Source organism: Dreissena polymorpha, chromosome 1 (genome assembly GCF_020536995.1).
Source record: "Dreissena polymorpha isolate Duluth1 chromosome 1, UMN_Dpol_1.0, whole genome shotgun sequence".
NCBI classification, from domain to species: Eukaryota; Metazoa; Mollusca; class Bivalvia; order Myida; family Dreissenidae; genus Dreissena; species Dreissena polymorpha.
Genome location: NC_068355.1, coordinates 3,407,107 through 3,551,285, shown reverse-complemented (window position 1 = coordinate 3,551,285; position 144,179 = coordinate 3,407,107). Strand labels below are relative to the sequence as shown.

General features: G+C 36.5%; 2 protein-coding genes across 3 annotated transcripts; both read right to left on the bottom strand.

The window, feature by feature from the left end:
* Positions 1 to 48,380: 48,380 nt before the first annotated feature.
* Positions 48,381 to 66,067, bottom strand: LOC127865297 (uncharacterized). The gene is made up of 6 exons (XM_052405303.1): positions 65,905 to 66,067; positions 58,570 to 58,779; positions 58,207 to 58,271; positions 49,823 to 49,972; positions 49,318 to 49,425; positions 48,381 to 48,806 (listed from the first exon to the last, which is right to left on the bottom strand). Exons 1-6 carry the CDS (start codon positions 65,937 to 65,939, stop codon positions 48,481 to 48,483), a joined length of 894 nt encoding a protein of 297 aa, XP_052261263.1. The 5' UTR covers positions 65,940 to 66,067; the 3' UTR covers positions 48,381 to 48,480.
* A 1,945-nt stretch (positions 66,068 to 68,012) lies between these two features.
* Positions 68,013 to 142,010, bottom strand: LOC127868723 (major facilitator superfamily domain-containing protein 4A-like). 2 transcript variants are annotated; one of them, XM_052410743.1, is made up of 12 exons: positions 141,875 to 142,010; positions 98,740 to 99,364; positions 86,405 to 86,603; positions 85,500 to 85,727; positions 84,525 to 84,636; positions 83,891 to 84,012; positions 81,893 to 81,985; positions 80,759 to 80,839; positions 79,633 to 79,780; positions 79,177 to 79,247; positions 75,742 to 75,859; positions 68,013 to 70,904 (listed from the first exon to the last, which is right to left on the bottom strand). In XM_052410743.1, the coding sequence occupies exons 2-12, from the start codon at positions 99,036 to 99,038 to the stop codon at positions 70,720 to 70,722; spliced, it is 1,656 nt and encodes a 551-aa protein (XP_052266703.1). In that variant the 5' UTR covers positions 99,039 to 99,364; positions 141,875 to 142,010; the 3' UTR covers positions 68,013 to 70,719. The 2 variants fall into 2 exon arrangements, with proteins under 2 accessions (XP_052266703.1, XP_052266692.1); XM_052410732.1 differs by lacking the exon at positions 141,875 to 142,010 and adding an exon at positions 121,206 to 121,354.
* Between the last annotated feature and the right edge of the window lie 2,169 nt (positions 142,011 to 144,179).

The following is a 144,179-nucleotide window of genomic DNA, read 5'->3' as shown; positions in this document are numbered from 1 at the left end:
AATTTGAACTCGTACTCTTTAAACTAACCAATTACGAAAATGGCCGCATTTACTTTAAACACTATATATATATATATATATATATATATATATATATATATATATATATATATATATATATATATATATATATATATAATCTGACACGAGTTCTCGTTTCATACCATTTTTTACACACATTTATTTTTTACAAATTTTTATCTATGGAAGAGCGCCATGAAATGTAAGTGATTTCAGCCAAGTTAAAATTGGGTCGGTTAAAAACGAAGTTTACAAAATTCAAAATTCTATCATTTAAGTTATATTTTAAACTTAGTTTTTATAGAAACACTATATACAGCAAAAATACCAAGAAATAGACAGATTGACCGTTTACATTTTGAAATAGAAATAAAAATGCAACATGCATCATTCGTATTTTCAGCAGAAAATAACCCAATTTAGAAAACGATGTTTTAATTTGAAAAAATTGAAGGATGTGCATCAAAATTTTAACATATTTAACAATAAACATAGTTATATGCTATATTAAATCAAATTACGTTAGAAAAGAAATAAAAAACGCGTCGCAAAAAAGTATGCGATGTCGGCATGATTCGAACCTGCGCGTTAAGATCCCAAAAGTTTTCTTATCCATCGCCTTAAGCACTCGGCCACGACAATTTCACAGTGGGGAAGCTTAAATTAAATATCCATAAGTGAACAGGTAAAAAGGCTTGTCAATCTTCGAAGAAATCGCGAAATCGTAACTCTTTTTCAGATGATATTTGGATCAAAGTCAATACTTATTGTGAAAATAATGTATTCTAAAGGAATTACGTAAACATATATCAAAATTCGAACTTTGAAAAACATTGCCTCTCTCGGAAATAACCAATCATTGATGATCGTCAATGATCGTAAAATAAATCGCGGGAAATCATTTTGGGGTGCGCTACCTTAAAAAGAGAACCCGTAATTCCTTGCAGTTTTCACAGAAAGGCATTTTTCTTTGCCGGCCCCATAATTACCCAGCTGAGCACAGAGGTTGGGACCAGAGGTCCCGGAGTGATCCTGGATCGATGATTCTATCCAAGAATATTCGCATTCTATCGCTGATTCAAAGATGACAAAGCTGTCAGTCTCCGGCAGAGATATCGAAGCATTCACATGTGGTTCCACCCATACGGTTCCTGTCAGACTGACCTTATATAACCAGACTTGTCGAAACGGCCTTAAACCCAAAGCAAAAGCTTACGGGCCCATCGTTTTTCCGATTTCCGACAAATTTTAAACAAGGATTTTGTCATTTTTGACTACAGCTTAACGTTTGTGGTCGAAAATGAATAAATATGACCGCTTCGGTCGATCTTCACCGCAGCTGACAATTACGGATAATACTGACCACACCTGACCATTTCGGACAATACTAACTAACAACTGACCATTCTGGTGGAAGTCGGCCCAAATAAACCTCGTCGGTTAATCTAGATCTAACCTGAACGTTTTAATCATTTTTACTTCAACTTTTTTTTTTAACATGACTTACAAAGGTGTGCGACATTTATCGTTAATGTTGCGACATATATCAGCAGTTGAAATTTTTGCGACATTTATCGTTAAAGTTGCGACGTATATTATCAGTAGGGTTTGCGACATTTATCGTTCCTTGCGCATTTAATCGTCAACATTGCGACAAATCTCGTAGCCTGCGACATATAACGGCGATGCGACATATAACGGCGATGCGACATTTAACGGCGCTAAAAACTCTTTTAGCAACAATTTTGAGCATTACGTAGAAAGCTTAAATTTAACAGGGATAATTTTACAGCGCACGATCGACGAAGGTTGAATTCTCAACTTCTCGTGTAATTTATATTTAAAATAGGAATAAGCAGTATTCGCAAGCGATGAAAATGAAGAAGAGCACAATAAAACAGATAAAGGCAGTTATTATACTAGCAATGTTTAGCTAAGAGCTAGGAATTTTTAATTACTAATAAGGTTTATCAGGATTCTCATATATTTTTATAAAACAAACTGACAAAACTGAGTCAAGAGGTATTTGTCTTTTCATCAAAGTGTAGCATTTAAAACCTTAAATTTAACCTTACATTTGAATATAGATTATGTTTACACACCATAATGTTATTGATAATTTCCATGTTAAAAATACAGGAACAGATTGTTTTGACAGAACAGAACAGAATAGAATGTTTTTGACTAAGCATATGAAGCTCATCGTCGTAATCATACTTACATTTTATTTGACAAATACTTTTAAACACTCGTCATCATTATCACCCATAATAGCATCATCCTTTCAACATCATTATCATACAACTAATAACCCAAAGACAAATAGGAGTGAGTGCTTGTATTAGACAGGACTTTCGAATAAAACAATGAGAGAATACAAATTATAAATAATATCTAAGATATAATAAATACCTAAATCTATCCACCACGTTATATACCTCTCGAACTGTCATTTAACTGAAAAGATATAATTACAAACATTTGTAAAAGCAATAAAAATATATGATCCAACCACAATCGGCACACTATGGCCTTCAACAACGGTCAAATAACCACTCAAGCAAACCGGCTAATTAACATCTGGCACACTCTAGCCTTCACAGACGGTCAAATTACCACACAAGCCAACTGGCTAATCAACATCTGGCACTATGGCCTTTACAAACGGTCAAATGACCACACAAGCAAACTGGCTTATCAACAACAGGCACACTCTGGCCTTCATAAACGGTCAACTGACCACTCGGATAATACACAAGAGAATAACACAGATATAATAAAACAATATTTAAAGGTTAATGATAATAATTAAAACAAAAATTAAAAACATCATAATCTTAATAATAATAATAACATACTACATAAACCATACCTTTATGTTCCTCAATACTTAATATACCATACGAACTGTCCAGTTACTGCACTGCAAAAAATAAACATGCAAAGATTGTTTATTCCATGCGGACATGCGTTCAAAGAAAGTGAGGTCAACTAACACAAGCCAACTTGCTAATCAACATCTGGAACACTCTAGCCTTTACAAACGGTCAAATGACCACACAAGCCAACAGCAAAAAATTATGCGCGCATGGAAAGGTGATGTCTTGTCTAGATACACATGCATACCAAATATGAAAGCAATATCTGAAGGGACACAGTAGGTATGAGACTTTTTTCGAATCGCGGTCGCAGATTTCGAAACCTGAAAGCTGACCGAAAGTTCAAGGTCAAAGTCACAGGGGTAAAAAATTGTATGCGCATTGAAAGGTCTTGTTCAGATACACATGCATTGCATACCAAATATGAAAGCAATATCTAAAGGGACACAGTAGTCACGAGCCTTTTTCGAATCGCAGTCGCAGGAAAATCTGACCCGGTCTCACCCCAACCCCCATAACTTTTGGCGCAGGGGCCAGATCGAAATTCCGAATAGTGCACCGTCGCACATATGCTCATAGCTACCATGTGTGTAGTTTCAAGGTTCTAGTGCTAATAATGTAGGAGATAATAGTGACCAGGACGGACGGACAGACGGACAGACGGCGTAGATAACCATAATATCCCGATGCTTTTCAAAAAGCGTGGGGATAAAAACATAATAATCACAATCTCAACTGACCACTAAGATAATAAAATAGAATAAAATATAAATAATAAAACAATATTTTTAAAATAATGATAATTATTTAAACAAAAAAAAAACAACAAAAACATCATAATCATAATCCTGGTAATAATAATAATAACATACTGCATAAACCATACATTTATGTTCCTCAATACTTAATATACTATTCGAAATGTCCAGTTACTGCACTGCAAACAATAAACTTGCAAAGATTGGTAATTCTATGTTACTTTTGTTCTAAGAGAGTTCGGTAAACTGACAACACAAGCCAACTGGCTTTCACACATCAGAAAGACTGGCTTTAAAAAAAACGGTCAACTGACCAAACAAGCCAGCTGGCTTTCCAAATCAGGCCCATTCACCTTAAACAAATTGGTCCAATGACCACAAGAAACATACACAAATACCAAATACAAGTTACTAATGTTCTCACAATCAATTCGTATTTTCTGCTCTTAAAGTTAAAACTACCGACTTGACATTTGTTTTTATGTTCAATCCACCAAAACAGACATACTTTAAGTTACTAATTGAAACCTGGCTCAAATTTCCATGGAAATAGCATGAGCTCAATGGATATAATAGAACACTTTATTAATGTTGATCAACTAATCTGAAAATAACAAAATCCTTAATACACTCAAATACACTCTATAGGTACTCGGTCGGCTGGAAACCTCGTCAAATTATTGAATTTTAACCTATCAAACCAATCTCAAAGAAAACCTGTATTGATGCAAAGTTTAATTTCTGTTACTCTATAAAAAGAATACCTTAACCTTCGGAGAATAATCCCTGTTGCTGAACCGTAACTTGTTTTTGTTCAAATAAACTCAAAAACGAGAAACGCGTTCATGTTTTGTGCTAAACCATAACCGTACTCTCTCTCTTCTAAATACTATGTATAGACCAACACTATTCCGTATTTCTCAAACCTATAATAATTTCATTCGATCAAAGTACGTAAATGTAGTATTATCTATTCACAAAATACTGTAAAATACTCATCCTCATCATCAATAACAATAGCATCATCATCATCATTAATAACATCATCATTAATAAAATTATCATTAATAATCTTGACAAGTAATTTTCTAATACATTATTACAAAAAAAACAACAACAAATCATTCCTTTCGAGCTGCCCACTTACTTTAATGTTACACTATTCATTATTTATCCTTCGAACTGTCCAGCTACTGAAAAAATAAACTTTGCAAACATTTGTAAATGCAATTTCAACATGTGTTTTGAGAAATTTCCGTGAACTGACACGCAAGCAAACTGTCTTATACGCATCTGAAAAAATCTTCCTTCAACAAAATGTCAGCTAATAACACGAGCAAACCGGTTAATTCACATAAGCCAATCTGGTCTTTAATAGCATACAGTTAATGATCTCCAATATATTGAATACCCTTCGAACAGTACATTCTTAAAAAATATAATAGACACAAAAATGTAAATGTAAACGTGCGTTTTAACAAGTTTGGTTAAAGAACTACACGCGCAAACTGGGTTAATCTACATCTGGTCAACTGGCTTTCACGAAACGATAAGCAAATTACACATGTTAACTTGCATTAAAAAACGGCCAAATACCAAAAAAGCAAAATGATTTTACACATCAATATAAAGAAGTGAAACTCCAGCTGCTGGAGCAGTATTGAATTTTCATTAAAAACAATTAGTTGGTCCTTTATTTAAGGCAAGTGACCGATTGCCCAAACAGTACAAAACAGCACAATACAGCACAATACAAACCAACATAAACACAAAATATGAATAAAGCTGGGGTCACCGCCTTGGAACGGTCAATGCAAAGCATTGGGGGTTTAAACCTGGTTATAGAGCGCTCAACCTCACACTTGGCCCAGCAATATTCATAATACATTTAAGTGTAAATAAAATTTAACGTCATAGCATTGTAACTCAAATTAAACAATAATAAAAGGGAATTAAAACGCATTCAATTTAATTACTATTTAATTACTCAATTGCATTGAAGATACAAGAGTAACAGAATTACAACTTTTTGACGAACGATCAAATAAAACTATTAACAATTGTCAACTACATTCCTTCTTTATAGAAAAGATTTGAGAATGTAGAATCAAAGAGTTAATATCTCAGATAATCATCGCGCAAATACAGGAAGAAGCAGCAATAATGGGTGTAAAAATTCCATATTACATAGCTTGGTTGTTTATGTGACTGCTAAACAAATTAAAAATAATTAAATCAAACAAGAAACGCCTATCAGAGAGAAAATATAAATAAAATGGAACATTATAAACCCAATGACCTATGCATGTAGATTACAACTGGGAAAGTCGGTCGTATGACGTCACAAAAATCCATAATGACATAATGACGTGAACAAATTCCAAGGGCAGTACTAAATAAAAATATTAATGGGGCTGTGCTACTTATAAAACAAGTTTACGTGATTTAATATTAAGAAGCAAATGAATACAAATGGTAATACCATTAAAGCGACATTATTGGAATCAAACAGTATATAGGTGTTTTGACAACTGAAGACAGAAATGATTTGATGTACGATTTGAGTCCAAATGTAGTTTACATGCAGATTTGTTCATACGACACAATGACACAATTTTATTCAACAGTGAAAAATGCCTATAATGTAGTATTCATGCAGATTTGTTCATACGACACAATGACAAAATTTTATTCAACAGTGAAAAATGCCTATAATATCACTAATGATTCCAAATTTTAAGGGAAGAAAGATATAGTGGATCGAAAACCATCAAACACGTGTTTTTAAGTACATAAGCATCGTATCCTTTTGATAAAAACAAGTTAATTAAATTGAAAAGTTTAATATGAACATTTGGTTTAACATATTTTAATTTGCGGACACGCTTCAAAACATCTCCATAAAATGATGGATGGGAGATTCCATTATTTAAATGCCATTTTAAAGAAACATTATATTTTGAAATTAAATCACCATACTTAGAGTAAAATCTAGCAAATTTATTTCTTAGGTTATGATACAAAAAGCCTTGTTTTAGCAATTTTTTAGTTAATATTAGATTACGATCATTAAAATCTTTAATACACGAACATGCTCTAGCATAACGTACCAACTGCGAAATGTAAATACCATAGGAAGGTCCTTTAGGGATGTTGCCATCTAGAAACGGAAAATTCACAATTTCAAAGTTAAAATCGTCCCGTTTGTCGTATAAACTAGTTTTGATCAAATTATTATTAATAGTTAAATGTAAGTCTAAATACGCAGCGTCTGTATTGGATATACACGATCTATTTAAGACTAGTTCTTTTGGGTAGATTTTGTGAATATATTGTTCAAATAATGGATTATCTAAATTAAGTATGTCATCAATGTACCTACTAGTAAGGTTAAAACAATTAATCAAATCTACTTGCTTAGTTTTAGATAATTCTAACATAAATTCGCTTTCATAACAATATAAAAAAAGGTCAGCTATAAGTGGCGCACAATTAGTACCCATAGGAACGCCAATAATTTGTTTAAATATTTTACCATTAAATTCAACAAACAAGTTATCCAAAAGAAAAGTAAGTGCTGCACAAAAGTCAAGACCAGTCCAAATGATGTAATTATCTAATATCTGATTAGTAAAAAAAGCTGTTTTAGTGTTTAAAGCTAGATACAAACATTTCTCTCTAGCAAAAGTTTTTTCAATCAAAGAAACAAGTTTGGATTTTATTAAAGCGTGAGGAAGCGTTGTATATAGTGTCGAAAAATCATAAGTACTTACCTGTGACACCTTATATTTTTTATTTTCAATTTTATCAATAACTTCTAAGGTGTTTTTTATTGACCAAAATAGGTTAATATTACTATTTTCATAAACTTTATTACAAAATTTAGCTATATGATATCTAATAGCACTCAATGCAGATGTAAGATACACTGATAATTGTTTGGTGGTACAAGACACTGAATTAGCGATAAAACGACTTTTATATGGCGTCTTATGTAATTTAGGTATCCAGTAAAGTGATGGCAATTTCTTGTCAGTAATATTGACTATTACATTTAACTTTATGCATTGCGCAATATGGTCGGTAATAATTTCATTAGGTTGCTTATTGTACTCACAATATGATGTAGTTTGTGAAAGTTCTTGTGAAATAGTTTGAACATAAAACACTCGTCATATTATGATAACATTATTAGCAGCCTTATCAGCAGGAACTAAGACGAATTTAGATTTTAAGTCTTCAAGCAATTTACAGAGATTTTGTTTATTAAATTTAGGTGAATGTGGTAGGGCCAAAGGATGTGTATCATAAAAAAATATTTTATTCATGGCCATACTAAATATTTTTGTTTTCCAATCATTGAGTGCAGTAATTTCAGCATTTTCCTTCCTGCACCATTTAGTGCAATAATCATGTAAGGATGTTACGATATTCTTAATGCAGTCATCAACATCAACAGGAATAGGCAGTCTGTACTTAGGGCCTCTGCGTAGCAAATTTCTAAGGTTTTTATTTTGAATGAAATTAAGGTCCCCAGTAATAATATGTCCAACTGGACCATATATATATTTAGAACTAGTACAGTCACATAATGTAGGACAATTTCTAATTACATTTTTATCTGTGGAAATAGAATTATAATTAAAAACGATACTTCTTACAGGTCTACTATATTTGTAGCAAATAAGTGGTGATTCAGTATTGCGGAAATAAGGGGGAATCAACCGACGTACATTTTTATCATTGAATATTTTAGGAAGGTCAATTAAATCAAGACCTTTGTTACAAAACTCAATTTTGATACGATTTCTAGTTTTGTTAAGTACATTTTCAATAAAAGGTTTAAGATAGTAGTCAGTGAAAGATTCAATAATACAAGCACATTCATATAGAGGGTCAGATTGAAGTAAAATAAGTTTACATTCCTTATCAATATGCGCCAACGAAGAAACAGAAAGAGAGCAAAGTGCACTTAGTAATTTATGTTTACCCCCATTTTGTAATACTGTGTAGCAATCATTTAAAGAAAGCAGACGTTTAAATTTACGCCTTAAGTTACCATTTTTCCTAATGCCATGTGAACGTTTATTTCTTAGACGTTTACTAAACAGAGAAAATGAATTAATCGATTTATTTTTAGAAATTGTTCCAACATTTAGAATATTATCATTTAATCCAAGTGGGTAAGCTGATTGCAAACGTTTAATCCATTCAAATTCTGACATGCACCTTGCTTTTAATTGGCACTGACTTGAAGTACTATTATTAAAAATAAGTTGCTCCACAGGTTGAATTGAAATATTTGTTACGCTATGACCTGTTTTATTAAAGTGCTGGTAAATGAAGTTATAAAATTTATTGTTATTTTTAATTTTAAAAAAATGTTCCCTAAAACGTGTTTTAAGTGATCTACCCGTCTGCCCAACGTATTGCGCACCACAACAGGGTACATTTCAAGTAATAACATAAACCACATGCATAGAATTTCATGAGACATCGGATTTAATATTAACTGAAAATTTGCGGTTATTAACCGATGAAAGAATAAAAGAGGACATATTTAAAAACTTGCAACATAAACACTTCCTGGAGTTGCACTTATTTATTGTAGGATACCGATTACACGGAGCTAAATTACGCTGCGAACTAGAACCCAGCCGCATTGTACCTCCAATGAAAGATGTTCGAAGTAAACTTAATTTGACTGTAGGTTTAGAAAAAAGTAATTGTCTATAATTTAACGGCAAATGAATACTACGTGTAATCGGAATTCTCAATGGTGAGAGAACAACTTTCGGGTTTTTTGTAATCAATCTGTCCATAGGTTATTTATTTGGCGAAACCACCAATCTTATAATCACATTAATACACATTGCCAAGTCAACATACATAAAAGAGTAAGAGGTAGCTTGTCAGATAATGGTCTGTAAAAAGTCAGTATAACCTGCAGAACTCTCAATTGATGAACATACACGTTTACTTTATAAGTACAGAGAATGTATAAAAATCTAAGTATAAGAAAGGTCTTAAACAAGGTTTCTTAAAAAATAATAAAAACACAATACCGCTACCAGCCTCTGAAGGCTGAAAATATAACAACATCGAAGATATGTACGGGGAAGCCAACATGTCACCAAACAAGAACAAAAACTATTCACGAAAACAAAATGACTTATAATGCTAATAAATCATTTTACTTTTGTTATCACTACAGTACCTAATATTTGAAAGTGCGTTTTACTATGACGAAACTTAATTTAACAAAACCGATAATTGCCTTTCATCCAACAGTCTTACTGTCACCGCTCTTTTCAAAATCCATTTATACCACAGCATATCCAAAATATGGTAATTGGCACATATGCATGCACCGTCAATGACGTCAACCTTGCAAGGAAACAAGAGCTGTCAGAGGAAAGCGCGCTCGACTATTCGAGTGCTTTACAGTATAACGTAAGCAATCATGGAGTTGGGGGGTATAATGTGGGTGTGTGATCATTTAATAGATGATCTTTCGAAAATAAGAAAACAAATTGGGGGGGGGGGGGTGGGGGTAGAGGGGGTATAATGTGGGTAGGTGATCATTTAATAGATGATCTTTGGAAAATATTATTATTATTTTTTATTTTTTTTTTGAGGGGGAGGGGGCGTGGGGGATGGTTTGGGTGGAGTGCATTGTGGTATGTCAGGTTGTTTTGTTGTGTTGTTTTGTCAAACTCTAACATAGATTAATCAATAACATGAATGTTCTAAGTATAAAAGGGGCCATACTTCTGTCAAAATGCTTGATACAGTTGTCTGCTCTTGTTTATAGGTTGGGACCATGATGGTAAACAAGTATGCAAAATATGAACTCAATATGTCAAGGGACATTGGACATATTTGGGGTAGCACGCATACTTTAACATTTGCACGCAAACGCCAACGGGAACGCCAACGCCGACGCCTGGGTGAGTAGGATAGCTCCACTATATATATTTAATATATAATAGTCGAGCTAAAAATAACATCTTAAATTATTATGAAAAATATAATAACTCGAATGTTTTAACTCTACTTAAAGATTTTTTATATTTTTTTAATTGAATGTTTTAACTCAACTTAAAGAGGTTGTATATTTTTTTTTATTGTATACAACAATAACATTTCAACAGTTTTTTTCAATATCCAGCGAAAGAGACGTAATATATGCAAAACACAAACATGTTTCGAAAAGGTTACAAGAAGAGTCATTATAGCTGTCGATTCACAATTGGAATACCTGAATAGTTGAAAGATATGTACGCATAAATGTGTATCCGCTCATTATCATACCACGTCATATATCGCACACAAAGATCTTGCTAAATTATAAGGAAATATGGTAGTTAAATGTAATTAATCGTTTGTTGAATCATACGTATGGAACTAATACAAAAACTTGTAACACATATATACCCATAAAAGGGGTATTTCTAAAAAACAACAAAAATAAAGCAAGGTGTTCGTAAAAACATGTATGAGAGTGATCTAACTCTACTACCAATACAACCTGGAGTGACACACTATGTGGCCTTACCAATTTACAAGAGCACCGCCTTGCGGATGCAGACCGCTCATCTATTTTTCTTTTTAAAGGTGTAGGGACCTATCTGAATTTCAATCATAGTAGGGAGGGGTGGAGTGGAGAGGGGTGTGGTCATTTATTACATTTTCTTCCAAAAATGCATAACAAATGATTTTTTTTATTTATTGCTTTTTTTTCGGGGGGGGGGATTCTTGGGTGGGATGGTTGGACGGTATTTAAAAAATAAAATAATAAAAATAAATATTTGTGTTTTTTAATTATGTTTGAAAAAACAAGAGATGTGTTCGTCAGAAACACAATGCCCCCTATTGCGCCGCTTTAATTATTTATTTTTTACCTTATACCTTTAAGTATGACCTTGACCTTGAATTTTTACCACTCAAAATGTGAAGCTTTATGAGAACGCCGCTTTGAAATATTTTTGTTTGACCTTTGGCCTTGAATGATGACCTTGACCTTGAACTTCCACCACTCAAAATGTGCAGCTTCATGATAACGCCGCTTTGAATTAATTATTTTACCTTTAGTTTAAACCTATTTATTTTAGCTCGATTGCATCGAAAGCCTAAGGCTTATATAAATGCTCTCGAGTCCGTTTCCTGGGCCTAGAACCAGTACTTGGTGTCTTTGGGGGAGATCTAAAGAACGCTCCCACGGTGGGGATCGAACCCGTAACCTCCCGGTCGCTAGACGGACACCATATCCATTACACCACGGCGACCTTTCTTACCTTTGACCATGAAGTATGATCTTTACCTTAAAGAATGACCTTGACCTTGAACTTCCGCCACTCAAAATGCGCAGCTTCATGAGAACGTTGCTTTGAATTTATTTCTTTTACCTTGGTGTCTTTGGGGGAGATCTAAAGAACGCTCCCACGGTGGGGATCGAACCCGTAACCTCCCGGTTGCTAGACGGACACCATATCCATTACACCACGGCGACCTTTCTTACCTTTGACCTTGAAGGATGACCTTGGCCTTGAAGGATGACCTTAACCTTGAACTTCCACCACTCAAAATGTGCAGCTTCATGAGAACACCGCTTTGGCATATTTTTACCTTTTACCTTGAAGGATGAACCTGACCTTGAAGGATGACCTTAAACTTGAACTTCTACCGCTGAAAATGTGCAGCTTCATGAGAACGCCGCTGTGAATTTTTTGATTTTTTTTCGACCTTGAAGGATGGCCTTGTCTGTCAACTTCCAACACTCAAAATGTGCAGCTTCATGATAACGCCACTTTGATTTTTTAATATACTTTTTTGACCTTTGACCATGAAGGATGACCTTGACCTTGAATTTACACCACTCAAAATGTGAAGCTTCATGATAACGCCGCTTTATATTTTTTTACCTTTGACCTTAAAGGATGACCTTGACCTTGAAGAATGAACTTGACCTTGACCTTCCACCACTCACAATGTGCAGCTTCATGAGAACGTTGCTTTGAAATTAATTTTTTTACCTTTGACCTTGAAGGATAACCTTGACCTTGAACTTCCACAACTCAAAATGTGCAGCTTCATGAGAACGCCGCTTTGAATTTTTTTTTACCTTGAAGGATGATCTTGAACGTCCACCACTTAAAATGTGCAGCTTCATGATAACGCCGCTTTGAATTATTTTTTTTACCTTTGACCTTGAAGGATGACCTTGACCTTGAAGAATGACCTTGAGCTTGAACTTCCACTAATAAAAATGTGCAGCTTCATGAGAACACCGCTTTGACATTTTTTTTTACCTTTTACCTTGAAGGATGAACTTTACCTTGAAGGATGACCTTAAACTTGAACTTCTACCACTAAAATGTGCAGCTTCATGAGAACGCCGCTGTGAATTTTTTTTATTTTTTTTCGACCTTGAAGGATGACCTATACTGTAAACTTCCACCACTCAAAATGTGCAGGTTTATGATAACGCCACTTTGATTTTTTTAATATACTTTTAGACCTTTGACCTTGAAGGTTGACCTTGACCTTGAACTAAAACCACTCAAAATGTGCAGTTTCATGATAACGCCGCTTTATATTATTTGTTTTACCTTTGACCTTGCAGGATGACCTTGACATTGAAAAATGACCTTGACATTGAACTTCAACCACTCAAAATGTGCAGCTTCATTAGAACAGTGCTTTGAATTATTATTTTTTACCTTTGACCTCGAAGGATGACCTTGTCCTTGAAGGATGACCTTGACCTTGAACTTCCTCCACTCAAAATATGCAGCTTCATAAGAACGCCGCTTTGATTTTTTTCCTTGGAGGATGACCTTGACCTTGAACATCCACCACTCAAAAACGTGCAGCTTCATGAGATACACATGCATGCCAAATATCAAGTTTCTATCTTCAATATTAAAAAAGTTATGGCCGATGTTAAAGTTTTCGGACGGACAGACGCCATATATTTTACATTTTACCTTGAAGAATGACCTTGACCTTTACCTTTCACCATTCAAAATGTTTAGCTCCATGAGATACACATGCATGCCAAATATCAAGTTGCTATCTTCAATATTGAAAAAAGTTATGTTCAAGTTTTCGGACGGACAGACAACATAAATTTGACATTTAATCTGATGGATGACCTTGACCTTGATCTTTCACCACTCAAAATGTGCAGCTCCCTGAGATACACATACGTGCCTAATATCAAGTTGCTATCTTCAAAAGTGAAAAAGTTATGGCCAATGTTTAAAAAGTGGACGATAAGCGCACCCTTTCAATATTTATATCGAATATAACGCATTTTCCTAAAATCATCCCAATGCGGGCCTCCAATTTCGTTTCTGAAGGGCTGATTTCTTTGGGATATAGCACATATATCAAAGCATGACGTATTTTAAACTATACTTATATGAAGACTCAATGGGCTCCGTAGACGGACCCTACATATCCCCTGTGTATGATACGCTTAAATGGAGTCAATTTGTTATGTTTTACTTTTTTAGTGCACGTGAACAAGTGTGGACATTAATAGGTATTAAATATGAAAATATCCACCTAAATATATAACGTGCAGTCTAATCGGGAGCGTTCTTTAGATCTCCCCCAAAGACACCAAGGTAAAAGAAATAAATTCAAAGCAACGTTCTCATGAAGCTGCGCATTTTGAGTGGCGGAAGTTCAAGGTCAAGGTCATTCTTTAAGGTCAAGATCATACTTCATGGTCAAAGGTAAGAAAGGTCGCCGTGGTGTAATGGATATGGTGTCCGTCTAGCGACCGGGAGGTTACGGGTTCGATCCCCACCGTGGGAGCGTTCTTTAGATCTCCCCCAAAGACACCAAGTACTGGTTCTAGGCCCAGGAAACGGACTCGAGAGCATTTATATAAGCCTTAGGCTTTCGATGCAATCGAGCTAAAATAAATAGGTTTAAACTAAAGGTAAAATAATTAATTCAAAGCGGCGTTATCATGAAGCTGCACATTTTGAGTGGTGGAAGTTCAAGGTCAAGGTCATCATTCAAGGCCAAAGGTCAAACAAAAATATTTCAAAGCGGCGTTCTCATAAAGCTTCACATTTTGAGTGGTAAAAATTCAAGGTCAAGGTCATACTTAAAGGTCAAAGGTAAAAAATAATTAAAGCGGCGCAATAGGGGGCATTGTGTTTCTGACGAACACATCTCTTGTTTTTTCAAACATAATTAAAAAACACAAATATTTATTTTTATTATTTTATTTTTGAAATACCGTCCAACCATCCCACCCAAGAATCCCCCCCCCCCGAAAAAAAGCAATAAATAAAAAAAAATCATTTGTTATGCATTTTTGGAAGAAAATGTAATAAATGACCACACCCCTCTCCACTCCACCCCTCCCTACTATGATTGAAATTCAGATAGGTCCCTACACCTTTAAAAAGAAAAATAGATGAGCGGTCTGCATCCGCAAGGCGGTGCTCTTGTAAATTGGTAAGGCCACATAGTGTGTCACTCCAGGTTGTATTGGTAGTAGAGTTAGATCACTCTCATACATGTTTTTACGAACACCTTGCTTTATTTTTGTTGTTTTTTAGAAATACCCCTTTTATGGGTATATATGTGTTACAAGTTTTTGTATTAGTTCCATACGTATGATTCAACAAACGATTAATTACATTTAACTACCATATTTCCTTATAATTTAGCAAGATCTTTGTGTGCGATATATGACGTGGTATGATAATGAGCGGATACACATTTATGCGTACATATTTTTCAACTATTCAGGTATTCCAATTGTGAATCAACAGCTATAATGACTCTTCTTGTAACCTTTTCGAAACATGTTTGTGTTTTGCATATATTACATCTCTTTCGCTGGATATTGAAAAAAACTGTTGAAATGTTATTGTTGTATACAAAAAAAAATATACAACCTCTTTAAGTTGAGTTAAAACATTCAATTAAAAAAATATAAAACTCTTTAAGTAGAGTTAAAACATTCGAGTTATTATATTTTTCATAATAATTTAAGACGTTATTTTTAGCTCGACTATTATATATTAAATATATATAGTGGAGCTATCCTACTCACCCCGGCGTCGGCGTTGGCGTTCCCGTTGGCGTTTGCGTGCAAATGTTAAAGTATGCGTGCTACCCCAAATATGTCCAATGTCCCTTGACATATTGCGTTCATATTTTGCATACTTGTTTACCATCATGGTCCCAACCTATAAACAAGAGCAGACAACTGTATCAAGCATTTTGACAGAAGTATGGCCCCTTTTATACTTAGAATATTCATGTTATTGATTAATCTATGTTAGAGTTTGACAAGACAACACAACAAAACAACCTGACATACCACAATGAACTCCACCCAAACCATCCCCCACGCCCCCCCCCCCCCCCTCAAAAAAAATAAAAATAAAAAAATAATAATATTTTCCAAAGATCATCTATTAAATGATCACACACCCACATTATACCCCCTCTACCCCCATCCCCCCCCCAATTTGTTTTCTTATTTTCGAAAGATCATCTATTAAATGATCACACACCCACATTATACCCCCCAACTCCATGATTGCTTACGTTATACTGTAAAGCACTCGAATAGTCGAGCGCGCTTTCCTCTGACAGCTCTTGTTTCCTTGCAAGGTTGGTTTCATTGACGGTGCATGCATATGTGCCAATAACCATATTTTGGATATGCTGTGGTATAAATGGATTTTGAAAAGAGCGTTGACAGTAAGACTGTTGGATGAAAGGCAATTATCGGTTTTGTTAAATTAAGTTTCGTCATAGTAAAACGCACTTTCAAATATTAGGTACTGTAGTGATAACAAAAGTAAAATGATTTATTAGCATTATAAGTCATTTTGTTTTCGTGAATAGTTTTTGTTCTTGTTTGGTGACATGTTGGCTTGATGTGTAAAAACATTTTGCTTTTTTGGTATTTGGCCGTTTTTTAATGCAAGTTAACATGTGTAATTTGCTTATCGTTTGGTGAAAGCCAGTTGACCAGATGTAGATTAACCCAGTTTGCGCGTGTAGTTCTTTAACCAAACTTGTTAAAACGCACGTTTACATTTACATTTTTGTGTCTATTATATTTTTTAAGAATGTACTGTTCGAAGGGTATTCAATATATTGGAGATCATTAACTGTATGCTATTAAAGACCAGATTGGCTTATGTGAATTAACCGGTTTGCTCGTGTTATTAGCTGACATTTTGTTGAAGGAAGATTTTTTCAGATGCGTATAAGACAGTTTGCTTGCGTGTCAGTTCACCGAAATGTCTCAAAACACATGTTGAAATTGCATTTACAAATGTTTGCAAAGTTTATTTTTTCAGTAGCTGGACAGTTCGAAGGATAAATAATGAATAGTGTAACATTAATGTAAGTGGGCAGCTCGAAAGGAATGATTTGTTGTTGTTTTTTTGTAATAATGTATTAGAAAATTACTTGTCAAGATTATTTATGATGATTTTATTAATGGTGATGTTATTAATGATGATGATGATGCTATTGATATTGATGATGAGGATGAGTATTTTACAGTATTTTGTGAATAGATAATACTACATTTACGTACTTTGATCGAATGAAATTATTATAGGTTTGAGAAATACGGAATAGTGTTGGTCTATACATAGTATTTAGAAGAGAGAGTACGGTTATGGTTTAGCACAAAACATGAACGCGTTTCTCGTTTTTGAGTTTATTTGAACAAAAACAAGTTACGGTTCAGCAACAGGGATTATTCTCCGAAGGTAAAGGTATTCTTTTTATAGAGTAACAGAAATTAAACTTTGCATCAATACAGGTTTTTTTTTTAGATTGGTTTGATAGGTTAAAATTCAATAATTTGACGAGGTTTCCAGCCGACCGAGTACCTATAGAGTGTATTTGAGTGTATTAAGGATTTTGTTATTTTCAGATTAGTTGATCAACATTAATAAAGTGTTCTATTATATCCATTGAGCTCATGCTATTTCCATCGAAATTTGAGCCAGGTTTCAATTAGTAACTTAAAGTATGTCTGTTTTGGTGGATTGAACATAAAAACAAATGTCAAGTCGGTAGTTTTAACTTTAAGAGCAGAAAATACGAATTGATTGTGAGAACATTAGTAACTTGTATTTGGTATTTGTGTATGTTTCTTGTGGTCATTGGACCAATTTGTTTAAGGCGAATGGGCCTGATTTGGAAAGCCAGCTGGCTTGTTTGGTCAGTTGACCGTTTTTTTAAAGCCAGTCTTTCTGATGTGTGAAAGCCAGTTGGCTTGTGTTGTCAGTTTACCGAACTCTCTTAGAACAAAAGTAACATAGAATTACCAATCTTTGCAAGTTTATTGTTTGCAGTGCAGTAACTGGACATTTCGAATAGTATATTAAGTATTGAGGAACATAAATGTATGGTTTATGCAGTATGTTATTATTATTATTACCAGGATTATGATTATGATGTTTTTGTTGTTTTTTTTGTTTAAATAATTATCATTATTTTAAAAATATTGTTTTATTATTTATATTTTATTCTATTTTATTATCTTAGTGGTCAGTTGAGATTGTGATTATTATGTTTTATCCCCACGCTTTTTGAAAAGCATCGGGATATTATGGTTATCTACGCCGTCTGTCCGTCTGTCCGTCCGTCCTGGTCACTATTATCTCCTACATTATTAGCACTAGAACCTTGAAACTACACACATGATAGCTATGAGCATATGTGCGACGGTGCACTATTCTGAATTTTGATCTGGCCCCTGCGCCAAAAGTTATGGGGGTTGGGGTGAGACCGGGTCAGATTTTCCTGCGACTGCGATTCGAAAAAGGCTCGTGACTACTGTGTCCGTTTAGATATTGCTTTCATATTTGGTATGCAATGCATGTGTATCTGAACAAGACCTTTCAATGCGCATACAATTTTTTACCCCTGTGACTCTGACCTTGAACTTTCGGTCAGCTTTCAGGTTTCGAAATCTGCGACCGCGATTCGAAAAAAGTCTCATACCTACTGTGTCCCTTCAGATATTGCTTTCATATTTGGTATGCATGTGTATCTAGACAAGACATCACCTTTCCATGCGCGCATAATTTTTTGCCCCTCTGAACTTGACCTTAGGAAAGTTTTCAGGTTTCGAAATCTGCGACCGCGATTCGAAAAAGGCTCATTACTACTCTGTCCCTTCAGATATTGCTTTCATATTTGGTATTCATGTGTATCTAGACAAGACCTTTCCATGCGCATATTTTTTTTTACTCCTGTGACCTTGACCTTGAACTTGGGCCAGTTTTCTGATTTTGAAATCTGCGACCGCGATTCGAAAAAGGCTCATAACTACTGTGTACCTTCAGATATTGCTTTCATATTTGGTATGCAGTGTATCTGGACAACACCTTTCCATGTGCATACAATTTGTTACCCCTGTGACCTTGACCTTGAACTTGGGGTCAGTTTTCAGGTTTCATAATCTGCGACCGCGATTCGAAAAAGGCTCATAACTACTGTATTCCTTCAGATATTGCTTTCATATTTGGTAGGCATGTGTATGCAGACAACACATATCCATGCGCACACAATTGTTTACCCTTATGACATTGACCTTGAACTTGTGGTCAGTTTTCAGGTTTCGAAATCTGCGACCGCGATTCGAAAAAGGCTTATATCTACTGTGTCTCTTCAGATATTGCTTTCATATTTTGGTATGCACGTATATCTGGACAACACTCTATGGGCATACATTTTTTTACCTTTGTGATCTTGACCTTGAAGTTGGGGCCAGTTTTCATGTTTTGAAATTCAGCGACCGCTATTAGAAAAAGGCTCATTACTTCTGTGTTCTTGCAGATATTGCTTTCATATTTGGTATGCATGTGTATCTGGACAAGACCTTCCTTGCGCATTACATTTTTACCACTGTGACCTTGAACTTAGGGTCGAAATATATTATGTGGTTATCTACCCAATCAGAAGAAGTGCAAGAAGTTCAAAGGACAAAGGAATTTTTCAACAATTAAGCTTGTGTATTGAACACACATATAGAGTTACACAGTAGTGGCGCAGAGATGTATTTAGTAGTCAGTTGTTTGTGTTAACTCATCTGTGAAATGGTTAAGCTCATCCATTTAATGTTTATACAAGGGATTTTAAAATATTGGCGCAAAGGGACACCTGTATATGAGAGAAGAGATAGAATGCAGTCAAGCATAAAAAGCATGAGAAACTCATGGAATAGAGCCTGAAGAATCTATAAAAGGGCTGAAACTTTCAATTTGTTCAATAACACTTTTAGACTCATTACTGAAAATCTGTCAAAATTTTCAAGTGGGAAAAATGTGAAAAACAATTTAAATCAAGATGGACTTTGAACAGGCACATCAAAGACAGATATGAAATTCAACATTTTCTTTGTTGTGTACAAGATTGCGATAGAAAATTTCTGAGACGCTACTATTTAGTCAACCATGTAACCTCAAAACATAACTTTTCCAAAACAGAAGCAAGACGATTGGCTATATGAGAGCATGTTCAGCCATCTCATAAGACATTCCAGTGAGGATGACATGTACATAATAGACGTCAGTGAAGTTGATTCAGTATTAGATTTGTTAGGAGAGCAGAATGAGGAGGAGAAATTAGGGTATAGATTTTCACTCATTTTTAGATTTGTCGCAATGTTGACGATTAAATGCGCAAGGAACGATAAATGTCGCAAACCCTACTGATAATATACTAATAATATACGTCGCAACTTTAACGATAAATGTCGCAAAAATTTCAACTGCTGATATATGTCGCAACATTAACGATAAATGTCGCACACCTTTGTAAGTCATGTTAAAATAAAAAGTTGAAGTAAAAATGATTAAAACGTTCAGGTTAGATCTAGATTAACCGACGATGTTTATTTGGGCCGACTTCCACCAGAATGGTCAGTTGTTAGTTAGTATTGTCCGAAATGGTCAGGTGTGGTCAGTATTATCCATAATTGTCAGCTGCGGTGAAGATCGACCGAAGCGGTCATATTTATTCATTTTCGACCACAAACGTTAAGCTGTAGTCAAAAATGACAAAATCCTTGTTTAAAATTTGTCGGAAATCGGAAAAACGATTGGCCCGTAAGTTTTTGCTTTGGGTTTAAGGCCGTTTCGACAAGTCTGGTTATATAAGGTCAGTCTGACAGGAACCGTATGGGTGGAACCACATGTGAATGCTTCGATATCTCTGCCGGAGACTGACAGCTTTGTCATCTTTGAATCAGCGATAGAATGCGAATATTCTTGGATAGAATCATCGATCCAGGATCACTCCGGGACCTCTGGTCCCAACCTCTGTGCTCAGCTGGGTAATTATGGGGCCGGCAAAGAAAAATGCCTTTCTGTGAAAACTGCAAGGAATTACGGGTTCTCTTTTTAAGGTAGCGCACCCCAAATGATTTCCCGCGATTTATTTTACGATCATTGACGATCATCAATGATTGGTTATTTCCGAGAGAGGCAATGTGTTTTAAAGTTCGAATTTTGATATATGTTTACGTAATTCCTTTAGAATACATTATTTTCACAATAAATATTGACTTTGATCCAAATATCATCTGAAAAAGAGTTACGATTTCGCGATTTCTTCGAAGATTGACAAGCCTTTTTACCTGTTCACTTATGGATATTTAATTTAAGCTTCCCCACTGTGAAATTGTCGTGGCCGAGTGCTTAAGGCGATGGATAAGAAAACTTTTGGGATCTTATCGCGCAGGTTCGAATCATGCCGACATCGCATACTTTTTTGCGACGCGTTTTTTATTTCTTTTCTAACGTAATTTGATTTAATATAGCATATAACTATGTTTATTGTTAAATATGTTAAAATTTTGATGCACATCCTTCAATTTTTTCAAATTAAAACATCGTTTTCTAAATTGGGTTATTTTCTGCTGAAAATACGAATGATGCATGTTGCATTTTTATTTCTATTTCAAAATGTAAACGGTCAATCTGTCTATTTCTTGGTATTTTTGCTGTATATAGTGTTTCTATAAAAACTAAGTTTAAAATATAATTTAAATGATAGCATTTTGAATTTTGTAAACTTCGTTTTTAACCGACCAAATTTTAACTTGGCTGAAATCACTTACATTTCATGGCGCTCTTCCATAGATAAAAATTTGTAAAAAATAAATGTGTGTAAAAAATGGTATGAAACGAGAACTCGTGTCAGATTATATATATATATATATAGTGTTTAAAGTAAATGCGGCCATTTTCGTAATTGGTTAGTTTAAAGAGTACGAGTTCAAATTCCAAAAGGATCGGGAATCTAATAAACGTTCACTGATAAACGGGGATGAGGTATTTTTCACTAGATTGATACTCTGCAGCGAGCCAGTGAATCGGCGACATATTATACCGCTGCCTTTATGTTAAGCATTAATTAAAGGCAACGATATTGAAAAAAATAAAAAGAACATATCATTCTCCAGTCAGTTCATTAGTATGCCAGTACAATCTCCGGCATATGCCGGTGCGTCTGCAAAATAGTAATACATGAACTAAGATAATGATACATGTACTACAGTCACAATTTTATCGTAATTTGTGTTGCTGTAATAATGTTACAGTTTTATCACATCTTACAACATTTGTCCAATCTTGATAACAGCAGTCCATTTAGCACAAGGAAATCTCAACAACTGGCTACTCGAGCCAAGAAGTATAAGAATTGATTGGGTCAATATTGACCACAACTGACAATTTCGGACAATACTGACCGCAACTGACAATTATGGAAATACTGACCACAATTGACCATTTCGGACAATACTAACTAAAAACTGACCATTTTGGTGGAAGTCGGCTTAAAAAACCTCGTCGGGTAATCAAAATCTAACCTTAAAGTTTAAGTCTTTTTACTTCAAGTTTTCGTTCTTAACATGACTTACAAAGGTGTGTGACTTTTATCGTTAATGTTGCGACATATATCGGCAGTTGAAATTTTTGCGACATTTATCGTTAAAGTTGCGACTTATATCGTCAGTAGGATTTGCGACATTTATCTTCCTAGCGACATTTATCGTCAACGTTGCGACAAATCTCGTAGCCTGCGACATATAACGGCGATGTGACATTTAACGGCGCTACAGAGTTCAACATCAACTACATTCGGAAAGGGACTCCGTCTTTGTGCACGTCAAACCAAAGTTGCTGTATTCGACCGTATTTAGCGGTCGGACGACGTTGTTGTATCCATATGCTTCTTGTTGGCAATAGAAAAAAACGCGAATGTGTCTATAGTTTTTGTATTATATACAGAGAATGAAAGGTTTTGTAATTGTGGTTGCCCAATTAATTTGTTAAAGCGGATTTTCCGAAATAGGTAAGAAAGTGATGGTCGCCAATGATGACGAAAAACAAACGGCATTTCGGAATGAGTATAGCCGACCATTGAGTATAAAGCGTTTAGCTGGGCTGAAAGTGACAAAACTTAACACTTGTTCATGGATTATACGTGATACATTTTTGGCAATTCCAAGGGAGATATGAACATGAGATGAGCCACAGTTTTTTCCAAGAAGTTAACCAAAAAATAATTTTTATGGGAACAATTTAAAATTTGATTGTTCTATCTAAAAGAATAGTAACGTTTGCGTGTTTTACACGAACCCGTTTTCGTTCTGAATGTTTTTGCCTTTTAACATTGTTCGTTATTATGATACTTGATCAATGTCGCAAGTGACGAAAGTGACTGAATTTCGATAACGCCTAATACAACGAGTTGCAAATCGTGTGTGGTTATGGTTTTCCTTATTACTTAATCTCTTTATTTCAGTTGCCCGTGTTAACTTCGAACTTTCGCTTAATTGTATTGAATACTTTAATTGATAATTTAAGTGCATCATGGAGGTCCACACATTTAATTACAAACATGATGTCCTGAGTTTTAATTATTATAAAATAACACGTTTTCCTCTCCTAACAATGTTGCATCGTTCAGTATATAAGGCCCGGTCTGGAAAAACCGGGTTGTATGTACATGCGTATATGCTTTGAAGTCCGCACTGGATATTCAGGGACGACAATTTCCGCATCGACTGGTTTTTTTTTTGTTTAGAAGAGAATTCCTTTAAACTCTACTCACATATATGAAGTCCAATTATCAATGGACGCGGCTATAACATAACTAAATGGCTTCTTTAAACAAAGATGTGCACATCTTTATACGGTGTATACATGTTCTTGAATGTATGTGCATTTTTTGTCTTTTGTATTCAATAAAAGAGGAGCCAATTATCACACACATTCCACTACTGAAAATGTTTGCGGAGTTTAATAATTTCTATATTAATATAATGTAATGAATAAACATAAAAGTCATTACATTAAATTAAAAACATTAAAATAACAAGTAGATCTATTTGTTTTAAGAGTATAGATGAATAACTGGTATTTTCACACCACTTTATGATGCACAAACCAAGCTGTTTAATGCGACAAAGATAGTTTATATCTAAAAATGTGATGTGTTCACGCAATCTTAATAAGGCTATATTTCTACGAGATTATTTTACTTATAATATCAACTAAAAATAAAATACATGTATATCTAAAACATTGTGTCGTTATTCGATCGCTAACACATAGATAAAGTTTCCATTTTATTTCTTTCCATAACTTTAAAGGGGCCTTTTCACAGATTTTGGCATTTTTTAAATTATTCATTAAATGCTTTATATTGATAAATGTAAACATTGGATCGTAAAAGCTCCAGTAAAAAATCAAGAATAAAATTAAAAAAAGGAAAAGAACATTGCCCGGAGCAGGTTTCGAACCAGTGACCCCTGGAGTCCTGCCAGAGTCCTGAAGTAATGGATAGATTGTGCATAGACGTGCATAATGTCCATAGAGACATCTATCCATGTTCCAAGTTTCATGAAAAAATATTAAGAAATTTTAAAGTTACCACAGGATCCAGAAAGAAACACCATTTTCAGCTCTATTTCTAGTCTATTTGTTGCCATAGCAACCTGAATTGTTGACGTAGGAATAAAATGAAATAACGTGCATAATGTCCATATTGCCATCTATCGATGTTGCAAGTTTCATGAAAAAATATTAAGAACTTTTAAAGTTATCACAGGATCCAAAAAAAACACCATTTTCAGCACTATTTCTAGTCTATTTGTTGCCATTGCAACCACAATTTTTGACGTAGGAACAAATGAAATGACGTGCATAATGTCCATATTGCCATCTATCCATGTTCAAAGTTTCATGAAAAAATATTAAGAACTTTTAAAGTTATCGCAGGATCCAGAAAAAACACCATTTTCAGCACTATTTCTAGTCTATTTGTTGCCATAGCAACCACAATTTTTGACGTAGGAACAAAATGAAATGACGTGCATAATGTCCACAATGCCATCTATCCATATTACAAGTTTCATAAAACAATATTTAGAACTTTTACAGTTATCGCAGGATCCAGAAAAGTGTGACGGAAGGACTGACGGACGGAGACAAAACCATAAGTCCCCTCCGCTGAAACCGGTAGGGGACTAAACTATTCTGAGAATGGTGGAATTTCTGACAATGGTGGAGCCGGTAGGGGACTATTATTGCTTGGCAATAGTCTTGTTTTTTGTTTGTTGCTAATGTTAATGCAAAACATTGACACCGCGAATCAACATACATCGGGGATAAAACTTGCGTGTTTCGTCACAGAAATAACGTCACATGAGATATGTCATAGTTTGCGTAATCAATTGAATGAATTTTAAAGTACGGAAAGCTTATTGTAAAACAAATTATTCTATGTTTTAAGACCATATTGGTCTTTTCTACTTCGAATTTTTGTTCTTATACACTTTTGGGAATATTTATTATAATATATATGTTAAAGCAATTAAACTTTGTCGTCCCGTATTTGCAAATGTAAACCGCTCAAGCGTAAAGCAAGGTTTCGCGGTCCCATTAGCCGGCTCCTCTGCCAAATACATCGCTTGATCTTAATATAGTATTTTCTCATTATTTGGTTTTAGATGGTTTCTCTTACCATTTTGTTCTTGCATTGAATGTGTTTCAAAACACAGTAACATACAAACTAGAGAAATCCGACCATCATGGATTGTCTGCACTAACGGCTTTGTTGTAACATCATCTCATAAATTATAGGCGTGTTACATGATAATCTTAATTTGCGTAGTATTCATTCAATGTTATTAAAATACAGAAATGAAGTCCGATTATGCCTATAGAAATCAAAGTGGATGTGATGCTTTTGCAAGGAGATTAATGCGGGAATAGGTACATGTTTACAACATATGGATAAACATAGTTGTACATGTATACAATGTAGGGATAATTAAAGACTGGGGAACATGCATATAGGGTATCGATATGCATAGGTTACATGTATGCAAAGTATAGATAAACATTGGGGTACATGTATACAATGTATGGATAAACAAAGTGGTACATGTTGATAAACATTAATTTTGTGTATATGTATGTTACGTAGACATAGGAAGTGTTGCACACGTAAACCACGTATTGATAACTATTGTGGTATATGTATACAACGTATGGATAACTATTGTGCTACATGTATACAACGTATGGATAACATTGGGGTATAGGTGAACAACGTATGGATAACATTGGGGTATATGTATACAACGTATGGATAACATTGGTATATATGTATACAACGTATGGATAACATTGGGGTATATGTATACAACGTATGGATAACATTGGGGTATATGTATACAACGTATGGATAAACATTGGGGTATATGTATACAACGTATGGATAACATTGGGGTATATGTATACAACGGATGGATAAACATTGTGGTATATGTATACAACGTATGGATAACATTGGGGTATATGTATACAACGTATGGATAACATTGGGACATATTTATACAACGTATGGATGGATAGATAGATAGATAGATAGATAGATAGATAGATAGATAGATAGATAGATAGATAGATAGATAGATAGATAGATAGATAGATAGATAGATAGATAGATAGATAGATAGATAGATAGATAGATAGATAGATAGATAGATAGATAGATAGATAGATAGATAGATAGATAGATAGATAGATAGATAGATAGATAGATAGATACATAGATAGATACATAGATAGATACATAGATAGATAGATAGATAGATAGATAGATAGATAGATAGATAGATAGATAGATAGATAGATAGATAGATAGATAGATAGATAGATAGATAGATAGATAGATAGATAGATAGATAGATAGATAGATAGATAGATAGATAGATAGATAGATAGATAGATAGATAGATAGATAGATAGATAGATAGATAGATAGATAGATAGATAGATAGATAGATAGATAGATAGATAGATAGATAGATTGATAGATGATTGATTGATTGATTGATTGATTGATTGATTGATTGATTGATTGATTGATTGATTGATTGATTGATTGATTGATTGATTGATTGATTGATTGATTGATTGATTGATTGATTGATTGATTGATTGATTGATTGATTGATTGATTGATTGATTGATTGATTGATTGATTGATTGATTGATTGATTGATTGATTGATTGATTGATTGATTGATTGATTGATTGATTGATAGATAGATTGATAGATAGATTGATAGATAGATTGATAGATAGATCGATAGATAGATTGATAGATAGATTGATAGATAGATTGATAGATAGATTGATAGATAGATTGATAGATAGATTGATAGATAGATAGATTGATAGATAGATAGATAGATTTATTTCGGCATAGGAAGCATACACACTCACAATATAACATAGAATAAAATAATAAACAATTATTAAAAACTATATCATGTACAATAAACTATTACATGCTCACCAAACCAAGGACGACACAAAAAAAGAACAAGCCCTTATTTCCATTGTGGACCTTATTATTGGCGGCATGACAAAAAAAGCAGACCTTAAACATATGTTGACCTTGAACATAACTATGTTCATAGTAAAATAATTATTTAATAAACTAAAAAATATGTATCACCGTTCAAAAGAGATCAAACTTATTATCACAGTAGTGCTCAGAAAATATCACAGGAGCTGGAAACTAAGATCAATTGATAATGTTATCAATTATTGCAACACATAGATATTTTGACAGTTGTAATTTGATGATATGAGGTATCATAAATTATCTAAATTAAATATATTGCTAAAATGCATGTTATGAAGTATGAACTAATAATTATTAAAAATAAAAACCTAAGCCGAAGCTAATATATGCTTATTAAAAAGTGAAAAGATACACATATATAAACATTTAAATATTATTCATTAAATGACTTTTAATGGCAACCTTAAAGCCTTCTAACCTGTTGACCTCTGTGAGTGACTCAGGTTAAGAGTTCCAGAGTTTAATGCTATTATAAGAAAAAGATTTGGAACCATGACATTTGACCTTGGGTTAACAATATCCACCCTTTTACTAAGCCTAGTGCTGTAATTATGCATAGAATCTTGGGAAACAAAGTGTTCACTCATGTAATCTGGAGAAATGCCATTTCTTATTTTGAAGACATGACATAACATTATTTGATTTACTCTCATGTGAACAGGTAACCAGTTGAGGGACTTAAAGTGAGATTGGTCAATATGAGCTCTAGAATCAAGGTCAAGAACAAGCCTAATTAACTTATTTTGACAGGTTTGTAACTTATTTCTTAAAGTCTGAGTTATACTTTTATACCCAACAGAACAAGCATAATCATAATGACACTGAATAAGTGACATTACAAGAAGTTTCTTCGTATGCAAAGTAAGGAAATCTTTCTTACGATAAAGGAATTTTAACCTAAAATTGACCTTTTCAAAAGAGACTCAGCCATTGAGCAGAAAGAAAGGTTTTGATCAAGGGTAATTCCAAGATACTTAACGGATGAGGTAGAAGCAATGGTTGTACCATTACAAGATATATCAATGCTAGATTGTGACCTAAGTTTTGCTTGGACCCAAACACAATTGACTCAGTTTTACCTAAGTGCAATGACAACTTATTGTCGATCAACCATTGGCTAACCAAGTTCATATCATATGTTATTGCCTTTTCAACATAAAGTACACTTTTACCAGAAACAAGGAATCCAGAATCATCAGCATATAATAAGAATTTATTTTTAACCACAACTGCCATGTCATTCACGTAAATTAGAAAAAGAAGGGTCTTAGGATTGAGCCTTGGGGTACACCACAGGTTACACTGGCCTTAGAAGAAAAGGTACCGGAAACATCAACAAGCTGGTTTCTATCAGACAAGTATGATTTGAACCAGTTTAAAACGCCATTACTAAGACCGGATGCTCGAAGTTTCATGAGAAGAATTGAGTGGTCGACTGTATCAAACGCCCTCTGTAAATTTAACATAACCATGCCAACAATATTACCTTTATCATTTTCATACCTGATAAAATCAGTTAGGTGAATTAAACAAGTATCAGTGGAGAAGCCACTTCTAAAACCTGACTGAAATTTATACAATAATTTATTATCTTTTAGATAAGATTCAACCCGGTCATAAACTACCTTTTCAAGGATTTTAGAAATAACATTTAAAATGGACACATGCCGGTAATTACCTACAGACAATTTGTCATCCTTTTTATAAAGTGGAACGACTCTTGCCGTCTTAAGATCATCGGGGACTTGACCTTGTATGAGGGACAAATTCATGATGTGAGTTAAAGGACTAACAATAACAGAGGACCCGTCTTTGACAAAACGCGAAGGTATGCCATCTAAGCCAGTAGCTTTCTTTGTACCAAGTGAAGTTAAATATTTAAGAACTTTACTCCCAGTTACAATGGGAAAAGAATAACTATTAGCATAAACACCCTTATTTGCATAAAAAGAATTAACAAAATTAACACCAAATGTGTGTACACTTTCAGGTAATTTTGCAACAAGTTTACATGCAATAGTTTATAGAATTCATTAAATGTTTCAGCAATAAGATTCTTTTCAAAACAAATATTATTATCAATGTTTAAACAAATATTGGAGCCAGATGTTGCTGAACCTTTCTTGGAAGGCAAACCAAGATTTTTAAGAGTTTTCCATAAGGATGATGAATCATTTTTATTTTGATCAAGTACATTGTTAAAATAATCTTTTTTAGCATTGTGAACAAGTATCTGAACTTGATTTCAAAGAGTCTTAAATATGTTATAATTATCTACACTTATATCCTTTTATAATTGTAAAAGGCATTGTCTCTTTCATTCATAGCACTGAGAATGTCTGAGTCTATCCAAGTTTCTGTTCTCTGCTTAATTCTAGTCTGTTTTACAGGAGCTATGTTGTCTATCACAGATAAAAATAGACGTTTAAAAATACACCAAGCTGCATTAACACTATCACATAACAGAACAGGAGTCCAGTCAATTGCTAAAAGACTTGCCTGAAAATCTTCTGTATTATAATTTTTTAAAGATCTTAAAGTAACGTTGTTATGAGAACTAATAGGAATTTTACTAACTTTCCTAGTACAAAATATTAAACTATAATCACTAAAGGAAGTGTGAATTACACCTGACTGAGTAATGTTGTCAATATTAGAAACCAATATCAAATCAAGTATGGTTTCGATGGTAGAACAAGCTGTAGTTGGTTCTGAAATCAGTTGTTTGTAATGAAACATATTAATAAATGATTTGAAACACTTTAAAAAAAGTATAACATTTGTTCATGGACACATCAGTGTTAAGATCATCCAGTAAAATAGATTCATGTTCTAAAAAATCATTGCATGAAGAGCACAAATATTTTAGACTGGTATAAAAGTTCTGTTGTAAAGTAGGTCTATACAAAGCACCACATAAAATAGGTTTAGATTTCGGTAATAAAATGTCAATCCATATAGCTTCAAGATCATCGCGATTCAAATCGGAACGAATATTATAGGATAATATTGGGGTATATGTATACAACGTTTGGATAAATTGGGGTATATGTATACAACGTATGTATACAACGTATGTATACAACGTATGGATAACATTAGGGTATATGATTACAACGTATGGATAAACATTAGGATATATGTATACAACGTATGGATAACATTGGGGTATATGTATACAACGTATGGATAACATTGGGGTATATGTATACAACGTATGGATAAACATTGGGGTATGTGTATACAACGTATGGATGTACATTAGGGAATATGAACACAAATAAGGGATACACACCGGGATACATATCAAACGAATATTTATTTCGTGGAGCAAAACAACCAGAGCATTAAGCAAACAATATATGTCACGGAATTACAGTAAGATATATTATACAAATGAATGTCTCATTCGGAGATTTGGATATTTCTATTTATATCTTTTTTTGATAATTATATGTTGACAACAGTTTAGTGTCTTCATCAGTATAATAATGGAAATGACTATGAACATTACATTACAATCCACATTTTGTACAAATTAGTGCACTTATTAATGTTTCAACAAGATTACCTTTCTTATTACTGTTAATTTGTATTAAAAGTCATTGTTTGTTAAGTTTATATGCGTTTCCAAGTATAGTCGTATAATATGGTGAACGCCTCAATGATCAGTCATTATACACTATATAACGACGTATGACATTTGAATGGCTGGTAAAGGAGGTTTAATTGTTGTACAAATTGTCAAGTTGTTTGTTCAAACCAATGTATCAAGTTAACCCTGTTCTCTTCAGTAATTTCTTGATGCTTTCTGAAATTTCTCATTCGTTTATTTCTTGAACACATGCGTACCTCATTTTGAAAGATTACTCGTGATCATGCTAGTCCGAGTATTGGTATACGTGTATGTATTTTCTGAAAGTATTGTATAATATCGTTTTACTACAGTATTGTATACTATTGTTATACTATCGTTATATGCTACAGGGACATAACAAATTGTAATTAAAAAATCAAAAGCATCGATTTCATGACGACTATTTTAATGGCGCATTGTGGGTTTCATTACGGTTGAATCCACTGAAATGACACTTTTATATTAACACATAGCAAAGTGTTGGCTTAAAAATCGCTTTTTTTTGGCAATACATATGAAAACCGCTATAACTTGAATGAGATATTTTAACTTAAAGATGTTCAAGTGCCAGTTTATACAGTTTCTTTTTTTAGACGGACAGAAATAAAGCATTGAAGCCCTGTTGAGAAACAAATCGTCAAAACGACATTTTCTTGTATGTTTAACAATGAACTGATAACATGATGGACTGTATACACAATCTATAATCCTAATGTAACGTAACATAAAAGTTATTTGAAAAAAGCATATAATTAATTGCAACGTTTAAACAACTCGTTTTTTTTGGACAAAAAACAACGACAATAAACTCATCTAGAACCAGCTTTAGCATGTTAATTAATATCCAGATAAATTTATTAGGGAAAGGGTTAAACTGTAAATGTCTATAAACAATTTGAATGACTTGAAACTGTTTACGAACAATACAAAAATGGATATACTGTTCAAACGTTTTAATATGTGCGTTCATTACATTCCAAAAATTATCGTTTATATAAAAACATGTAAAGAATTATTTGAAAGCACAATGTTAGTTGGTAATGGAAATAATATGTTATTTTGTTACTCCAGTTGCAATTCAATTTATAGCAAAATTATTATACACACATTATTATTGTGTGTTGATGTGTGTACCACTTTGGTTGGTTATTTTCACAAAGGCAAATACTCTTTGAAAGATAACACATTCTTAAGCTGATAGTGCCCCAACTAAGGTTTTGTCTTGCATATGCGTTAATGTCTTTGTTATTTTAAATATAAATGACACGCATATTTGAGAAATTGAACCCTAAAAATAGGGCAGAACAGAACAAATATCTTATTCACTTAAGCATATAACAGCTCATTGTGATCAATATAAAACATTCATACATGCGTGAAAAAATACATTAAATTAAGATAATAATAAATTACTCGTGAGAGTGTTGTGTGTTTATGTTAACACTGAATTGAGTATTTATACTCAACTATATATAAACAACAACAGAGAAAACAGCAAAAAACTCACATTTCATAATCAGTACATAATCCACTGAAAATAAAAAATCGGAGCAACGGATAAAACAATAACACAGTTTATTCATTTCATATCAAACAGTAAATAAATAACAATGATAAACCTTGAGTTAAACAAAAATCAAATTATTTCTTTTCTTAAAGCATGTTATACAGTTAATTGCTAAATTCCGAAGTACGGGTACCTTTATTATTACTATTTAAGAGTTTAAAAAAATTGTGCATACTTGGTCTTATTGAATAGTATTTTGATATGTATTTGGATCTTTCTTCTTAATAAAATAAACATCTAAGTAAAAAGTGATATTCGTCTTCTTAATCGTTAAGGTTACATTAAGTACAAATACTTTCATTTCTGATAATGTTATAATGTCTACCAGTTTCAATTAACAGATTATGTGACGATAGACGTTTTTTAGCAATTATGTTTCCGTGTTTTTTTATTGTCAATGATATCTAAATACACAGATCTTTCAAATACAGGTTTAAGTTCCTTATAAAATAGTAATGAAGTGGGTGAATCAACATTAACTCTCCACTCAGATACATACTGATCTCTGAGTCTAGTCTTTAACAAAGGAATACAAATTTTAATTATAACTGACTCAGGAAACAATACATCTGCAAATCCTGTTTGGTTTAAAATTTTGCGAACTTTAAAGGACCAATTAACAGTGTTATTTTGTGTTTCAATTTCTAATCTTTGCATATTAATGACCGTTGTAAGGATGCAATTTCCTTGTTTCTTTTGATGAAGTTTAAAAAAATATATTTAACAATTCGTAGGTATCTACCAATATATAAAGGAAATCGACCAAGTTCGGCATAGAGTGACATTGAATTTGTTGACAGTTTTACATTAAACAGTCTTTTACAGAACTTTCTGTGAATATGCTCAATATTAGTTGCCGCAATAAATCCCCATACTTCGCAATTATAATTAAGGATTGATAATACATATGAATCAAACAGCTTGAACATAACATTTATTTGCACTTCCATATCTTTTGTAATACAAAACAGTAAATTCATAGCCCTTGTAGATTTACCATAAAGTGTATTAGTGGCAGGTATAAATGAGCCGCCACTTAACACAACAATACCAAGGTAGTTAAAATTGCTAACTATTTCAATAACTTTTTCTTTGTAGGTCCATTTGTAGTTTTTGCTTAGCGCGCCCCCATTTCGAAAGACCTTTTTTTTTATATAACAGTTAAATTTCATTTATTGCAATATAATTCTAGATAAATTCAACGATTCATGGAGTCCTTCTTTAGTTTCTGAGAAATTGACAGCATCATCCGCAAATAGGAGACGATAAATAGACAATTGATCTAACGTTAGTCCTGCGTTTATTCCGTTTAGCAAAGGCATGAGTTTTCAGTATTCTAGAATTACAATAATTTCAACTCCTAAAAGTTTGCATTGTTTTATATGAGTCTCGTGTTTGGAACACCAGGCTTAATGCCTGTGCAGTCCGCACAGTTTAACCTGGGATGACACATTCTTCCTAGACTGGACAATCATTAAAAAAAGACTTCCTTTCAAGGAAAAAATACTACCAGCGGAAAGCGGAAACAAATCACGTATGAAACTCAGTTTCCCCAGAACTCGGCTCTTACATAACTATATGGCTGAAACGTTTGACTCAAGCTTTAAGCATGTTTATATATTGTTTACATTTTTTTTTTGGGGGGGGGCTATTGTTATTTAAACGTAAATAAAAGACTTGCAAATATTCAAACGAAAATAATCGAACAATTATATTAAATATCAAAGCTGCAGACGTGGTAGTCAACTGACCACCTTTGCTCAGCGACTGATAGCTGCGTAATTCTTGGGGTTAACACCATTTTCTTGTATAATTATGATCACCTGCTTCAGGTTATTAAAAATGAGCCATGCTCTGTGGAAATGGGATTTAATGCATAGCGTAAAGTTTCGCCCCAGATTAGCCTGTGCAATCCTCATAGGCTTATCAGGGACGAAACTTTTTGCTTTTTTTATATTTTCTGTTTAAAAAAAGTCTCTTTAAAGTAAAATTCCAGTTTGGGCGGAAAGTCTCGTCCCTTATTAGCCTGTGCGAACTGCACATGCTTATCTGGGACGACACTTTACACACATGCATTAAACCCTCTTTTCACAGAGCACGGCCCAAATTTAATATTACAATCTAATAACCTAATATTGCTGTTACGGACCCCTTTTGAGGTACAATCACGTGCTATTGTTTTCATTCTGTAACAATACTCCTTTATAGTACAAGTTGACCGGTACTTCAGTTCCGAAAGGAAACGAATTAGAAAGTGGTCAAAAAGGCAATATACACAGTATTTTAACACTTATTAAATATCAACAGTTTCCACGGGTATGATATTTTAATGTACGAATAAATTATGCAAAAGGTTTGAACTCAGAAAGCACTTATATGATCTGTGGTTTTTAATTCAGTTAAAACTCCAAATGTTCTTGTTATCAAATAGCCGCGTCTTAAGAAAATAGGTATTGTTCTATATTCGACCAACGAACCACCAGATGTGCGCATGCGCTGGCATGTCGGAAATTATGCGAGTCAAATATGGCACAAGATTTATTTTGCGCATGACGCAGGTCAAATGAGATTGTAATGCGATTCAAAACACACAAATGGTAATTTCTATTGTTTTTTTTTTGTTTGTTTTTTTTTTTACAGTTTTGGGATATCTTTTATCTCTACTTTCTTACAAAATGTTTGTTTTGATTCTCGAAAGAGAGCGGCATGCAAACTGTTGAAATCCAATCACAATGGAATTTGTGCAGTTAAGTTTTTGTTTTAACATTATATCTGTAATGTATAGGCATGTTACATGGTAATCTACATTTGCATACCAATGCATTCAATGTTATGTTAATACAGCAACATATCTGATTTTGCAAGACGTGGTAAATCAAATTGCATCTGATGCTTTTGTTGAGTGATTTATTATTGGACGTGGTACATGCAAACAACGCATGGATAAACATTGTGGTATAATTCACATGTATATTTATTTTGTTGAGCAAAACAACCAGAATTTTGGCATAAATAATTTGTCGCAAAGTAAAAATCTGTATAAGATCAGAATGGCAATCAAACTATTTATGATATGTTCGAAGACTTAACATTTTACCGGATCATAGTGTTATTATTAGTAGAAAAATTGAAAAAAGTAATTATCATCTTTACATACTTGAAACATTGACGTTGTCGATAGCAGCTGTCGCATCCAGATTCCAAATAATTAAGTTGCTGATACAATCTGTCGCATCCCCGAGACACCAAACAATGCCGTTCATGATCCCACCTGTCGCATTCCTAAGAGTGCAAACAATGACCTTGATGATAGCACCTTTGCGCATCTCTCAAAACTGCAAGCTATGACGTTTCTGATACCACCTTTCGCATCCTTAAAGACTTCAAACAATGACGTTGATGATACCACCTGTCGCATTCCCAAGACTGTAAACAATGACGTTGATAATACCACCTGTCACATCGCCAAGACTCCAAACAATGGCGTTGATGATATCACCTGTCGCATCCCTCATGAATCCAAACAATGACGTTGATGATAGAATTTGTCGCATCCCTCAAGACTCCAAACAATGACGTTGCTGATACCACTTTTTGCATCCCTCAATACTCCAAACAATGGCTTTGATGATACCACCCGTCGCATCACAAAGACTTCAAAAAATGGCGTTGATGATACCACCTATCGCATCCCTCAATACTCCAAACAATGACGTTGATGATAGCATGTGTCGCATCCCCAAGACTGCAAACAATGGCGTGATGATACCACCTGTCGCATCGCCAAGACTTCAAACAATGACGTTGATGATACCACCTGTCGCATCCCTAAGACTCCAAACAGTAACGTTGATGATACCACCTGTCGCATCCCCAAGACTCCAAACAATGATGTTGATGATACCACCCGTCGCATCCCCAAGACTCCAAATAATGGCGCTGATTATACCCCCTGTCGCATCCCTCAATACTCCAAACAATGACGTCGATGATATCATCTGTCGTATCCAGAAGACTGCAAACACTGACGTTTCTGATACCACCTTTCGCATCCCTTAAGACTGCAAACAATGACGTTGATGATACAACCTATCGCATCCCCAATACTGTAAACAATAACGTGGATGATATCATCTGTCGCATCCACAATACTGCAAACAATCACGTTTCTGATACCACTTTTCGCATCCCTAAAGACTGCAAACAATGAAGTCGATTATACCACCCGTCTCATCCCAAAGATTGCAAACAACGACGTTTCGTATACCACCTGTCGCACCCTCAAGACCGTAAACGATGACGTTAATGATACAACCTGACGCATCCCTCAAGACTCCAAACCATTACGTTTATGATACCACCTGTAGCATCCACAAGACTGTCAACAATGACGTTGATGATACCACCTGTCGCATCCCTCATGACTCCAAACAATGACGTTGTTGATACCAACTGTCGCATCCCCAAGACAGTAAACAATGATGTTGATAATAGCATCTTTCGCATCCATGAAGACTGCAAACAATGACGTTTCTGATACCACTTTTCGCATCCCTAAAGACTGCAAACAATGACGTCGATTATACCACCCTTCTCATCCCCAAGACTGCAAACAATGACGTGTCTTATACCACCTGTCGCATCCCCAAGACTGCAAACAATGACGTTTCTTATACCACCTGTCGAATCCCCAAGACTGCAAATAATGACGTTTCTTATATCACCTGTCGCATCCCAAAGACTGCAAACAATTACGTTAATGATACCACCTGACGTATCCCTCAAGACTCCAAACAATTACATTGATGATACCATCTGTAGCATCCCTAAGACTGTAAACAATGACGTTGATGATACCACCTGTCGCATCCCTCAAGACTCCAAACAATGACGTTGCTTATAGCATCTGTCGCATCCCTCAAGACTTCAAACAATAACGTCGATGATACCACCTGTCGAATCCCATCAAGACTCACAACAATGACGTTGCCGATGCCACCTGTCGCATCCATATTCTTAAACAGCATGGATGTTGATACCACCTTTCGCATCTCTGCAGAATTCACATTATGATGTTGCTGATAGCATCTTTCGCTCCAGACTCCAATAAGTATGTTGCTGATAACAAACAATAACGTTGTTGATACCATAAGTCGCATCTAGAATCCAAACAATGACGTAGCTGATACCACCTATCGCGTCCTTTAGATTTCAAACAATGACGTTGTTGATACGCTTGTTCGCATCTCTCCAGATCTCAAACAATGACGTTGTTGATACCATTTGTTGCATTTCTCCCGATTTCACACAATGTCGCAACTCATACCACCTGTCGCATGAATGACGATTCTCAACAATGACAGTTCATTTACCGCCTTTTGCATCTCAATAGACTTCAAATAATGACCTTGCTATTACCATGTGCTATCCATCCAGACTCCAAACGCAGACGTTGCGTATTCCACAAGTCGCTTTCAGACTCCAAACAATCACGTTGTTGATGCCACCTACCGCGTCGACGGGAAATTCATTTAATGTGGTCTGCTTCGATTACCACGACGCTGATCTTTTCACTATGCTAAGCAGGTCCTCACTTCGAGGACGAAAGCTTCATGAGGGGCTTCTGAGGATAGTGTATAAAAAACACATCCCGTCGATGATTTTCCATCTAAATACCCTGAAATATTAAAAGCATAAACACGATCGTGCAGAAAAAAACGCTACGTAAAACAGAGGTTTATGCAATATACCTATGAGGTGTAAATCTCAGATTAATATATTTCATTTATAGTTATGTGTACTCGAGTAAACGGCTTCAATCACGTGTTCTTATAGATTTACTTGCACAATAAAAGTTGCAGTGTTATATAAAAATGAAACACTTTTCCATCGCCTTTATACATTATATTACTAGAATAACGCGAGGTCTTTTGTTCCGCGTGCTTTTATTTACTTTTCTCGATCTCCATTGTATATGTATACTTATTTACAAAATACAATATATTCCGTTCATCACATTCAAACAATTAATTCGCTACCTGTTTGTGCGTTAAAAGTTCCATAGTAAGCAGAAAATTCCATAACCTTAATGTTTTTCTCGTGAAGATAAATTCGAAATGTTCGTGTCGCTGTATCTCTAAAATTTATGAAAATGAACATTTATAATGGACACTATATTTAAGTATTTAATGTTCTGTTGCTTTCTATCAAGAAAATGTACAAGTAATGGAACTACGAAATAACGCCCTCCGCGCAGAGATTTGACGGGAACTAGCATAGCTTGATCAAATTCATGCCTTCATAACCAACTACTTGATGATAGTCTTGCCACGTGGTACAACAATTTGACAATTGTTATGTTTACTTTTTTTAATTTAGGTAATTATTTTTATATAATGAACCTTAACTTATTCACTATTTTTAAATTGTAAAAGAAAATGATACTACTTTTTGTAATATATTACTCAAACAAAGAAAATAAAATCATACCAAATCTGGTAAGGTTGTCTTGTGATGGCAGAGATTGTGTGAGAGAAAGGAACGACAACTCTGCGTGGAGATTGACGAAATATTTTGCAAACGAGTTATGGACACAAGATCAGGGATTTATATACCATTTCTCCCGCACGAATAAGTCATAACGTAATACTTTAGAGACTTAGATGAATATTAAATGTGGTTGTAAAAGCAAGCTATGGCCGGAGATGTGTTTTGTTTTAATTCCAAGACGTTACTACGTAGAACGTTCGTGCGAAATGCATGGCCTAGCAAAATTAACAAACAAATATTGAAAAAATAAAACCTGAATAGTAGTAATATTGATATAATACGTTAAAAAAAATGTGGTTCGTTTCGTTAATTTTGCATTGAATTTACATTTATTGGCATACTTAGTAGTATATTCACTGATGTTAGCAACATCACATCGCATTGATGTTTTACACAATTAATGAATTAAACCGACGTCATTTTGGCATTTTTTAAGCCTGGTGATGTCACCAAAACGCATGTGAGTGCGCTTTTCGTGGAAAAAATAAACTCATATCATCTTCGCCTGTGGTCCCTCCAGGCGTCTCGGTTCTAGGCGAATAACTCCTGCTGCCCCAATGTTTGGTCCATCTGCTTAGCATCTGCATTTAGGTCACGGCGCAAGGGGTTTCTATGTCGTTCTCTCTTCCTTTTTCCCTTGGGGGTTCCATGTAAGATATTGCCTTGTCGTATTGGATGCAGGCTTGCAAAGGGTGTGACACATCCACCGCCAACGTCTCTGAAGGATGTCTTCTTCAACTGGCAGCTGCTTTCTCCATAATTCTTCATTGGAGATCTTGTCTGTTTAGCGGATCTTGAGGATCTTCCTCAGGTGTTGATGAAGATGTGCATTTTCTTTATGGTGGTGACAGTGGTTTCTGCTCCATAGAGTAGTAATTGCTTCACGATGGTATTGAAGAACCTAATCTTGGTGGTGATGCCAATCGCGCTATACCCCGGGATGTTCTTCAGCTGATGGAAGGCTGCTCGTGCTTTACCGATGCGGGTTCTGCCATCTGCATCCGTTCCTCCCTGGTTGTCCAGGATCCTGCAGAGATATATGAAACTGTCAACATCCTCCAGCGCCTCTACTTGGACTGTGACGGGTGTGCTGGTGGATGGGTTGGTCCTGAACACCTTGCTCTTCTCTCTGCTGATGGTGAGACCCAGTCTCCAAGTGTTTTCCGCTACCATGTTTGTCTTCTCCTACATCTGTTGGTGGGTGTGGGAGAGAAGAGTCAGATTATCGGCAAAGTCGAGGTGGTCCAACTGTTTCCAGAATGTCCACTGAAATCCATTCTGCTTCTGCCCTGTCGATGTTTTCATTACCCGGCCTTGCCTCACACCGGTTCTCACTTCAAAGGCGTCCGAGAGCTGTCTGCCATAAACGATTCTGCAGGTCATTCTTTCCTTAGATTTCCTGATGATCTTGGTGATCTTTCCTGGCACTCCGTAGTTTCTCAGAATTCTCCAGAGGGACGCCCGTTCAACCCTGGCGAATGCCTTATCATTGTTAATGCAGTTGACAAACAACGGCGAATTTCACTCCAGGGATTGTCCAAGAATGATGCATAGGGTTGCGATCTGATCCGTGCACAATCTCTCCTTTCGAAAGCCTGCTTGTTGGTCACAAAATGAGGATCTACTGCGTATTTCATTCGGTTCAGCAGGATGCGATTAAACACCTTTCATGGGATGGACAACAGCGTAATTCCTCGGTAGTTGGAGCAGGAAGTGTTTGCCTTTCTTGGGGAGCTTGATGAGGTAACCCTCCTTCCACTGTTAAAATTTCTTCTTTTTCCATAACTAGCTGAAGAGCGTGTGTAGTAGCTCCACACTGGTCTCCACGTCATTCTTACGCGCTTCTGCTGGTATGCTGTCAGGTCCTGCAGATTTGCCGTTCTTCATTTGCTTGATGGCGCTGCTGATCTCTTCCTTTGTGGGAGTGCAGCACTGAATTGTCAAATCGCTTGTAGCTGGCGGAATCACCGGTGGGTTCGCAGGAGCTGGCCTGTTGAGTAGCTCGTAGAAGTGCTCTATTAACCTCTTCTTGTGCCCTTCGTCATCTGTTATTATTCCTCCAGTTTTGTTCCTTACTGGCCTCTCTGGCTTTGCAAACTTTCCTGCTAAATTCTTGGTGATGGGGTACACATCTTAAGTTCTGATAGGTTGCCTCCTCCGCCTCTGTTGCAAGCGTCTCTCGGTAGTTCCGCTTGTCTGCTCTAATACTTCGCTTGACGCTTCTATTTGCTTCGGTGTACTCTTCTTGTGTTTTCAATTTTGCGGCTTGTGTTCTGCTGTTGTTGATACGTGCCTTTTTTCTCGTCTTTCCGCAACGTTCCGAAGCGTCTCTGCTGATATCCACTCTGTGTGGGTGTACGACGGGTAGCCTTGTACTTCTTGGCATGTTTAAAGCACTGCTTCTTTCACGTTCTGCCACTTCTGCTATTTCGTCTCTTATTCAAGCAGCTCCTCTAGGACCTGGAACTTGTTGGAGAGAGTGACGTTGAATTCTTATTGCTCCCAGGTTCTTCCAGTGTGGCAGTGATGTAACGTTGGCGTTGGCTGGGCCCTCCTGACCATGTCCAAGGAGATAATGGTCCTAAGCCACGTCTGCTCCTAGCTTGACACGTACATCCTGAACAGAGCTACGAAACTTCCTTGCGATACAAAGGCGGTTAATTTGGTTTTCCGTTGACAGTTCTGGTGAAACCAAAGTTGCCTTGTGTATCCTTCTGTGATGGAAAACACTTCCTCCGATGACTAGATTCCTTGTGGTGGCCAGGTCGGCAAAACTTTCCCCGTTGTCGTCCATCTCGCCTAACCCTTGCTTCCCCATGATCTCCCCATATCTTCGGTTGTCACTGCCGATCTTGACGTTGAAGTCACACATTAGAATGAGGATGTTCCCCTTTGATCTGTCTTGTATGATGGTTGACAGACTATTGTAAACGTTCGTCGGGGCGTAGTACTGGATTATGTCCACGTTGATGCTCTTCTTCTTTGTAAGGAAAGAGGCCATCGTGATCCGTGGTACGTGTGCCTCCCACCCGATGAACTTGGCGAAAAAAAAGGCGTAGTGTAAGTTGAACTTTATATAGACGACATTTAGACAAAAGAAATGTAGTTGACTGAGTTTTTCTGGGTTGTTTTTTTTTTAAATATTTGAGACACATAAATGCAAACTTGGGGATTTGTGTATATACTAATTAATAAAACAAATACGCTTGTTTTGAAAGACAAGACAGTGTAGTTTTCCAGTTGTGGGACGAAATATATATATACAATTATAAAATTAATGTACTAGTATTGGTCCTTTGCTTCGGTCCATATACGTTTTTTTTGGCAGCCTAGCTGGTCACTATAATGACATAGGGACCTCAGTGGGGTTTACTATTTCTTAGGTATTAAATAGTGGTATTTATAGACAAGGGCGGGCATAACATATTCTATAAACTTGGGTGGGAATGACATAATGGTATTAACTTGGACGGGCATTATATTTTGGTATAATCAAGAACCTATATGAGCTTTTGGTATCAACAAGGACGAGAATGAGCCATTGGTCACAGAAAGGGCAGGTATGATATTTTGCATCAACAAGGGCGGGCATTATCTATTAGCAACATACAACACACGTTAACACCATATTCTTAAAATCAGCCACGCTAAATTCTTCCTTACAAAAAGGCATTATCCATCACATTTTCTCTGAAGTTCAATTCCTGTTTTTCATCTGTATTTAAAGCACAAGACCACTTCTTTACTTAAGGATTTTCTGTCGAAAATGTATTTAAAATGTTCGTGTCTTTGTTTGATTTCACTTCTAAAATCTGAAGGGGGTGATTATTAATGGATAATATCCTGACACGCATAATGGTCATTTTATATTTCAGAAAAGAAAATTCCGAATGGAATCGTTCAAGATGTCTTTAACTGGACAGTTATTTGTGTTCATCGAGAAAATGCCCTCTTTACTTCAAACACGAGGTCATAAATGTGTATGCCATCTTATCCCTTGCTATGTAGAGGTTTTGCAATTGGGTTCCTAACAGAGTGCATTTTGTTCTGCGGTATTTATCAGCAACTATTAAAAATAAAGAAGTGAAACTCCAGCTAGACTGGTATATTGATAAATGTTGATATAAGTGATATTATTTACGTGCATGTTTTAAAACAAACTGTTCATGTATACTAACAAAACAAGTTAATGACTGTTGATTCAATTCGAGCTTGTTTGTTTCGAAAAAAGGAGCATAGAATGTTGGTTTGCTGCAACCAATGCTTTGAATCGACCGTTCCCAAACGGTACACATGTCTCGGGCAGACGGTTTACATTACAATTAATTTATATATTGTATTTTTGTTGATATGTAAACTTCAACAAATTATACAATGTCGTTGAATAGTCACAAGGTATAAACGATCTATTCTGTCCGGACGCGAATAAGAAACATGTGGACGTCCTTTGCGAGGTGTGTGCAATTTGTATACAAATGTGTGTCGAAAATCTGTTCATTGGAAAGTGATCAAAATCACGGACATTCGACTTCTTAATTACGACGATGTTGGAATAGTGGTGTTGTGATCACTGTGTGAATTATAAACACCCTAGACGTTAGTCTGAAATCTTAACAACCCTATAAGTATGTATTGTAACACATTCGATTCCACCATCAATTCATTGACAATATGTCTTGGGCATTGCTGCAATAACAGGATAACATCAAATAAACGCTTAATCAAATTGAACCAATTGTATTATTAAAAAATAAATACATAAAAAGCGCGTATATGTGTGAATCGAGCAGTGCATCGATCTATTGTCTATTTGAGATTGAAGCATTTTATTTTTTGTTCCAATAGTTTGTACAAACGCTTCATTATTGCATCGAACAGCAGCTGTTCTCGTGTCTGCCGTTTGAACACCAGATCTGTTTCCGCCTGGATATTAACCAACTCGGCCTCAATCTGTTTTACTTCAAGTTCCAAGTATTATTCTGCAGCGCGCATGCGCTTTGATGTCGTCATGCATCTTCTGTATACTCGCAAGAGTCTTCGTCCACATTTAAAGAATTATTAAAAAAACAATAGTGTAACATCCGTCAGAAAATGCTGTGCAGACAATCCAGACATTTTACAAGGAAACGCCTTAGTTCCCTATTCTTTATTTTACAGGACCACAAGTTATTAGTCGAGTAGTCTCTAATACATTTTACAACGTGTATCATTTCATTGAAAAATAATACATCTAAAATAACAAACATATCAGTAAGATAGCGTCTGCTTTAATTTACTTAGCTTAACACCGTCGTTAAAATTTTGCATGACGAATATATTTTAACAATAATGCTTCATTCATAGGATAAAATCCGTCTCGAATATGTGTCGTTTTTTATGAGAGCCTCCTCGATATGAAACCATTGACCCAACTGTATTAAAAAAATCAAAGTAATGAATGATACACAATTAAACAGGCTTTGTTTATTCTTTGAATATTCTACCAATGAATTAACAGACAGCTGATGGCATGATCATGTAGACATATCAGTTGAAACACCGTCGAGAAATCGGATCTCTCCTCTTGTGTTGGGCATGCATTTGTAATCTGCAGGTTTGGTTAAATATCTGTGCCCTCACAAGAAGTTCTTTATTGGCAATGCCTTATATAACATTATAGTTGATGCACACCTTGTTAGCATATTGAAAGAAACAGTGATATTTGATGTTTTAATTTCCTGCTTATATTTTGTTAAGTAAAAATGTAACGTCAAAGTATTATTTATAATAAATCAAAAATAATATGTTTTTTATTGTTTATAATAATAATAATAATAATAAAAATAATAATAATATTAATAATAATAAAAATAATAATAATAATAATAATAATAATAATAATAATAATAATAATAATAATAATAGTATTCCAAAAACGTCGAAAACAAATATAAACATTGAAAATCTCAGACAAAAGAAATGGCAAATGAAGGAAACCCACGCTAATTTCATATCAACACTAATGAGAAACACTTGTAAATAAAGAGAACTCACGGGAACGTTTTGTAACGACTTGTATTCCAAGTGGGCAACACTGATAAGGTTTTATTAAATTATACTGGTTCATCGGCCATTGGTCCCCCTTGGTTAACGGTCCTCGACCAGTAGGCCTGAATGCTTATATGACAAAACAGCTTTAGTACACGAGGAAGAAAAATGAAAAATGATGATTTTCAAGATATGACGCAAACACCGATCTCCTTGCGATTTTTCAGGATATACTTGATACGCGAAGTCTTAACTTCGACAAAGCAATATTTCATTGAATAAGCAAAGCTCTACATTTCATATCTACACTTATAAACGTCAATTCATAGTCAGCTTCACTATAATTTAACACAAAAAACGCATCAATCACGGTTTCATATAAATTCACATCCGGTGTTTGCGTCCCTAATTCATCTAGCATATAACAGTTGCACTAGACTAAAAGGTTTTCTCATGGAAATAAATTGAAAGTGTTCGTGACATTTTATGCATGCGTCTTTATTCGAATTCTTGAATGTGAAAATTGATTATGTCTTAAAGAACTGAACGGAATGTTATTTTTCAGACCACTTTCTGTTGAGAGTAAGCAAAGATAATCATTGGTAACATAGTTATGGAATCTAGAGTTCACAACTGCGATTGTCATAATATTTTCCATCATGCACAATAAGCGTTCCCGTGTTCGCATATTTGTAATGCCATTACTTCATTCATGTGTTTCGTCAAGCAACCAGTGTAATATATACACTTCATGCCGAGTCGTTGTTTTATTCGTGTCGAGTCTGACCTATGCCAACAACGTCATGGTGGTACCCGGTTATTCTCGATATGACGTTGCAACTACAAAAAAAGTCTGCAAAAGAAAAATATTGTAGTACAATATTGTTTGAGTAATAAATTTCGTTGATTTCCGGAATATTTAAAAAATATATAAAAAGACGAGAACGACTTCTCAATTTTTTAAACGATATTCACCCTTTTCTATTCAAATTAAGAACATGATATTTTAAATAACCCAAACAAAATGTGGACACTGTTGGTACAAAGAAATCTTTCGGAAGAGAAAAAGAGTATCATGTTATAATAACAAATATATAATATATAAAAGATTTTATACTATATGCCGTTTGGGTTTACACGTCTAGTAATTACAAGAGAGTCGAATAACGCATCGCGCTCAATTTAGACCGAAATGAACGCTACAGTTTCGAGCTTGTAACGTCTTTGTTTTACCGAACGAAACCTATTCTTACTAGGCCAAGATTTAACAAGAAGAAACGATTTGAGAAAATTAAGCATGAGTGTGCAAAAAAAGTGATTCTATAGTGATCACAAGATTTAACTATATAAATATAAGTAATATAGCCCCGCGTGTTGGCGCGACTGGTTTTCAACGGACCGGAACCATTTTCGACCATGGCCGAGATATCAATAATACAATTATTCCGATCAAAATTCGTGGGAATTCGGCTATACATGTTACTTTTATAGAGCTTACAAGCTTTTTTAAGTTGACAGTCACCTAATATTTAACACAAATAAAGCTTCTAAAAATAGGGAACCTATCAAAGGGAGATCACCTCCCCGTGTCTATTGCTTAACATATGTAAACAACTCGGTCAGACCATTACAGTGTTTTAAACAATATTTTGCCTATACACATTTCAAACAACATGCCGAAATAAATGAAGTATATGAAATTATATCATTAAAATCAAATTAGCATTTCGATTATGTATGTAACCTACAGCCTGTAAATGTTCTTCAGAGAATGTTGGACAAAAAAAAACAAATAAAAATATTTATTTTATGCTTTCCGGTGGTTTATAGAGAAATATCAGTGAATTAAAACTGATAATTTCACTGTTTCAAACAATGAAAATTATCAGTGAAAATTATCGATAATTTTCACTGTTTATGTTAAATGACGTCATTTTTTTGACGAAATGACGTCATGTTCCCAACGAAATTCTTTAGTTAAACTCTTTAACAATGTATATAAACTGTGAAATAAAGCATAAAATAAAAAGAAAATTTGTTGGATTCGATGGATTATCGATTTTAATTCACTCGTGATCATAGAAAATATATATTTTCACTCGTGGCTGCGCCACTCGTGAAAATATTATTTTCTATGATCACTCGTGAATTAAAATCGATAATCCACCGAATCCAACAAATATCCTCTATGTATCTATACCGGAGAAATTTACAAAAACACATTTCACATCGTATATAAGATTGCATTTTTTTCTTAACCTCGTAATTCGGTCTTTAAATAAGTTCTTGTAGATTGTCTAGTTTTCATATACATTTTATATCCTAAAAATTTAAAGATGATGTATGTTGTGTGTCTATTTAAGAAGTTAAAAAAATTATCAATTTCGCTCAATAGTTATTGAAAAACGATTCAGCACTTATGCGAAAAAAACACGTGTTGGAAGTGTTTTGCCATGTTTTACCCATTTATGCCTAGACTCTAGAAAATAAGGCATTGGCAAACAGCGTAGACCCAGATGAGACGCCGCATTATGCGGCGTCTCATCAGGATCTGCGATGTTTACTTAAAGGAATAACTGTAATAAATATTCTAAACATAAAAATTAATATACTAGACATTCCTCATTTTTGAAATAAATTGATCCAATTTAGAAAGATGGGAGAGTCCACTAGGCATAAATGGGTTAATAAAACCAACTGTAAGTGTGCAACTTTAATACAAATGTGTGTCAATATATGTTGACAAGAAAGTGATATCAATAAAATATTCACCTTCTTCTAAATTGTTAGTAAGATTGTAAACTAATGTTGAATGCGGAACAGTGATGGTGTGTGCGTTGTGTGCATCAAAGACGAACTACACGTTAGACTAGACAAAGCAACGTAAGTCAACAAGTATGAAATGGAAAATCATCACATTCCATTACGCATAAATTGACATTTTGTCAAGGGCATTACATGCTATAAAAGAATAACACGATAATTAACGTTTAATCAAATTGACCAAGTCAATGCATTTGTATTATCAATAAATAATAACGACACTGTTAGTGTAGAAAACCAAGTTTAAAAAACAATCTATGTGTGATTCGAGAAGTGCATCGCAGAATTCTCTATTTGAGTTTGAAGCAATTTCTTTTTTAGTTCAAATAGTTCATACTCCTGCTTCATTCTTGCATCAAACAGCAGTTGTTCTTGTGTCTGACGTTTGAACACCAGATCTGTTTCCGCCTGGATTTTAACCAACTCTGCCTTAATCCGTTTGACTTCAAGTTCCAAGTATTCGTCTGCAGCGCGCATGCGCTTTGATGACGTCATTCCGTTACAGTCATTGTGAGCGGTGTCCACATGCATTGAAACTTCTTGTCTAGGGTTGTCTTCTGTATACACGCTTGAGTCTTCGTCTACAGTAAAATAATTATAAAATAAGAGTGGTGTTTCTTTCGTCAAAAAATGCTGTGTTTACAATCATGACATTGTATAACGGAAACGACTTAGTTCTTAAATTTTTCTTTTACATGAACAAAAACATTAATTCGAGTAGTCTTTTATACATGATACACAATGTATAAGTCCATTGTATGGTTATGCATATAGAACATAACAAACATATCAGTAAGATATCATCTGACATCCTTACATTCGCTGCACACCGCCGTTAACTCTTTTGCATGACGAATCGTACTTCAACAATAAAGTTTCACTCCTAGGATAGTATTCGTCTCGACAATGTGTCTCTTTTAAATGAGAGCTTCTCTATATGAGAATATTGACCGAATAAATGACCAATTTCAAAAGTAATGAATAATAAACAAGTTAATAGGCTTTTTTTCATTCTTTACATATTTTACCAATAAATCAACAGGCAGCTGATAGCATGATAATGTACACATATCAGTAGACCTCCATACGTACAACTATTGTTGAAGGTCGGTGTTTCCAGAAGCGCCGTCGACACGTCGGATCTCTCCTCTTGTGTCGTCTGGACGAATGGAATCCTCAGATTTGGTTTAATATCTGTGCCTGAAAATGAAGTAAAATATTGTCCATAACTTATATAATAGTATAGTTAATGCACAGCTACAGTAATATTTGGTGTTAATCTCTTGCAAAGGTGATATTGAAGACGAATCAGAAGAATGTGACGAAAATCATAAAAACAATATGAAGATGATGCAAATCACAAGGATGCAAGTAAAGATCAAGAACTTGATGATAATGATTTTGATGATGGTTATGATGATGATGAGTAGGAGGAGGAGGAGGAGGAGGAGAATTATAATAACAATGAGGATGACGATGACGATGAGAATGATGACGATGAGGATTATAATGATTGCGGAGATAAGAAGGGTGAGAAGAAGGGTACGCAAAGTCTCCTACTAATGGATAAGGAAAACATGCTTTATTGTGCACGTACTACTATTGTCCGACATGCTGAAGCTGTCAAAAGCTGGTGAAAGTCGCGATCTTTCCCTCAAATAGTTGACAATCAGCTGCACGGATGGGGCCGTGTTTTTGCACTGGTTGTCCCCGTTCTCGTCACTATACACATCCACCTTTAACTTGGCTGAAACAGATTTTGTTGCACAATGGAAAATATTGAGAGCATATAAAAGTGTGCATGTCAACACACATAGAGTCTTGTAAGTAGTCAATGTAATTAGCATAATAGATATTGTTTATATGAACAGATTATAAGCAAAACTGCTATAGTTATGATGCTAATAGTTATTGTATTGTGCGAGTATAACTATATCTACTTGATATGTGGGGATACGCGGTACGCAATTACCTTTGATAGAATAAAAATCCCACACATTCCATGATTCAAAACAGAGCAGATACCATTTATTTAGAGAATAACAGGTTACTGCCTGATCTTTTTGTAATATATCAGGTAAGGCTTATTATAACATGACCTACGCTCCAGTGGAGTGAAATAACGTAATGCTCAATTTTGATTATGACACTGGTGTTATTACAGTTGTTATATAACTGTGAAATGACGTCATTTGTGTGACGAAATGACGTCATTATTCAAGCGAATCTCTTCTGTTAAACTCTTTTACAATGTAAATAAACGGTAAAAAGAGCATAAGATAAAAAGAAAATAAGTTGGTCGTGTTATAAATAGAATATTAGATTCGTGGTCATTTTGCATTGAATTTATTTAATTCGTCATCTAAATAAATATAAAAACTCGACAAGCCTCGTTTTTATCTTTATTTAGATGACTCGTTTAATAAATTCAATACAAAATGACCACTCGTGCAAGATCCTTTATGAATAATATAACGGCGTAACGTTTTAATACGCTTTTAAAAGAAAAATAATATAACAATTAATGAATCGAGATGTTTCCTCTTTCGATTTCACTATGAGTTTAAGTCGAGTATCAAGTAAGGTCAGACATCAATCCACCACTAAATGGTGGGCAACTAACCGAAGACAAGACTTTCGTATGAAAATATGCATAACGTCTTCCAAATGATTTAGTTGCACTGAATTGCAAACACAGTCGACTCCCAACGATTCGTTGCCAACTTGAAAGCTTAGAACCATCCGAACTTTGAGTCAAACGATTTTCTTATATAGTGTGTTAACTTACATTTGTCTGCATGCGTTAACTTACATTGTCTTCAATTTATCGTGTGGTTCAGATCGTTATTCCATTTACTTTTTAGCACCGAGTCCGTATTTTAATTCTACTCAACCATTCGCACGAAATCGAGAATTCATCTTCCGACAGGCTTTTGCGTCCGTTGCGTTATCTTGCGCTTTACGTCTTAAGCTGGTTTTAAGGCTCTTTTTGAGATCGGGCCATTGTGATGTACATGAAGATTTTCGATCAGGTTCAATGCTTCCTGGCAGAGATTTAGATTTTACTTATTTTCTGTTATAGAGGATAAAGAGGATAAAGGATATTTGTTAGATTTGGTGAATATCGATTTTAATTCACAAGTGATCATAGAAAATGATATTTTTACGAGTGAAAATATATAAAAAGTTTTATGATCACGGGTGAATTAAAATCGATATTCCACCTAATCAAACAAATGTTCTTTTTATTTTATGCTTACACATGATTATTTTTGTATTATTGTCATTTCGGACAATACTTTTCCCGGTTGGGCGCCCCCATGTATTTTAGAAGGAAGTCCTATGTTTTTATTAACATCAATGCAGAGTAGTCCCCCTTGGTAAAATTGCCTTTAAATGGGGGTCACGATGGAGAAACCAAAGATATCTTAAAGGGATCTTTTCACGCTTTGGTAAATTGACAAAATTAAAAAAACTTGTTTCAGATTCGCAAATTTTCGTTTTAGTTATGATATTTGTGAGGAAACAGTAATACTGAACATTTACCATGGTCTAATATAGCCATTATATGCATCTTTTGACGATTTTAAAACCTAAATATTATAAAGCGTTGCAACGCGAAACGATTGAATAATTTGGAGAGTTCTGTTTTTGTCGTTATATTTTGTGAAACTACGAAGATTGCTTATATAAGGTATAAATACTTCAAGTATATGTACTCGGCGGAATAGCTCAGTAGGCTAAAGCGTTTTTACTTCAGGACTCTGGCAGGACTCCAGGGGTCACTGGTTCGAAACCTGGTCCGGGCAATGTTCTTTTCCTTTTTTTAATTTTATTCTTGATTTTTTACTGGGGCTTTTACGATCCAATTTTTACATTTATCGATATAAAGCATTTAATGAATAAGTTAAAAAATGCCAAAATCTGTGAAAAGACCCCTTTAAAATAGTTCCGGTAAAACAATGAAAATTATCGATAATTTTCACTGTTATTTTTCATTGTTTGCAACAATGATAATATCAGTTTAAATTTGCTGATATTTCTCTGTAAACCAAAACATACAACAAGGGCTGTTTGTAAAACATGCATGCCCCCCTATATGGGCTATAAGTTGTAGTAGCAGCCATTGTGTGAATACGTTTTTTTGTGGTGGTGGTGGTGGTGGTGGTGGTGGTGTTGGTGGTGGTGTTGGTGGTTGTGTTGGTGGTGGTGGTGGTGGTGGTGGTGGTGGTGGTGGTGGTGGTGGTGGTGGTGGTGGTGGTGGTGGTGGTGGTGGTGGTGGTGGTGGTGGTGGTGGTGGTGGTGGTGGTTATTGATACAATGCATTACAAAAATGGTGTAGCTTACATGGTTAAATTTAAATATATTACAAGGGAGGCAAATGCTGTAACAAAAAGAACATGCATAAACGGTAGATGTTTCCCTTGTTTGAACCATGCTAAATCCTTAAAATGCCTATTTCCAGTAACTGTGACCTTCACCTGTGACCTTGACCTTTGACCTAGTGACCTCAAAATCAATAGGGGTCATCTGCGAGTCATGATCAATGTACCTATGAAGTTTCCTGATCCTAGGCTCAAGCGTTCTTGAGTTATCATCTGACAACAACCTGGTGGACGGACCGACAGACAGACCGACCGACCGACAGACCGACATGAGCAAAGCAATATACCCTCTCTTCTTCGAAGGGGGGCATAATAATGTTTTAACCATGTTCATTGTATATTAGGAGGAATTCTCTAACTCTGCAGACATTTCCTTTTTTGTCAGTTTGCCACTTTCTACTGCCATAGTGGCCTAATATTTTTCATTGTAACTGTTGACATCCTATTTTCATTTGACCCGTTCCTTCCTCTTGTTTTTTTCCGTCTGTGTTGATGGTTTAGACATCCAGCCGGATTATGTACCGACGCCTCCTCTAGATTGCTCAGAACGAAAAAGTTCAGCCGTTCTTGTCATAATAATGCTAAAAACGCATTTTTCTTTTTCATAATAAAAACGAATGTAATTTTACAGGACACTGCTACAAAAAACGCCCGACTTTATTCCAAATGACACTTATTCCAATAACGACTGAGTCGACCACATATTTAACTCAAATCAATTAATGATTGAATCGATGACAAGTTTGCACAGCGACGATTTTGAATGGAATTTCAATTAACAATAAACACATTATTAGAGAGCACTTGAGAATATTTTTTTAAACACCGATAAAAACGAGCAGCATAAACAGAAATCCCCAGCAAAAGATAATAAAATAATAAAGCAAAGAAAAGCTCTCGATTTATAAATACTTATTACAATTAAAAGCATTTGAAAATTAACAGAACTCACGCAGTTTTCGTATAAACACTTATAAGAAACATTTGAAATTTAAGAGAACTAACGGGAATGTGCAATCATTTGTTTCTAATTGGGCAACAATAAAACGTTTTTATTACATTATAGTGGTTCATCGGTTATTGGTCCCCTTGCGATAATGGTCCTCGACCAGTAGGTCTGAATGCAACTGTGATAAAACAGTTTAAGTACACGAGGAAGAAAAAAAAATGATGATTTTCAAGATATGACGCAAACGACGATCTGCTTGCGATTATTCAGGATATACTTGATACGCGAAGTCTTAACTTCGACAAAGCAATATTTCATTGAATAAGCCAAACTCTACATTTCATATCTACACTTATAAAAGTCAATTCATAGTCAGCTTCACTAATATAATTTAACACAAAAAACGCACCCATCGCAGTCTCATATAAATTCACGTCCTGTGTTTGCGTACCGTATTCCTTTAGCCCAAAAACGTCGAAGCCTAACCCAAAAACGTCGAAGCCTAAAAGGTTTTAGTTTTCGAATGAATTCAAAATGTTCGTGACGTTTTATGCATGCGTCTGAAGCCAAATGAGTGAATGTGAACATCGATTATGCTTGTTTTTGCCTTAAAGCACTGAATGGAATATTTATTTTAACGACAGAAAAATCTGAGAGTTTGTTAAGATAATCACTGGTATTGTTTGCTACTAACGGAATATAGAGTTCATATCTGTGTATGTCATTATCTTATCCACCATTCACACTTATCGCCCCGGTGTAGGCATATTGGTAATGTTATTTATTCATTAATTTTTAATCATCATGCAACGAGTGTAATATAGACACTTCAAGCCGAGCCTGACATATAACACAAAGATAGGACAGTAACCTGGTATTCTCTATATATCGTCATAACTGAAAAATATCTGTCAAAGAAAAACTTGTATTACAAACGTATTTAATAAATACATTTCGTGGATGTATTTTAACAAGAGGGCCGAGATGGCCCTAGTTCGCTCACCTGAGAGGAGTCGGTCCATTCAATCTTCACCAAATGTCAAACTTGACCTAGATATTGTCCAGACAATTCCTGGTCAAGTTTCATCATTATTGAACCAAAATCTGGCGTATGGAGTGTTTTTGTAAGATTTGACCTGGTTACCTATATTTTGAGTTGACCCCCCTTACCAAACATCAAACTTTGCTTACAGAAATAAATATTATGAACAAGATTCATAAAATCTGAAGCAAAATTGTGACCTCTTGAGTGTTTACAAGGATTTTGTATAATACAGTGCAAATTTGGACTATCTAAGGGCAATAAATATGGCATTATTTATGTGATTTTGCTCATTATCAAACATGACTGAGATCTTTCAGCAACTTTGATAAAGAATGCTTGAGAAATGTGACTGCTAGAGTGTTAACAAACCAAATGTGGATGAATGGAAGGACGGCGGACAAAGACCAATCCTAAAACCTCACCTGAGCAATCAGGTGAACTAAAAATTGTGTTTCGCCGATCTGAGCCATTTTCCAACTTGTCCGAGAAATCAATAAAACCAATGTATTGACTAGGTTTCACTATGATAAGGCAAAAAATGTGACTTCTATAGTGTTCGATCACAAGGTTTCTCTCTAGTCACAAATGGAAAATTGCCCCACCCCCTGGCGGCCATGTTTTTTACCGATCGGGACCATTTGTGAACCCATCTGAGATAAATATAAAACCATTCTTTTCACTAAGTTTCATGATGATTGGGCAAATAATGTGACTTCTAGAGTGTTCAAGCTTTTTTTACTATATAAATATTAAAAAACTGCCCCCCCCCCCGGCAGCCATGTTATTCAAATGACCGGAACCATTTTCAAACTCAACTCTTGTATCAAGAAAACAAATGTTCTGACCAAATTTCATGAAAATTGGGCCAAAAATGTGACTTCTAGAGTGTTCACATGTTTGCACTATATACATATAGAGAAAAATGCCCCGTCCACTGGCGGCCATGTTTTTCCATTGATCTGGACTATTTTCCAACTTGTCCGAGATATCAGTAAAACCAATGTTTTGACCAACTTTCATGATGATTGGGCAAAAATTGTGACTTCTAGAGTGTGTACAAGGTTTCTCTGTAGCCAAATTAGGAAAACTGCCCTGCCCACTGGCGGCCATCTTTTTCAACGGACCTAAACCACTTTTGAACTCAACCAACATATCATTTAGGCAAACATTTTGACCAAATTTCATGAAAATTGAGCCAAAAATGTGACTTCTAGAGTGTTCACATGTTTTCACTATATACATATAGAGAAAAATGTCCCGCTCACTGGCGGCCATGTTTTCTCACAGATCTGGACACTTTTCGAACTCGTCCGAGATATCAATAAAACCAATGGTTTTACCAACTTTCATAATGATTGGGCAAAAATTGTGACTCCTAGAGTGTTTACAAGGTTTCTCTATAGCCAAATAAGGAAAACTGCCCCGCCCACTGGCGGCCATGTTTTTCAACGGACCGGAACCACTTTTTTACTCAACCATCATATCATCAAGGCAAACATTTTGACATAGTTACATGAAGATTGGGCATGAAATGTGACTTCTACAGTGTTTACAAGGTTTTTCTTTTCTTTTTTTGATCTAGTGACCTAATTTTTGACCTAGCACGACCCAGTTTCGAACTCGATCGAGATATCATTGGGACAAATCTTCTGACCAAGTTTCATGAAGATTGGACAATTAATGTGGCCTCTGGAATGTTTAAGAACAAATGTGGACGGACGGACGACGGACAAAGACCGGTCACAAAAGCTCACCTGAGCAATCAGGAGAGCTAATAAAAAAAAGACAAAGATGAGAATGACAACTTGATTTAACTGAACGATGTGTACACTTAATTTCCAATTTAAGACCATGATATTTGAGCCGCGCTCTGTGAAAATGAGGTTTAATAAGTGAGCGTAAAGCGGACTGCACATGCTTATCTGGGACGACACTTTTCGCCTTAACTTGATTTTTGCTAAGAAGAGACTTTCTTGATGTGACATATCATAAAAGCGAGAAAGTGTCGTCCCTGCTTAGCATGTGTGGACAACACAGGCTTATCTGGGACGACACTTAAAGCACATGTATTAAAAGCCCTTATAACAGAGCTCGGTCGATATTTTTAATCACTAAGCGAAATTATGGACACTGTCCGACAAACAACACTTCATAACGCTAAAAGGCGAAATTGTATCTAGATACTGATAATACATTTTAGAAAGTGATTATATCATTATTTCAACGTTGTATCCTGCAGCTCAGATATTGGCAAAATGGGTAATTTGAACTGTGTAAGGAAACTTCATGATGATTTACGGATTATCATAGCTTTTTATATACTACATAACTATATAGAACTTTACCCTTTTCTGTAATCAACATATTTAGGCAACTACATCCAAGAGTGGAAATGTGGATTGCAACCCGGTTCAATTAAAAAGTATCACGCTCATTATTTGATTTCGGAAAACGTGGTTTAATGCATATCCTTAGCGTGTCGTCCCAGATAAGCCTGTGCAGTCAGTCCACACAAACCAATCCGGGATTTTCTGTATGAAGAGACTAGCTTCAAACGAAAAACAAGGGCTGTTTGTAAAACATGCATGCCCCCCATATGGGCTGTCAGTTGTAGTGGCAGCCATTGTGTGAATACGTTTCTTGTGTTATCATCCTACAACTATTTTACTGTGTCAAGTCACCGTGACCTTGACCTTTGAGCTAGTGATCTGAAAGTCAATAGGGATCATCTGCGAGTCATGATCAATGTACCTATGAAGTTTCATGATCCTAGGCGTAAGCGTTCTTGAGTTATCATCCGAAAACCATTTTTCTAAGTTGATTCACCGTGACCTTGACCTTTGACCTACTGACCTGAAAATCATTAGGGGTCATCTGCGGGTCATGATCAATGTACCTATGAAGTTTCATGATCCTAGGCATAAGCGTTCTTGAGTTATCATCCGGAGACCACTTTAATATTTCGGGTCACCGTGACCTTGACCTTTTTATCTAGAGACATGAAAATCAATAGGGGTCATCTGCGAGTCATGATCAATGTACCTATGAAGTTTCATGATCCTAGGCATAAGCGTTCTTGAGTTATCATCCGGAAACCATTTTACTATTTCGGGTCACCGTGACCTTGACCTTTGACCTAGTGACCTGAAAATCAATAGGGGTCATCTGCGAGTCATGATCAATGTACCTATAAAATTTCATGAACCTAGGCCTAAGCGTTCTTGAGTGATCATCCGGAAACCATCTGGTGGACGGACGGACATACGGACATACGAACATACGGACCGACATGAGCAAAACAATATACCCCCTCTTCTTCGAAGGGGGCATAATAAAATAACAGCTGAAAGTTTCGTCCCTGATGAACCGATGCGAACTGCACAGGCTAATCTGGGATGGCACTTTATTCCCATGCATTAAGCCCCATTTCCCAGAGCGAGGCGCATATCTTTCCAGAAGACCTGGATACATTTTACACGTTTTAGCCTTTTAACACAATCGTTGAGAAATTACAAGGGCGGTATGGCTCTAAAAATATAAACAAAGACACGAAGAAATAGTTTGTAGTGCGATAGTCAGGTGACGAAAATTAATTCCGTTACCTCGGCATTTGATGTTTTCGAAGGCCTTCTTGATTTGATCAACTGACCTTGGGACGTCTAGTTGCCTGCAAAAACGTCAGAAAGTGTATTCATACTACATGTTTCCCTACTGCAATACGTTTCAGTTAATAGTGTATCCCATTTCAAATGAATGCATAAAGTAGGTCAAATATATGTAATGTTTCGACTTTGAGTGACATTATTCATGATAAAAGTATATATTTAGTATTTTTATAATTGAATATATAATTATGCTATATCACGACTTTGAAGCACGATATATTATTGACAAGAATAAATGCGACATAACTGATTACCATGTTTTAAAATACGGAAATACCTCGATCTGTCACTGTCACTTACTGATTCAACAGCTCCTGCAGATCGGCCCACGACTTATGCCTGCTGTCCAGGTCACGTGATGCGCCGCCATTGTGTCTGCTGAAGAGATCCTCCTCGTGCTCAAGTATCGTCTGCACCAGCAGCATCTTCTCCCGCTCAGTCCAGTTGGCGCTGCGTGCCTTCCGAGGGTACAGTATGCTCACCCCTTTAGGCTTGGCCTCCATTAATCGTCTAGAGAGGAAATCAATAGAGACTCGATTTGGAAAAACGGGACTAAATGCATGCGCGTGTTTCCATATAAAGGCATATCTGTATTATATATAATATAATAATAATAATCTCTTTATTTTCCGAAGGTAACTCATTAAGACAACACATTGATACAAAGTCATGCAAACAGTTTAACAATGGCAATCTTATTTTCAATGAGGCCTTCAAAGAACTATGGTTTGTATAATGCATTTCTACATTATAATGCATGTAGACTTCTACGGACATAAAGAGTACTGTAACAGTGTAATAGAGGTGTCATAAAAAGCAAGTATATTATATGACTTCTCTTATATTATTCATTTCTCTTCCAATATTGAAATGGTCTCAAGGAACAAATATTTATTAACAGAAAGTATTTAAGAATATAAATGTAGTGTTGATTACATTTCCCATATGCACACACTCTAACGCACCCGCGCACACACACACACGCGCACACACACACCTATACACACACACATACACACACACACACACACACGTATACAATTACCATTTCTTAATTAACACGACCAATAACAATAACAAAAAGTTAACAAAAACAGCCGCGTACATTATTGTACAAAGTCAGAGATTAAAAACGTGGAATACATTATACTTGAAATAGTTTACGATTGACAGAAGTGGCTGATATACACAAATATTATAATTACAGAAAACAATATTCATTACCAGTGTTGTTCACAATAGGATATGAAATTACACAACTGTTATGAAGAATAGCCTGCACCTCCTTGCTATATAAGTAGTTTGAAAATGCATTATGTGTATTTGTTTGCAGAAATTAAATCTACAGTAATCATTACGACACTTATGGAGGAGCATTTGACTTTTGAATAAGAGGAAAACAGAAAAATGTTACTACGCGTGAGACATATTTTGCGCCTCAAAGAGGAAATATTTCTTAAGCCTATGTTTGTAGGTGGTGAGAGTGAGAGATTGGCGAATACGTACCGGTATGTGATTCCATATTTCCATACCAGAGCAACTAAACGACTTTTTTAAAAGGTTTGAGTCAGGTGTTTTATGCGTCAAATCATTGTTTGATATCGATCTTAAATTGTAATTATTGTTTTTTACCAGTTTTATCAAGTCGTCAATATATGTGGGCGTTAAATTATGAAGAGATTTGTAAATAATTATACCTGTGAAATATTTACATCTGTTTTCAAAAGAAAGCCATTGAATTTTTTGTGATAAATCATAATCATTTATATTTAAATCATTACGTAATATTACTCTTAAAAACCTTCTTTGCAGTTTTGATATTCTGTTTATGTCTCGAGTATTTGCATTTTGAAAATTTTGCAAAATAAATCATGTCTCCCATCCTTAAGTGGTGTTTTAAATTGACTTGGATAGCGCCTGCAATTGGTAATTTACAGATTGTTTTAAGTCTGCTACATTTGTGATCAAAATTAGAGACTCATCGATTTAACTTTGTTGTAAAACAACATATTGCGCTTTCAACATCAACCGTGTGTATTCTTCATGGGCCATTGACACTTTTTCAATTCGCACATTATCACCAAGAAACGAGATTGTAAAACAATACAATCCATTGTAAAAAAATACAACAACACATTATTCATTATGTAAACTTTGTGCGAAAATAACATATTGATGGTCCATTTGAAATATTATTTCAAGAAACCCTCTGTGTCGCCGAAACTGGTACCTTCATGACATTTGTGAAGTTTACGTGTTCAATATAGTACTCGAAGGTTGCTTGTTTTAAAGCATCCGACCGTATCTATTAAGGAATACTATAAACATCGTTGTTATAGAATTCATGAAAGCATACATTGTCTTACTTTACAACGCTCCAATATTTTCTATGAACACTATCGAAGCATCAAAGGGAGACAACACGATTTAAAAACTGTGTGTGTCAACTACATAAAGCTGACGTCTTTAGTTAACTGCATCATTGTCTATGAACAGATAAATAATGAAATGATGTATTTACAATATATTGGTTAACAGAAAAGAAAACAAAATCTGAATTTAAGAATATTTTTCTTCAAAGAAACAATTCAAAACGCAACTGCATATTTAAAGTTTGTTGTTACATAAAATATATTTTGTTGTATTTTTGAATAAAAATTATAAAATTATCAATTTATTTAGGAATGTGCGATTTCCGTATACCCGGTAAATGTGAAAGCTCAAAATGTCAAATGTAGAGATGGTATAAGATTGAGCCGCATTCCGGAAAAACTGGCCTTACGGCATGTGCGTTAAGCGTCGTGTTCACAGAACGATCCTTCCCGCTTGTATGGAATTGTTCGTTTACAAGAAGTCTCTTCTAAACGAAAATCACAAGTTAGGGTGAAAGTGTCGGCCTGATTAGCATGTGCAGACTGCTCATGACAATCTGGGACGCCACTTTGCGCGCATGCATTAAGCTCAGTTTTCCCAGATCTAAACTAGAGTAAGTTCACCAATAGGCCTATGTCTTCATCGTTTAGGTAGTATTTTTATTAAGTGTTTTGCAGGACGTGTTTAATGTGTTCATTGTCATAGCATAACTTTTATTGTTTAAAACATAAATATAAAATACATAACTAAATGTTATTCATTAATAAAATATAACCAACTCAAAACGTTAAACGGTCATATTCGATGAATATTAAGCAATTAAAAAACATCAAGTGACTTTAATATTTTGTAATTTACTACTATTTTCTAAAACAGTTGGGCTTGTTTTTAAATATGCACGCGTTCAAATACATATAAATAAGCGAAACAACTTATGAAGTGTTTTTCTTGAACTAAGTTTTGAAAGAACACTTAACATTAACGCAAACTTCTCACTTAATAAACCCATAACTCGTATTGCCACACTGTTGTTAAGAATGCGGTAAAGCATTTGTTGGCATACAACCATGCTTGAAATAAATAAAAGCCTCGCTCTAGCAAAACAGGGCTTAATGCATGTGCGTAAGGAGTCGTCCCATATTAGCCTGAGCAGTCCACCCAGGCATATCAGGTACGAAACTATCCGCTTGAAAGGATTTTTCTCGTTTAAAGGAAGTATCTTGTAAACAAACGTCCAATCTAGGCGGAAAGTATCATCACCGATTAGAGAGTGCGGACTTGACATGCTTATTTGGGACGACTATAACAGCGCATGCGTGAAGTCCCGTTTCCCAGAGCGATTCTCATGTGTATATTATAATCATTATTATATACCATAAGATACTTCGCTCTTACTTTGCTGCGAGTCCACTCTGCTTATATTCGGAGGTTTGTCGAGATAATATCTGTCCCTAATAATGTAACGTTGATAGATGAAACAGAAAGGATGTATCTACCTTGACCCCAATAGAGTCTACCTTGAACCTTAATGCAGTTTTAGCATTTGTTTCAGAGACAGTTATAATACCAGGCCGCTATGTACATTTTGACTAATGAATTGATCGCATAGTCTGGTTAACCCATTTATGCGAACTGGACTCTCCCATCCTTCTAAATTGGATCAATTTTTTTCCAAAATTAGGGATGTCTAGTATATTTATTTCTATATTTAGAATATTTCTTACAGAAATTCCTTTAAGCAAACAGCACAGACTCAGATGAGACGCCGCATTATGAATGGGTTAATAAGTCATATATCGTCAGTCAGTAATACCATGGTCCACATAAGTTGAATCGAGAAAATGGGTCGTATGTCACAGTGTTACGCGGCCAGTATAGCTCCTCCGTGGGAGCTACCCAATGTGCAATTGAAACATAAAATTAATTCGTAACTTTTTAGCGGACAGCAGTTCCCTTCAACAGAATACGTGATTGCACAGACTGGTCAGCAGCTACGCTGGCCGCACATGACATAATATCTATTTACGCATGGCGTGGCTCACATAATGGGCCCCACAATGTTTCCATCGCGCACTGACCACATTACATAATAACATTGTGACATTTTAGGCATAACATGTAATTATAATTTCGTCATGTGGGGAGGAGGAGGGGGGGGGTGCATAGATACTTTACAAATACCTTAAACACGTATTGTATTTTGATCACAACGCACTGTCAGTCCGTTATGCACTGATCCCGTAATGCATGCATCCCGCAGATATTTGAACGCTTTGGATTTGGATTGTTTGTTTTTATCAGAATTAACACGGGCTAATCAGGGACGACACTGTCCGCTTTTATGGATATTTCAAATGGAAGAATAATCTTTATGAAAATCAAGTCTTAGCGCAAAAAATCGTCCCTGATTAGCATGTGCGGACTGCTCAGGCTTGTCTGGAAAGACACTTAACGAACATGCATTAAGCCCCTTATCCCAGAGCGAGGCGCATGTGTATTGAACACGTATAGTCCAACTATTTACTTCAATACGTATAATTCGAAGAGCAAATTTTCGAAACAACGTTTCTCATGGTCGCAATATCATGGAATGATTCCTACATCACGTCTTTGAATGATGCCAGATTGCCAAATGTGTAGACCTCGCTTTTGGAAAAACGGGGCTTGCAGCATGTGTGGTAAGCATCGTTCCAGATTAGGCTAATAACAGACGACACTCTCCGCTTAAATGATTTTATTCGTTCAAAGGAAGCCTTTTCTTAGCCGAAATCCAGTTAAGGCGGAAAGTGTTTCCCTGAGAAGCCTGTGTGAGAAGCCTGTGTGGACTTCGCAGGCTAATCAGGGACGACACTTAACGCAAGTTTATTAAGCCCCATTTTGACATGGCGTTGTTCGAAATGGCGTTCCATTGGCACTTTGATAAATATGAAAGATTGACGTGCTTTCCTTCAAATTAGTTCATAAAAGTCGATTATTAGATAACCCTCCAGATCCATGCACTTAGGAATCAATTCCCAGAAATAAATTTACCATGCATAATTTGTATTCCACAAATACGAAAATAGTTGACGCAATAGAGCTAGTCTGTATAATTTGCTGTTTTTCCTTTATTTATAACCAGTCCAATGTTATCTTATGTTTCATAAAATATGAGTTCTTCATAAAAATAGCACACAAAGTTCATAAGGCAATATACAAGTTATGGGTATTCACCTTAAGATATTTCAGCACAAACATAAACAAATGGACCGTGCCTTGTGAAAAGGGGGTTTTATGTATGTGCGTAAAGTGTCTTTCCAGATACGCCTGAGATGTCCGCACAGGCTAATCAGGGACGACACTTTCCGTTGTTTGGTATTTTGCCTTTAAAGATAGTTTCTTCGTAGCAAAAATCTTGTTGTAGCGGAAAGTTTACGCACATGCATTAGGCCCCGTTATCCCAGAGTGAGACGCATGTGAATTGAACACATATAGTCTATTTAAATCTATACGTATAATTCGAAGAGCAAATTTTCGTTACAACGTTTCTCATGGTCGCAATATCATGGAATGATTCCTACATCACGTCTTTGATTGATGCCAAATTGCCAAATGTGTAGACCTCGCTCTTGGAAAAACGGGGCTTGCAGCATGTGTGGTAAGCATCGTTCCATATTAGGCTAATAACAGACGACACTTTCCGCTTAAATGATATTATTCGTTTAAAGGAAGCCTTTTCTTAGCCAAAATCCAGTTTAGGCGGAAAATGTTGTCCCTGAGAAGCCTGTGTGGACTTCGCAGGCTAATCTGGGACGACATTAACGCACATTTATTATGCCCCATTTTCACATGGCGTTGTTCGAAATGACGTTCAATTGGCACTTACATAAATATGAAAGAATGACGTGCTTTCCTTGAAATTAGTTGTTATCATAAAAGTCGATTATTATATAACCCTCCAGAACCATACACTTAGGAATAAATTCCCAGAAATCAATTTACCATGCATAATTTTGATTCAGCACATACGAGAATAGTTGACGCAATAGAGCTAGACTGTATCGCTTGATGTTTTTCCTTTATTTATAACCTGTCCAATTTTATCTTATGTTTCATAAAATATGAGTTGTTCATAAAAATATCACACTTAGTGCATAAGGCAATATTCAAGTTATGGGTATTCACCTAAGCAACTTTTAGCACAAACATTAGTTAATGGGCCGTGCTCTGTGAAAAGGGGATTTAATGCATTGCGTAAACTGTTGTCCCAGTTTAGCCTGTGCAGTCCGCACAGGCTAATCAGGGACGACACTTTCCGCTTAAACAAGATTTTTGCTTAGAAGAAACTATCTTTAAACGAAAAATACCAAAAAACGGAAAGTGTCGTCTCTGAATAGCCTGTGCGGACTGCACAGGCTAATCTGGGACGACACTAAACGCATATGCATTAAACCCCCTTTTCACAGAGTGCATTAGTGCACAAACAACCGTTTCAATAAGTATAGTCACATGCATGCTGTTTATGATCAAGCGAATAGCTTTTATGCGAAATCGATAAACGCAAAATCTTTACATCTATATCCCTTTAATAGAGGAATGGCACAGTATCTCTATTACTGATGAATGTTTGAACCGTCTATCTGAGGAAGCGGGGCTAAATGCATGGGGTTAAAATATCGCCCCAGATCAGCCGATGCAGCCCAAACAGGAACGACACTTCAGCTTATATGTGTTTTTTTTTTATAATGCGTGCTTTCTAAACAAAAATCTATTACAGGCGGACATTATCGACATCGATCAGCAAGTGCAGATTGCACATGCTAATCTGGGACGATACTCAACACAGAAGTATTAAGCTCGGTTTTGCTAAAACGCGTCTTAATAATGTTCCATGTACACGTTTATGCACGGCAAGCTTCGAAAGAAACACATGGTAACTTGAGGGACCACTATACAGGGGTCATAAGGAACCATTATCAGATGCTAAAACTAAAGGCATATGTTTATGCGTTCTACACAACGCCGCTTTTTATGTTTCGAAACGTAGATCACTTTTCTTTTTGTTTATTTTCTTTGAACTTAGAGTTAGACTACCAGAACATATTTTAATTCGTGAGACAATTCCGTTGTTTATCAAGAAACTTTTACGAACGGTATTATAGATCAGATATTTTCCCAATAAAACATTCGCCACAGTACTGCGCATGCATCCTTCAGAAATTCCGAGCGTTTAACTACCAATACACCCAAAGTATTTTCAACATATTTAACACATATACTTACTCTATAAAATCCAACTCAAATCTGAAACATATCATTCAATAACTTATCACAAAACTCAGACACAAGACTACCTGATGAAACTACAAATGTACAAATATTTCAGAGTGAAATTGAGGTCGCTAAAGTCTCGCAAAATGAGAGCTGTTAAGTGTAAGAGCGGGAGAATGTTCTACTTAGCGGTGTATAAAGCCGCGATCAATACTAAGTACGCACTCAAGTAAAGCACTTACGCGTCCGCTGGAGCAGAGAGGAAAACGGAGTATCGACCTACAACGTGTGCCTTCATGTAAAGCGTGCAGTGGATCTGATTAATGTTTGCATAGACTAAAACGAAATATTGTGGGGTGATGCGATGTGGTGTGAATGTATTGCGGGGAACTTAAAATGTGGGCTGCGATAGTATTCACCGAGGACTTACAAATTCATATATGACTCGTTATGGGAAAACGGGGTTTATGTCGTTTCAAATAAGCCCGTGGCCGCACAGGCTAATCAGGGAAATACTTTCCGCTATCATAGAATTGTGCGTTTACAAGAAGGCTATACTTTAAGAACATTAAATGTAGTCGAAAGGTGATGTCTCTCTCTATATTTTATATTAATATGCGTCACTGTGCTTCTTGTAGACAGTGATTGCTTTTCATAGCTCTCTCAAGAAAGTTACTGTCCTAAGGAAGGGTAGCGTGGTCAATGAAAAAGTAAAATAAATGATTCGCATTTAAATTTCCTACAGTTATAGCATTTATTTTCAGAGACTAAAATTACTCTCTGAAAAGGGTTTGGAGTAGGGGCATACATACAATAAACCATGATGTTTATTTTAATCGCATCGTCCTTAGCCCCTCTTATATAAGATAACCTAAGTTTAGTGCCAGGAAAACTCGGCTTGATTCATGTGCTTTAAGTGTCGTCAAAGATTAGCCTGTGCAGTCCGCACAGGCTAATCAACGTCAAAATTTCCCGCATACGCTGGATTTTTTAGAAGATACTTTCTTCAAACAAAAACTAAAAGTGTCGCCCCTTCAGCCAACGGGCTTCATACATGTGCGTTTTGTATCTTCCAAGTTAGCCTATGGAATTCTCGAGAATATACATGGGCCTCATTGTGTGGAAATTTGGCTTAATGCGCGTAAATTGTCGTACGAGTTTAGACTGTACAGTTTGAACAGGAGACGACACTGGATTTTCACTAAGAATATACTTCATTTAAACTAGAAATACCATTAAAAAGGAAAATGCCGTCATTGATCACACAGCACAGGCCAATCTACGCACACGAACTCTTTTCACAGAGTGAGACATAACATCTTATTAATAGAAAGTTTAGTGTTATGTTAAGTATTGCTTTCGTAATCAATGTCTTGACAATCATCAGATTGGTCATTTCGAACAGCATTTAATGCACATTAAACAACTCATATTAGGTCGAGCTAAATAGTTATAATACAGGCACTATAACACTATACGAAGTATGTCAAACATAGCACATCAAAAGTTTATTAGTTTGAAGAAATGTCATAATTGAAAATTAATATTCGCTCGATATAACCATGCAAATTATATGCAATACTAAACGCGAGAGCTGTGTTTCTTATGAAGCGTACGTAATTTACTAACATAAGCAACGCACTTAAAAATATTCAAGGGGGCGAACGCAGATGAAACATCGGAAATGTTTACCGAAAGATTCATCTCCCTTTTAAATTACTGTTTATTTTGTATTTATAAATACGTGTTCATAATGATGTCGATAATATGAGCCGCGTTCTGAGAAAACTGGGCATAATGCATGTGCGTAAAGTGTCGTCCCAGATTAGCATGTTCAGTTCGCACAGGCTAATCAGGGTCGACACTTTCCGCCTAAATTGGATTTTTACAAAGAAGAGACTTCTTTTAAACGGAAAGTGTCGTCCCTGATTAGCATGTGTGGACTGCACAGGCTCATCTGGGACGACACTTTACGCACATGCAGTATGCCCCGTTTTCTCAGAACACGACTCATATGCAGAACGATTTCAGAACGAGCAATTAATATGATAACAAATAAGAGACACTTACGCAAATTTTGTTTAAAATTTAAAATACAGAAAAAGGAGAAAGACGCAATGCCAAATATCAATATATATTTATTCCGTCAATGTCCAAAAACAATATTAAACAGGATCATATTGTGTCAACACAATAACCAAGCTTCTAAAATATAAACAAATATGATTGATAAATAACATCGATGTTTCAGCAAATAATAGAAGACATTCTCAAATTCAAATTATGGAGGACGAAAACTTAATAATTACTTAAATACGTGATAATAAAACGTGTTCTATTATATGAACAGTAAATAACATTATATAACTTTGTAATAATACTTTCTTGATTTTTAAGATCTATGTAAATTTGGTTATTCACGTTCGTTTTTTATCATAAAAAATTTTCTTTTTTAAATGATGCGAGTTCCAACAAATCAGATTGTATGAGTAAATATTTAATCACATATTGCAAAAATTTAAACATAACAAGATATGAATGTTTTGATCTGTACATACGAAAATAAACACATATGACATAAAACATATATAGCATAAGATACACCGTTACATATTGCAATACCCCGATTCAAGTGCACAACTGACTATTACTGAAATTTAATAATATAAACTATTAAAGCCATATGTAATGGCAAATAAAGCGTTGTGTTACATACATACCATGTACACCAAGAACAAAGTTACGCATCTTGCAATTTCCTAGCCCGACTAAACCTATGTGAAGTGATTAAAAAGCACACAAATCAATGCGAATACCAGACAAATATGTATCTTTATACGAAAATGACAATGCATCTAAAAATTCATAATGATATATTTTATTAAGTTTTATATCGGAAATCTGGAAAATACAACTTTATATACTGTATAATATAAATTGCCCTTAATCCTGCATACGTGATATCGGAACAGTAAAATGAGTTTCAATTCCGCCACGTGAGTGTGCGATCACAAAAGCATTAATCAAATACTTGATTGCAAAGTTATTTCAACTCCCACACATATTTTCACTCGATTATCATTCCTTTAATGATTTCCAATAATGCCATTCACAATGATGCTGTATAATAAAAAAGAAGGATACAAAATAACCAGTTGCTTGCAAAATGTGTTCATATACTCGAAAACGAATGCGACCTTGAATGATTCGTGAAAATAGTCATCCGTGTTTGCAAATTTGATGTACAATTACTTAATGTAAAGTTATAAAACGTCTTACAATAGTCGTCCGAATAGTTACGTGTATAGAAATATACAACGTCTACACTACAATGTAACCTAGGAAGTAGATTGCGTCCGCCAGATTTGTTGTTTGTTTGGAATTATACCCGTCACATTTGCATGTATGATTTATTGTGTGACCTAAATGTTTGGAATGCTAGTTGGAGTGATAATTTAAGCCAAAAGTATGCTATTTAATGAAAAGCATGCATCACGGTAAAGTCATGTTGAAAACATGATTGATGGTCAAACAAAATAAAATCGAACGCGTGATAATAATTATTTGAGACGCGTTCTGAGAAAACGGGGCTTAATGTATTTGCGTAAAGTGTCATCCTAAATTAGCCTGTGCAGTCCGCACATGCTCATCAGGGACTACACTTTCCGCTTTTATGTTTTTTTCCGTTTAAATGAAGTCTCTTCTACACGAAAATCCAGTTAAGGCGGAAAGTGTCGTCCCTGATTAGCCTTTGTGGACTGCACAGGCTAATCTGGGACGCCACTTTACGCACATGCATTAAACCCAGTTTTCTCAGAACGCGACTCATTTCATCTCTGCAAATCAGAGCACGGTGGAATGAATTAAATACAAAGTAGTTGTCGAATATGGATACCGTTTGTTAATTTGATCGGCAACAAAAACGTGAACCAATCGACAAGACTCGGGTCAACAAGGCTCGCAAACTAAACTTATTTTTAATCGACACTACCCTAGTATAATCTATATTTAAAGACGATTCTCTGTAGTTTTATATGCACTAAAAAATAAACGAATACTGTAATAATATTAGTCTGCTGTTATTTCTTCTAGTTCTAATGATGGCGTAGGAAGAATGTTGAAACGTTATTACATTTAAGAAGCGACATTTCATTCAAAAGACAGTCGGCGTTGAATATATAAGATTATTAACTTTTTAATTCACGAGGAACAAGATTGGTTAAAATTTAACAGACTGATGTTACCCTGTTATAATACAATCGGATGCATACGCTATTTACCATGGCTATTTTTATTATCTAATGCAAGATTTAAAACGACCACGTACCGTTTCTGTCTATTGTGTTTTCATTAAAAAAGAACAATAAAGCGAGCTCATCTTGAAACTTGTATTGTGATAGACTTGGGTCAATCTGATTTTACGCTGATAAATATAATGTTCAGTTTAACTACCCAAATGTATGAATAAGTCTTTGTTATACATGAATTGAGCCGCGTTCTGGGCTTAAAGCACGAGCGTTAAGTGTCGTCCCAGATAAGCTTTTGAAGTCCGCTATGCTAATCAAGGATGACACTTTTCGCCTCGACTGGACTTTGTCTTTTCTTGCTTTTGAAAAATAGAGTTTGGTGTTTTATAGTTCATACGGTAAAGTCCAACCCACAGGTCTAGGTTTATTTAAGTACAGCGACTTCTCGTTCGTGAAGTGACGCTTCTCTGACATAAAACTGTATAGAGATTGGACTAGGCCAACCGTTCGGTAATTCACGTATCCGTTCCTCAGGCATGTAACCAATAGCGCCGATCATTAGTTCTCCATTCTAATACCACTATCGCAAGGTGTCACCAAAGGCGTGCTCCTCGTTCAATGTGTCCTGGTCTATAATTTGGTCAGTGGTGACCTCACCGTTCTCCTGAGGGGCGTAATATTTCACAGAGGTGTTCTTGATTTCCATCTGCTCGCCAAGCGGCGCAGCTGACTTCCGCAGCCAGACGAAAGACGACCCTCTGTTTTCTGAAAGGATCAAAACGTTTCTATTCATAAATGAGCCGCTGTCTTCGAAGACAGGGCTTTTTGCCTGTGCGTAAAATGTGCAGACCGCAGGCTAATCTGGGACAAAACTTTCTTCCTTCATTGGTAAATTGTAAGAAGAGACATTTGTAAACGAACACGTTCATAAAGGCGGAAAGTGTCGACTATGATTATCTTGTATGGATTGCATTAATGAGCTGGGATGACACGTTACGCACATTGATGAGCTGGGATGACACGTTACGCACATTAATGAGCTGGGATGACACGTTACGCACATTTATGAGCTGGGATGACACGTTACGCACATAAATGAGCTGGGATGACACGTTACGCACATAAATGAGCTGGGATGACACGTTACGCACATTTATGAGCTGGGATGACACGTTACGCACATTAATGAGCTGGGATGACACGTTACGCACATAAATGAGCTGGGATGACACGTTACGCACATTTATGAGCTGGGATGACACGTTACGCACATTAATGAGCTGGGATGACACGTTACGCACATACATTAAGGCAAATCTTCCAAAAACGAGGTTCTAATTATTCTTTTACGCATGACACTTATTCAGAGTATTCCGCGAACAAACGATAAACGGCTTATTGTTCGAAAGAGGCAATACGTTTTACGGCTCCAAGTTAACCCATTTACGCATAGTGAACTCTCCCATCCTTCTAAATTGGACCAATTTATTTCCAAAATTAGGGATGTCTAGTATATTTATTTATATTTTTAGAATATTTCTTACAGAAATTCCTGTAAGCAAACAGCGCAGACCCTGATGAGACGCCGCATGATGCGGCGTCTCATCAGGGTCTACGCTGTTTGCTAAGGCTTTTTTCTAGACGCTATGCATAAATGGGTTAACATACGAAGGTCGCAAAGTAAGATTGTTGTACACATTGTCTGGATCTCGAACGGACTCTCTAGAACACAAAACGGGACACCTTCCACTGTTCACGCATAGTCGCCTTAAAAACTCGAACTTTTAGTTGTGTATGGTTACACGGCATTAAGAGATATTTTTCTCAAACCACAATGCGTTTCCGATATATGCTGTCGAGGTATTAAAACGTATTGGCCAAGTTTTCTTTTATAAAACCAGCTGGATATTATAAAAACCTATACTACAAGATGGTATTCTTAAATAACATTAAGATACTGCGTCAAGCACATAACACAATTAAAGAAACGCATAGTGTGGGTTCTCTATATTCTTTCAAACTGAATGTCGTATTAAATGAGACAACCAAAGGAAATCAACTAAAAGCTTTAACGCCATTACGCACATCATATTTATTAACGTTGTCTGTGTAAAACCCAAGAGAGCTAAATGCATTAGCAAATTACTTTCTTCGATCTGTAGCTAAGTTAATTTGACTTAGTTTTCAATGATGACATAAGCTCGATTCACGATAATCTTTTCTTGTCCGATTTATCATGCAACAAAGAATGGCAGATTTTCAGCTCCAACGGTTTCAATTCGAGTGGAACTTTAATTCGCTGAAACACCTTAGTTCGCATGAAGTGAATCGGCAATATTGCATTTGATGTCTTTAGCGCATTATGTTCATTGGCGCTTTTCTACGTAACTGATTAAATAATTTTAGCAATGGCCAGTAATAATATTAATTATATGAAGTGAAAACAATGAAGAAATAGTGCATCAATAAATACATGAGCCGCGTTCAGGTAATACGGGACTTAATGAATTATGTGTTAGTTGTCGTCCCATATTAAGCTCTGCAGTCCGCACACGCTAGTTAAGCACGATTCTTTCATCAATCAGCGGATTTTCCATTACAAGAAAGTTCCTTAAAACCTTTTTCGCAGAACGCGACATATATAAAATGGGGTTTACTGCATGTGCGTCGAGTGTCGTCCCAGATTAGCATGAGCAGTCCGCTAATCAGGGACGACATTTTCCGCATAAACTGGATTTTTCCTAAAATGAGATTTTCTTGAAACGTAAAATATCATACGTAAGCGGTAAGTGTCGTCCCTGATCAGCCCATGCTGACGGCACAGGATCATCTGGAACGACTCTTTACCTATATATATGCATTAAACTCCATTAATGTAGGCCTGCGCTGTTTGCATTCGTCTAAGTGAATGACGCATTTAGATTTACACTGAAACTGCAAATTCAAACCGCAAAATAAGTGCGGGAATGTTAAGTACTTGTGAGTATTTAGGGGACATCCATGTTTACTTAAACAGACAAACACACGTGAACAACTACCTAAATACTAGTTTAAACATCATCATCTCAGAATCTTATCAGACTAAACAGTAAGATTTACTCTATATTTTACTGCGTCTTCCATTCAGCTTAAGAAGGCAAATCATTTCCAGCTATTATATGCTTAGTACTTACCCACCCAGTATCTCTATACTCCGCTCTGTCCAATCCAATACTATAGAGGACGATTATTTACAGCTATTCGATGGACAATACCTTACTGTACATTGGGCTTGCTGTGTACCCGTCTTATTTCAAGAGGACAGCTATTTACGCTCGATTGGTCGTTGTCGGCTCGGGCACTACTTAAACGTACCCTAGGTACTCTTAAGTATACTCAAATGTACCACGGGAACGGAAAATATACTAACACGTACACGGTAATTTATACTGTACCCGATTTTTATTCCCGCAAAAAAAAATCCGATGTCGTCAAAAGCAGCACGAAATACGAAACACAATTCTCTTTGAAAACAAGAATATCAGTGAAACTGATGGATGCTCCCCGATGATGCGCTTTGTCAATCTATGTGTTAATAACCAACTTAATAAATCTTTTATTAGCCGCGGTGACCTTGACCTTGACCCCAGTGACCTCAGACCTCATCAAAAGGTAGAGGCCCATGCAAGGTACCTACATGCCAAATATGAAAGAGAACGGTAAAGTATTGAAGGCCCTATGAGAAACTGTAGGAAAAGCGTGACGGAAAATCTATTATAAGCCTTCGTGACCTTGAGCCCAGTGACCTCATACCCCATCAAAAAGTAGAGGTTCATGCAAGTTTTCTAGATGCCAAATATGAAAGAGATCGGTAAAGTAACAAAAGCATGAAGGAAAATCTATTATTAGCCTCGGTGACCTTGACCCCAGTGACCTCAAACCTCATCAAAAGGTAGAGGTCCATGCAAGGTACCTACATGCCAAATGTGAAAGAGATCGGTAAGGTATTGAAGATGCTATGAGAAACTGTAACAAAAGCATGACGGAAAAATCTATTATTAGCCTCGGTGACCTTGACCCCAGTGACCTCAAACCTCATCAAACGGTAGAGGTCCATGCAAGGTACCTACATGCCAAATATGAAAGAGATCGGTAAAGTATTGAAGGTGCTATGAGAAACTGTAACAAAAGTGTGACGGAAAAATCTATTATTAGCCTCGGTGACCTTGACCCCAGTGACTTCAAACCTCATCAAAAGGTAGAGATCCATGCAAGGTACCTATATGCCAAATATGAAAGAGATAGGTAAAGTATTGAATGTGGTATGAGAAACTGTTAAAAAAAAGTGACGGAAAAAATCTATTATTAGCCTCGGTGAACTTTACCTTGACCCCAGTGACCTCAAACCTCATCAAAAGGTAGAAGTCCATGCAAGGTACCTACATGCCAAATATGAAAGAGATCGGTAAAGTATTGCAGGTGGTATGGGAAACTGTAACAAAAGTGTGACGGAAAAATCTATTATTAGCTTCGGTGACCTTGACCCCAGTAACCTCAAACCTCATCAAAAGGTAGAGGTCCATGCAAGGTACCTACATGCCAAATATGAAAGAGATCGGTAAAGTATTAAAGGTGCTATGAGAAACTGTAACAAAAGTGTGACGGAAAAATCTATTATTAGCCTCGGTGACCTTGATCTTGACCCCAGTGACCTCAAACCTCATCAAAAGGTAGAGGTCCATGCAAGGTACCTACATGCCAAATTTGAAAGAGATCAGTAAAGTACTGAAGGTGCTATGAGAAACTGTAACAAAAGTGTGACGGACAAATCTATTATTAGCATCGGTGACCTTGACCTTGACCCCAGTGACCTCAAACCTTATCAAAAGGTAGAGGTCCATGCAATGTACAACCATGCCAAATATGAAAGAGATCGGTAAAGTATTGAAGGTGCTATGAGAAACTGTAACAAAAGTGTGACGGAAAAATCTATTATTAGCCTCGGTGACCTTGACCTTGACCCCAGTGACCTTAAACCTCGTCAAAAGGTAGAGACCCATGCACGGTACCTACATGCCAAATATGAAAGAGATCGGTAAGGTATTGGAGGTGCTATGAGAAACTGTAACAAAAGTGTGACGGAAAAATCTATTAGTAGCCTCGGTGACCTTGACCCCAGTGACCTCAAACCTCATCAAAAGGTAGAGGTTCATGCAAGGAACCTACATGCCAAATATGAAAGAGATCGGTAAAGTATTGAAGGTGCTATGATAAACTGTAACAAAAGTGTGACGGAAGGAAGTAAGGAAGTAAGGAAGGACATACTGGCAACTATATGCTCCCCGAAAATTTTCGGGGATCATAAAAATGTCCTCAGCATGTTTTTTTAAGTAGGAGTTTCGATGATATAGAGGCCATATTACAGAATATTGACATACATATGAACATAATAAATTTTAAAAAAAAACGACATCGAGAAGTTTTGCGTAATAATTCCCGGGTGCATTTCAGTATATTTTCCGTACCACTTAAAAATACTTAGGAGTACCCGTGGTACATTTAAGTAGTACCCGAGCCGACAATGACCAATCGAGCGCTATGTACAGCTACGAGTGATACTAACCTCTATATTTGGTTGTGTTCCGGCCTAGGCAGACGAGGATGAGGAACAGGACGACGGCGCCGAGGATGATACAGAAACAGAATGCCAGGAAGCTTACCGGACCCGCCGTCACGAATAGCTGAAAACAATGCGATAGATTCATTTAGACTGGTTAAAAGGCTCGATACTTCGAAGGCTTAAATCACGAAGGACCGATATTATGAAAGCTTGAAATTCCGAAAACCATTCACTGCCAGGTTGTCGGGATATCTGCCTTCGGAGAATGATGAATAGCAGGTGGACACATGGATGACAGTTTAGTGATATAGAGGATATTTGTTCATGTCAGTGTAAGATCGTTTGTTATTTCACGAGTGTGCAGCCACGAGTGAAAATATTATTTTTCTATAATCACGAGTAAAATAACAAATGATCTTACACTGACATGAACAAATTTTCTGTTTATTTAAAGCCCATTTTTCAAGAAAATAATTAACAGCTGTTTCCCTTTCGCTGAAAAGTTACCCTTTCTCAGAGTTTCTCCCGTGGCGTGCCACAAAACATTTCAAACACAAAATGACGTCATTAGAGTGACGAAATGACGTCATTATATCCGCGAAATTCTCCAGTTAAACTCTTTTATAAGTAAATAAACGGCGAAAAAGCATAAAATAAAAGGGAATTTATTGGATTCGGTGTAATGTCGATTTAATTCACTCGTGATCATAGAAGAAATATATATAATTATTTATAATAATCTAAAAATAGAAGGAGTTCCGAAAATGTGTTCTTTTCACCGGTGAAAATAACAATTTGTTCTTTTCATTGCTGTTATTTCACTGTAGAAATGTCATGTTCTATCATTAGTTATAAAAGAAATACTTATCTTACTGAACGTGTTTTCAAAAATAAATACGGTTTTAAATGTCACGGCTGTACAGCGATGTGTTCGGAAATGGACATGGAAAAGTATACCATAGATGAACCTTGATTATGACCAATTTAGCATATACACATGCATTTATCATACTATATAAAGAATAATAGGTTGGTGACGTAGATGGAGAATGGTTATCTGGCAAGTCGGAGGAATTTATTTTCGGCTCACCCGATAAGATCCTCCGACGAGCCAGACAACCATTCTCCAACCACGTCACCAACCTATTAATCTATATATCCTGTCACATTTACAACATTTGTTGAAATGTTTCTAAAATATCTTGTTTTCGAGTATTTTGTGCTTACATTTTTAATATGGGAAAATCCACGCGCGAACAAAAACATTGTCACGTCACGTCATGCAAAGCGCTTAGGCTAGCTTCCATCTTGTTTAACAACAAAGAAATCGAGTAAATCGTTATTAATTCAATACACAAAGACGAAATTATACTGTTAAAATAATAATGTTTAAACGCAGTACTTAACATGTATTTGTTTTGGTTTTTTTTTAAAAAAAAACGTTTTTTTTATACCTAATGATAAAATATGACATATCTGCAGTGAAATAACAGCAGTGAAAAGATCAAATTGTTATTTTGTCACCGATGAAAAACACAAATTTTCGGAACTCTTTTTTCTAGTTTTAGATTATCATAAATAATTTTACATATATTTTTTATGATCACGAGTGAATTAAAATCGACATTCCACCGAATCCAACACATTTTCTATTTATTTTATGCTTTTCACTGTTAATTTACATTATAAGTGTTTAACTAGAGAATTTCGCTGGTATAATGACGTCATTTCGCCACACTAATGACGTCATTTTGTGTTTTGAAATGTTTTGAGGCACGCCACGGGAGAAACTCCGAGAAAGCGTAACTTTTCAGCAAACGGGAAACAGCTGTTAATTATTTTCTTGAAAAAGTGGCATAAAAGAAACAGAAACTTTGTTTATGTCAGTGTAAGATTTTTGTTATTTCACTCGTGATCATAGAAAAATAATATTTTCACTCGTGGCTGCGCCACTTGTGAAAATATATTTTCTACGATCACTCGTAAAATAACAAACGATCTTACACTGACATGAACAAATATCCTTTGTATGTTTTATTTAAGAAATAATATTTTTCTATGATGGTTTGTTGTCAAATAACCCACAGTAAGGAGTATAGATTCGTAAGAATTAAATCACGATTGCGAAGCACGAGTGATTTGATAACACGCATCTATACAACTTACTGTGGGTTATTCGACAACAAACCATCATAGAAAAATATTATTTCGATTCTGATTGATTCGGTTCAAGCTTTAGGACGTTAACTATATTTTTCAATACTTCTTAGTACAAAGTTCACTATTTAGTGACGTCAATGAATTGTACAAACATATGACGTCGTTTTCATTCATAAATATTTTGCAAATGACGTCACTTTTAACAATCGTAGAAACTTAATGACGTCACGTTTATTAATGCAACTGAAAAGCTGACAAGCTATAAATGTTTTCTGAATTACGTTTCCTAACAAATAACATTCTTTGTAGGCGTGGTTATGCCACTTATCACCAAATATACAATTTGTTGTTTCATTACATTTATATACATGCTACATTTATTACATTTCTTTTAGAGCGGGTTTTAGCACGTGCATTTTACTGCAATATTTTCTTTATTTATTCGGAACTATTTTCGAAACATTAAGCTCCGCCCATAAGTTACTAAAGAAATAATCGACGGGTAACCGTTGGTTATTGCGGTAATAACCAACGGTATGGAGTTCCGATGCGTAGGAATTATCAAATTCTAGTATTTAAGTGGGTCCAGTTTAGCAAACTTCTTGTATTGAAATGGGTCCACTTTCTCAATGGTATCGTATACAAAAGGGTATGCTGGGTATTTTTATCAAAAATCTTGTATCAAAATGGGTCTACTTTATCAGAGTTCCGGTATAAAAATGGGTCACATTTCGAAAGTCTCAGCGGGACACCCCTACCCTAAAATTTGGGAAGTTATCCCCCCCCCCCCCCCCGGGGATAAACTAGAATATGCGTCCAGCGTAGCTCCAACCAAGCCTGTGTATCCGCGCTGACTGTTCAGTGGCTACCTTATACGCTATATGTTTCGCAAGGTTTCGCGGTTTCAATAGCGGACAATGAATCTACTGACAAATCTGCTCGAATGCTGGGCAGGTCTGGTGCTACACTTGCCAAGTATTGTCTAAGGCCCATTTGCTCATGACGCGACTCATGTAATGGTGGTTTGTGTGGAGTGTAATTTGCATAATCAGTGTGTTAGATGCATAATTGTACCGTTTTAAATTATCCAAGTTGTCAAAATTTCGATAACGCCTTGATTACGAACGCTTAAATTAACTGAAATCTTGAACAGACGTTTAATATACCATATACCGTTGCGAATGTGTTGTGAGTTAACGTCTCATAAACATGTATAAGAATTTGCAAGACATAAATGTTTCTCAATATATGTTATTCAGTAAAGTATTGACTACTTACATTTCCAACTATCACTGGACAAATTGTCTCTCCCAGAGCCGCAAACACCACAAGACAGGACGTTATAGCAGCTGTAAATGTAATAAACTTCGCTTTCAATATCGCAGTGACAAACACATGGACTTGACGACGAATGGGAGATGCCTAAAACAATTCGATAATATGGCGTCTTGTCGCTTAATGAAAGGCCTTTAAAGTGCAGAAACGACATTAGACATTACATTACGAGTCATCTTCTTCATCATGTTTTCAAATTAACGAAACCCACCAAAATGAAAGGAAGAATATTATTGAAACGTTAAGTAGAACGCATAAACATTGAAGTTGGTATAAAAGGAACATTAGTATGACAACTAAACTCATTAAATGGAGTACACAGTTTTATTAAAAGAATTCTTCATATATGGGTATCTAATAACCATTGTTAGAAATGTAAAACACGATTTTAAGACTCACCATTGACATTTACAAATTGTTCTGTAAGCGCCATAGCGGTCGGAGACATGCTTGACATAAAGAGTCCCAGCGCGCATGTGCCAATGTAGACTGCCGCTCTACTCGTTCTCCAAATGAGCGTAATGAGCAGTGCAACCGCACAACCAGTCTGAAAGATTTAAAGCAGAGGAAGTGCAAGTGATGTAAAATGAAAATCAAAGAAATCCAACACAGATATTTAGGGAGGAAGTTTAGACGTAACGTAAGTATTCTTTCTATTCATCCTTATGTAAACGAACGTTTTACAGCATACATATTGCGTGATACAGACTACGCTTTTGAAAAATATTGAAAGACTTTTGTTCACAGACTGGAATCCCAAGTTAGCGTATGCAGTCAGCACAGGCTAATGAGGGACAACACTTTCCGCCTGGATTTTTGTTCAGAAGAGACTTTCTTTAAAGAGATCTTTTCACGTTTTGGTAAATTGACAAAATTGAAAAAAGTTGTTTTAGCTTCGCAAATTTTCGTTTTAGTTATGATATTTGTGAGGAAACAGTAATACTGAACATTTACCATGGTCTTATATAACCATTATATGCATCTTTTGACGATTTAAAAACCTGAAAATTATAAAGCGTTGCAACGCGAAACGATTGAATAATTTGGAGAGTTCTGTTGTTGTCGTTTAATTTTGTGAAACTACAAAGATTGATTATATAAACTATAAAATACGTCGTTCATACATATTTGGCAGGATGGCCGAGCGGTCTTATTGGTTTTTACTTCAGGACTCCGGGGGTCACTGGTTCGAGCCCTGTTGGGGGCTACTTTTTTCCTTTTTTTCAATTTTATTCTTGATGTTTTACTGGAGCTTTTTAGATCCAATGTTTACATTTATGAATATAAAGCATTTAATGACAAACTTCAAAACATGCCAAAATCTGTGAAAAGGCCCCTTTAAACGAATTTTATAAAAGCAAAATGTGTCGTCCGTGATTAGCCTTTGCGGACTGCATTTGTACGACAAATCTATAACACAACATCTGAACTAGAGGCGCAATCACAATTTTAACATCGAACTAGTACGCGTGTAGTCTTACAGCCTGGTTTAAATATATGTATGTTGCTTTGAGTATGCACTTACCAGATTACAGGACAACATAAACGCCGCACAGAACCGTGTCGACGCAGCAACGGCTAATAGTCTTCCAAGAGCAAATGGACCCTGACAAAGGACACGAGACTCATTTTTGTCGATGACGAAATAAAAGTAAAGCTTCGAGGCTACATCAATACTACACATAATCATACTATAATGTTCTATGTAACGACAACGAAGCTGTATAATGTGATAATGTTCAGCATCACCATGAATTTACCCTAACTACCAACCAGAATGTAACTGTTAAGTAACGAAAGTAACGGAAGACAAGACATTAAATTTAGCCTCGCTCTGGAAAACGGGGCTTACTGAATATGCGTTACACACTGCTTGGTTTTATTGATTTCTCAAACATGTATAAAACATACTAGATATTAAAAAAAATCTCTGTTTGCATTTCATACATTTTGTATATGTCATCTTATTCTCTTTTATTGACTGCAAGACCAATTCCCAATCAAAAATAGTTTCCGAGTAATAAAGCTGTATTGAGAGCACCAAATGACTTGTGGATGTAATTACAAGTTTCCGTGCACACTTAATGATCGACAAAGCTGGCTAACATTACAAAGAGCGCTAGCTATAGACTGCGACCGATTAGAATTGAAGTAATAGCACAAGGCAACAAGTCATCAATATAGTCAGTAGCTATATATGTGTTCCAATCTGCAGAGTAATTAAACTATTGACAACAAGGAAGGTGTGAAAGTACCTAAGATTACAGTTAAAGGTCATAATTTGTTGAAAGGTCTAATACATGTAAAAGTATCTGCATAATGAGATAAATATTCTTAGGGAAGCAATCAGATGTGGCTTTACGAAATTAAACAGTTGAAAATCCATATTTAGTTTAGCGCACATTCTGGTATCAAGGTGGACGCTCTGTTACAGTTATGCATAAGTTATTGATACATGTACCTGCATATATACGTCTTTAAAATAGTTGTGTCTATGAAAGTACCCCGATTAGTCTTAAGTACGGACCATATACTAAAAAGTACCCCGGTGTATGTTCGAGTGCTTTGAGTGTATTGTCCATACCCGGGGTCCATTGCATAATACTTAAGAGTACCCGGGGTAGTTTTAAGAAGTGCCTGATTTGACAATGACACTTACCCAGAAGACGGAATTTAAGACGGCGCCTTCGCTTCGCTGTAAACCGTTGACATTCTTCTCAGCGTAGGAATAAATATAGTCAGCATAGGAGGACTGGAATGCAAGTGCGTACACATATATGATCTGGTTGACTATAAATCCCTGGATCGGAGAAAACGGAGCTAAATGAATTTGAGTAAAGTAACGTTCCAGATTAGCCCGTGTTGTCCACACAGGCTAATCAGTGACGACACTTTCCGCTTTTATGCAATTTTTCGTTTAAATGAAGTCTCTGCGCAAAAATCAAATTAAGGCGGAAATTGTCGCCCCTGATTAGCCTTAGCGGACTGCACAGTCTCATCCGGGACGACACTTTACACACATGCATTATGCCCAGTTTTCACAGAGCGCGGCTCATTTTTAAACGTACATGCATATTTAACAAGCCAATGATATCCCCGCCTAATGAAGTATGTTTATGTATGGGCGCAAATTTATTGATATACGCTTTAATCCTTAACAATGAGTGTAGGGTACCGCTAATTGTTTTAATTCATTGCAATTGTTATCATTGATATCATACACCCAGGAAGTTCCAATGTTCCGATGTTGAAATCTCGTAGCGTATCTGGAATATGTGCAGCATCGAGAGTTATACGAACAAATAAATCCTGCAAACATTGTGGCTATGAAAATAGCATTTCATGCTAAAGATAATAATTACGGATGCCATCTTTTTTCTAAAAAAATCTATTTTAAAAAGCACTGATGGAAACAACAAGAGATGTGTTCGTCAGAAACACAATGCCCCCTATTGCGCCGCTTTGAAATATTTATTTTTTTACCTTTGACATTGAAGGATGACCTTGACCTTGAACTCCACCACTCAAAATGTGCAGCTTAATGAGAACGCCGCTTTGAAATATTATTTTTTTACCTTTGACATTGAAGGATGACCTTGACCTTGAACTTCCATCACTCAGCTTCATGAGATACACATGCATGCCAAATATCAAAGTTGCTATCTTCAATATTGAAAAAGTTATGGCCAATGTTAAAGTTTTCGGACGGACAGAAGCCATATATTTGACATTTGACCTTTAAGGATGACCTTCACCTTCACCTTTTCCCACTCAAAATCTTCAGCTTCATGAGATACACATGCATGCCAAATATCAAGTTGCTATCTTCAATAGTGAAAAAGTTATGGCCAATATTAAAGTTTTTGGACGGATGGACAGACGCTATATATTATACATTTGACCTTGAAGGATGACCTTGACCTTGAACTTCCACCACTCAAAATGTGCAGCTTCATGAGATACACATGTATGCCAAATATCAAGTTTCTATCTTCAATAATGCAAAAGTTATGGCCAACGTTAAACAATTTTTTTCGGACGGACGGACGGACTGATATACACACATACACACATACTGACATACTGACTGACGGACAGTTCAACTACTATATGCAACCCTACCGGGGGCATAAAAACAAAATACTGCTGTACATATAACTATTAGCTTGGCAGTATCCAGGTCAATGACCATGCATCTTTTTCCTTGTGCAAATGTTAATATACAAATTAAATATAGATCTATTCAACTAGAACAAATCAAGGCATCTTGACACGAATCTAAAATACGCATGACAAGCATGCTGTATTGACGATTTGTGTGCGTGTATCCGAACATATTTCACATCGCTAATTATTGTGCATGAAGTAATGAATAATATGAGCCTTGTTTTGTTAAGACGGGGCTTAATGCATATTTGTAAAGTGTCGTCCCAGATAAGCCTTTCCAGTCAGATCATGCTATTAACGGACGACATTTTCCGCTATTATGGAATGTTTCGTTTAAAGGAGGTCTCTTCTTAACGAAAATCCAGTTTAAGCGGAAGTGTCGTCCCAGATTAGTCTTTGTGGTTAATCTTATCTGGAACGACACTTTACGCACATGCATTATGCCCCGTTTTCACAGAGTGAGGATCATGCCATTGATGTGGTGTAGTACCTGGACACCGTCGTAAATGAAGAGAGAAGCGGACGCGAGGGCGGTGAACAACATGACGTCCTTGGTGCCACACCTGAGAAACCGCGTGAAAGACCGAGAGCCAGAATACTCAGAGAAGCCTTCTGAAAAATGAAATAAGATTTATTAAATAAGATTGGAGATTGGAGATTTAGTTTTCCATGTGAATTCTGCCATAGCTTAAAACATCATACTCAAACTGAAATAGGTGGGTCAAAATGTATCCTTATTAGCTGGTTATAGACTTGCTTTGCGAAAAAAAGGCTTAATTTATATACGTAAAAACTCGTCCCAGATCAGCCTGTGCAGTCCATCCAGGCTCATCAGGGAAAAAGTGTCCGTCTAGGCTGGATTTCGTTAAAAATCGACTTCTTTTAAACGCAAAATTAGGTAATATCGTGGAACGATTTATAATTTAAACATTTGTACTAAGATATTTATTATAAGAGACGTTATCAATAAGACTCCCATGTTTATTTTAGCGAGTTTTAATGTAATAAAACATAAGACATGCTGTTGGAACGAATACATTTGTAATGCAAACGATACTAGCAAACTTGTATAATTGAGGTCTATGTATTATAAAAGAGATTGAGAGTTTAACTCCTAAAAGCACCTGCAGAAGTGGTTTGAATACGAGAGATGGGAGGAGTAGACGCGGGACTGTACATGACTCCCCATTTCTTTTCCAGCCACACCACCAAGTAGACGGTTACCGTTATCACCAGCTGCAAACATATGGAGACTAACACAGTTAATATCGTTAACGATATAAAAACGTGTGCACAAATTGTAAAAAAATATGAAAACGTTGCGCTTTCAGTCTAGACACAATAGTATCATAAACAGACACAACACAACTCGTATTACTATTTTTCTCAGAATTTGTTGTAATATCTCATTATTTTTATTAGAAACTGTCATTATCGAGTTTAAAGGAACATGTCATAAGTTATTAATCTGTTAAATCTTTGTTGCCTTCAAACATTACTTAATTTTCATAATGATTATCATACATGTCATCACACTTATGTAATTTGCATTTGGTTAATAAGCAATTGTAATGCTTAAAAGCTAATAAACGTTGTTGTTGTTGTTGTATTGAAATTATCTGAGTACTCTTAGTATTCATGTCTGCAGTTAATTCTGCCTCGATCTGGGAAAACTGGGCGTATTGCATGTCTGTAAAGTCCCGAGCCACATTAGACTGTGCAATCATGACAGGCTATAATTGGACGACACTTTTCGCTTAAACTGGCATTTTGTGTAGAAGAGACGTCTTGTAAACAAATAATTCCATTAAAAAGAAAGTGGTGTACCTGATTAGCCTGTTCGGATTACACAGGCTAATCTGTGACGACAGTTTACGCATATGCATATAGTCCAGTTTTCCCAGAACATGAAATGATGAATAAAATCCAGTATCAGAACCACAGGAATACACTCGGTATAAACAAATACATTATACAACAATTGCATACATGTATGCGTATCATTAAGCAATACATTATTATATTCGATAAGTTAAATCACTACAAAAGAAAATAAGTTTAATATATACAATGACGTACTTTAAACATAAGGTTCATACCTGTATACTTCCGAGAATAAAGAACGCCTCTTTCGAATGCGACAAGCGCATGGCCCTGTCCACTATCTTGGGTTGTGGTGCTATGGTTACCGTCTGGTTCTTCTGCACCTGCTCAGCCGGGGTGAGCACGTAGCCGTCAATAAAGGGGCTGCAGTCGATGTTCAGCAGGAAGGGGGAGGCAATCATGGGACTCACGAATGCGCCGAGGCCGTAGAAAAAGTGCATCGCCTGAAAACATTGACAATTTAAAAAGAGCCTTTCTTTGAGACAACCGCGCTTAAAACATGTGTGCAAAGTGTTAAGTGTTGTCCCATATTAGCCTTAGGTTTACGATTTGTTCGTAAAGTGTCGTAGTCCGCACAGGCTTATCAGGGACGGCCCTATCCGCCTTATCTGGAATTGATCTAACAAAAGACTACTTGTAAACGAAAAATACCATATAAGCGGAAAGTGTCGCCCTAGATTAATTAGCCTGTGCGGACTGCGACACTTCACGCACATGTATAAAAACCATTTCTTCTCAGAGCGAGCCTCACTTATAAACTTATTTGACAGCAAACTGATCAGTGTCCGTGCATATTGATAAAACATTCACCATACTGCAATTGAGGACATAAGAAACGGTTTTATATATCCTGTTGTCTGAACTTTGCGACGGATTATTACAGCTGCGTAGTCTAACACAAGCAAGATATCACATTTATTACATTTAACTACGTCCTTTTGCAGTATAATAGCAAACGAATGTAATTAAATAACAAATGTGCAATAAAAATGCCGCACTCAATATAAAATATTTGGCGAACCTGTAAACATACGTCTTTTTGCAGTTTAGTATCAAACGAATGTAATTTAATAACAAAGTGCAAGAGAAATGTCGCACTCAATATAAAATATTGGCGAACCTGTAAAAATGGCGTCACATTAGTTCCGAATCTGAGTATCATGCGCAGGTTGGCGACGCAGTCCACGCAGCCCATGAACCAGCCCATGACCATTAGGTTGACGAGCAGCTCGGCGAGCACGTGGCAGGCGGGGATCAGGAACATAGTGATAGGCAGGCCTGTCATGCCTATACACAACATGATGTGCGCCGGGACGAACCTGCAATCGTAACTATTATATGAGCCTGGTTCTGGTACAAATAGGCTTAATGAATCTGCAGTCCGCACAGGCCAATCAGGGACAACACTTTCCGCTTGTACTGGAGTTTCGTTTAGAATAGGCTTCCTTTAAACGAAAAATACCATATGAGCGGAAAGTGTCTTCCCTAATTAGCCTGTGCCTACTGCATAAGCTAATCTGGGACGACATTTTACGAACATTTATTAAGTCTCATTTCGGCCGGCAAAGCGAGACACGTATACATTTATATAATATATAAATGACGTATCCTCTGCTAGCAGCATCAATAATCATACCATTTCCATGTAAAATAAATAATCGGGTATAATGTCCATTAGAGCATTATTATTAATCGGCCTTTCTCGTGTTGATTAGACCTTATTTCAACAATCCTTCTCTCAATTACTGAACCAATACCATCGCTGATTTAACGTGAACCTAAAATTTCCTCATGTTTCCGGAAATAGGTTCCACTTTCAAAACATTCTGCGTAACGTTGGCTTGATTCTTACTTTGTTATTAGGTGTGTTGTCATGCAATGAGTTAATCTTTCCGTACTTGCCTTCAATAGATTCATCACTATTTAACAAACGCCGTCATTTATCATGTGACATAGACGCCAGACAATTCTAGAGCTCAAACAAGGTACATGCGGTTCAAAACTGACAATGATTTTTTCGTTTTATTCAAGTTTTTTCATCAATTAAATTAAATGTTTAAGTATTCGGCGTTTCATAACAGCAAACGAACTAAAATTGAATCGAATCATGTCCTCTGCCGAATAATGTTGAATAACTGGAATGTCCCACCGATCCATGTTCATTTACTGGTTACATACCTAAGTTTGTGACAATTTTGGTATTTGTTTACCCAAGGAAGTACTTTGTTTGTAAGTGTTATCAACTTATATTTGCAGTTGGTTTATGAAACAGATTTTCATTTATTAAACCAGTAATAATCATTTGACTTTACTGTTTTTAATCGGCACATACCAGTTTATAGTCAGTTTGATAGAAAAACGGAAATGTAACTTCATTACTTTTATATAAGAAGCAACCACTACCCTCATATTACATTGTGCATCTAAAAGTTATATCTTCGATAAACATATAAAGTGTTAATTAAGAAGTCAAAGCACAAAGATTTACAACGAATATTGAAACAGCTCGTGTGTCTAACAATACTAGCCCTCGGCACGGATATATCTACAGTCTGAACGGAAATTAACAAAGCTGGCAATGAATAAATAGGTTTGTCTGCGAAATTGATCTTAAGGCAAGCAGTGTCGTGGTATGCAAGCCGTTATGAATTGTTATTGCTTTTCTCAAGTTTAATCCGCTGATGAACTGCATATACCTATTGAATGCATTCGCCCTTATTTTGAACTTTAATTAAGTCCCTGCTGTATGAAATACTTGTATAATATAAGCCGCTTAAATGAGCGGCGGCCTGACAATACTGAGATTAATGAATGTGCAGTCCGCACAGGCTAATCTGGGACGAAACTCACCACCTAAACTGGAATTTCGGTTTGATTAGTCTGTGCGGACTGCATATGCTTATTTGGAATAAGACTCGTGTCAATAATAGGGCTGTTTAGTGTCGTGCTATATGTACGGTCTTGTATTAAAAAGGCGACTTAAATTAAAGACAGACGTGTGGTAGCAAGATTTTTTCTCTTCTTAAGATTCGGTAATATTTGGAATGTTTACCGATTTATAATTGGAAAGCACAGTGTAAATACACATCAACCGCAAAGCATTGAAATTCGATTAAAACAGCAAATAGGAGAATATGGAATCAATTCAATTTCAATTTTGATACGAAATGATTTAATAATCCCCGAGAAACTTCATTGAACATTTCTGAGAATAGGGATCTTGAGTCTTGGCATTAGTTTACAAACACGCTAAACAACCATTTACATGTACAATACTTACACATCATATAATAACTTTATCTTATAGTATTTTATATATAATTTTATTTTTGGAGCGATACATATGTGTCATTTTTGTGGGTACTGCACGTTTCTTTCAAAAGTAGGTCACACAGCCTATAAAATGTCACTGTTAATGAAATCTGACAGGCGTCCTTATTTGACAGATGATGACAAATGGAGACAAACGAGCCATGGCTTCCCGATTGTCCACGTTCCTGATGCTTGATGGAATGCTAGCCTTCCATGTCGTATAGCATTAGTTTGGGACTTAAAAAACAAGAGCTGCGTTTGTAAAACACAATGCCCCTACTGCGCTTTGAAGCCGCATAGCAGCCTTTTTAGAGCAATGTCTTAGTCCAAGGCCCATAACTTCGCCGAAAATCAATGGACCGGAACGAAACTCACACTCCATATGTTAGTCTTGTAAGCACACACGTACCAAAAATCAGCTCAATATCTGAAATCACTAGTGTGATTCGTTTCCATGCAGATAAGTAGTGTTTCATGTGATGTCATTCGTTGTCTAATAGTTATACGGACCCCATGAGGGAACGGAGGTGTTGTGAACAATCGTACGGTAAATAAATAGCCTAGAATTGCAATGTTATATTATACGCAATATATATTTAAATATCAAGAACATGTTTATCTTTGTTTAAATATCTAATACTATAAACACTATCACTATAAAGGAACAGGAAAGTCAACTTCATCATGCTTGGTCACTATTTGTGTTGTCTTAAAATGATGACTTCCGAATTACGGCCCTTTAATCATAAGAAATATGCTAAACTAACGTTGACCGCATATAATCATCATAGTCGATCAATGGCTTTTGATATTGGCCGAGATAATGGGCAAAAAAAATCCCAAAGCTTCATGATGGTCTGATTTAAGCAGTTTAAATACGAGACCCAGGAATTACTCATTTTTTTGTAATTTGAAGGTCATATTTCAACAATGCTTTCAGTGATCTGGCTGGTTAGTAAACGTTGTTGAGAACGATTGCTAACATAAATTATCATCAAGTGGTATGATGACCTATTTTTAGCTCTTTCAGTTAGTGACCATACAAAATTAATTTGGTCATTTTTTAATAACTCAAGGGCAATAATTTCAAAGAGCTTAAATCGATCTGAATGGTTATCGAACTTGGAAGAGATAGTATGCCCACAAACATGATTAACATGATTTATGATGATCCGATTTCAATTGTTTGAGTTATTGAGCAAACATCGTTCTCATGGACGCCGCTGTCCAATACCATTCGCCCGCCACAGGTGTTCTCATAACAAGCAATTTATTTGTGAACTCTCGTTAATATTAAATTCCAGGAGCATTATTATAACGTAATTTGTGATATTAAATTTTACGGAAAATTTGAAATTACATTCACAATACACAAACACACGGTATCAGATACACAATAATGATTAAAGCATTGGAACGGTTCATGTAAAGCACTGGGATTTAAACCGGTTTAAACACTAAACACTTAGTCCTTCAATTATCATTTAAAAGGATTTTTTAAAGCAACTAGAATACACAGCGTGAAACATGAACCAAACAAATTAACCAAAATAATTAATTCTTGGGTAATAGGGTAAATGCAAACATACACTGAGGGTTAAAATCTAGCCTAACATCACACGTAGCCCAGACTTAATATACAAACGTACAATTCTAAACAAAAATAAACATATCACCGATATTCAATGAACAAGAGTGCCACGTTGGGCCAAACGCGCGCATCCGAGTTCAAGGTATATTAATTGTCGCATAATTGAACAAGTGGCCTAGAATTTTACCTTACGTAACCAATATTTGAATTAAAACTAGATTTTAACAAGAGAAACGGTCTCATCAAGTTTCATTTAAGTGATATTATGGGCATTTTTCACTTTTGAATTGAGCTGAAAAGAATTAACAGGTCAAAATAATAAGTTAAAATGTGGTTACTGACCAATTATCTACAACTCATCTTGCTACCAGTTGTTTATAAAAAAATATGTATTATTTTCGATACTTTACATGACTCACCCAGTCCTCTAAACCGAAATGATCCGTAAAACAAAATTGTGTCTTTGTGTCGTATGAAAGAATCTGCATGAAACTACATTTAGACTCATATCATACATCGAATTATTTCTGTAGTCAGTTGCCAAAACGAAAGTACGGTTGATATTCAAATGGATTATTTTCTCTTTCCGGGATATTGTTTTAGTATGTTGATGCTGCATTAACAAATATAAGTGTATATGAAGTGAAAACACCAAAAATAAACAACGGTTGCGATAGAGACATATATACTGTTAGATGCCCATAATATCACTTTGAGGCTGAGATATAAATATGTCTTCCAGAGTGGTTACCATGTTTTTCTAATGTTTATCCTGGTGACCTGGTTTTTTGAAACACGTAACCCAGACTTTAATACATCTTTGATAGTGCAAAGATCATCATTCTGACCAAGTTTTGATATGATTGACTCATACGTGTTAACTCTGGAGTGGTAACAAGGATTTTTATATTTAAACAAGTGACCTTTTTTCAGCGTGTGTGATCAAGACTCTAACTCGACCTAGATATTGACAAGATAAGCCATCTGACCAAATGGTATAAACGTTGACGGGTTAGATTATACTAAACAATGTCGTGTACGCTCTATAATCATAACTGCTTTATATTTTACACCAACTATGAATAAACATACATTAATCGTATGTGCTGATTCACAACGCGCTTAATATATGTGCAACCATGTGGTTTTCAAACAAACCTTTATCTTTGGTATCATGTATAATTATACTCTATGCAATGACCAAATGTATATGGCTTTAAAATATAAGCGATATTGTCTTAGTAATATTGGGTGGAGCTTTTTGTTCTCGTGTAAATTTAACGCGATAAAAGAACAAGTTATTCTATTTAATTACCATTTAATTTCCCAATCATTAAAAAAATCGCAAAATCAGAATTATAACTGTTTGGGACACGATAAAAAGACATAAGTATACATCAAGTAAAAACCTTTTTTTCAAACAAGATTACTGAACCTAGCGTAGTGAAATACACAACCCTACAATGCCAAGCTAAAACGTGTATGTGTATGCTTTCAAAACCAATATTCAGATTTCTTATTCGTGGAAATAATGTTTTCGAGCACTAAAGCATTAAATACAACAGTAAGTCAAATTTCGAAACAGTGTCTAGTGCGAATTATCTAGGTTTAACCGCATAAGAACATGCATCTTGTGCTATTTATTTATCTATTTATTTGGTAGCAGCTGGTTTCACACGCTTTATTAAGTCGTTCATTACATAACGATGGATCCATTCATGGTTGTTTTTCAAAGATAAGTCTGTGAAAAGAAACTTTCCCGATGGTACTAGGGAGCATATCGATCCAGTGTCTCGGAATCGCTGTCACCGATTAACCTTTTTATGATACATAAGAGGAACTGTTGGGGATGATATTGGTGAGTGTATGTACGACTAGATAAAAACATGGCACGGGCTATTAGAAAGATAATAGGTCTTAAAGCAATATGCGGCAAGCGTATCTCTAGAACGGCCAGCGCAGTCTGGCCAGGAGCTAATCTATCCGCTATAAAGACCCGGAAGGTTCCGAGGTCTCAATAGCGGACTGAGAAGACACTGACCATACTGCGAGGATATGCAGGCTGGTATTAAGCTTTGCGGGCCGTATATTTCACAGGGCATAATTTTGAATGACGTGGCATATTTAATGTTTGAACGATTGAAAACGCAACTGACAAGTATGGTGTGATCAGAATGAACAAATAGCTTGAGTGGGTATTTAAATGTATGTACTAACCATGAGATCAAGCCGATAAGAAGCGAGAAGTAACCTTGACAGGCTTCAACATTTGCGTTATTCTTCTCAAATGCTTTAGTATTATTATAAGGATGTTATGAAAACATCATGTTTATCATAAACAATAATACTGTTGAGAATCTTGACCATTCTGTACTGTTTCTTGCAAAACACGATACGTCTCCAAGCAGCGCTGATGTCCCAACATTCCACTTTGTCTAAAAACTCTGCTTTTGTCATGAAAAGCCGTTTGTGGAAAAACTGAACGTTTGAAATCTTAATGTGACGATTGACCCTATAGGAAATAACGCGGGTGATACGCATAATATTATGTCTCGTAGGATAAATGAAAACGTTACAATTCGGACAAGCTGTTTATGGTCAAATTTGACCTCGAACTCTATGAGTGACATTCATATTTGAGGAAGGGAGACATTTGTAACAAGTAACATGTCGTCTAATAATGGATTGCATTTCTGCCAAGTTATTTTAAATCCATCAACGTATGGCAAACGTATGACTGAGACATTGACAATTATGTTATTTCAAAATCAAACTAGAGATGTGTTTGTCAGAAACACAATACCCCCTAATGCGCCGCTTTTAATATTTGTTTGACCTTTGACATTGAAGGATGACTTTTACCTTGACCTTTCACCACTCAAAATGTGCAGCTCCATGAGATACAAATGCATGCCAAATATCAAGTTGCTACGTTCAATATTGCAAAAGTTATGAAGAAGGTTAAAGTGTTGGTTAAAGTTTTGGGACACACACACGGACACATACAATGACAGACAGGCCAAAACAATATACCCCCGATCTTTCGATCCGGGGGCATACATATGACAAAGTCACGACTGGCACAACACACTTCCATAGAATTAAAGACGTTTAGACAGACAATAGGGCAAACGGACACTGCAACTGCTTTATGTCGCCTCCTTCGAAGGGAGCATAAATACATTGGGTATTTGTCTTCTGAGTTTTAAACGCCATCTCTGTTTGTTTGAAAAATGCATAAACAATATATTTTTCTTCATTTTACCTGCTTTAAAGTTGACAATCTAAAAGAGTACAAACGGTTTATTTTAATTGGCTAATACCGGTACGCTCTTATTCGCCTAACGTATCAGACGTTTGATATTGGCTAGTATGGATTGCGGCGTTTGAAAAGGAAGGCTAGAGGAAATCGAAAACATAATAATCAGATTTTCTATTTGATAATGATTATTGAACTTGTATGAAACTTTGATCTCATGAAGCATAAGAAATATTATTAACCCATGTGTATCGTAATATTGAAGACCTAAAGTGTGATGAAGAATTGGCAATATATACGGTATTCAGCGCAAACATAAACTAAAGCTTTGTCACAGACGTGACGAATACCCCCACATGCCGCATTGACACATAATATTTTGCATGTCGTCTTCACAAAAAACAGCGGACGCCATGCTCAATTTTTAAAACGCACTAAGTGACCCCTTGACCTAGTTTTTGACCCAGAAAGGCCCATGTTCTAACTTGGCCTTAAGATCATCTCCATAAAACTTCTGACCAAGTTTGGTGAAGATCGGATGTAAACTACTTGAATTAGAGAGCGGACACCATGCTGAATGTTAAAAAACGCACTAAGTGACCCCGTGACCTAGTTTTAGGCCCGGAATTGCCCATGTTCAAACTTGTCCTAGAGATCATTTAGATAAAACTTTTGACCAAGTTTGGTGAGGATTGGATGAAAACTACTTGAATTAGAGAGCGGACAACATGGTGAGGTTTAAAACACACTAAGTGACCCCGTGACCTAGTTTTTGACCCGGCAAGGCACATGCTCGAACCTGACCTACACATCATCTAGTTACAACTTCTGACCAAGTGTGGTGAAAATCGGATTTAAACTACTTGAAATAGAGAGCGGACACCATGCTCAATGTGTAAAACGTACTAAGTGACCCTGTGACCTAGTTTTTAATCTGGCATGGCCCATGTTCGAACTTGGCCTTCAGCTCATCTAAATATAATCTTCTGACAAAGTTTGGTGAACATCGGATGAAAACTACTTGAATAAGAGAGAGGACACCATGCTGAATGTTAAAAAACGCACTTAGTGACCCCGTGGCCAAGTTTTTGACCCGGAAAGGCCCATGTTCCAACTGGGCCTTAAGGTCATCTAGATACAACTTCTGACCAAGTTTGGTGAAGATCGTATGAAAACTACTTGAATTTGAGCGGACAACATGCTGAATGTTTAAAACACACTAAGTGACCCCGTGACCTAGCTTTTGACCCGGCAAGGCCCATGTTTAAACTTGGCCTAAACATCATGTAGATAAAACTTCTGACCAAGTTTGGTGAAGATCGGATGAAAACTACTTGAATTAGAGAGCGGACATGCTGAATGCTTAAAACGCACTAAGTGACCCCGTGACCTAGTTGTTGACCCGGCAAGGCCCATGTTCGAACTTGGCCTAGACATCATCTAGATACAACTTCTGATTAAGTTTTGTGAAGATCGGATAAAAACTACTTGAATTAGAGAGCGGACGACATGCTGAATGTTTAAAACGCACTAAGTGACCCCGTGACCTAGTTTTTTACCCGGCAAGGCCCATGTTCGAACTTGGCCTAGACATCATGTAGATACAACTTCTGACCAAGTTTGGTGAAGATCGGATGAAAACTACTTGAATTAGAGAGCGGACACTTTATACGGACCGACAGACAGAACGACCGACCGACCGACCGACCGACAAGTTCACTCCTATATAGTACCCCCCCCCTAAACTTCGTTTGTGGGGTTATAATAATCTTATACAAAGCTGAAAACTAAAAAACAGTTATAAGGTAATATATAATACACATTATAAGATGAAAGTTTGTCACTTTTTTAATTAAGTGTTGTTTTATTTAGGATTAAATGTTTCTTTTATCTTGCATGACGGCTAGTAGATTACATTCAGCAATGAATAATGTCATCTCGAATACATTTGTGATATCGATTGTTGTGCGCATTATAAAGTTATTCTCTCAGTTACAAGATTCAACATTTTAAACCATATTCGAAAAATGTTGGCCTTTTTCGATATTCTAAATACGGAGATCATTTTTATGACTAACTAACATCAGTCGTATCGTTTGTTTTATGTTGATACAATCCCAAAAAACAATTCCAATAACCAAAAATAAGCTCTAAAGATGTAAACACTTTATGTTGAAAAAACGAATGTAGTGCCGGAAAAATATCGTATGCATGTTCAGAATTCCAAACCGTTGTTGACAAGCATGTGAACAAAGACAAATAAAAATGATTTCTTTTCATCATCAGAAGAAATCCGGTCAGGAGCAACCCTGTCGGCCATAAAACCACGCACAGTTTGGTGGTCTAATCAGCGGACAGTGTTGCTCTGCGACAGTTTGGTGGTCTAATCAGCGGACAGTGTAGCTCTGCGACAGTTTGGTGGTCTAATCAGCGGACAGTGTAGCTCTGCGACAGTTTGGTGGTCTAATCAGCGGACAGTGTAGCTCTGCGACAGTTTGGTGGTCTAATCAGCGTACAGTGTAGCTCTGCGACAGTTTGGTGGTCTAATCAGCGGACAGTGTAGCTCTGCGACAGTTTGGTGGTCTAATCAGCGGACAGTGTAGCTCTGCGACAGTTTGGTGGTCTAATCAGCGTACAGTGTAGCTCTGCGACAGTTTGGTGGTCTAATCAGCGGACAGTGTAGCTCTGCGACAGTTTGGTGGTCTAATCAGCGGACAGTGTAGCTCTGCGACAGTTTGGTGGTCTAATCAGCGGACAGTGTAGCTCTGCGACAGTTTGGTGGTCTAATCAGCGGACAGTGTAGCTCTGCGACAGTTTGGTGGTCTAATCAGCGGACAGTGTAGCTCTGCGACAGTTTGGTGGTCTAATCAGCGGACAGTGTAGCTCTGCGACAGTTTGGTGGTCTAATCAGCGGACAGTGTAGCTCTGCGACAGTTTGGTGGTCTAATCAGCGTACAGTGTAGCTCTGCGACAGTTTGGTGGTCTAATCAGCGGACAGTGTAGCTCTGCGACAGTTTGGTGGTCTAATCAGCGGACAGTGTAGCTCTGCGACAGTTTGGTGGTCTAATCAGCGTACAGTGTAGCTCTGCGACAGTTTGGTGGTCTAATCAGCGTACAGTGTAGCTCTGCGACAGTTTGGTGGTCTAATCAGCGGACAGTGTAGCTCTGCGCTGGTCTGGAGCTACACTGGCTACATATGACATAAGACCCATTTTCGCACGACGCGACTCTTAGCATCGACATATTGTTAAGGCTATAACCTGTGTGCGTTCCAAAACATTAGATGAAGAACCTTCCAAGGCTGTCTCGCTGCATATGAAGTTTTTTTATAACATTATTTATAATTCTGGGAAACGTTTATACAACGACATTTAAATATGCAATAAGAAGGGACTTTTTTTAAGTTGCACATGGTTGTTACACAGACGGGAAACATTTTCGTTAAAATTAATTAAACATTGACCTAGTGACATTGTTTTATCGTATAACTGTCATCTATAGAACTCAAAAGGGATTTTTACTTTGATATTCTTAAATGTGTTAATTACTATTGTTCCATGTTCCTAAAGCGGATAGAAAACGTATTCTTCATCTTCGTTAATAGGAGCTTAGTTATGGTAAAACTGTTCTTAATGCATTTGCGTAGTGTCGTCTCAGATAAGCCAGTGCTGTAAACAAAACATCAGAAATCAAGAGATGTGCTTGTCAGAACACTATTGCGCCGCTTTAAAGCCATATGTTTGACATTTGACCTTGAAGGACGTCCTTGACTTTTCACCAATCCAAATGCAGCTCCCTGTGATACACATGCATGCCAAATATCAAGTTTCTATCTTAAATATTGCAAAAGTTATGGGCAATGTTACAGATTTCGGACGGACGGTTCAACTGCTATATGGCCACCCTACCGGGGGCATAAACATTCGTAAAAGCTGCGAATCTCTGAATTGCTTGTGTGGATTTAAGCGCATGCACTAAGCCCACTTTTTGCATAATCCGGATACTATCCTTCCAAACACATGCCTCTCTCAATGTGCTGAGCATTCAACGAGGTTGCATGTGTGTTATTCTGTCTGGGAGACAGAGTCTAGATCACAGCTTAGAAGATGTCTTTTTTTGTAATTAGTACACGCATCAGCAAAATGATGTGCTAACATATATATGTCATATTAGACTATTGAATGTTTTAAAATACAAAGCTGATCATAAGTTCGTAAATATTTAAAGATGGACAGTTAATTATCGTTATTATTGGACATGTACGTTTACACAATGTCAAACGTCTGTTTTATAATCAATAAATACGTTTCGGCCCTATCATATGTGCTTAAAATTATATTTAAAAAAATACGTCACGGGAACATGAAAACACGAAAGAACATTAATTTCATTTCGACATATTAAAGTAAACATCTACGTATGCTTGCTACAGACGTAGCAATCACACACCTTATATATTTGCCTCGATAAGATGGCTCAAAGTGTGATCTTAGCAGCTTAAGTACACTTTATTCCAAGTATGGCAAATTTTTGTTGTATAAACATTTTAACACCAATATCATAACAAAGCACATCCATAACTTTTTATAATATCAAAAATAACATAAATTGAAAACAATCATAATATGTGGAAAATTCTTACGTAATCTAATCCCGCACATTTGCGCTTAAAATGCATTCTGCATGATTAAATTTTAGGATTAAAGCACTGTTTGTAAAGATTTAAAATGAGTGCCAATATAATTGAGCCGAGTTCGGGGAGATCTGGGTTTAAGGTATCTTGATCCAAGACTCGCTTTTGCCATCTGTCAAGGCTAATCAAAGGCGACACTTTCCGCTTTTATTTACTTGTTCGTTTCAATAAGATCTTTTCTAAATGAAATACCATAGTAAGCATAAATCGTCAACCCTGATTAGCTTGAGCTTGAAAACAACCCACATACCTTTCTGTGAGATAGCCTGTTGATATGGAGCCTACCTTTCTGTGAGATATCTTGTTGATATGGAGCCTACCTTTCTGTGAGATATCCTGCTGATATGGAGCCTACCTTTCGGTGAGATATACTGCTGATATGGAACCTACCTTTCTGTGAGATATCCTGTTGATATGGAGCCTACCTTTCTGTGAGATATCCTGCTGATATGGAGCCTAATTTTCTGTGAGATATCCTGCTGATATGGAACCTACCTTTCTGTGGGATATCCTGCTGATATGGAGCCTACCTTTCTGTTAGATATCCTGCTGGTATCGAGCCTACCTTTCTGTTAGATATCCTGCTGATATCGAGCCTACCTTTCTGTGAGATATCCTGCTGATATGGAGCCTATCATCGTCATCAGAAGCTGCACAAAGAACACCCAGTTCATCTGCTTAAGGTCAGAGTTCGTTTGACACCCGAGGTCAAACAAAGTGGGTCCCAGGAAAGCCACGCCCATGCCGAAAATACCAAACACCAAGCAGTCTACCAGAACCGACATTTTATGCTTTTTAAATAATTTCCAAAATGATATCTTCTCCTCCACGGGCAATGGACTGGGATCGGATCCCAGTATGATCCCACTGGGATCATGTGGTGCGTTATCAAACTCCATGTTGGTATGTGATTTATCTCAAGTATCCACACAGAGAATCACTACCCGATCAAAGTTTAATATTTAACTTCTCGACATGATCGCCAATACAGACGACATCATCGATAGTTTTGCGCTGCATATAAATACAATCCGAGATTTGCCTATCGTTCCGAACGGAAACGTTTAAATCAATGTGCATGGCAATAAAACGGAATTAAGCTAGTTGGCTGTCAATATCTCCATCAGGATTTCTGTAATCCCCTCAGCGTGCCAGGGCTGTCTCCGGATCGGATTCTTCATAAGCCTCCCTGTGATGAGAGATACGCTTCGGAGGATTGTTCCGTCTGAAATTAAGGGAAATTGTTTTCTTGTCATGCGTCGCAATAATTGTTTCTTGTGAAAGAACGCAAGAAATGATTACTTAAGACGCAATATAGTTACGTGGTTATCGGGTGAACTAGCTTATGACGGTCAGAAATGCAATGTTTTCCTGCTGCGAATAATGTTAGCTTAAAAGCAGCACCGACAGGTATTAATTGAATACGTCTCTGTTGTAGTTATGTTCAAAATGAACACGATATAAATAAACAAGGGTTGCTCGTTATAATAAAAATAATTCTCATTTTTTCAAACAATAGTTTAAAATAAAGATTATAACGGTGATGTGTCCTTTTTCCTCGAAGGAAATAATAATAAATGTAGCAAATACAAGAAGAAAATGATATGTTAAAATATAATGTAGTTGTTTAAATAAAAACACACCCAACCCTCATCGTGCGAAAATAGGCCTTATGAAATATGCAGAAACCGAAGCTCCAGACCAGCTGGCGCATTCGCACAGTTTGGTAAGAGTTGCGCTGTTCATAATTGAGACCACATAACCTTGCGTAAATTACTGGCGGATATGGTAGCAGCGCCTGGCCAGACTGCGCGACTGTGCAATGGTAGCAGCACCTGAACAGACTGCGCGACTGAGAAATGGTAGCAGCGCCTAACCAGACTGCGGGACTGTGCAATGGTAGCAGCGCCTGACCAGACTGCACGACTGTGCAATGGTAGCAGCGCCTGACCAGTAACGCGACTGTGCAATGGTAGAAGCGGATGACCAGACTGCGCGACTGTGCAATGGTAGCAGCGGCTGACCAGACTGCGCGACTGAGGAATGGTAGCAGTGCCTGACCAGATTGAGCGACTGTGCAATGGTAGCAGCGGCTGCCCAGACTGTGCGACTGATCAATGGTAACAGCGCCTGACCAGACAGCGACTGTGCAATGGTAGCACCGCTTGACCAGACTGCGCGACTGTGCAATGGTAGCAGCGCCTGACCAGACTGAGCGACTGTGCAATGGTAGCAGTGCCTGAACAGACTGCGCGACTGTGCAATGGTAGCAGCGCCTGGCCAGACTGCACGACTGTTCAATGATAGCAGCGCCTGACCAGACTGAATGATTGTGCAATGGTTGCAGCGCCTGACCAAACTGTGCGACTGATCAATGGTATCAGCGCTTGACCAGACTGCACGACTGTGCAATGGTAGCAGCGCCTGACCAGACTGCATGACTGTGCAATGGTAGCAGCGCCTGACCAGACTGCATGACTGTGCAATGGTAGCAGCACCTGACCAGACTGCGCGACTGTGCAATGGTAACAGCGCCTGACCAGACTGCACGACTGTGCAATGGTAGCGGCGCCTGACCAGACTGCATGACTGTGCAATGGCAGCCCCGCCTGACCAGACTGCGCGACTGTGCAATGGTAGCACCGCCTGACCAGACTGCGCGACTGTGCAATGGTAGCACCGCCTGACCAGACTGCGCGACTGTGCAATGGTAGCAGCGCCTGACCAGACTGCATGACTGTGCAATGGTAGCAGCGCCTAACCAGACTGCGCGACTGTGCAATGGTAACAGCGCCTGACCAGACTGCACGACTGTGCAATGGTAGCGGCGCCTGACCAGACTGCATGACTGTGCAATGGTAGCACCGCCTGACCAGACTGCGCGACTGTGCAATGGTAGCAACGCCTGACCAGACTGCGCGACTGTGCAATGGTAGCAGCGCCTGACCAGACTACATGACTGTGCAATGGTAGCAGCGCCTGACCAGACTGCGCGACTGTGCAATGGTAACAGCGCCTGACTAGACTACACGACTGTGCAATGGTAGCGGCGCCTGACCAGACTGCATGACTGTGCAATGGTAGCAGCGCTTGACCAGACTGCGCGACTGTGCAATGGTAGCAGCGCCTGACCAGACTGCGCGACTGTGCAATGGTAGCGGTGCCTGACCAGACCTCGCGACTGTGCAATGGTAGCACCGCCTGACCAGACTGCGCGACTGTGCAATGGTAGCAGGGCCTGACCAGACTGCATGACTGTGCAATGGTAGCAGCGCCTAACCAGACTGCGCGACTGTGCAATGGTAACAGCGCCTGACCAGACTGCACGACTGTGCAATGGTAGCGGCGCCTGACCAGACTGCATGACTGTGCAATGGTAGCACCGCCTGACCAGACGGCGCGACTGTGCAATGGTAGCAACGCCTGACCAGACTGCGCGACTGTGAAATGGTAGCAGCGCCTGACCAGACTGTGCAGATGTGCAATGTTAGCAGCGCCTGACCAGACTGCGCGACTGTGCAATGGTAGCAGCGCCTGACCAGACTACATGACTGTGCAATGGTAGCAGCGCCTGACCAGACTGCGCGACTGTGCAATGGTAACAGCGCCTGACTAGACTGCACGACTGTGCAATGGTAGCGGCGCCTGACCAGACTGCATGACTGTGCAATGGTAGCAGCGCCTGACCAGACTGCGCGACTGTGCAATGTTAGCACCGCCTGACCAGACTGCGCGACTGTGCAATGGTAGCGGCGCCTGACAAGACCTCGCGACTTTGCAATGGTAGCACCGCCTGACCAGACTGCGCGACTGTGCAATGGTAGCAGCGCCTGACCAGACTGCATGACTGTGCAATGGTAGCAGCGCCTAACCAGACTGCGCGACTGTGCAATGGTAACAGCGCCTGACCAGACTGCACGACTGTGCAATGGTAGCGGCGCCTGACCAGACTGCATGACTGTGCAATCGTAGCACCGCCTGACCAGACTGCGCGACTGTGCAATGTCAGCAGCGCCTGACCAGACTGCGCGACTGTGCAATGGTAGCAGCGCCTGACCAGACTGTGCAGATGTGCAGGCTGGTCTTGAGCTCCGCTGACCACATATAGCACATGAAGCTGCTCAAATATATAATATTTTCATTGAGTCACTGAATTGCAAAATATACAGCCAGTGACAGTGTACAACAATAATCAGTTTCCCTGTCTTGTAAACGATTGATTGCATCGTTTTGGTTTACGTTGATTATTTTGTTATAAAGCATGTAAATATGAGGATTCAACACACAATGCGTGATCGTTTGATGATAGCATTTTAACTTTCTCGAACCTCGTTGCATTTGTTCGTATTTTAACCGTATGCTGTATACACACCGTTGGTAAATTTCAATACCATAACTATACTTATAATGTTTATGCATGCATTTGTACTAATTAATCTCGTCCTTTAGTATTACCAGCCATCTGACTCTTGTTAAAACCAACTACATTACCGGAAAGATAGTTTAAACAGACCTTTTCACAGATTTTGGCAGATACTGAAGTTTATTATTAATGGCTTAAGATTGAAAAATTTAAACATTGGATCTAAAAAGCTCCAGTAAAATACAAGAATACAAATAAAGAAAGACAAAAAGTAACCCTCAACGGCGCTCGAACCACTGACCCTCCTCGTAGTATCACAAAATGTAACGACAACAACAGAACTCTCCAAATTTTGAATCTTTTTTCGCTACAACGCATTATAACGTTCAGGTTTTTTAAATCGTCAAAAGATGCATATAATTAATACTTTAGAGCATGGTCAATGTTCAGTATTGCTGTTTTCTCACAAATAACATAACTACAGCGAACATTTGCGAATGTGAAACTTTTTTTTTATTTTGTGAATTTACGAAAACGTGAAAGGCCCCTTTAAAGGGCGATTTTTTTTATAGATTCCAATACAAGGTAATATATAAACGAGACAAAAAGCTCATCTTGCATTGAACTATATAAGAAAACAATGAAATTAAACAAGAGATTATAAACCGAAACGATACATCAGAAAATGATCATAAGTCTATTCAAATTGTTTTTATTATGGTGTAAAGATTGTAGCATTGAGTTTCCACTGATGTGACGGGATGTTTAATTCAAGCTAGTATATACGATTTTGTCGAATATTAATGAATTTATTTAAAATGTGTAAAAAGCGTATATATATATATATATATATATATATATATATATATATATATATATATATATATATATATATATATATATATATATATATATATATATATATATATATATATATATATATATATATATATATATATATATATATATATATAATAAAATAAAAGTTCAGAAGAACATGTGACGAAAAATGTAAAATAAGCCAGATATTTAATTCTGAAATCGAAAACGGCTGTCCAGTCAAATTCGCCAGCATGTACGATGTGAATTTAAACTTTGTTTAACGGTTCATTTTAAATTCCTGCAACGATATATATTCATACGACACACGAACACTAACTCTGGTCCTAATAAAAAGACGAATGATTCGGTAATTGTAGGAAAATATGTTCATCGTAATCGGCTCGGGGCGCTAATTTGTCTTTGCTGCATTTTATGAAATTCGTATTCAATGTATTTTTTTTTTGCCTATTTTGTGTTATTGAAACATATTTTATCAATATATTACAATTTCACACATACAAAAAATCGTATATACTCGTTATATGATTTCGTTCGATACTTTCAGTTCAAAATATTATTTTAAATATATGAACACGAATAATATGAATGAACTATTGATGCTTCAAATATCATATCGAGTGAAAAACAACAACAACACACTAAACGGACTACTTACATAGGCGCGATTCTGCATACCTCAATATCCTCAGAAATTCAAAAGTACTATACATAACACGGTATCCTCGTCATTAAAGTACGTAAACATAAAACGACAGACTTTATGTTGTTACTTTGATAGAATGCTGCAGACAGTTGAGTTTGATCCATTCATGAAGGAATGCTAAAAACACTATACTAACTAGAAACGCATGCAATAGCTGTAAAACCGATAGTAATTAACTACTTGCCCAATCGACTCACGGCGGCAGAGACTGGTGATACGAAGCATCAAAGCTTCTAGATTTGCGAATTAATACGTCCTAATAACACGATTCATGGCATTTTATTATCTCTAAAAAGGCATCCTTCCGTATGATCTTTCATTCAGATTCATAATCGCACGAGAGATAATTATTTAATGATTGAGAACTGCGATATGTACATGCATGAAGTAACATGTAAACTTGAATTATGTAATACCCATAACCCGATAAATTCGACCTAAATCTTATATAATAACAACCATTGAACAAAATACAAAATGGGCCGTGCTCTGTGAAAAGGGAGTTTAATGCATGTGCGTAAAGTGTCATCCCAGATTGGCCTGTGTATTCCCAGATTGGTCTGTGTAGGCCGCACAGTAAAGTGTCGTCCCAGATTGGTCTGTGTAGGCCGCACAGTAAAGTGTCGTCCCAGATTGGTCTTTGTAGGCCGCACAGTAAAGTGTCATCCCAGATTGGTCTGTGTAGACCGCACAGTAAAGTGTCGTCCCAGATTGGTCTTTGTAGGCCGCACAGTAAAGTGTCATCCCAGATTGGTCTTTGTAGGCCGCACAGTCAAGTGTCATCCCAGATTGGTCTTTGTAGGCCGCACAGTTAAGTGTCGTCCCTAAATTGGTCTTTGTAGACCGCACAGTAAAGTGTCATCCCAGATTGGTTTCTGTATGCCGCATAGTAAAGTGTCGTCCCAGATTGGTCTTTGTAGGCCGCACAGTAAAGTGTCGTCCCAGATTGGTCTTTGTAGGCCGCACAGTAAATTGTCATCACAGATTGGTCTTTGTAGGCCGCACAGTAAAGTGTCGTCCCAGATTGGTCTTTGTAGGCCGCACAGTAAAGTGTCATCCCAGATTGGTCTTTGTAGGCCGCACAGTAAAGTGTCGTCCCTGATTGGTCTTTGTAGGCCGCACAGTAAAGTGTCGTCCCAGATTGGTCTTTGTAGGCCGCACAGTAAAGTGTCATCCCAGATTGGTCTTTGTAGGCCCCACAGTAAACTGTCATCCCAGATTGGTCTTTGTAGGCCGCACAGTAAATTGTCGTCCCTGATTGGTCTTTGTAGGCCGCACAGTAAAGGGTCGTCCAGATTGGTCTTTGTAGGCCGCACAGTAAAGTATCGTCCCAGATTAGTCTTTGTAGGCCTCACAGTAAAGTGTCATCCCAGATTGGTCTTTGTAGGCTGCATAGTAAAGTGTCATCCCAGATTGGTCTTTGTAGGCCGCACAGTAAAGTGTCATCCCAGATTGGTCTTTGTAGGCCGCACAGTAAAGTGTCATCCCAGATTGGTCTTTGTAGGCCGGAAGGAAAGGGTCGTCCAAGATTGGTCTTTGTAAGCTGCACAGTAAAGTGTCATCCCAGATTGGTCTTTGTAGGCCGCACAGTAAAGTGTCGTCCCAGATTGTTCTTTGTAGGCCGCGCAGTAAAGTGTCATCCCAGTTTGGTCTTTGTAGGCCGCGCAGTAAAGTGTCATCCCAGTTTGGTCTTTGTAGGCCGCACAGTAAAGTGTCATCCCAGATTGGTCTTTGTAGGCCGCACAGTTAAGTGTCGACCCAGATTGGTCTTTGTAGGCCGCACAGTAAAGTGTCATCCCAGATTGGTCTTTGTAGGCCGCACAGTAAAGTGTCATCCCAGATTGGTCTTTGTAGGCCGCACAGTAAAGTGTCATCCAAGATTGGTCTTTGTAGGCCGCACAGTTAAGTGTCATCCCAGATTGGTCTTTGTAGGCCGCACAGTAAAGTGTCATCCAAGATTGGTCTTTGTAGGCCGCACATGCTAATCATGGACGACACTTTCCGCCTAAACTGGATTTTTCTAAGAAGAGACTTTCTTTAAACAGAAAATATCAAAAAAGCGGAAAGTGTCGTCCCTAATTAGCCTGTGCGGTCTGCACATGCTTATCTGTGACGACACTTAACGCACATGCATCAAACCCCCTTTTCACAGAGCACGGTTCAAATGCAGCATAATAAGTCTGTAGTAGAGCATCCTTCTGGGAAACTGGAATTAATTCTAGTTGCAATAATCCAACTTCAAGCTATTGGCCCTCCGGTTCTGAGCTGTAAGTATGTACTCATAAAAGCCCTGAGCATTCAAGTAGAACAAGGCTTTATTCGTGAGCGTAAAGTGTCGTCCCAAAATATTATGTGCACTCCTTACAGGCTAATATAAGTTGACTTGTACGCATAAATTATATGTGTCGTTTAATGTACATGTACATACATTAAGCGCAGTTTCCACGAACGAGGTTCCATTTCAAACCACAGAACAATGTAGCACATGGACATAATGACCAAAACCAATTGCTTCCAAAGCTAATTACCGTCCCATAGACTGCAAGTCTCATAGAACAGGTCCCTAGATCCATTAACGACTAGTTGTTTTTCACATTCATTTGATATGATCATAGCAAATTAGGAATGGCATTAAAGGCACCCATGTGTCCTATTTCACTTGGAAGAATATCACGTGAAACATCTGATCAGGCGGCAATTGTTGACCGTTTTATTCCTAATAAAAGACGCAAAATATGTATACAATCATTTACAGTCATTTACAGTCATGCATTATTTACGATTATCGAATACTGGCTGACACATTCACGACAAATCCCCGTCGGCACAGGCTAATCAGGGACGACACTTTCCGCTTTTTATGGAAGTTTTCGTTTAAAGGAAGTCTCTCCTTAGCATAAAGCCAGTTTAGGCGGAGAGTGTCGTCGCTGCAAACTTAACAGGCCCATAACGGATGACATGTTGCGCGCATGCGTGAAGAAACTTTTTTTCCCTGAGCGAGGCTTATTTCATATTGTATAAATTTATACCGAACATGCTTTACAGCCAAAAGTATGCTATAGTACGCATAAAAACCACTTAACAAAAGAACTATTGGCCAAAACATAGCATAGCGGTAAGAGCTTAGACTAAAAAAATTTGAGTCTCGGAATGGGAAAACTGGGCTTAATACAAAGGCGTTAAGTGGCGTCCATGATTTGCCTGAACAGTTCGCACAGGCTAATCAGGGACGACACTAACCGCTTTTATGAAATAATTCGTTTAGCGAAGGTCTCTTCATAGCAGAGACTCAGTTTTAAATAGTGTCCCTGATAATCCTTTCAAGACTACACAGTCATATCCGTTTCGACAGTTTGTGTCTTGTTCTGAGAAAATTGGGCTTAATGCATGTGCGTAAAGTGTCGTCCCATATTAACCTGTGCAGTCCGCACAGGCTAATCAGGGACGACACTTTCCGCTTTTATGGTATTTTTCGTTCAAAGGGAAAGTCGCTTCTTACCAAAAATCTTGTTTAAGCGGAAAGTGTCGTCCCTGATTAGCCTATGCGGACTGCATAGGCTAATCTGGGACGACACTTTACGCACATGCATTATGCCCAGTTTTCTCAGAACGCGACTCATTTACGTACAAGCATTCAGCCAATATTCCCAGACCGGTGCTCATTCTATCACGGTCACTTCAATGCAAGCTATTAATGACCAGCAACTGTTTGAAACCGTATGCCAAATGCTGAACAGATTCAATAAATGGACAATTCAATTTTAAATTTCGGTTTATATATTAGTTATCATGACAGGCATAATGCTACGCATGCACATTATTTCGTACGCAACTGTACATTTCATCAAACATGTGATGCAATACATAATTATCCAAGATTTACATTTGAGATACCTTTGTCAAAATATTTCCATAGCACATTTGACACTATTGACAATATAAAAGAGAATTGATTTGTTTATCTTCTAAATCGATTGATCTCTTTACAATCGAAACAAAATCGTGTTACGGATGTGCCATTGTCTAGTTGATTGCATTTCTATTCGTGAGTTGGCACTAATTAAACATCACGTGACCTCTTCACACAAACTGTCAACAGGACGGCCCCATGGGAAAACATGAACATAGCAGTAATATTGCTCAACTTTGGGAATCAATCAAGTTAGCTATTGTTGATTTATGTTAGTATTGCGAAAGTTTCAAATGTTCACCACAAAACTCATAATAAGTTCATGGTCCTTCTTAGATAACATTTTAATAAATGATTGGTCAAAATAAAAAAAATGTGTCAATACGGTACGGAGTACATATAAATCAAACGCCTATAAAAAATTATAAGATAAGACATCTTCAATGAATTTATATAATTTCTTGCTAAACCAAGAAATTGTTCGAAGTGAGTTCCTAGTTGTAGTTTATGGAGTCATGAAGCTATTTTCCATATTTACTTAATAAGAGTAAAACATGATTTAAAGGGGCCTTTTCACAGATTTTGGCATTTTTTTAACTTATTCATTAAATGCTTTATATTGATAAATGTAAACATTGGATCGTAAAAGCTCCAGTAAAAAATTAAGAAAAAATTTAAAAAAAGGAAAAGTCATTGCCCGGAGCAGGTTTCGAACCAGTGACCCCTGGAGTCCTGCCAGAGTCCTGAAGTAAAAACGCTTTAGCCTACTGAGCTATTCCGCCGAGTAAACATTTGTGACGTATTTTATACCTTATATAAGCAATCTTCGTAGTTTCACAAAATTTAACGACAAAAACAGAACTCTCCAAATTATTCAATCGTTTCGCGTTGCAACGCTTTATAATTTTTAGGTTTTAAAATCGTCAAAAAATGCATATAATGGCTATATTAGAGCATGGTTAATGTTCAGTATTACTGTTTCCTCACAAATATCATAACTAAAACGAAAACTTACGAATCTGAAACAATTTTTTTCAATTTTGTCAATTTACCAAAGCGTGAAAAGATCCCTTTAATAACATGAATATCCTAAATAAGGTCTGTGACTATTGTATAGGACAAGAATAAGGTCTGTGACTATTGTATAGGACAAGAATAAGGTCTGTGACTATTGTATAGGACAAGAATAAGGTCTGTGACTATTGTATAGGACAAGAATATCATCCGCGCTCTGAGAAGAAGGAGCTTCATGCTCGTGCGTAATTTTTCATCGAAGATCAGGTACGACAATTTGCATCCAAACTGAATTTTCGCTTATAAGAGACCTCCTTTTAAAATTACAATAAAAAGCTACGTTTCCTACCTGATTAGCCTGTGCGGACTGCACGTGCATTAACCCCAGTTTTCTCAGAGCGAGGCTCAATTATATTGCATTTACGTATTGCAGTAAGCATTATGTATCCTAAAGAATTACATATTCACAATACAAGATGCTTTTACGCGGATACCACATCATAACAAAATCTATGATGTGTGTAACAACGAAACATATGGTCGTTTATCAATAACATATGTAATACCTTAATACTATAAATCGGGTTTCGTTTTCGTATCGGACAATAGCTGTCTATGCAATAAATGAGATCTTGTGTTTCCGGTCAAAATTAATAGGGAATAAACCATATACATGTAATAGCATGGTAGTAAACATTCTAACTTAAGATGTAATTATAAGAATATTGCTCAATAATCAAATGTGCATATCGCTGTTATGTTATTTATTTCAAATAATATCCGGAGATCTCCATGCTCTGGGTAAACGGTCTTAAATGTTCTACGTAGTGTCGTTCTAAGCATTACGACCGGTTTCCCAATGTAAGTAGTGTCGTTCTTAGCATTACGACCGGTTTCCTAATGTACGTAGTGTCGTTCTAAGCATTATGACCGGTTTCCCAATGTACGTAGTGTCGTTCTAAGCATTACGACCGGTTTTCCCAATGTACGTAGTATCGTTCTAAGCATTACGACCGGTTTCCCACATAGCGCGCCTCAAATTGATGTTAGTTGGTGTAAGAATACAGTGACCATTTTCGAATTTGCACCACAAAAAACATTCATCTTAATATCCACAATACATGTGAGTTCAATGATCAGCAGACATGTTCCTATGATAGATTACGAATGCTGACCGGGTACAACAATGCAATCGTCAGTGAAATTCGAATCATCCGATTGTGTACATTGCGTCGCGCTCTGGGCAAACCGCGTTAATTGGGCCTTTTCACGTATAAAATAGTATAAAATACATCTCTCATTGTATGAGCACGGATGGCCGAGTGGTCTAAGACTTTTATTCCAGAGATCAGTGGTTCGAGCCCAGTTGAGGGTTATTTTGTTTCTTTCTTTCATTTTATTCTAGTTTTTTACTTGAGCTGTTAAGTTCCAATGTTTACTTTTATCAATATAAACCATTTAATGATAAAGTTCAATACATGCCAAAATCTGTGAAGAAGCACCTTTAAATGCATGCGCGTGTACGTAAAGTATTGGCCCATAGAAGACTGTCAGGTCGAGCAGGCTAATCAAGTACGACACTTTCCGACTTATAGGAAGTTTTCGTTGCAAGTAAGTCTTTTCTAAAATGCACATGCATTTCCGGTAATCCCGGTTTCCCTGAGACGGTTAACATTAACGTTCGTTATGTACCAACAAGATAAGTATTGATGCAAAGCATCAAAGGGCGTCGGGAATTTCAGTGTAAAAGGCACTCAATGAAGTTACGTGGAACGATTTTTTTCTACTGTAATTATTAATATATTGGCCGATTATTTTAAACAAAATAGAAAAAGATACTGGTATAACCATTATCTATAATTTCGTGTTATAACCCCCAAATAACCATTTTTTTATGATGTTGTGTTATAACCCCCAAATAACCATTATTTATGATTTTGTGTTGTAACCCCCAAATATTTCATAGTTCATTTTATTTACATTGGTTACCTTTTTATTACTGGCATCCATGTGCAGTTTTCATTAATGGAACAGAATTGTGTAGGTTTTAAAAAATCTGCTTCATCTTGTAAGCGTAATTTCATATTTTTCTCAACTTCAAGGGGAGATGATTCTGAACTTATTCTTACGTTGCTCATTCACGATAGGGAGTGAGTGCTCATTGATATGAAAACACTGTACACGTTTAAAAAAAATGAATGAAAACTGTAAATTGCATAAAGTAGCTGCATTTCACAATACTTTGTAATTCAATAAAAGATCATAATAGATTTATTGCTCCGATATTCATCATTTTCAATAGGGTTCGAGTAATACTGATATAAAAACACTAAACAAGTTTGGAAAGATTCAGACGAAAGTTGTGAAATCTTTTAAACAAGCGGAAATTGTTTATTTTGTCAAATTGAATAGAAAAAAATTCTAAACTTATTGTCGCGATGTTTCTCATTTTTAATGAGGTAAAAATGCTCATTGATATGAAGACACTGTAAGTTTGGAAAGAATCTGATGAAAAATGTTGACATAATCACCCAACCAAGCAGTTTTTCACTTTTATTTTTAAATTCAAAGAGACATAATTGTGGACTTATGGTCCGATATTGCTCATATAGAGAGTTTGGGTTGGGTCCTCATTGATAAAAAAACATGTGCATGTTTGGGAACAATCGGATGAAAATTTTGGACTTCGAACAACGATTTCAAAATTTCTCAAATTCTAAGGAAGATAACTATGGACGTAATGGTCGGATAATGCTAAAGGGCCCATACAACCTGGATAGAAATACGTGTCGCGCTTCGCGCTCTATATGTGGTTCTTAAAAAAAAACTCCGAGGAGTGCTTGACTCTAGGGAAACGGGTTGCTGGGACACAGCTCCTCCTTGATAAGCGGCTGCTTCCTTTATCGCAACTCATTGTTACAATCAATAATACATGTCGCGCTTCGCGCTCTATATGTGGTAGGAATAGTACTTAGGGCCTATGATAGACAACCATAAAAATACATGGATAATAGATGTGTTGTTTGCATTTATTTGTTAATATAAAAGCACGTGTATTTTTTATAAGATATTTAAGTGATGTAAGAAATTTTAATTAACGTTTAAAAAATGTCCAATTGTAGTAAAATGGATTTAAAAATATCTACATAAAATAAAACTTTATTATATTTATTAACCTGACTGAAAAAAATTGTCAGCCGCCGAACTGTTCCGTTCGTGTCGGAACCCGGAATTGAACCGGGGGCCTTAAGATGATTGCTGCGTAAACAACTTCAGTCTAACGCTCTCCCAACTGAGCTATTCCGGCTGAAATCATATATGTACTGCTATTTGGTGAAGTTGTGTAAAGCGATCGTTATAATATGTCTATTAATAAACTAGTACACTGCACGTTTTCGTACCACTACGCCTTCCAATAAACTTGCTTGCGCGATAGGTCGTCAAATATCGTACTACATTGATTCTCCACTAAATAAGCAAATTAGAAAAACCACAACATAAATATATTTTGATTATGTTTTGTTTTTATACAAAACCAGAAATTTTCGCGTATTTGCGCAGTCCCTGTGAGCTTTCCCCTGTGATCAGTTGTGGATCCTCTGTTAATTAAAACAATTAGCTTTGCATTATTGGCAATTAATGTTGTAATAGGCACAAATGCAGTACTTATGTACACTAATTTACACAAAAAATCACCTTTATGTAAGATATTCTTAATACACAGATATATACATTGATCCGTAAAATAACTTCTCCTCCCAAATGCGAAAAAAATGCATAACAAACTAGTCGCCGCTCTCCAGAGCAACGCCAATAAGTGATTTTTGCAACCGTCATCGAAATCAAGTTCAAATCAAACGCTTACAAATAGTGCACTAAACGTGTTGATTTCGGAACAATAATGCGCATTCTCAGTAAATTGAATTAAAACATATTGTGACACATGTCTCACAAAAGCCATGGAAATAGTATATACAGATTAGTCCATGTTGGATTACAAAAATTAAACATATATCACTGAAAATTGAAAATCATATAATTGCTCTATAAATCATTTAGTTCTTTTGTATTAAGTCTTGACAAATAAGATAAGAAGTCGTGTGGCGGATGTCGTATTGACTGGTTTATTGGATTTCTATTCGTCATTTAAATAACAGTTGAACACGTATTAAACATTACTTGAGTTGTTCTGCAAACTGTCAACAGAATCGGCCCTTGGGAAAACACAGGAACATGGAAGAAATATTATTGCTATGGCAATCGATAAAGGGAAATACGACGTTCGTAATACCATTGAATAAAAGAGTATATTTATTTTGTTCGTTACAATGAGTTTTGTGGTGAACATTAAATGCATTTATCGAAAAGAAATCGTATGTTGTCAACCAATAAATAGTTTATGGTCTGATGTACGTCTGTAGTTTATAAAACATTTGAGCCTCGCTATATGAAAACCGGCCTTAATGCATGTGCGTAAAGTATAGTACCATATTGGCCCGTGCAGTCAGTACAGGCTATCAGAGACGACACTTTCTGCTTCTCTGTCAATCTATTGACCCCCCCCCCCCCCCCCCCGGTTCTTAGCTGTACGTATCTACTCATAAAAGCCCAGAGCAAGGCTTAATTCATGTGCGTAAAGTGTCGTCCCAAAAAAGCATGTGCACTCCTTACAGTCTAATATAAGTTGAAGTTTTACGTTTAAATTGTATTTGTCGTTTAATGTACGTGTACATACATAAAGCGCAGCTTTCCACGAACGAGGTTCCATTTTAAACCACAGCACAGTGTAGCACATGGACATAATGACCAAAACCAATTGCTTCCAAAGCTAATTACCGTCCAATAGACTGCAAGTCTCATAGAACAGGTCCCTAGATCCATTAACGATCAGTTGTTTTTCACATTCATGTGATATGATCATAGCAAATTAGGAATGACATTAAAGGCACCCATGTGTCCTATTTCACTTGGAAGAATATCACGTGAAACATCTGATCAGGCGGCAATTGTTGACCGTTTTATTCCATATAATAGACGCATATAAATATCGTCATTTACAGTCATTTACAGTCATGCATTATTTACGATTAGCGAATACTGGCTGACACATACACGACAAATCCACGTCGCCACAGGCTAATCAGGGACGACACTTTCCGCTTTTTATGGAAGTTTTCGTTTAAAGGAAGTATCACCTCAGCATAAAGCCAGTTAAGGCGGAAAGTGTCGTCCCTGCAAACTTAACAGGCCCATAACGGATGACATGTTGCGCGCATGCGTCAAACAACTTTTTTTCCCTGAGCAAGGCTTATTTCATATTGTATCAATTCATACCGAACTTGCTTTACAGCCAAAAGTATGCTATAATACGCATAAAAACCACTTAACAAAAGAAATATTAGCCAAAACATAGCATAGCATAAATAATGCATCATTAAATATTTGCAAACTGAAACGTTTTGCATTAAGCTCATCAACGGTAAGAGCTTTAACTAAATAAATTTGAGTCTCGGAATGGGAAAACTGGGCTTAATACATGGGCGTTAAGTGGCGTCCATGATTTGCCTGAACAGTTCGCACAGGCTAATCAGGGACGACACTAACCGCTTTAATGAAATAATTCGTTAAGCGAAGGTCTCTTCATAGCAGAGACTCAGTATGTTAAAGCTTTTTTAGTTTTTTTTATGTTTTCCATTGAAAATTACATGCACATTATTTCGTACGCAATTGTACATTTCATCAAACATATGATGAAATACAAAATTATCCAAGATTTACCTTTCACATACCTTTGTCATAATATTTCCATTGCACATTTGACACTACTGACAATATAAATCAGAATTGATTTGGTTCTGTTCTAAATCGATTGAACTCTTTACAATCGAAACAAAATCGCGTGACGGATGTGCCATTGTCTATTTGATTGCATTCTATTCGTGAGTTGGCAATAATTAAACATCACGTGACCTCTTCACACAACCTGTCAACAGGACGGCCCCATGGGAAAACATGAATATAGCAGAAATATTGCTCAACTTTGGGAATCAATCAAGTTAGCATTTGAGATTATGTATATTGGTATTACGAGAGTTTCAAATGTTCACTTCAAAACTCATAATACGTTGATGGTCCTTACTAGTTCTTAGATAACATTTTAATTAACGGTTCGTCGAAATAAAAAATGTGTCAATACGGTGCGCTTAAGAGTACATGTTTATGAAACAACTATACAAACATTATAAGACATCTTCAACGAATTTATATAATTTTCTGTAAATTGAATACAATCACTAAACCAAGCAACTTTTCAAAGTGAGTTCCTATTTGTAGTTTGTGGAGTCATGAACCTATTTTCCATATTTACTTTATAAGAGTTAAAAATGTTTGAACACGAATATGCTAAATAAGGTTTATGAATATTGCAAAGGACATGAATATCATCCGCGCTCTCAGAAAACGGAGCTTAACGCATGTGCGTAAAATGTCATCCCAGATCAGGGACGACAATTTCCACCCAAACTGAATTTTCGCTTATAAGAGGCCTCCTTTTAAAATTACAATAATCAAAGCGCTGAAGGCACTAAAGATGTTCGCTATTGCATAATTTAACACGCAATTCATTTTTGAAAATCAATCGCAAATTTGAAATGAACACACGCCATTCAACTTTATAAAGTGTGTGTCATAGCGCACGGGTCGAGTTTTGTGTGCATTTTTTATCATCCTTATTATTTCATAGAAATAACTAAGACAAAATAAAAACAACATGCTTTTTGGAAGTTCTGAAAGCATAGAAAGTATGATGAAAATGGTAATGATAACTGAATATAAAGAAAATTTGCAGTCACCATCATATTAAAGGGATATTTTTTCTAATATCAAATGACTATCTCACCAAGAATATAAATTCATAATGAAAGTTCCGTGTACAAAACTTTTGATTTTTGACACCATATACAAATTCAAAATATACAACAATCTTCGTATCTTGTATATGGAGGAATAAAATTATATAAACATTGCTGTTTATGCTTTACTTATTACCCGAGCAGTTCACACGGTGTCAACAACGCTAACATAAACATAGGTATAGAGCACTCATGCGCTTTTAGGCGTAGCTGTTTCAGTTTTCATCTTAGTGACTTTTACATAACGCCAACAGACACGCATGAATATTTTCGAATATTTAATAAGCTGATTCGAGATACAACCTCTGAATTTTTGCTACATCACTGCGTATGTGCTCAATTCAAAGGATGTAGCACTGTTCAGTGTAAGGAATTCCGGACTACTCTCTGTATGCTCAAACGACACAAATTGTGGCCCTGTTACAATTACGCGTTACAATCCATCTCGCAGAATTTCACTTTCGCCTCCAAGATGAGAAAACAATCATTAGCGAAATAGTATAGTGTCACGATAAGAGAAAATCGTTTAATTATCATACCACAATGTTTGCCGTACTTGGTCAGCACGTCTGGAAATCATTCCTTAATGTGTGGATAGGCTGCCATTATTAACAAGTTTGCTATTTTAATTCAATTTTGTATCAAAAAGCATTGTTCTTAAATGTGGCATTTTCAATTCGCAATGAGATTTGTAATGCCCCTCGTCATGTGAAAATCGGTCTTATTCCATATGCGCCAATCATATAAATAGCCCACTCAGCTATCACTCCTTCTGGTAAGGAGAAACATAACATATTGAGTGATTTTAAAGCGAACAGCGTCGCTTATGGCCTGACTGCGCAAAAGCACATGTTGGGTTTAACAAACGCTTGCCGAAACGCATAAGACCCATTTTCGCATGACGGCGCTATTGACGTGTGATTTAAATGTGTCGAAAGAAAACTGCGTTTAAATCAAATATAAACATACGATATATTTCGATAGTGAAGAAAGATACTCATAACAAGGCATATGAGGACACATATGAAGTGCTCTCCCGTAGTATATTTTTTATTTTACTCACACTAATGTGTGGTTTGACAATGCTAACACACATTTCATGCGGTGAATATGCAGCTTAAAAGTGAAAAACACAACACAATAGTTAAACTTTTGTTTAATTGTATTTAATTATTTAGAAAAGTAAATTGCTAACTTTATTTCAAAGTCAGCGTATACGCCGATTACATTTTTAAAAGACATTTATTGTTATAAATATATTTAATATAATATATTAGGTTGTTTTCGGTTTTAGCGATTAAAAAGCATTTTCGAGGTTGCCTATAGTATGCCTGTAGTAATTCATGAACTCATATCCAACTGTCTATGTATTGAGAACTGTGAATATAAACAAGCTTAACCTTCTACTAACCTTCTGCTAATGCATTCGTATTATTATTATAAATTGTTATATTCGGGTTTAGCAATTATGAAACTTTTTTTGTCTATCGTATCGCTGAAGTTATTGTTGAACTTATGTTCAACGTTTTATAAATTGAGAATATAAACAAAGACCTATAGATAATATGGGTCTTTGATATAAATAAGCGTCAACTTTTTCCCGAATCTCTCATTTTACGACCTGTACTACGTCATTGAGTTGTATGCGAGAGCGTAACCTATTGCGTTGTTATAACCCGTAAACTTTCCTTTGTTTATCGACAGACGCATTTATTAATAGCCTCATATATCATGAATGCCAAAACAACCGGGAAAAAGAACCACGTGACCAAATAGGACGCAAAACGCAAATACCATGCGACTGCGACTTTTATTATGTAAGAAAGCTCCGCAATTCCTTTGAAGTCGGAGCCTTGTGATTGCTATTACTTAAATTATTGACCTCTAACTGAAGTAAGCAAAGGTAACGCAGCACCTAATTGACCCATTCCTGCTATGTGCGAAGGCAGATTGAATTTTACTAATGTATGGTTTGCCTATTATAACACACATTATAATGCGGTAAATATGCGACTTACAAGTAAAAAACACTATAATTAAACTTTTGTTTTGAATTAAGTTATTTAGAAAACAAAATTCCAAACCTTATTTCAAAACAGCAAGACTACATTTTTTAGAGAATATTATTGTTATATTTAAATGTTTTTTTAACAGTTTCAGCGATAATGAAACATTTTTTTATGTTGTCTATCGTATCCCTGTAATAATTGTTGAACTCGTGTTCAACGTATTATTAATTGAGACCTGTGAATATAAACAAGCGTAACCTTATTCTACTGCGTTATTCTCACACGGACTCCCCTTTGTTTATCGCCAGCCTCAGATTTATGAATGAGCTGAGCGAAAATACTACGTCACACACACGCAGCAGAAAGTGGACTATTTTAATCATTCATAAACAATCTCCTCCGCGACACGTACAATACGATCATTGTTTATTGATTCTTTTCTATAAAACTCCGTTCGAAAATTTTGAATGTAACACGATATTAATATAATGTTGCCATTTGTGAATACACATAATTGGAGAACTCAATCCTCTTGCATAAATTATACAAATCTTTCTTGCGCGGATACGCAAGCGGGTATTGGGTTAATCATACCTAGTCGTATCGACCTGAATTTCACACTGAGCACTTTAGACGGGCGCTAAAGCGCCCATCTAAAAAACTACGTTTCCTCCCTGATTAGCCTGTGCGGACTGCACGTGCATTAACTCCCGTTTTCTCAGAGCGAGACTCAATTATATTGCACATACGTATTGCAGTAAGCAATATGTATCCCAAAGAATTACATATTCACAATACAAGATGCTTTTACGCGGATACCACATCATAACAAAATCTATGATGTGTTTAACAACGAAACATATGGTCGTTTATCAATAGAACAACTTATTATAACAACTGCACTGTTTGAGAGGAGAAATCGAACATATGTAATATCTTAATACTATAAATTCGTTTTCGTTCTCGTATCGGACAACAGCTGGCCATGCAATAAATGAGATCTTGTGTTTACGTTAAAAAAAATTAACGGAATAGATCATATACATGTAATAGCATGGTAGTAAACATTCTAACTAAAGTGATGTATTCATAAGAATATCGCTCTATAATCAAATGTGCGTGTCGTTGTTATATGTTATTTATTTATAATAATATCCGGAACACTCCATGCTCTTGGAAAATTGTCTTAAATATATCAACGTAGTGTCGTTCTGAACATTACGACCGGTTTTCACAGATCGCGCCTCAAATTGATGTTAGTTGGTGTAAGAATACAGTGACCAATTTTGAATTTTCACCAAAAAATAACAACATGCATCACAATATCCACAATACATGTAAGTTCAATGATCAGCAGACATGTTCCTATGATAGATTACGAATGCTGACCGGGTACAACAATGCAATCGTCAGTGAAATTCGAATCATCCGATTGTGTACATTGCGTCGCGCTCTGGGCAAACCGCGTTAATTGCATGCGCGTGTGCGTAAAGTATCGTCCCATATTAGACTGTGCAGGTTGCACAGGCTAATCAGGTACGACACTTTCCGACTTTGAATAAGTTTTCCGTTGCAAGGAAGTATTTTCTAAAACGCACATGCATTTCCGGTAATCCCGGTTTCGTTATGTAACGAGAAGTGATTTTTGAAACTGTCATCGAAATCAAGTTAAAATCAACCGCTTACAAATAGTGCACGAAACGTGTTGATTTCGGAACAATAATGCGCATTCTCAGTAAATTGTGTTACAAAATATTGTGACCCTTGTCTCACAAAAGCCATGGAAATAGTATATACAGATTAGTCCATGTTTAATTACAAAAGTTAAACATATATCACTTAACATTTAAAATCATATAAGTGCTATATAAATCATTTAGTTTTTGGTATTAAGTCTTGACAATTTAGATAAGAAGACGCGTGGCGGATGTCCTATTGACCTGTTTATTGGATTTCTATTCGTCATTTAAATAACAGTGGAACACTTATTAAACATCACTTGAGTTGTTCTGCAAACTGTCAACAGAAACGGCCCTTGGGAAAACACAGGAACATGGAAGAAATATTATTGCTATGGCAATCGATAAAGGGAAATACGACGTTTGTACCATTGAATAAAAGAGTATATTTATTTTGTTCGTTACAATGAGTTTTGTGGTGAACATTTTATGCATGTATCAAAAAGAAATCGTATGTTTTCAACCAATAAATAGTTTATGGTCTGATGTACGTCTGTAGTTTATAAAACATTTCAGCCTCGCTCTAGGAAAACAGGCCTTAATGCATGTGCGTAAAGTATAGTCCCATATTGGCCCGTGCAGTCAGTACAGGCTATCAGAGACGACACTTTCTGCTTCTATGGTATTTTCGTTTAACGGACGTCTTTCTTTTTTTGCGAATATATAGGTGAATATATAGGTGAATATATAGGTGATGCAGAACATTTCGTCTCTGATTAGCCTCTGCGCCATTCACAGGCTTATCTCGGATGACACTTTACGTACATGTATAAAGCCCCGTTTTCACACAACGAGGCTTATATACTAACAACCATGAGTATAGTTCTACATGACACGCACCCTATCTCACTATATAGTAGAAGCAAACGCATATGTCACCAGCACAAATAGTATTCATCTAGAAGCCGTCATCAATAAATTGTAAAGATGATACAATTTAAGGGTGCATGAACAACGGGGTTCAAATGGGTTAACACACGGGCTTGGCAGAGTGTAAACACACCGTTAAAAACTTTATATTTGCAAAATATTAAAATATATTTGCAAAAAAATTATTTGCATAAAAGGAATTTGTTCTTGCATTTTCTGCCGATTTCTTAAGATTTAAGAATAAATCATCGAATACGTCTTAAATCGGTGCCACAATTCAAGGTTGCGTGCAGCATAACCGTGTACATTAATGCTGTGCACATCGATTTATTTGCGAAGAACACAGACTTATTAAATAAAGTAATTCCGATGTTTTTCGCATTGCCATAAGCAGCATAAAACTGTCTTTAATGCACTAGTTGAAATTCTTAGGAAAAATTGTTTTAAAAAGTTATTTTAAAAAGGGAGCACCTTTTACCAATGTGTTTACATCCATTAACGTTTACCTGAAGCCCACAAAGTCACGTGATCCTGCACCCTGATTCCGTTTTTGCGAATGGTATACACATCCCAAATTTGATCACTCAAAAAATGAAAATGTCAAAATGTTTTCTTATTTTCTATTGTATAGTAGTAAAAGTTAATAATGCACGTGCATCCTGTCATACGTTGTTTGCATGAGACAAACGTATACTGTACTTAACGCTATCACATGAATTAAACAAAATATATCCGGAAGCACAACATCTTCAAAGGAATTGATGCTTTACCGTGATAACACATGGTACAATATTTCTTTTATAACATCAAGACATGCTGAACTTGATCAATTCATATACAATAGCAATTATTATTTGCAATGGTTGAGGCGTACAACATGTATCTGACAAGCGTATTGCATATCGGATTTGCAATAAGAGTTCGTCCTTGCATCGGGCACAAAAGAAACAACAGCTGGTCCTGGTCATGCAATTGCGAATGTTTTACTTTTATGTTAAACATGCTCATCTATATAGTAACGTGTGCGAGTTGCCTATCAGCGCGAATCGTGGTTCTCTGTGTTAGAAAACGAGTCGTCTTGTGAGAAAATCTCGTAATTCATGGCAAAATGCCAGAAAAATATGAGCCGCACTCTGGGACAACCGGGCTTAATGCATGTGCATAGCGAATCGGCTGAGATGTAAATGTGAGTAAAGTATCGTTCCATGTAAGCCTGTGAAGTCCGCACAGGCTAATCAGGGACGAAACTTTTAGTTTTTTATATAATGCTTTGTTAAAAGTAAGTGTCTTCATAACAAAATTTCCGGCTAGGCGGACAAATATTCGTCCCTATTAAGCCTGTGTGGACTGCACAGGCTCATCTGGGAGATACTTTACGCATATGTTTTAAGCACGATTTTCCCATATATAATAATACTGTATGTTAGTGTGTGTGGTTTTCTTAACCAGAATATATCTCTCATTAAATTGATGTGTAAGTGAGTCAATTAATTTAACTAGGTCAAGATAACACACTTCAGGTGAAACATTGCACGTTCCATAATACACTCAAAACGTTATCTCACAAGCAAAACATTTGTGTATCGATTGTGGATATATCAAACGTGTATTGTATTCTTGGAATAAATGTTTATAATATAATACAAAACCGATCCCACTGTCATTGTAATATTGCAAGGAATGTAGATGGAAACTAAAGTATTGATATATTCGTAAACATGTATCATTACAATATTCATGAATAATAGGTAACACATTGAGAACGTTCATTGAGTTGGAACAAAAGCCCGTATAAACGAAACAATATGATTTATTGCATGCTTTATATCAACACTTGTCAGGTTTCTGTAAATGTGAATTAAGTTAATTAACCGATAGCTGCCCCACGACAGCATGCTCGGTATGACTTTGCTCAGTTTAAAGGGACGAAATTCTGCTTAATGGAAAGTCACAGTCAGAACCTCAGTCAGTGTCTTTATAAAAGATATAAATAGTATTATGCAGTATCGTCAAATAATATTAAACCTGAAATCTCAATGCACACAAAGACGATTGCTTCAGTTTAATTAGTCAGAGTTATTGAACTTGTCGAGTTATATTTATCATAGATATTGACCTTGGTCAGAGATACTTGTCAAACAAAATTCTTGGTCAGAGGTATAGGCCAGAATAATTGACCTCTGCCAGAGATATTGATCAGAGTAATAGACCTCGGTAAGTGATATTGGTCAGAGTAATTGACCTCTGTCAGAGATATCGATCAGAATTATGGACCTTGGTAAGTGATATTGGTCAGAGTAATTGACCTCGGTCAGAGATATCGATCAGAATAATGAACCTTGGTAAGTGATATTGGTCAGAGTAATTGACCTCTGTCAGAGATATTGATCAGAGTAATAGACCTCGGTAAGTGATATTGGTCAGAGTAATTGACCTCTGTCAGAGATATCGATCAGAATTATGGACCTTGGTAAGTGATATTGGTCAGAGTAATTGACCTCGGTCAGTCATATAGATCAGAATAATTGACCTCGGTAAGTGATCTTGGTCAGAGTAATTGACCTCGGTCAGAGATATTGATCAGAATAATGGACCTTGGTAAGTGATATTGTTCAGAGTAATTGACCTCTGTCAGAGATATTGATCAGAATAATGAACCTTGGTAAGTGATATTGGTCAGAGTAATTGACCTCGGTCAGAGATATTGATCAGAATAATGAACCTTGGTAAGTGATGTTGGTCAGAATAATGGACCTTAGTAAGTGATATTGGTCAGATTAATTAACCTCGATCAGAGATATTGGTCAGACTAATTGACCTCGGTCAGAGATATTGGTCAGAATAATTGACCTCGGTCAGAGATATTGGTCAGAATAATGGACCTTGGTCAGTGATATTGGTCAGAGAAATTGACCTTGGTCAGAGATATTGGTCAGAGTAATTGACGTCGGTCTGAGATATTGGTCAGAATAATGGACATTGGTCAGTGACATTGGTCAGAGTAATTGACCTCGGTCAGAGATATTGGTCAGAGTAATTGACGTCGGTCTGAGATATTGGCCAGAGTAATTGACCTCGATCAGTGATATTGGTCAGAGTAATTGACCTCGGTCAGAGATATTGGTCAGAGTAATTGACGTCGGTCTGAGATATTGGTCAGAATAATTGACCTCGGTCAGTAATATTGGTCAGAGTAATTGACTTCGGTCAGAGATATTGGTCAGAGTAATTGACCTTGGTCAGAGATATTGGTCAGAATAATCGACCTCGGTCAGAGATATTGGTCAGAATAATGGACATTGGTCAGTAATCTTGGTCAGAGAAATTGACCTCGGTCAAAGATATTGTTAAGACTAATTGACCTCGGTCAGAGATATTGGTCAGAATAATTGACCTCGGTCAGAGATATTGGTCAGAATATATGACCTCGGTCAGAGATATTGGTCAGAATAATGGACCTTGAAATTTGCAAAAAATGCACGTCAGTATGTAGGTTTTAGACCGTTTTGATAGACGATTACCAATATTTATAGTAGGTATTGGTAAAAAAAGTTAACCACTGCGTAGTCAGCTCGTCCAACACATCTACATTAATTTTCTTCAGTATTTATTATTATTTTGATAATAATGTTAAATGTTCGAAAATCGCTGCGTTTGTTGAGCATTTCATTGTTTAATCAATTAACTACTTCAGTTTCCGCAATGAAATCAATTGCTGCAAATACATGCCTTCTTGGAACAATAAACTTGCAATTATTGAAGTTCTAAGAAACTCGAGTGGACGTATAATCAATAGTCTGTACTCTTTATTGAACAAATCACTCATTTAAACTCATAAACCGTTTATACAAATGTTGTCACTATTGGACTTATAAACTGTTTTTGGAAATCCTGACAATTTAATGAGAAACATTCTTTTATAAATACACAATATATTTTATATTTTAGAAATAGAAAATACATACAGGAAAATCAACAACAAACTTTCATCAAGCGATATCATGTAAAGGTTAGATAACATATAAGGGAATAATAATATTTAATATAGAATAACATAGACGGAAACGCTTGCAAAAAAATCTTATATATATCGCCATTAACTTGATAAGCTACAATCATTTTATAAAGAAGGCCTCGCTTTGGGCAAGCATGACTTAAAGCTTGTGCGCAAAGTGTCGCCTTAGATTAGTCTGTGAAATCAATGCAGGCTAATAACTGACGAAACTTTCCGCTTCGATGCATTTTTTAGTTTCGATCAAGTCTCATCTAAAGTAACATTCAGTCGAAGTGAAAAGTGTCGTCTCTGACTAGCCGGCGCGAAGAGCACATGCTAATCTGGGATGACACGTTACGCACAAAAATTACGGTAAGCCTGGTTTTACCACAGCGAGGCTCGTTTCATAAAAAATAATTACGAACCATGTTGAAGGTCGTCTTTGTCATATTTAGTAAAGGATGTCTCACCTAACAATTATCCCAAAATGCAAACCTCGCGCTAATCGAATAATGCAAAACTTCACGCTTATCTAAGAATGCAAAACTTCACGCTTATCTAAGAATGTAAAATCCTCACGTTCATATAAGAATGCAAAACTTCACGCTAATCTTAGAATGCAAAACTTCACGCTTACCTTTGAATGCAAAACAACCACGCTTATCTAAAAAAAACTCGCGCTTATCTAAGAATGCAAAACTTCACGCTTATCTAAAAAAAACTCGCGCTTATCTAAGAATGCAAAACTTCACGCTTATCTTAGAATGCAAAAACCTCACGCTCATATAAGAATGCAAAACTTCACGCTTATCTAAGAATGAAAAAAAATCACGCTTATCTAAAAATGCAAAACCTCGATCTAATTTGAGAATGCAAAACCTCGCGCTTATCTAAGAATGCAAAACCTCGCGCTTATCTAAGAATGCAAAACTTTGCGCTTATCTAAGACTGCAAAACATCGCGCGTAAATAAGAATGCAAAACCGTGCGCTTATCTGAGAATGCAAAACCTCGCGCTTATCTAAGAATGCAAAACCTCGCGTTTATCGAATAATGCAAAAAATCGCGCTTGCAAAACATCGCGCTTGTCTATGCATTCAAAACTTCAGGCTTACCTTAAATAGCAAAGCCTCGCACTTATATAAGAATGCAAAACCTCGAGCGTATCTAAGAATGCAAACCTCGCGCTTACCTAAGAATGCAAAACTTCACGCTTATCTAAGAATGCAAAACTTTACGCTTATCTAAGAATGCAAAACTTCACGCGTATCTAAGAATGCAAAACTACACGCTTATCATAGAATGCAAAACCTCGCGCTTATCTAAGAATGCAAAACCTCGGGCTTATCAAATGATCTTGCCTTAATCCAAAAAATTTATCACAAAAAAATGATGAGTGTAAATAAATATTAACCTCATGGCATTGTAATTCAAATAAAAAATCATTCGATTTAATTACAATTTCATAACTTACTCACTACTTGAATATTTATGAAAATAAAAGAATGTAAACTTTCTGAGGCAACATGAAATGAAGTAAATGTAAATAGTTGCCTCCTTGAAACGTGAACGTAATTCGAAAAAAAAGTAAATGAGAGCATTGCGCAAGATCAACATCGCATTAGTTTATACTGACATTTTCATTGTCATTTTTAAACAATTTTATTAGTTTATTTTCATCAAGTGTTTTGTTCAACGGAAAGAAAGATTTACATGGATTGCATCTTAACACAACACTCGCAGAAATGGCTTTTTAATTCATGAGACCATACAAATAGTGTTCTTGTATGGGTGCAGAAAATGTGATACCTCTATTACACTTTATCGTTGGGCGACAACGAGACTTCATCATATAACCCTTTCCAACTGAGAAGCAAAGTGAATATGACTGTGTGCAAACAGCCATTGAACCAGAACAGCCTGTGAGTAACTCGCAGTCTGTGAAGGTGTTATGCTGTTTGCTGCTCAACAGTATCTAAGGGTCGGAAATGAAGCATTTAAAACTAAACTGGAATCTTGTAAGAAAGGTCTTTAATTTAATTTAACTTTCTTCGGGACTAGAAATGCGTCAAAATACGTATATAAGTGGTAAAGGGTTAATTTGTGAGTAAAAAGCGTAAGAAAACCACAAGACCTCACTCTATGATTAACCGGGCTTAATGTATGCATAATGCATTTTTAGCTCACCTGACCACAACGTGCTCATGGTGAGCTTTTGTGATCGCCTTTTGTCCGTCGTCCGTCGTGCGTTGTGCGTCCGTCGTCAACATTTGCCTTGTGAACACTGACTGACTATTGGGGTTATTTACCCTCGGGACTTCGGTTAAAAACCATTGCCCGAGCACACTGCTTAACATAGAACTCTGCATAAAAAGCCGAAAACGGCCATAAAATGGACAGCCCGATTTTACTGGGCTGTACCATTGGTATAAATATAAAACTTTGCAGTGTTGGTGCGGTGCCTTAATAAAAATCTATTGGTTTAAAAATATATAACCTTTATATGAAGCGTTAAAAAGACGCAGTGCGGTTAAAAAAGCGGCGTTTTAATTGGTTGATGCGTTTATACAACGATGGCGCTGATTGGCCGAAATTTCTTATTAAGGATTGCCAGTAGGTCAATCCGTTTTTAAAATAGATTTTCCCACGGCTGACTTTGTACTTTTAAGAAAAAGTAAACAATAATGGTTTATATGCAAAAATATAAATGAAAGAAAAAGAATGAGTTAATCCAAAAGAACATGGAGTTGTTTTTTAATATACTGTACTTATTATTAATTTATATCATTCATATGATGTTGTTATTGTATGTTATTCTTTGTATTGTTTTTTAAGGAGGAGAGAGAGAAAGAATAGCCCAATTTTTATAAGTAAAGATGGTGAAAACACACATACTGTTGTATGTGGCAGCATCATTACCAGACCCACTGTTCAGTATATACTGCAATGGGTTTGTTGGAGTCTTTAGACTTTGTGATCTGTGGTTTAAAAAATTGAATCCAAATAGGACTATTTTAATATATTAATTATAGAAAAAGGAATACACAGATGTGAAATATGTTTGTGTAACAAAATAATAATATTTGAGGGTTTTCCAGATCACAAAGTGGTTGAACATTGCCACAATATGTTTACATGCATAGTCAAGTACCATTTTTATGTGTATGTTTAAAGTTTAAACTAAACGCCAAACAACAAGATCTAATCATAAGAAAGATATGTTTATATCTAAGAACATTTATTAATAGGGATGCCAGAGCCTGATTTAACAGCTCTCAATTGTAGAGTGAAGTTGCATGTGCAAATGCAATTATATGAGAAGGAAAGGAAAAAAAAAAGACAATATATGATATCACATAGAGTGTGTAACTCTCAATTATATATTTATATTGCAATTGAGTATTGAGTTGTTAAAAAATTAATGAGTACAAGTTTATGTATGTGGCTCAATGTTGAACACTTGCAGACAGGGAATATAGCCGTAATGCTCCAACATAAGACCCTGTCTGTATGGAACTTAAGGAGGATTGGGCTATGGAAAAGAGAGATCCCCCCAGAGTGGCATTAAAACAATATTTAAAGGTGGGTTTAGTAATAAACCCTTATATGTTAAGGGCAATAACTTACGTGTCTCCAAACGGTCACCTCCATAGGGCCACATAAAAATTAAGGGTAAGGCAATGTACTTTACAGTTAAAAATAAGTCAAAGACAGCTAAGTTTGTACAAGATGTACATTATTTACAATATGTACAGGACTATATGCATATATATATTTAAAATACATGTTGCCACCCTGGAGGGTTGAAAGAAGGAGAGATTTTATGGAAGTGTAGGCCGATGTGGGTGGGGGAAAAGAAGAGCCAGCAGGGGTGGTGTCACTCAGTTGTACTAAGGGAGATAATTGTGATGATGAAGTCTACAATGGTTGTTTCCCCTGAACCAGAGGGAGTGCACGGTAAATGAAAAATAGTTTGTATACTATTGAAGGAAAATTGATAATGGTGAAATGTAAAATGGTAAAAAGACCAAATATTACCTAGATACGTTAAGATAAACCCAAAAAGCTCTAATCTATCCAATATTATTAGTATACTGATGATAACATTGTAGGAAATAATACTAAAGTACCTTATATGGTATCCAAATGACAATTAGACAGTAAAACCGAGGCAATTTGCTATATAAAATAGCAATTTAATATAAAAAATTAGGATATTTGCTATAAAAGTAGCAATTTTAGCATGAGTTAATGCAATAATAATAAAATTAAGGCAATTTGCTATATAAAATAGCAGTTTTCACAAAAATAAGGAAATTGCTACACAAGATAGCAGTTATAATAATCCTTAATGTGCTCCAAGGTACAAGATTAGTACTTTCAGCAAGGTCGACAATACTTTGTCCTAGATAGGGCTAAATAGGTGTTTATAATGGTATAAGGCCCTGCACCGTGCACTCCAGTCCGACATGGTTCTTCGAGTTTGAAGGGGAAAGGGTGGGGTGTCAAAGAGGAAGGGAGGGGGTGCAATGCAGCCAACAATCCCAGGTTACTGGACAGCCTCGTCCTTTCTTGTAATAAGAAATGCCATAAAATATGATTATTTTAAAAAACTGAAAAATGTAAATGGTGGACTAACGTCATGCTCTCATAAAAAATGTATTAAAATAAAGAAGACCAGGTCAATGCCATTGGCCTGATTTAGAAAGGGCGGGGTAGAACAATAAACCCATTAAAAACTAAAATAAAGGTTGTGTAAAAGCGACACAAATCCAACACAATTATTTGATTACATCAGGTTTGTGCAGAGATTACACATTTTTAAAAGAAAACAGTCACAAGACTGTATAATTAGGTGGGTGTTGGCTGCTCTCCCTCCCCCAATGACCTAGATTTTGTCAGTTATTTGACAATCTAGTAAGTATTTGGCGAGGGCAGAGAAGACCGGGCCCCTAGCTGCTCCCTTGGGGTCTAGCACGTTGGTAAGGTTAAAAACTAGTCCATGGGAGTGCAATGCAGCTTCAAGGTGGTCCCTCTGCGCCTTATGGTTAGGACAGTGTAGCAGCATGTGGGGCGCAGTGAGAGGTTCCTGGCACCTAGGACATGCAGGGTCTATACCGAGGACATACTTTCCTGCGCCACCGGGTAATAGGGTGGTTCCCATCCTCAGGCGCGTGATGGCTCTGTCAAGCACAATGCTTGCCGAGTATCTGTCAGGCGGCCTGAGGGTTTTCGCAGGTCTAGTAAAAGTATGTCGACGGGAAGACAAATTGTCGGTCCGGAGATTCCACTCGCCCAAAACAAATTTCTTTGTCAGGGAGTAGATCTCAGAAGGTGCCAGGGGTTCCCCAACATCTACGGCCCCCCTCAAGAGGCCCTCTTTGGCCCCCTTGTCGGCCTGTTCATTCCCACTGATGTTGACATGTGCTGGACACCATACTAATGTGACCTTTAAAGATTTATCTAGGCACTGTTGATGAAGTTCCAAAATGCTAGCTAAAATATCAGGCCTAGATCTGCTATTTCTGTTTTTTATGGACTCAAGAGATGACATTGAGTCTGATAAAATAGCAGTTTTAGTAGGTTTATTGACCAATATCCAGCACAGAGAGAATTTAATTGCCAAAAGTTCTGCTGTAAAAATAGAGAGATTGTTGCTGAGCCTGTGCGTTTTACTAATGTTTTTTGAAGGGATTACAAAAGAGTTGGCTACCAAACCAGAGTTAGGGCATTTGGAGCTGTCAGTGTAGATTTTTAGATGCTCAGCATACATATTATCTATAAGAGAGAGAGCTTCTGACTTGATGAGTTGTGGCAAGTCAGTTTTCGTTATTTTATTAGAGAGTGATAGGTCAACATCAATGGGTCCAAGCGTCCAGGGGGGGGGCCTTGGAGGGCCTCAGGTCTGCTACATGTACCTTGTCGAGACCGGCATCCTCAACCAGGGTCCTAATACTCGCACCAAAAGGTAGGGCGACATGCTTACGCTTAAGTATTTTCCCCTTGACGAAGGTGCCAGTCCCAACAAGTTTGTTTACGGGGTTTGAACCATGCCGAGACTTAACCCTGGCCCAGAAATTGAGGGACTGTTGTTTTCTACGCAAGTCAAGAGGTAACACACCGGCCTCCTCCTCTAGCAGTGCACCCGGTGTGCAGTTTAGGGCTCTCAGAGCTATCCTTAGGGCCTTGTGTTGAATGGCATCAACCATTTTTAGGGCGTTTGGCTTAGCACATGCATAGATTTGGGCTCCATAATCTAGCTTTGGACGTATAAGGGACTTGTAGAGTGTTAAGAGGCTATTTTTATCTGATCCGAAACCTGTGCCTCTTAACATTCTCATTAAATTTAGGTCCCTTTCGCACCTTTCTGCCAAATATTTAAAGTGGTGAGTAAAGGTTAACTGTTTATCTAGGTACATACCTAGAAATTTCACCACTTTTTCAAAGATAATTTTGGTGCCGCCTAAATTTAAGTCCAAAGAGTGCTGAAATTGTTCGCCAAATAGTACTCCTACTGTTTTGGTTGGAGAAATTTTGAATCCCCATTCAATTGCCCATTTCCATATGGAGTCTAAGCCTGCTTGAGCCCTCTTTTGCAGGCGTAACATGTTAGACCCCTTTAACCAAGTGCCTGAGTCATCGGCAAACTGGGAGATAACCATTCTTGAGTCTTTTACGGCATCAGGTAGACCGTTTACGATGAGGGAGAACAGAGTTGGGGATATTACGGACCCCTGAGGGGTTCCGCGATCAGTTATGGCTACCTCTGATAACTCCCCATCGACCCTGACCTGGATTTTACGGCCCTCTAGGAATGCTCTGAGGTAGTGGAAACAGTATCCAGTGATTCCATAGTCAGCTAGCTTTTTTAGTATGCCGAAGGTCCATGTTAAATCAAAGGCAGCCTGAAGGTCCAAAAAAATTGCTAATACTGATTGCCCTTGATTTTTTGCAGAAAGAATATCATGTTGTAATCTAGCTAGCTGATCAAGAGTAGATCGCCCCTTCCTAAAGCCAGACTGGAAGGGGTTTAGTATGTTATTTGATTCCAATAAGTGTTCTAATCTATTTTTGACCATTATTTCTAGTAATTTACCTGCATGTGATGTTAGACTTATTGGTCGATATGAGTTTGGATCATTTTTGTCTTTACCAGGTTTAGGAATTGGAATCACTGTGGCCTGCTTCCACTCGGGTGGTATCCTGCCTGTCCTATACACCTGATTGAATAGGTTAAGCCAGATTTTTAGAGTTATGGCTGGCATATTTTTAAACATTAAATATGCTATTTTGTCAGGCCCCGTGGCGGTGTTGCTCCTGCTGTTAATGGCACTTAATAATTCTGTAATAGTGATAGGTAAATTGAGAGGCGTGCTATTATCCCCAGGCTCATTTAAAATATTTCGGTGCTCAGTCTCAAACCGCTTTTGATAATTCAGAGTTTCAACGGGAAGGTTTGAGTCACTGGAGACAGATTGGAAATGTCGTACCAAAAATTGAGCCTTGTCCCTTGGGGTTGTGGCAATTTCGCCTTTGTATTTAAGTAGCGGTACAGGAGTGAATGAATTTCCTTTAATTCTGTGAATTTTTTGCCAAAAATCCCTAGTATTTTTCTTATTAATGATAGCTGAATCACAGAATTCTTTCCAATTTTGTGTTTTTGCGTCCAAAATAACCCGCTTTGCCTGATTTTCGAGGGACCTATAATTAAGAAGATTATGCTCAGCGGGGTTCTTTTTAAGGATTTTTAAAGCATTTTTACGATCCTGTACCGCATTGGAGCACGCCTCATTCCACCACGGGACCCTATTTCTGGCTTTGACCTTGCCGGAGGAGACCGGTATGCTACATTCCGCTATGGACAGTATCCTGCTGGTTAAGTTAATACAAAACAGATTTGGATCCTGGGAGTGAACATCTGCAAGGGAGAGATCTGAGCAGAGGTCCCTAAACTGAGCCCAATTAGCTTTATCCAATAACCTTGTGAACACTCTAGAGGCCACATTTATTGTCCGATCTTTATGAAACTTGGTCAGAACATTTGTCCCAATCATACCTCGACCGAGATCGAAACTGGGTCATGCTGGGTCAAAAACTAGGTCACTAGGTAAAAAAACAACTTGTGAACACTGTAGAAGTCACATTTTATGCCCAATCTTCATGTAACTTTGTCAAAATGTTTGTCTTAATGATATGTTGGCTGAGTTCAAAAATTGTTTCGGTCCATTGAAAAACATTGCCGCCAGGGGGCGGGGCAGTATTCCTTAAATGGCTATAGAGAAACCTTGTGAACACTCTTGAAGTCACAATTGTTGCCCAATCATCATGAAACTTGGTCAAAACATTGGTTTCATGGATATCTTGGACAAGTTTGAAAATGGCCCAGATCGGTGAAAAAACATGGCCGCCAGGGGTCGGGGCAGTTTTCTCTATATGTATATAGTGAAAACATGTGAACACACTAGAAGTCACATTTTTGGTCAAATCTTCATGAAATTTGGTCAGAACATTTGTTTCCTTGATACGTCGGTTGAGTTCGAAAATGGTTTGGATTGGTAGAAAAACATGGCCGCCAGGGGGATCTTTTTCCGTATGTTTATATAGTAAAAAAAAAGCTTGTGAACACTCTAGAAATCATATTTTTTGCCTAATCATCATGAAATTTTGTTTAAACATCGATTTTATAGATATCTCGGACGAGTTCGAAAATGGTCATGATCGGTGAAAAAACATGGCCGCCAGGGGGCGGGGCAGTTTTCTCTATATGTATATAGTGTAAATATGTGAAAAGTCTAGAAGACACATTTTTTGCCCAATCTTCATGAAATTTGGTCAGAACATTTGTTTCCTGGATATGACGGATGAGTTCGAAAATGGTTCGAATCGTTAAAAAAAACATGGCCGCCAGGGGGGGGGGGGGTCTTTTTCCTTATATTTATATAGTAAAGATGCTTGTGAACACTCTAGAAGTCACATTTTTTGCCTAATCATCATTTATTTGGTCAAAACATTGGTTATGTGGATATCTCGGACGATTTTGAAAATGGTCATGATCAGTGGAAAAAAATGGCCGCCAGGGGGTGGGGCAGTTTTTCCAATATGTATACACGAAAACATGTGAACAGTCTAGAAGACACATTTTTTTTTCCAATCTTCATGACATTTGGTCAGAAGATTTTTTCCTGGATACGACGGTTGAGTTTAAATACGACGGTTGAGTTCAAAAATGGTTTTGATCCAACTAGTTACATGACCGCCGGGGGGGGGGGGGTCATTTTCCTTAAATTTATATACTAAAAAGCTTGTGAACGCTCTCAAAGTCACATTTTTTGGCAAATCATCATGAAACTTGGTAAAAACGTTTGTTTTATTGATATATTGGATGAGTTTGAAAATGGTCGTTATAAGTGGAAAAACATGGCCGCCAGGGGATGGGGCAGTTTTCTCTATATGTATGTAAGAAGCATTTTCCTATATATATATTTAAAAAAGTCTGGGTATTAAAAACATGGCCACCAGGGTGGGTGGGGTAATTTTCTTTATAGGCCTATTGTGAATACTTTGGAACACCTTATTTTTAAAGTCAGTCTTCTCATAACAATGATTTGCAATATTTGCTGAAGCGTTTTAATCTTTGTTTCTTTCCATCTCAGTCTCTCAGGTGAGCGACCCAGGGCCCTTTGGGTCTCTTGTTTGAAATTTGGATATAAATTCAATAATATAACGTCCTTCTTGAGTTTCTGTGTCACTTAATGATAAACCCTTTATTATATGAGTCGTGTTCTGAGAAAACTGGGCACTTTATGTGCGTAAAGTGTAGTCCCAGATTAGTCTGTGCAGTCTGCACAGGCTGATCAGGGACGACCCTTTCCGCTTAAATAGGATTTTTTCTAAGAAGAGACTTCATTTAAACGAAAATTGTCATAAAAGCGGAAAGTGTCGTCCCTGATAAGCCTGTGCGGATTGCACAGGCTAATCTTGGAGGACACTTTACGCACATGCATTATGCCAAGTTTTCTCAGAACACGACTCAAATACATCAACACATATGTCGGTCACTAGGAAATCCGGGCTTAATGCGTGTGTCCCAACTTGAAAATTACCGGTACCTTTCAATTGGGTAAAAATGAATGCGAACAAATTCTCGTTTGTGATCTGCGCTCTTTTTATTTGCTCACTTGTAGATAATGCACTTGTCAAACATAGTTGACGCAACTTTCCTTCCTTTTGTGAATATTTCGGAAGGAAATTGGGAATTTTGTTTTCTTCTATGCTTGGGAAAGTTCCTTCTACGGGTACATTATAAAGAAGGAAAAAACGCTGGTCGATTCTAGTGCTCGATATTTATTTGTTTTGTTAAATTTAGTGAAATTATTATGAAGTTTGCGATCGTGTTGTTACGTGCGATCGTATTCTTTAAATTATCTTTATTAAATAACATCACCTTAAAAAGTAATCTGACAAAGATTTCTGCAAGCCATTGCATATTCTTGTTGATGTGCGAATCGCAAAAAAAAAACAAGAGATTGCCTACCGGTGAAACTCCACCATTGTCAGATTTTTTTTTAATTGTTGCCATAGCAACCAGAGTTCTTGACGTAGGAAAAAAATGAAATGACGTGCATAATCTCCATATTGCCATCTATCCATGTTTCAAGTTTCATGAAAAAATATGAAGAACTTTTAAAGTTATCGAAGGATCCAGAAAAGTGTAACGGACTGACTGACTGACAAACAGACTGACGGAGTGCAAACCATAAGTCCCTTCCGGTTTCACCGGTAGGGGACAATAACTATAAAATAGTTTAGCCGACCTATCTTTATGACGTTTTTGGAGATCCAAAAAAAAAATTTGGCCTTATTGCAGACACATTGTTCTGCATAAAATATTTAAACAGTACAAAAATAACATATGAATTTTACACATTATACCTGGTCTTATCAAGTGTAATTGTAAAGTTTAAAATTGTAAACGGCTTCGGAAGGGTTTGGAGACTTAGGTTCAATTCCAGTGGGAACTTAGCACATCCAAGCATATGTGACAGAAAAAAATGAATTTGCATAACGTCGGAGATAAAACGGAAAACAAACACATATGAATATTCGAAGATAAAGACGGCTAAGAGTGCCCTTGAGAATTAAGTAGCAGTCATTGCTTGGTAACGCGATAAGGGGATTTGCAAACCAATCAATATATGACCATCGTTAGGGATAATTCGGAGACGGTGGTAAAGGTGAATTAGGAAGGAAATGTTAAAAGCCTGCGTGCAAGATAAACCGGACCTTGGTCCGGGAAATCTGGGATTAATGCATAAAGTGTCGTCCCAGACTAGCCCCAGATTAGGTAACACGCTGATCAGGACAGACTGCACCGGCCAATCAGAGACGACACTTTCAGCATTTATGGAATTTTTCGTTTCTAAGAAGTCTCTTCTAATCGGAAATTCATTTTAGGTGGATAGTGGCGGCCCTGATAAGCATGTGCTTACACTTATAATGCATATAGGTATTTATTTATGCAAAGAGGAAAACACACGTATATTTTTTATTGTAAGAAAATTGAGTGTGAAACAAATTAGAAAAATACATTATTTCTAAATACATCAACCATGATTCCTTTAGCAGATTGTTACTTCATTTTACTTTATAAATTCGCTCATGCGTACGTTTATAATATATTAACTGCACTATTCTAGTGTGTTGTTTTCTAGCTAGCTACATACAACAATTTCATTCTGAGGCTAAATTGTAAATATTCGTATAAAATACGCACAAGAACGTTATAACAACGGTGGTATCGGGCATGTGCAAATAAAGAATAGTTTTTCACAGGCACGTGGCAGACGCGGTACAATATAGATTCGAACGCCATGTCTGCCATGTGGGGCCATACAATTAACAACATAAAACATTCAAATGTATTAAATTATGTAAATGAGCAGAAAACTGACAGACGCCGTTGCGTGGCTGTTTTTTGCATATTGATTGTCACCTTTAAATTATCATTAATTTTATAACACATTGGGAAGTTGTTTTGGTCTCTGGTAGTATGCGCCTTTACTGAAATGCATCTTCAAGTTTGTAAGATGTTTAACGATAAAAAGTTAAATACACTAAAACAAATATCGTTTTAATAGTGGTGTACATGTAAATAGCTTTCCTATTATCTACTGAATTGCTCAAGGATAAAGTCCACCTATATATGTAAGTTGAATATGTGGCTATTTAATGTGTTCACACGCGCATATAAATATTATATGATTATACAGGTATATATACATGTACAGACTTTGAAAAATCGTTCCTGTCTGTTTCCCCGAATAAAGCATATTTTAGTAAATACCGTACGTTAACACAAATAAGAGTAAGTTTATGATACAGTGTCCAAGTATGGAAAAGAAAAACATGCATACTGTTTTATTATCAGCAAGTTTTTTTCTTACGTTAAAACTTTCAATCTTCATCCTTATCAAATGGAGTCGTGTTCTGAGAAAACTGGGCATACCGTTATTACTCCATGTTTTCGGACACTTAAAAATAATTATTTTTGTTCGTGTCCGAAAACTTAGATACTAAAAATATTCACAAAATACAGGTGTCCGAAAACTTAGATTCGAACATTTAAGTGTCCGAAAATAGCGTCAATTGTATCAACGCCTACCGGTTATAGCACACGCTTGTAAAATACCATGCCGTATAGTATAAATTACAGTTATATATGTTTGCACTGCATTTTAAATAATTTTAAATGCTTAATTAATTTGACAGAAAGTTACTACAAAGTTGTACTTTGACCAACGAATTCAAAGATGAGCATGTGATGTACCGATACTCGCTAGTATGAACCTGTAATTAACGCAACAAGAAAAGCGACGAATTATTTGTTTGTTCATTTCCGATAGTTGTTGTCTAACACATTCCACCTCGTAAAACTTGCAATAGGGTGTATCACACGTTGAAGGTTTGTCATTTGTCACAGTTATTTTACTAAGAAGGGGTAGTACCATTGCGGTAGATAATTGAACTTTTAATTGGCGCTACCCCTGGTCATAACGCTTAAGCTATCGGGCGAAACCATTGTTTCATACCGGTTTACAAGGTTATTTACCCAATACATGTAACGCAAATGAAATGGTCCGTTGCCCTTAGGCATGCACCTGCCATGTTTTATGATGTTAATCTGGTTGTAAAACCCCATGATCGAAGTGTCATTAGATATCGAAAACAGGACCGAAATTTGGTAAAATAGCGCTGTAAAATGTACTGTCCGAAAACTTAGAGACATTAATTATGGACGAAAACTCGTGTGTAAAAAAAAATTAAGAGTCACGAAAAATAATTATTTTTGCTAAAAAAGGGGGTGTCCGAAAACTTGGAGTGTCCGAAAACATTGAGTAATTACGGTAATGCATGTGCGTAAATTGTTGTCCCAGATTAGTCTGTGCAGTCCGCTTTTATGACATTTTTCGTTTCAATGAAGTCTCTTCTTAGCAAAAATCCCATTTAGGCGGAAAGTTTCGTCCCTGATTAGCCTGTGCGGATTGCACAGGCTAAGCTGTAACGACACTTTACGCACATGAATTATGCCCAGTTTTCTCAGAACAAGACACAAATGAACCGCGCTCTGTTAAAACCGGGCTCACTGCATGTTTCTCTCAAATAAGACTGCCCAGTCTGCACAGGCTAATCAGAAACGACACTTTCCGCTTTCATGATATTTTTCGCTTTAAAGAAGTCTCTTTAGACTTTAGAAGTCTCTAAAAGAAAATCCAGTAACGGCCGAAAATGTCGTCCCTTACAAGCCTTTGCGGACTTTACGCACCGGAATTATGCGTGGTTTCCCCGAGCACGTCTCAAATGATCCTGTCATTTCAAAGCGAGATTATACGATTTTGTCAAATATCTATTAATTTATATAAAATGTGTAAAAAAACTTATAAAACATGTTTTTCAATATAAATTAAAATAAAAGTTAAGAAGATCATGTGTCGAAAAATGCGAAATAAGCCAGATATTTAATTCTGAAATCGAAAATGTCTGTACAGTCAAATTCGCCAGCATGTAAATCATGCATGTACGATGTGAATCTAAATTTAGTGTAACGGTTCATTTTAAATTCCTGCAACGATATCTATTCATTCGACACACGAACACTAACTAAAAAGACGAATGCTTTGGTTATTGTAGAAAATTATGTACGAAATATCTTCGTCACAATCGGCTCGGTGCGCTAATTTGCCTTTGCTGCATTTTATGGCATTCGTCTTCAATGTATAATTTTTCTTGCCTATTCTGTGCTATTGTAGCATATTTTATCGATATATTACAATTTTACACATATAAAATCGTATTATCTCGCTTTAAAGGCAAAATAATATAAACGATGAGTGTCTCAAAAATTAATTCGCATAACACGCGACTCGTTTTTGAATTTAGGGCAACCGTCTGTTTAAATCGACTATAAAATGCCTCAAAACATAACAGAATACGATACACAAACACCCGTAAGTTAATTAACTGGTTTTCTGAGACTGTCATAAACAGCACGTTCAACTCAAACTTGCTTTGAAAGCCGCCTCTCGAACGCTTTAATCATGCAATACGCAGCGACCAAACCGTCCCTGGGGACCGACCAGTTAACGGAAATGTAGGGGTGAGAAGTATTGAATTATTTATACAAATCGATACAGGTTTTCTTTGGGCATCCTTTTGTCATAGGAGGTATTGTTTCATTGATGTTTAGTGTAAACTGAGCATAAAAATTTACGATGAATTATACAGATGGTCATTATGCAAGGGAATATTAAATGTCTATACGGCTGACTTAGAGTGATCATGCATGTATATTATTCTTTTGTTTGCTAGTCGTAATAAGCATTAAATGGGGCCTTTTCACGTTTTGGTAAATTGCCAAAATTAAAAAAAATTGTTTCAGATTCACAAATTTTCCTTGTAGTTATGATATTTGTGAGGAAACAGTAATACTGAACATTTACCATTCTCTAAAATATCCATTATATGCATCTTTTGACGATTTAAAAACCTGATATTATAAAGCGTTGCAACGCGAAACGGTTTAATAATTTGGAGAGTTCTGTTGTTGTCGTTATATTGTGTAACACAACGCGGATTGCTTATATAAAGTATAAAATACATCACTAATGACATGAGCACGGATGGTCGAGTGGTCTAAGCGATATACTTTTGCTCCAGTTTTTTTTTTCCTTTCTTTAATTGTATTCTTGTTTTACTGGGTCTTTTTTAGATACGATGTTTACATTTATCAATATAAAGCATTTAATGACAAACTTTCATACATGCCTAAAACTGTGAAAAGGCCCATTACGTATAGCGTGTTACATATATTTAACACGGCATTAATAAATAGGTAACTACGTTGCTTAAATCATAATTTACCTGATATTAACCTGGTATTACCAATGAATCGTACACAAATGTGAACACATCCAAACGCTTGATTGCTGTTAGTCATAATGTTTAGTTTTCCGAAATCTATCAAAATCGGCGTTGATTCTAATGTTCTTTATAAAGACGGCACTTCCTTGGTGGTGGAAAAATAACAAATGTCCGATGGCCGCCCGAGAACATTAATACAAATGCAGGAACGTTTCGTCAATGTCGTCCCAAAATCGTGTTACCGACAAGTAATTAGCCGTGTGTAACCACGAGCACCTTGCTCAATTAAATCAGGGGAAAATAAAAAAGAATGTCCAATCAATCAGGTCTTTTCTTTTTTATTTTTTATTGATTTCGTCGGCGTATGTTTTATTATTGATTTACTTAAAAGGTATGCACTTCTTTGAATAAAATTAGTATTAATAAAAAAGAACAATACAAAATAATAAATGAGGACATCAGTCTTATAGATGCCTGTCGTTGTCAAAAATAAAAATATGGCTCGATTGGTCATTGTCGGATCGGGTACTACTTTATTTACAGTATCTTAAATTCGCCATATGTCGCTAAAATACTAACTAGGAGAGTTATATAAAATAATATAAAGTAGAATGGACTTCCTGCCTGGGAAGTAAAATTTTTAAAGTGATGAAATTTTTATGTACAAAACGATAATTTATATTCATGCGTATAAGTTATAGCTGGGTCATTAATGAATATTGTTCATGTAACGTTGAATAATGTCCATACATACGTATTGATGTTGTAACATCGTTAGACATTCGCTTCAAGCTGACAAACAAACACACAATTCGCAGAAAACGATGTACAACATGTAAACCCCCAGATAGTATTCATATCTATATGAAAATGCAATGCTGTGTGCACAATTGATTTACTGATTTAATGGTTAAATGCACATTTTGTCTATCTTTCAAAGCATTTTCTACCAGTTATGTATATCAAATACATCTTACTATTCTTACGTTAAGGTTTTTAACACATTTTGATAAAATACATACCTGCATTACTTTACTCCAGCGGATAAAACAATTAAATCCACTCACTCATTGAATGTACCCGCGATAAATACTATTTTATAAAATCCCACAAGTAATCAACACACAAGTCGTGTGTATAAGGTGAAGCAACTGACGCGTAGAAACGAATAAATACGGTCAAAAATGTAACCGCTAACACAAGATATTATCCGCATTGAAAGCTAAGCAACAGACTTTGTATTCATATGATACGTGTTACATGAAGCTAACCTTTTGATCGATTTTGCTTACAATGGATAGGTGCATCACAATGCCGCGTTTCGTTTCTTGAATATATGTATTTTGTGTTTGTATTTGCATCAAATGTCAATCGAGATTTAATGTTTCGCAGGGTAAAAACCTCACTATTTATCATAGCACAATACATAAAGACCTTTTACGTGAGTACAAGTTTAAATTCACATATAAATATACAGTACAACCTGAAGCGATCAAATAACTTGTATATCCATTCATTATTTATTTTTTTCTCAGTGTTTAAGCCTCACAATTTATCATAGCACAACACATATAGACCTATTATGTGGCTACAAGTTTAACCCATTTATGCATAGCGTATAAAAATGGCATTGGCAAACAGCGTAGACCTAGATGAGACGCCGCATGATGCGGCGTCTCATCATGGTCTACGCTGTTTGCTTACAGGAATTTCTGTAAGTTATATTCTTAATATAGAAATAAATAGACTATACATCCCAAATTTTGGAAATAAATTGGTTCAATTTAAAAGGATGGGAGAGTCCACTAGACATAAATGGGTTAAATAAACATGTAAATATCTAAACGATGAAGTAAATCAGGCAACACAAATAACTTGTATATATGCATCCATTTACCTGTTATTCACATGTTAAAAGACACAGACAAGCTACATACAATGTAATAGAAGATTATTAACCTACCTGTTTGTATTGTATACAATCCAATAGTAGATGAACAACAATTGCGATGACGAAAACCTTACGAATTAGCTATACAGACTAGAGTATGGTGTAAAATTATTGGAAACGTATACCTCTCTCATAACTTATAACAACATTTATCCGATAAACGATATTTTCACACGCCGATGTTAGCCGCTTCTAGCCAGTTATTTATCAAGGAGATTAATAATTTTAGGTTTTTTAAATGGGGGTATTGTCAATAAAACAGTTGCTCAATTGAATACGTCATCAGAACAAATGCTGCATTATTAATCATTTTCAAATAATTACATTTAGACCATTGCGACATATTTGGTGTGAAAAATATGTTTCATACAGTTACTTAGACACCTTAGACACCTTAGATCCTTTATAATTCAAATTCGAAGATGACTAGACAATTTTAAGACCTTAAAGTCGAAGAAAGACCTGTTTACAGACAAGATTCCATTCTCTGTTTGAAAATTCATGTTATTTTTTAAAATTTGTTTAAGGATAATATCTCTACCAAATAATGAATATGTCGTACAGACATGGACTCGGTATATGACGGCGTAGAATATGTCGTACAGACATGGACTCGGTATATGACGGCGTAGAAAGTAACTGTTAATGTACAAACAGAAACAGCAGGAAAATTAGAGAAACAACAATTTTCGGGACGAAAATATATAATAAGAAACAATGAGCACAGTTTTGTGTACGATAAGTGGGACCCCGATATAATAATAAGAAACAATGAGCACAGTTTTGTGTACGATAAGTGGGACCCCGATATAATAATAAGAAACAATGAGCACAGTTTTGTGTACGATAAGTGGGACCCCGATATAATAATAAGAAACAATGAGCACAGTTTTGTGTACGATAAGTGGGACCCCGATATAATAATAAGAAACAATGAGCACAGTTTTGTGTACGATAAGTGGGACCCCGATATAATAATAAGAAACAATGAGCACAGTTTTGTGTACGATAAGTGGGACCCCGATATAATAATAAGAAACAATGACCACAGTTTTGTGTACGATAAGTGGGACCCCGATATAATAATAAGAAACAATGACCACAGTTTTGTGTACGATAAGTGGGACCCCGATATAATAATAAGAAACAATGAGCACAGTTTTGTGTACGATAAGTGGGACCCCGATATAATAATAAGAAACAATGAGCACAGTTTTGTGTACGATAAGTGGGACCCCGATATAATAATAAGAAACAATGAGCACAGTTTTGTGTACGATAAGTGGGACCCCGATATAATAATAAGAAACAATGAGCACAGTTTTGTGTACGATAAGTGGGACCCCGATATAATAATAAGAAACAATGAGCACAGTTTTGTGTACGATAAGTGGGACCCCGATATAACAACGCGTATTAATGCACCACATGTTCACACCGAGATGTTTGCTGATTCTTGCACCACATGTTCACACCGAGATGTTTGCTGATTCTTATCGGTTATGTATTTTTGATAGGACTGGATTTCAATGTTTAGTGGGGGGTATTGTTTATCAAACCTTTTTCATTGACTGCGTATTAATATGCAAAATTCATCTATGTTTAGACTGATATAGATTTTGAACCTACCGTCAAATAAAATACCGGCATCAATAGTATATTTCCATACCATGTTGTTATAAAGAAACATGACAGTGTGCAGGATCACGTGACTTTGTTGGTTCACAACTAAACGTTAATGGATGTAATCACACCGGTATTTTTTTTTCAAACTACTTTTTTAAACAAGTTTTCTTAAGAATTTTAACTTACGCATAAAATACAGATTTTTATGCTGCTTATGGCAATTTGAAATACATCATAATTACTTTATTTAATAAGCATAAGTTCATGTTAAATAATGCCATGTGTACTGCACGGTTATACTTCCCGCAACGGGAAATTTTGTAACTGATTTCAGACGTTTCCATCGATTGATTCTTAAACCAAGATAACGGCACGCAGTACAAGAAAAGCTGTCTTTTCCGCACGAGTTATTTTCGCAAATGTATATCAATAACTTAAGATATTTGTCAAAATAAAGTTTTTACCGGCATGTTTACATTCTGTCCTGCCCGTGTGTAAACCCCTGAAAACCCCGTTGATTCTGCACCCTGATGAGATCTTACAGTGCTCAAATTTGAACCGGAGCTTTACGCCACGATATTTAGATATCTTAAAGTCGAGGAGAGACTGCGTTTACTGTGTACATAACCAAACAAGATTTAAACAGAATTATATTTTCTTTTTAAATGTTCATGTTATTTATATCTATTAA

What these genes read in the sequence shown, in the direction of transcription:
- LOC127865297 (XM_052405303.1), bottom strand. Translation starts at nt 65,939, where the DNA reads ATGATATGTTTCAGATTTGAGTTGGATTTTATAGA. An exon ending in TTTGAGTTGGATTTTATAGA is followed by an intron (nt 58,780 to 65,904) that starts GTAAGTATATGT and finishes TTTCCTCTCTAG; the next exon opens with ACGATTAATGGAGGCCAAGC. An exon ending in CGAAAACATCAAATGCCGAG is followed by an intron (nt 49,973 to 58,206) that starts GTAACGGAATTA and finishes AATCTGTTTCAG; the next exon opens with CCAAGTTAAAGGTGGATGTG.
- LOC127868723 (XM_052410743.1), bottom strand. Translation starts at nt 99,038, where the DNA reads ATGGAGTTTGATAACGCACCACATGATCCCAGTGGGATCATACTGGGA. An exon ending in ATGTGACGCCATTTTTACAG is followed by an intron (nt 85,728 to 86,404) that starts GTTCGCCAATAT and finishes CAATGTTTTCAG; the next exon opens with GCGATGCACTTTTTCTACGG. An exon ending in TCATTTACGACGGTGTCCAG is followed by an intron (nt 81,986 to 83,890) that starts GTACTACACCAC and finishes CTTGCATTCCAG; the next exon opens with TCCTCCTATGCTGACTATAT.